The sequence below is a fragment of the Cervus elaphus genome, chromosome 12 (assembly GCF_910594005.1).
Source record: "Cervus elaphus chromosome 12, mCerEla1.1, whole genome shotgun sequence".
In the NCBI taxonomy this organism is placed as follows: Eukaryota; Metazoa; Chordata; class Mammalia; order Artiodactyla; family Cervidae; genus Cervus; species Cervus elaphus.
Window position 1 is genome coordinate 29,545,412 of NC_057826.1, and position 144,179 is coordinate 29,689,590.

General features: G+C 39.7%; 2 protein-coding genes across 4 annotated transcripts; both read right to left on the reverse strand.

The window, feature by feature from the left end:
* Positions 1-1,457: 1,457 nt before the first annotated feature.
* Positions 1,458-25,037, reverse strand: LOC122705621. The gene is made up of 4 exons (XM_043921064.1): positions 24,403-25,037; positions 13,822-13,907; positions 13,347-13,411; positions 1,458-1,643 (listed from the first exon to the last, which is right to left on the reverse strand). Exons 1-4 carry the CDS (start codon positions 24,900-24,902, stop codon positions 1,458-1,460), a joined length of 837 nt encoding a protein of 278 aa, XP_043776999.1. The 5' UTR covers positions 24,903-25,037.
* Positions 25,038-64,007: 38,970 nt separating this feature from the next.
* On the reverse strand, positions 64,008-110,638 carry PPM1A (protein phosphatase, Mg2+/Mn2+ dependent 1A). Of its 3 annotated transcripts, none has more exons than XM_043918992.1 (6): positions 84,251-84,307; positions 80,091-80,944; positions 77,792-77,909; positions 73,519-73,627; positions 72,056-72,113; positions 71,512-71,978 (listed from the first exon to the last, which is right to left on the reverse strand). In XM_043918992.1, the coding sequence occupies exons 1-6, from the start codon at positions 84,273-84,275 to the stop codon at positions 71,940-71,942; spliced, it is 1,203 nt and encodes a 400-aa protein (XP_043774927.1). In that variant the 5' UTR covers positions 84,276-84,307; the 3' UTR covers positions 71,512-71,939. The 3 variants fall into 3 exon arrangements, with proteins under 3 accessions (XP_043774928.1, XP_043774927.1, XP_043774929.1); XM_043918994.1 differs by lacking the exon at positions 84,251-84,307 and adding an exon at positions 110,217-110,638 and having other exon boundaries at positions 71,514-71,978; XM_043918993.1 differs by lacking the exons at positions 71,512-71,978; positions 84,251-84,307 and adding an exon at positions 64,008-70,833.
* Positions 110,639-144,179: the final 33,541 nt, after the last annotated feature.

Sequence of the window (144,179 nt, forward strand, 5' to 3'; positions counted from 1 at the left end):
CTGATTCATGTCAATGTATGGCAAAAGCCACTACAGTATTGTAAAGTAATTAGCCTCCAATTAAAATAAATTAATTACTTAAAATTAAAAAAAAAAAAAGAATTCGCCTGCAATGCGGGACACCTGGGTTTGATCCCTGGGTTGGGAAGATCCCTGGAGGCGGGCATGGTAATCCACTCCAGTATTCTTGCCTGGAGAATCCCCATGGACAGAGGAGCCTGGCGACCTACAGTCCATGAGATCGAAAGAGTCGGAAATGACTGAAAAGCACAACACAGCACAACAAAATAAACAAACAGATCATTGCATGGCCATCAGTGTTGTAAGGGATAAAGTTAAAAAATTACAAGCTACTTATATTTCACTCATTTAGTATTGACATCAGAAAGTGTCATATTCTATTGTTTCAAGAAAACTTTTTGAGCATTCCCTATGCCTGAGTTCTAGGCATGGAATATTGGAGATAACAAAGCAGTGTCCCTCTCCTCTAGATCTTACATTCAGTGGGTGAGAAAAGGTCAGTAAAAATGTGTCATGAAGTTAGAAGTTGTATGAAGAAAACTGAGGAATTAGAGAAAGAAGCTAGAGAAGGCAAAGGTCTGAACCAGAAAAGTGTTGTTGTGTTCAAGGAACAACAAGAAGGATGAGTGAGAAAGGAAAGGTAGGCAATGAAGTCAGTAAGGTAAGCAAAGACTATATCACATAGACCCTCAGAGGCCTAGGGAAGGTGTTTGGATTTTACTGAGAATACAATACTATGTCATTAGAGTTTTGAATTGAGGGACTGGAATGGTGACTATCAGAGTGACATGAACTGATTTATGTTTTGAAAAAGTTAGTCTGCTTGCTGTAAGACAAAATGTAAGGGTTCAGTAGTTCAGCCTTTGTAGTGCATACTTTTGATGATGACCACAGGCCACTATATAATTTTCAAGTCTCAAATTTGAACTAGCTAGGTAAATTTTGAAATGCAGAAGGCAAAGTTGTAACTTCTTTGAGATACATCTAAAGAAATATTTAGGTTTCCAAGTTCTTAATGACTGACGTGGTGAAATATTTGAAGGTTAAAATTTGTTTCTTACTGACTCATGTAGTTCACTCATTTAAAAGTATTTATACTAACTATGCAAGGTTAGTCCTCTGCTAGACACTCTGAGGACATTCCATGTTCAGTAAAGGATGCCTGGTAAGGACTGTTCCTCTGGTATTCACATAGTGGTCACACAGTTATGCTTTTGTAAAATTTGTAAAACTGAGGCATTTTAACTGTAATCAGCTAAGGCCACTTTTGTGAGGTACTTTGGAGTAGCTGGTAGCACATTTTAGACCCAGAGAAGGGAAAAGTGAGTTGGGGGCACATTTTCTTTGAGTTTAATGGCATATATTTAGGTAGCTTGCAGTTACTTATGTGTCTATCTAAGGCATTGTTAGATGTCAGAATAGTGTTAGAAAGGCTTTCAATATGCTCCCACAGCCCACTGCGCCTGCTCAGCCAGCAATGACAGACACGTGTAAGTCCAGAGTCTACAGCACCAAATGAAGGCGTCCTGGGCACCGTGACGCAGCTTGCAAGGACGCTGCCTCCTGGTATTCATGTCCTCTGTAATTGCTTTCCCCTGAGCGTAGGCAGCGCCTAGGGACTCCTTCCAATTGAATAGTGATGGGATGTCACTTCTGTGATTAAGTTGCAAAAGAGACTGTGGCTTCCTCTTGTGAGCACATTCTCTCTAGCTGCTTTCTCTCTCATATTCTTGATTGCACACACTTCCTCTTGCACGAAGGCAGCTGCCATGTTGCGAGATGCTTAGTGTAGAGGCACAAGTGGAAAGGAACATTTAAGAGTAACCACTTGAAATAGAATTAATCAGATTTCTATTTGTAACCATCAGCCTATAAGAAACTTACAAACAGCAAAAACATCTTTTACAGCTGATATTGGAGAAATTTGGTGGGAGTTTCCTACAGTTTTCCTATGAAAATACAGGGGAAGTGTATTCCAGAAATATTTCAGACAATTAATCAAAAATTTAAATTTTCTAGACTTAGGGATGTTTGTAGTATATGTCTGTACCTTATTGTTACTATTGCTTATTTTCTCATTTTAAGTAAATATACATTTTCTTACTTAAAAAAAACCCTGAAATTTGACACTCTCTCAAGAAATTTCATTATTCAATGTATTACATTCAAAAATGGAATTATCACTTTTTAAGTGTTTTAAAAGTTTTGGAAGATATGTTATAAAAAAAGATAAATAAGATGCTCAGGGGAAAATATGACTAAAGAGGCCCTTTTTCTATATATAGTGAGATCTCAGATCTCAGCATTTAGTATGCCTAGCACATAGAAGAGTCTCAATAAATATTTGTGAGAGAGGCAGGGAAGGGATGAATGAATTGTACAGAGTCTACACAGGACCACAGTCTGCTCTAAATTATGATCGATGTCTCATTATAACTATACTTTGTCTAAAATATTTAACACAGCACTCTGAGGAATAATTAAAAAATAGAAAGTTAAATTTAAAAGGTATGACTTTATTTATTTGAATCTAATGATCAACATGCAGGATTTTCTAAGACTTTGAAGTAATTTTTTAAAAGTTAGTATAGTCTCTTAGCTATCATACAGCATCACACAAACATAAGGAAAGTAAGTAGAATTATCTCTCTTAAAAATAACTTTCCCTGACTTCCCCGGTGGTCCAGTGGTTAAGACTCCATGTTTCCACTGCAGTGGGCACAGGTTCAAACCCTGGTTAGGAAACTAAGATTCCTCATGCCACATGGTGTGGGGCCCCCTTCCACCCCAAACAAAACAAGACCAAAAATGCTTTCCCAAGGAGACATATTTAGCAAGAGCAATTGAACTTTTAATTTAATTAGATACCTAAAGGCTATAGAACAAATAGGCATATCATTCTGTTTGTGATAAAGCTGCATGAGGCCCCTTAATGCTGCAGATATTCCTTTGAGTTGGTATACCACTTGCTTAATCCAAGTTGTTCAGTGATAAACATAATTTCCAAGTAATTTTAGAATTATATTGATTTTTACCAAGATCCTAATAACTGAAGTTCATACTATAAGATGAGATGAATCAAATTCTAAGATGTATTCCTTTCTAAAGTGAAAACAATTATAAAACATCTTCTCTGTTGTTTTCAGTTTTTGTATCTAAATAATCTTTACCTGTTAGACATGGATTCATACTGAATGAAATAAAGTTAACACAAAACAGACACAAAATATGGATAAAATATCAAAATAGGGATATATTATTAAATAAATATCTACAAATTTCTGGGGGAAAAACTGCAGAGGATTATTGCATAAAAATGATTAATATTTAGTGTTGTTAGGTTTTTAACAGATGCAAAGGGAATATTAATATGATCCTATTTTAGTGCATGCTTTTATTATGCATACTTATGTCAATTAGCAAAACTTATTAACCAAAAGGCAAATTTTTGGAACCAAATGAAAAGCAGACTCTCTGCTGCAAAATCAGATAATCAGCCACCAAATATCAGAGTTTATTAATGAACTTCATTTGATGATAATTTTCTCTAATTATATAAGCACAAAAAACTAATTTAATAATGGCTCCCCATACATAAATACTAATATTTGTTACATTTACTTAAAAATTTAAAATTTGAATAAACAGAGAGATGCTAATAAAAAATTTAAAATTTGAGCTTTTTATCCATTTTTAATTGTCACAGCCACCTAAATATTAAAGAGTAAGACTAAATATTTTTTTAAGATTTATTTATTTATATTTGGCCATGCTGGATTTTCACCGTTCTGCATAAGTTTTCTCTAGTTGCAGTGAGCAGGGACTACTCTTCATTGTGCTGCACCAACTTCTTGTTTGAGGTGGCTTCTCTTGTTGCAGAGCACAGGTTCTAGGGTGCCCAGGCTTCATCAGTTGTGGCAAGAAGGCTCAGTAGTTGTGACTTGTGGGCTCCAGAGCGCTAGATCAGTAGTTGTGTTCCACAGGTTTAGTTGCTCTGCAGTATGTGGGATCTTCCCCAACCAGGAATCGAACTTGAGTCCACTGCATTGGCAGGTGGATTCTTAACTACTGGACCACCAGGAAAGTCCAAGACTAAATTTTTCTATTTTAAACCTTTCAAACTTTTAGCCACTTCTCTTAAGGAAAAAGCAGTGGATAGGAAGATTCTAAAAATATTTTTATTTTGTTCCATCTCATTATGGATACAGAAAAACTGACAGGTTGTCATTGCTGGATTCACCTTACTCCATGATTATAAACCAAGGACCAATCATATCTTTACACAGTCCACTGTAAAGCCAAGGATTTATTAAAAGTAGAAGAAAAGGAATGAAAATGGAAAAATTAAAAGGCAAGTTTAAAGTTAATCCTTCAAATTCACTTTAAAGAGTTAGATTTTAATCACTTTAACCATTTGACCCAGCAATCCCACTTCTGGGCATACACACTGAGGAAACCAGATCTGAAAGAGACACGTGCACCCCAATGTTCATCGCAGCACTGTTTATAATAGCCAGGACATGGAAGCAACCTAGATGCCCATCAGCAGATGAATGGATAAGGAAGCTGTGGTACATATACACCATGGAATATTACTCAGCCGTTAAAAAGAATACATTTGAACCAGTCCTAATGAGATGGATGAAGCTGGAGCCCATTATACAGAGTGAAGTAAGCCAGAAAGATAAAGAACATTACAGCATACTAACACATATATATGGAATTTAGAAAGGTGATAACGATAACCCTATATGCAAAACAGAAAAAGAGACACAGAAATACAGAACAGACTTTTGAACTTTGTGGGAGAATGTGAGGGTGGGATATTTCAAAAGAACAGCATGCATACTATCTATGGTGAAACGGATCACCAGCCCAGGTGGGATGCATGAGACAAGTGCTCCGGCCTGGTGCACTGGGAAGACCCAGAGGAATTGGGTGGAGAGGGAGGTGGGAGGGGGGATCGGGATTGGGAATACATGTAAATCCATGGCTGATTCATATCAATGTATGACAAAACCCACTGGAAAAAAAAAAATAAATAAAAAAAAAAAAGGGTAAAAAGAAAACTACTAGGAAAGAATGACTTCTAGGGAACTAATGGTAGACATCAGCTTCTCCTTTTAAGTATATTAATTTATTAATTCATTTGCTCATCAACCTACTGTTCAACACATACAATATGAAGACATACTGTGTACTGAGCACTGTGCTAAATGCTGGGAATATAGCGGTGAACCAAGAAGATATGACCCCTGCCCTCATGGAGCTTCAGCCTCCAAGGATGCTTTATCTAGCAAACTAAGAAATGCAATTTTTGGTTCAGTTGGTAAGTTGTTTCCAACTCTGTGATGCCATGGACTGCAGCATGCCAGACTTCCCTGTTCTTCACTATCTCCTGGAGTTTGCTCAAGCTCCTGTCCATTGAGTCGGTGATGCCGTCCAACCATCTCATCCTCTGTTGCCCCCTTCTCCTCTTTCCCTCAGTCTTTTCCAGCATCAGAGTCTTTTCTAATGAGTTGGCTTTTCAATGGAGCCTCACAAATTGATAGCAATTTAAAAGAGCTTTTTATTATTTGTTTTTAGAGGAAAAATCTTAAAACAGTGTCAAAATGTGAAATAAGTTCAATTAAGCTCACTGGGAGGGATTGGGGGCAGGAGGAGGAGACAACAGAGGATGAGATGGCTGGATGGTATCACCGACTCGATAGGCTTGAGTATGAGTGAACTCCGGGAGTTGGTGATGGACAGGGAGGCCTGGCGTGCTGCGATTCATGGGGTTGCAAAGAGTCGGACACGACTGAGCAACTGAACTGAACTGAAGATCATCACTTAGCCTTTCTGAAAAACAAAAAGAGAACTAACTTATTGTTCTATCTGCACCAACCTTGAATCAGTAATAACCAGCAGACAGGTAGCATGGAGCATGGCCTTCAGGAAAATATATCTGTGCTTCATTTCATTCCTGCTATAGACTCACTGAATCATCTTGAACAGCTAAGTCAACAACCAGGCTTACATTTTCTCACTTATAAAATGGGATTATCTATGAAGAAATTTAAGATATGTGAGATCATAATAGGAGTGCTCAGAGGAGCCACTTACTTCACACTATTATTGTACATTAGTTTATCACTGATGGTCAATAGGAAAGATAAGGAAACAATATCCTGAAATAAAGTCAAGTTCAATGTGTTATGTAGGTTCAGGTGTTCTTCATAAGATACTGAGACTTTTAGCTCACTCTCACTCAAACTCATGTCCGTTGAGTTGATGCTGCTATCCAACCTTCTCATTCTCTGTTGCCCCCTTCTTCCTCCTTCCCTCAGTCTTCCCAGCGTCAGGGTCTTTTTCATAGAGTTGGCTGTTTGCATCAGGTGGCCAAAGTATTGGAGCTTCAGCTTCAGCATCAGTCCTTCCAATGAGTGTTCATGGTTGATTTCTATTAGGATTGACTGGTTTGATCTCTTTGCTATCCAAGGGACTCTCAAGAGTCTTCTCCAGTACCCACAGTTCAAAATCATCAATTCTTTGGTGCTCAGCCTTCTTTCTGGTCCAGGTGTCACATCTGTACTTGACTACTAGAAAAACCATAGCTTTGACTATACAGGCTTTTGTCAGAAGCCTGGCATGCTTCTGGGGCTGCAAAGTCCCAGAAGTCCATGCAGCTGCAAAGAGTCAGACATGACTGAGCAACTTAACAACAGAATATCAGAAATAAAAGTTTTCTCACTGCCCCATTGTATTTGGTGGTGATAGGGAGCACTGATCTGAGCCCACTTCTCCCAACCATATAATCACATATCTATTATCACACATGCAGGCAGCTGTGTTTCATAGACATGTTTTAGAAAGAGTCAAAGGCAGAGAATTAACACCTGCATAAAGGATGCAAACCAGGCCATCACATTAAAGAGCATAAATTGATCAAATGAAAATGTAGTAAATGACAGCCTAATGGTCCTCATTCTGGCTTCCTAATTCTCTGTGCACACGATGCTTTTATGCACCGCTGAAGTAGAGCCATCATGACCTTCAACTAGCCCCAGTTAGTCTAATTACAGCCTAATGCTCTCCAAATATGCCTGGCATAAAAGCCTGCATAACCTGCATTTCTTTAATTTTCATGGGTTGGATTGAACACTTTAAAAAATCTGAACTATAGTGTAACCTTATAGTACACACAAATATATATTTTTATGGAAAATGTGCATTTAAACTGTCTTTAGTATGGTAACCTATCTCTGTATACAGATCAGAATTTGTGAAACTAGAGGAGTTTGAAAATTAATGAGAAAATGTGATTAAACTGCTATGAAAACTCTAAGTAAAAGATATTATTAATTTCATGTCTTAATTTTTTATTCACCATGGGCATGCATTTTTATCTTATTAAGACATGGAAAAAACTAGATAGTTGTTTCAGTATATTATCAGTATAATAATAAAAATAGCCAATAAGCACTAATTGCTTTACCTGAGTTAACTGGTTTAATCCTATAAGAACTCTAATCAGAAAGTACTATTATTATCACTATTTTAGAGATGAAACCAAAGCATACTGAGTAAGTTGTCTCAGGCCATACAACATGTAAATGGTAGACCTGGGATTTGAACCAAAGCAGTCTGTCTCTAGGTCAGATGTTTTAACTACTATACCAACTGTTTCTACAGATGTAGAAATGCAAGTCAAGGTCTATTGTGTGAGCAAGTGTTCTTAGACTGTTTCTTAGCTCACAGAATGTTCATGAGGGTCAAAGAACCAGGTATGGGGCCATCTGGTCTGGAACAACGTTGAATATCATGTCACAGACCTGTTTCCTTAAAGCCACCTTGTTCTCCCTCTGGACAGAACATCACTCTTGAACTACTGACATCAGCCAAGCTGAGTTCTGGATGCTGCTGCTAGAATCTACTATGGCACCCCCCAAGACACTGGACATAGCCATCACCTCACTAGAATTGAGTCTGCCAAGTCCCTACTTCTTTGCACGCCTAGCCTGCATCCAAGTCTAGCCTTTGTGGCTAATAATGAGTACAGAGAACACATCCTGCAAAGACATTACAGGCAACACATTTGTTTCAGGTGAAATAATCATGTAAATCTTTGAGAAAGAAAGCAATTTTTGATGGTTGATTATGTGTCATCACTGAGAGGAACTTAAAGTCACCAAGAACATCTCCATTAATTAGGCACAATCAAGCTGTAGAGATAATGGAAAACAGGAGTGTTTCTTCAAGGATGTATTTTCCATTCAGATTAGCAAAAAATATCTCTGAAAATCCTCAGAGGAAGTGAGTAATCACAGGCAATATCTACTGAGTCTACATCTTTCTTTGCACTATGTTTCTCTTCATATGACGCTAATGGAGAAAAAATAGTTTGTTGTTTGAGTGTAAAGACTAAATAATGATAAATAGGTTGCCTGAAGTGCAGTAAAAAAGAAACAAATGGATGTGTGGCATTAACAGAGTTAATTATAGATGCAGATTAAAAGGCAAGATTAAGTAGTGGAAGAAAAGCAGAGAGTCACCTTCGGCCCAGACCCGCCAAGCAGCGGCGGTCAGTCACCTAGCAACAAGTTTCCTATCCCCGCTGTGCTCTTTAATTCAGCAAATCTGCTCAGGATGGCAGGCTGTTCTCCTGACAAAACGCATTATGTAGGAGACGGAGGGATACAAAAATCCTCTGTACACAGCACTCTGCTCCCTATTGACCACTGATCCTTTCTCTCAATCCACAAAAGAGACTCACATAATGCCCTGAAAGGAGAAGAGTCTCCACAGAGAAAACATTTGCTTGTAATTGAGATTGACTACATAATGAAAATGATGTTCTTTTTAAAATTCTGCTTGTTGAGGCCACACTTTTTGTCTCCTGGCACTCAAAACACATCCCCGCTGGGAAAAGGGGCAAACATTGTAAAAACTCAAAACTGTGATTTCTTTTTCTTTGCATTGAAAACGCCCATTCTATAACAAAACGGCCAGGTCCCTCTCCTTAGAACTTAAACAAGTGGTAAGAAGGTAAACAGGAAAACTTCTATTCAGAGTTGCTGTCACAAATGCTCCCTTTGCTGAAGGTACAGAGGCTTTGCATGAGTATTCATTTGCGCGACTAGACAAAAATGGTAGCGAGGATTCTGATTTCTTGATTGTGCCCTCTGGAAAAAGACCATACACTGCTGGTCAAAACTCGGCCACCGTTTCAAATATGTGGGTTGAAACACCTATTAAAATCTTAACCTGGCTCAGAGAGAAGGAGAGGGGAGAACAGCTCATTTCCTTAATCTAGAGGACACCATTAAAGTGACCTGTGTGTGGTTTAAGTTGATTTCCTATAAAAAGATTATGTTGGGATCTTTGTGGAGACTGATCCAGCATAGTCACAATTGTTTTAAAACTCGAGCATTAAATCTATTAATTTTGAAGTAATACTGAACTTATTTTCAAATTATTAGCAAGCATTAATATATATGTCTGGTTTCAAAGGTTTTTAATATATTGGGTTGGCTAGTATATGGAAAAACTGACAACCCAATACAAAATAAATGACTTTCACAACAATTAAATGATTTCCCTACACATTAACAAAGTTCTGTTACTGCAAAATGCCTTCAACAAACATTTATAAGGCACCTACCTGTGCCAGGCACTGTTCCAATGCTGGGAATCCAAAGATGAAACATACAGAATCTTAGCACTCAACAGAAACTGAGGAATATCACACGACTACAGCGTGGTGGGAAGGGCAATGGGATGAAGTTTGGCAGAGGGCATAAGGGAGGACTTAAGAGTGTTATACGGCCCAGAATGTAGGGGAAGTGAAATGTAGGGGGATGTATGGTTAGATGTACGGTCCAAGTAAAAGGGAAGTTCTTGGCAGAGAGAACCTGTGAAAAGAGTCTAAAAAGAGAAAGAGCATGGTGCTTTGAGGACTGAGAGAAGTTCACTATGGAGGCGGTTGGAGGTGGAAAGGTATGCAAGGACCAGATCACATGCAGCCTGGTGTGCCAGGCTAAGGCCTTTTCTTGAGAGCAGTGAGGAAAGACTGTTAGATTTCACTCAGGGATAATTAGATTCTCAGTGACATTCACAGGTAACTTTTTTTTGAAGTATAATTGATTTACAATATTGTATTAGTTTCAGGTATACTGCAAAGTGATTTGGATATGTGTGTATGAATATATATATATATATATATATATATATATATATATATTCTTTTCCAGTATAGGTTATTATTATACAGATGACTTTTATTTTCTCTTCTTGAGGCAAGCTCTCAGGTAATAAAGGAATTTTAAGTTACTATTTAAGTTAGATGACAGAGTCCAAATTTTGCTGAAAACTCTCATGGGAAAAGAGGATTGTTGGTTTTATTGAATGGTTGAGGGAGAAAAATAATAGTTCAGTTTTCAGGGAAGAATGAGGTTGTGAGTCCTTGATATTACTGAGGCTGCACAGGTTGGCACAGAGTAACACAAAGCAGAAAATATTTGACATTTGGGCATCATTATTATACTGATTAATACAACTGCATCAGTGACTAGATTAGAGTAACAAAATAGGTTATTTTTCCGACTTTCCATCCTTGAAAGTGAAAGTTGCTGTGCCCTATGATATATATATAAAAAAAAACCACTGGTATTTTTTTACTGTCTTAGTAAATGGACTGAATTGATGGGGTATGCACACTGTGCATCTGGGCTGAAAAACGGAAGATAATGTACAACACAAAACAAGTCCAAGGAAACCAGTTTATTATTTACAGAGAGACATGATTAAAGACATGTGACTGCACCGTATAGCAGTTATCTCGTAGTTGGTTGTAGGAAGGCAGTACTGTGGTACCTGTAGACATGAGCACCTCTCTGCCCTTCTTACCCGGCCACCCCCCGCCCCCATTTTCTCTTCCCACACTGTCAGGATACAGTTTTATCTAAGCAAGGCACAAAAGGGCAAGTCCAGGGTCCATATCAGGACCAAAGATGAACCAATTCTAAACGATGATTTCGTATCTCTGCTGGATGTCACATCCCCATATTTGCTACACTGCTGATGACACCCAAAGTCTTGCACAGATCAGTCCAGGCAAAGCATTTCTTGCTTGGATGGTTAGCTAAATTTTTAAAAAGCATGTCAGAACTCGAGAGGTGAAAAGATCATGAAGGGTGACAAAATTGAAACAGTGCTGTAAACAAGAGTCACATTAACAGCAAACCCCATACCCCTCCATAAGCAAAGCTGTAACTTTTCCTTGATAGGGTATTTGGTATATTCTGTGGTAGAATTTGCTCAGACTTTGTAATCAGCCCTTCCATCATTACATTTCAGCAGAGAGACTTCTGAGATTAAATAGCTTTCCCATGGTACTATGTTCCATTTTTCTAGTAGAAATAAGTAGTTTTGAATATCTCCTCACTCATCAAAACCAGGACTAGTTGTAAATCCATGGCTGATTCATGTCAATGTATGGCAAAAACCACTGCAATATTGTAAAGCAATTAGCCTCCAACTAATAAAAATAAATGAAAAAAAAAAAAAAAGGACTAGTTTCTTGAATGGGAAGAGTTAATATTTACCCTTTGCTACAGTGAGCAGTAGCCAAACCAATGCTGATGGGCTTAGCAAACTTCAGCATTCCTTCTTCCTTTATCCAAAACATATCCTTGCAAAAGTTTCTTAGTGGGCATTTCAAGGGCCACTCCACCATAGCTTTCTTCTTTACCAGGCAGAATCCACTGGGAAAAACAGCATCACAACAATGCCCATCAGTTCCCTATAAAAGGTGAATTTAAACTCTCAAATGAAAATGGGCCATATCAAGTCTACATGATGAACCCCGATGAACCACAGAGAATTTATGGAATAGAATTATGTCAGGATCTGTGGAAATGTAAGAATTAGGAAGTCTTACTCCAATAGTTTCTTTCAGAGAGTATGCTTAATAACTTTGCAAATATTACCTTCTCACATTTATGTCTAATCAGTTAAACCACATTATCCTCCCTCTTAGCTTTCTCATAGAAGATTATCTGACATTTAGCATTCACCAGTTTTTCTGAAAAGGTTAATAGTTCACCAGCTGAAGTTAGAACTAAACAGAATTGATCATTCCTAAAACTTTTGGTTGAAATGTGAGGGCTTTGTGTTGACAGCCTAGGGATTGTAATGAGTCTCCAGTACATTCTTAAGGCTTGTTTCTTTGCCCTGTGAATGGAAAGAGTAAAATTATAGTCTCTAGGTGTTTTCCACGGTTCTTTCACATGTAGGCTTCCCGACACCAATTAAAGAGATTATGTCATCAAGTGAAAGGAAAGCTATAACTTGTATGTTAATGCTGTGATTACTTGAGACAAGGTCACAGGACCCAATGGCATAGCAGCTGACCTTCAAAAAATTAACTTTGAGCTCAATTCCTAATTAACCTTTTTCAATACAAGAAAGTATAATTTCAGGCCATCGGCCTCCCAAAATATTCACTTTTTCTTGTACTATAAATGTGTTACTAGAATTAATTATTAGTTATTGTCAAGAGATTTTTTTCCCCTTAACGACATAATCTTTGAGGGTGAATTTTTATTTCCACTCAAAATATTTGATTTTCTCGGTGAGCAAAACTGCAGAAGACACCCTTAAACCTCAAGAAACATAGTGTTAAAATAAGTTCATGTTGGTGCACAAAAATGTCAAATAAGTATTACACTTTGAATAATCAACATCGTGAGATTAGCGATCATGTGGACATATGGAAACATATGTACATTTTAAAAGACTATATTGAAATCCAAAATTTTTCTCTTTGATTTAATGTTCTCTGTAATTCTTAAAACTTTGCTCTGCTATATAATGTGTATTTTATTCCAGAAATAGCCCTCTGATAAAAGTGTTCTAATTATATTAGCTCTTATTTAGTCAGACCTGACATTAATAGCTGATGAACTTATTTCTAATAATCTCTGATATCCTCTGGCTGAACCAAAAAAAAGTAACTTTTAAAGTATTTCTATATAATGAATGATTGAAGGGTTTGGTCCTGATATTCATGGTTTGCCTCTGAAGATTATAAGGATTCTCTGAATAAATTATATTTACATCATTTAGTAGTTTCTCTCTTATGACCTCCATACTAAAGTGACACATCAAATTTCAAAAATAGCATTTTAATGCCATGATATAGAATATACTTTCAATGCAACTTAAATTCTACTACTTGATCCTTTGATCATTTTGAATCCAGATTGTAAGTAACATAGGCCAATATATTGTTTAGTAAATTATTCAGAAACAATCCTAGCAACATTTGTATGTTTCTGTTTTACCTTTTCCCCAGTTTTGCAGTAGCAGTACTTTTTACTGTTAGTATTGGACAGTGCTGCACAAAATCCTGCAATAATTTAATGGAAAGAAATCATAATTATTACCCTTCTGGCTAAAATACCCCAATACTCAGGCCTGAAGTGTATCATGGTAGAAATAGAGCATTAGACTTTTTAAAAAGAGCCCACAATAGGCTTTTTAAAAGAGTGTCTTTCTGCCATGAAATACACTGGCAGATACAAATTTTTCATATACTTTGCCTTCTGAACAGTGTACAGAGGAATACACTGCTGTTTTGTTTATCAGTTGTATTTCTCTTGGAGCATTCATACATAGCAGGATTGAAAAGAAGAGAAAGGACCAGTAATGAGACACAATTAATGTCTTGCATAGGTTTCACTCAAATCAGAAAAATGACACCAAGGACATGGTAGTGAGCACAATAGAAAACACTAGGAGCACAGCTGGAAAAGTTGCCTTGATGTATAAGTATGCAATTGGCATCGATCCTTAGGCTTTTAGGATGAAGCAGGGGGAAAAAATCTTCCAGCTCTCCATCCAATCTATAAAATAAAGAAACACATCATGTTGGAAAAGCAAACAAAAAGTGCACTTCTTAAAGCAGATTTTATGTAGGTTTAACATTGTTATAAAAGTTTAAAAATCCTGGATAGGCCAGCTCAGGGTCCTTGTAAAATGAGTGTGTGTGTGCGTGCATATGTGTGTTTATGTATATACATGTCAGTGGGGAACTGAGCTCAGAAGGAGTTTAACATGGCTATGAAATGGAATTTTCAATTTCAGGGTACAGTAAAATGACTTCTGAAATCACCATCAACACACTTGTTCCATTCCTGGTGGATTCATTTGTATTGCCTGATTCCCTTGAATTCATTTAAAAAGAAACAGTGTTATGACAGGATTTGGGATATGTTAAGCTGGTCCCAGTCTTTACTTGGTGACTAGGATGACTTAGAGAGCGAATAGACATCTAATACACACTATGAACATTTACTCTTTTTTTTGGTCAGCTGAAATATATATCAATGCACAAAAGGTATTAATTCTAGAAGGGTCAGTTATTAATACATTTTATTAAATCTTAGCAGTTAAATGTGTTAAAAATAGGTGTAATAGAAATGAAACAATTACTGGATTTTAGTCCTCCTCTAGAATTGTCTCTTTGGTACACAAAGGAGATGAAATGCAGGGGTTCTATCCCCAGCTCTCATTGAACCCTATTCCATTCTTCTAAGTACCCTGGATTTGGGAAGAAGGCATTGCTCTCAAGTTCCCAAGGAGAATGCTTTGTTTAAAATATCCAGAAACCACTGCCACCCTCAGTGACTACGCATGCCAGCTGTAGAATGCCATATCCCATAAACATACACATTTTCACCATTCTCCACCGCCATTCTACTTTCTTGACCCCTTTAACAGCTGTCTGCCTATTCATTAACACAACTTAAAAGTTTCACTGAATTATTCTCCATATTATTTAATGATTATTATTTTATATTTAATATTTATATTATATATTTAATTTTTTTCATTTAATAGATTATTCAATGAACTATTTAAAAATCCTAAAAGATGAGCTGTTAAAGTGCTGCACTCAATATGTTAGCAAATTTGGGAAATTTAGCAGTGGCCACAGGACAGGAAAAGGTGAGTTTTCATTCCAATCCTAAAGAAGGGCAATGCCAAAAAATGTTCAAATTACCATACAATTGTGCTCACTTCACATACTAGCAAGATTATGCTCAAAATCCTTCAAGCTAGGCTTGTTAAAGTACATGAACTGAAAGCTTCCAGATGTACAAGCTCAGTTTAGAAAAGGCAGAGGAACCAGAGATCAAATTGCTGACATTCATTGGATTATGGAGAAAGCAAGGAAATTCCAGAAAAAAAAATCTATCTCTGCTTCATTGACTCCGCTAAAGCTTTTGATTGTGTGGGCCACAACAAATCGTGGAAAATTCTGAAAGAGATGGGAATACCAGACCGCGTTACCTATCTCTTGACAAACCTGTGTGCAGGTCAAGAGGCAACAGTTAGAATCAGACATGGAACAACAGACTGATTCAAAATTGAGAAAATAGTACAGTAAGGCTGTATATTGTTACTCTGCTTATTTAACTTATATGCAGAGTATATCATGCGAAATGCTGGAATGGATGAATCACAAGCTGGAATCAAGATTGCTGGAAGAAATATCAACAACCTCAGCTACGCAGATGACACCACTCTAATGGCAGAAAATGAAAAGCAACTAAAAAAACCTCTTGATGAAAGTGAAAGAGGAGAGTGAAAAAGCAGCTTGAAACTCAACATTTAAAAAACTACGATCTTGGCATCTGGTCCCATTAATTCATGGCAAATAGAAGGGGGAAAAAGTGGAAGCAGTGACAGATTTTCTTTTTGGGGGCTCCAAAATCACTGCAGTTGGTGACTGCAGCCATGAAATTAAACGTCTCTTGCACCTTGGAAGGAAAGCTATGACAAACCTAGATAGCATATTAAAAAGCATCCTTATAATCAAAACTATGGTTTTTCCAGTAGTCATGTATGGATGTGAGAGTTGGACCACAAAGAGGGGTGAGTGCCAAATAACTGGTGCTTTGGAACTGTGGTGCTGGAGAGGACTCTTGAGAGTCCCTTGGATTGCAAGGAGATCAAACCAGTCAACCCTAAAGGAAATCAATGTTGAATATTCATTGGAAGGACAGGCGCTGAAGCTGGAGCTCCAATACTTTGGCCACCTGATGTGAAGAACTGACTCACTGGAAAAGCCCCTGATGCTAGGAATGATTAATGGCAAAAGGAGAAGAGGGAAGCAGAGGATAAGAGGGTTAGATAGTATTGCAGACTCAATAGACATGAGTTTGAGCAAACTCCAGGAGATAGTGAAGGACTGAGAAGCCTGGCATGCTGTAGTCTATGGGAGTCTCAAAGAGTCAGACACGACTGAGTGACTGAACAAGAAGAAGAAAAGTTTCACTGAATTATTCTCCATCTTATTTAATTCACAAACATTTGGTGAACACCTCCTGTTTCAGTCCCAGTTCAATTTTTAGTTAGCTTTATGCCTTTGAGCAAAGCCCTTAACCATTCTTGGCCTCATGTCTTTTCATCCTTAAAATAAAATATTTAAAACCCCTAGTGATTCTATACAAACTCTCTTGTCTTTTGAAATCTTTTTCTGGAAAAAAGACAAAGCACATATAAATAGATATTAACACATATATCCTCAGAGTTTTCCTTTAATAAATTCACTAATTGATACCTATGTACATATGGCAAATCTCATATCAAAAATTAAACTGCAGATAAAATATCTTCACATTTCTAAGTTATAAGTGATAGGAACTAGATGGTATCACTTAGTTCCTATAATTTATAACCTCATTTCTTTCATTTAGCTAAAACATATTTGAAGTATCAAAATCTAAGACAATATGGGGAGTTAGATAATCTAGTGAAATTCACTGTAAAGAGATTTTATACTTATACAAAAGTATGCAAAAATGTATGTTGTTATCCTTGTTTAGTTGCTAAGTCTTCTTGTCTGACTCTTTTGTCTCCCTATGGATTGTAGCCCACCAGGCTTCTCTGTCCACGGGATTTCCCAGATAAGAATACTGGACTGGGTTGCCATTTCCTTCTCCAGTAAAAATATACACACAGATGCAAAGACAGATGCGTGTATGTATGAAAAGGAAAATGTGTATGGGTACAACATTTAAACATGATTTTGTTTAAGTAATAGTTGATGAGAATGTTTGGGTAGAAATGCCTTTTAATCATTATTGGTGCATGTCAAGCATGTGTGAAAACATCTGAAGAGTATTTAACAAAGGAGCTTGGGGACTTTGAGGTTTACAAATCCTTTAAGTTGTAGCATTATGAAGTAAGACACGGAAGGAGAAAAAGGCTCTGGGAGGACAGACGCTCCGTCAGTCACCTCCCTGTGGAACAGCTCAGGGCAGAGCCGGGAGTGTCAGGTAAACCCAGGGGTTGCCCTGGGCTAGCCTCCCAGAGCGCCAGGCTAGGAGAAGTTGGGGAACCAGGGCTCCAGGGGGAACACTGAAGGAAGACACTCGTGGACCTGGGCAGAGCTGTGCTGTTTTACAAAGATTTCCTTGCAGAGAAAACAAACTCAAACGTGTGTTAAGCCAGCACGTCTCTGCAATTCAGTAGCACAGTGAGAGAAAAAGAGGGAATTCTAAAAGTGGCTTTGCAATTAATTGTGTTACAATGCTAAGTGGGGGATGGGGGGGGGGGGCGGGGAGGCCACCTTGTGGTTAGGACTCCGAGCTTCCGCTGAGAGGAGCTCGGGTTCTATCCCTGGTCGGGGAACTAAGATCCCACATGCTGCACGGTGCCACCGAGTAAATAAAAAAGGTTTGGAGTCCAGCTTTCTTAAAAAAAAAAAAAAAAAAAAGCCAACACGCATCATAGCCGAATTTAGCTTGACAGTGGACTCAAATCTTTATATTAAATACAATTGTTGCAAAAAAAAAATAAATACAATTGTTGCTGCTATTTTAATGAAACCTGAATACTGAATTTATTTGAACTGATACTGATCATGTTTTTCGGTCGTTAATTTTCAAATAACGTAAACATCACTGGAATAGTTGGGAACAGGGTTTACTCCGCCACCTGCTGGTCATTTGAACATACTGCTGCTCTCCGGAAAGGGAAAAGTGAACTCTCTCAGTCGTGTCCGACTCTTTGCGACCCCATGGGACTGTAGCCTACCAGGCTCCTCAGTCCATGGAATTTTCCAGGCAAGAGTACTGGAGTGTGTTGCCATTTCCTTCTCCAGGGGATCTTCCCAACCCAGGGATTGAACCCGGGTCTCCTGCACTGCAGGCAGACGCTTTAAGCTTGCCACAAAAAACAGCCTCAGCTCTGGTTGGTGAAAACACCTTGCTATAAAGGAGAAGAAATCACCAGGCCTGGGTGGTGGTGGAAACAGCATTGGATTTGCCATCAGAAAGCCTGAGGCAGGCGTCACAGTTTTATCATTTCTTCTTGGCCAGCTGCCGAAGGTTCCCTCCATAACCAGAGCAGCTCTCCTTTCCTTTCAATGTGACGGTTATATCCAACCCCTTAATTTCCTCCTCTCTGACAGGTGTTATGAGACCTGCTTTACATATCTCAAATGGGAATATGGCTTTAAAACTGTAAGGAGTTATATAAAGAAATATATTGGTCAGAATTAAGGGTTGAAATAACATCACACTGCCTGCCTCTGTATTTCATGTGGGCATCATCACAAAGCTTTTAAAGTCCAAAATCTAACTGGAGTCACCTGAAGTCATTTCAAGAAAAATGTAAATATATAAATGCCTTATATATATTTGCAGGTATACTGATCCAGTTTCCAACTTCAGAAGACCCCCAAACCTTTATCATCCTTAAAACCTATTCCAATAAAATCCTGAAAAGTTCCAAAATTTGTGCTTTGAACAGAGAAAGTACTAGTAATCATAACAACAAAATTACCTTCACGATCTCTTCTAGTTATGCTGAATTATAGTTATTCAAAATTAGTCTTCATGGCACTCGGTGGGGGTGGGGGGGAATGGAAATATACAAAGCATAAAGGCCAAAATGGAAATGATTAAAATTGCCACAGTGAGCTCTTTTTTTTTTTTTTTTTCCCTACCAATTTCTTGATTTCCTAGCTATGGACTATTATTCTGGTTTTAAAAACCCCAGTAAAATTTCCACAGTTTATCCTTGTGAGGGATTCTTGTTGAAATTTAATACAAATTTGCAGGTATTCACAAAAGGCAGGTCAGGCAAAATCACATTCTCGCCAGTTGCTTTATTTCGTCACATAAATATCCCTTAAAATTGGCTTTTTCATGCTTCTGAGTGGCTCTGCAGTCACTCTCACAAAACAAACATAGAATTCTGAATGTAAGCAAGCCACTAAGTCAGCTTCAGGGAGACAACGTCTTCCTTGTCACTTGATTTTGCCTTTTCTTTTTTAGAAGAGGAAAGTTTTTTTCCCCTCCTATTTGCAGACCACCCAAGAACTTTTTTGTTTTTCTCTTTTAAACTGAGAAAGGGAAGAAAAGGAGACTTCTTGCCCTTAGCAGTTCTTGGGCTTTTCTCCCAATAGGGTAAGTTAATTATTTTAACCTACTGATGAGGGGTGGCCGGGACAGTCGGAGTGGGCGGAAGGGGGAACAGGTGTTTCAAACACCTGCATTTCTAGGCTTAATTGCTCTGAAATCTTGTAGGGTCTCAACTGCATTCTCCTTTCTTTACAGAGGCTCAGGGGAGGGATTCATTTGTGGAGTTCTTGACTAATTGTAGCATAAATATGCAACCACTTTTGGCTGAACAAATTATTTTCTTTAAAGTAAAGTCCAGGTAAATTTAATTAGGAAAAAGGTGATTGGCAGGTATTACCTTGAATGCCAGGATTAAAAGTCCTACTGTTGTTAAAAGAAAAAGGCAGAGTCAATTGTCAACCATGTTCTAGTTGTTTTCTTCTCACGCCAATGAGTTCAGGTAAAGAAAGCCTGGATCAATGATTTTGGAAGTCTTCAGGTTGTGTGACATATATACCACAATTCCAAAAAGTAATTTTTTTCTTCAACTGAATGCATAGAAAACATGCTTTGAAAAGATGTTAAGATAACCTATGTGCCAAAATGAGTATTTAACATGAAATTTTATTTTCAGTTCAAGTGTTTTCTTAAACATGCCTGTGTGCATGTCCCTTCAGTTGTCTGACTCTGCGACCCCATGGACTGTAGCCTGCAAGGCTCCTCTCTCCATGGAATTCTCCAGTCGAGAATCCTGGAGTGGGTTGCCATGCCCTCCTCCTGGGGATCTTTCTGACCCAGGGATCCAACCTGCGACTCTTATGTCTCCTGCATTGGCAGGCAAGGTCTTTATCACTAGCGCCACCTATAGTTTATAATAATTGAGTGCTTACCTTATGCCAGGCACTCCTTATATATATTGTCTCATTTAATCCTCACCACCAACCCTGTGAGATATTTTTTATTGTGAGCCTCATTTTATAGATGCAGAAGCTAAGGCATAAGGAGACTAATTAATTTCTCCAAGGCCAGTGGTTGATAGAGATTCCTACACAGGCAGCAAGGTCTATGGCTCCCATTCATATCATTCATTCACTAAAAGTCAGTCTCCCTACATTGAATGGTGGGTTCTCCAGGAACACTTCCTGTTGATTTCTAAGGGTGGTAGTGGTTAAGACAGGGATTAGAACTTCAGTGCTGAGCCAAAAGATCCAAGAGTCCTATTTTCTAGTCCAGAGTTGTGAGAACAGCCCTGGGTCACACATAGTACTCTTTAACAAATAATACGGAAAGAGTCCAGGATGTACCAGACCTTGGAGCCAAGAAATCTGGATTGCAATTCTGACTTGGAAAACGAATCATTTTGGAATGAATCCCCCTGTTCAATGAATAAGTAATCTGTGGTCCCAAGAAATTACGAGAGGCTTGGTCCAAACTTCACAATGGGGTCAGAGTCCAGTGCAAGATTATAATCCAGAAATACTGTTTCACAGCCAGTGCCTTTTCATTCCCAGTGACCGATTTTTCTTCCTTAGGTGAGGATAATTAGACCAATCAATTGGACCAACTAATGACCTTGCCATGTGACTGACTTCTTGTGTACTGGTGAAAAGGGCACTGGAATGGAAATACAATCTGTTACTGACTTAATGGTTCTCATCAGGCAGCAGCTAAATGTGCTCACTTGACACAGAAAATCAGGTGTCAACACCGGCTGACTCTGGCAAGTAAACATTCTGACCTCAAACAAAGGAGCCTTAGTTCTTGCTTCCGCTTTCCTTCCTGCCTGCCCATTTTCACCTGTATTTTCAGGCTGTGGAGGTATGGAAACAGGAAAGGGGGTATTCCCCACTGGAGGCCGCCTGGAACTTCCCTCTGTCTCCTGGCAGACCCCAGCTCTCTATTAGGCCTGGCTCCACACCATTTCCTCCTTACGGCCTGTTCCCAGTCTCCTTTATGACAATAAGTTGCCTTGGAATGGAGGTCAGTGAAGATATTTTAAAACCATGAAAAGGGATGGCTGCACAGTTGCAGCCTGAGTAATGTGTCCAAGATTCCTTTGGGACACCCTAGGTCTTAGGGCATGAGGTTACGATACAGACAGATTTCAGAAGAAGCCCAGTGTTGCAAGGAAACGAAGCTTATGTGATTGGTTGTATCTCAGGTGAAGGGCAGGTGTATAGAAGGTTGGTGCATAACAAAATTTGAGCATAGAGAGAGCTCATTCTAGCAGCTCCTGGGTTAGTCTTAGAAGGTCCATGCAGGTGTTTTGAGTTTCTCAGATCAATAGTCCTTAGCACAATACAGAGTGATCACTAATTACCTTTGCCCACACTTGTATTATATATAGTACTAAGTGTTGAACTGCAGTGCATCTTAAACTTCAGACATACACATCAGTCATCTGGGGATCTTGTTAAAGATTCTGATGTCGGACGTTCCAGGTGGGCCTGAAAGTCTGCATTTCTAACCAATTCTTAGGTGATGTCGATGCTTCTGGTCTGCTGATCCTACTTTGAGTAGCAAAGAGATACTGTAAATTCAACTGATTATTTAAGAAAACAGTTCTGTACTATTGAATAATAGTGAATGAAAAAATGTAAAGTCTTAGGGGAGGATTTTTTAAAATATTAATTGCACTTTTGCATGTATTCTGCTAACATTGTGTGACTTGGCTTACATTTTTCAGATATTTGAGCTAGTTGAAGGAATGTGAACCAAAAAATTGCGAAGTCTAACTCATGTTTATGAAGTTCTTGTTGACTGTGATGTGTAAGTCTGCATTTTAGATATTTGAAGGGTTTAAGAGAATCAGATATGCTGAAGTTATAACTGTAGTTTGAAAAAGCAAAGGGACTTTGAATAACTATATAAAATGACATAAAACTTTAGGGGAATTTGATCTTTAGGTAATGTGTTTGGGAGTGTTCTCTCTTTTTTCTTATGATCTCTCTATGCTCAAATTTTGTTATGCACCCGCTTTTTACACATCTGCCCTTCACCTGAGATACAACCAATCACATAAGCTTCCCTCTTTGCAACATAGGGCTTCCTCTGAAATTTCTTTTTTAATCTGTATCATAACCTTCTGCCTTAAGACCTAGTGTGTTCCAAAGGAATCTGATCTTTTAAATTTAAATTAATTAAATATTAATCAAAGAATTAGACAAAGAAATGTTTAAGTAATTTGTAAATCAAACAAAAATTATAATGAAAATGGGAAAATATTGAGAATGGAATGACAACAAAATATTGCACATAAAAACTTGTGGGATAAAGCTAAATTGATAGTTACAGAAATATGCATAGTTTATAGTACTTAACATTAGAAATGAAGGAAGGATCAAGTTAGAAGTTAGAAAAAGAATCACAGGATAAATTGAGAAAGAAGAGAAGAAGATAATAATAAAGAGTATGAATTAGTGAAATAGAAAACAAGGAGAATCAACAAAGTCTTAAATCGGCTATTTGAAAAGACATAAATTATGAATTTCAGTAAGGACTGATCAAGTAAAAGATAGTGGGCACACAGAAGCAAAATCAGGACTGAAAAGGAAGCACAACTACTGATGCTGCAGAGATTTTTTTTAGTTATGAGGCTATATGAACTGTCACAAATACATTTGAAAACAGAAGAAATGGAAGAATTCTTTAAAAGGAATATAAATCATAAAACTGACTCAAGAAAAAATGGAAAACCTGAATGGTTCTACCAGCATAAAAGAAATTGAATACAAAATTCCTCAGAATTTGAACACAACTCCTTACTTTTAACAGGTTAGCAATCAGGAAAGGCACATAGAAAAAAAGAGAACACTCCCAAACACATATCTAAATGGAAATTCCAGGTGGATTAGAGACTTCACGGTGAAAGGCAAATGTAGAAAGCTCTTAGAAGATGAAGATGGCATGAGGAACTATTTTTTAAACAAGTCACTAACTGCACAGACTGTGAAGGCAAAGATGGCGAAAAAGTCAAAATACCACAAGGAGAAAACCTGGAGGTAATATTTTATACTCCCCGAGTTGGCAAAAAATTTAAAAGTACTACCAAAGTAAGTGTTTGCAAGTATGTGGAGGAACGGAACTTCAGTACACTGCTGGTGGAAGTGTAGATTTTCATAACCACTTGGGAAAATAATTTGGCCTTATCTTAAAAAATTTAAGACATCCCTGCGTGGGAAAACCATCTAATGGTTGGCATCTGCGATATCTGCTCGCGTTTACCGATCCTAGACTTCATTACTGACTCCCTTAGGTTTGTCTTCAAGTCGAGATTCTGTCAGCAACCAAGGCCTTCTGTTCAATGATGGGTTTTACTACGTTGCTCCATTAAAAGCTCTGTCTATTGTAATATTTCAACAATCATTAAAAGCTCTGCCTATTATAATTTCACTAATCATAACATTGGTTTTAAATGTTAATAAAACAGTATTTTGTGTGCTGTTAGTCACTTTAAAAAAAAAAAATTTAAGACATTCATGCTATATGACCTGGCCATTAGAGATATGCACAAAGGAAAATGATATATATGCACCAGGAAACATGTAGGAGAAAATTCATAGCAGCAAAATCCATAATGGTTAAAAAAAAAAAGAAACCTGGAAACAACCAAATGTTCATCCATAGAAAAACAAACTGTGAAAGTGAAAGTTGCTCAGTCGTGTCGACTCTTTGGGACCCCATGGATTATACTGTCCATGGGATTCTCCAGGCCAGAGTACTGGAGTGGGTAGCCTTTCCCTTCTGCAGGGGATCTTCCCAACCCAGAGATTGAACCCAGGTCTCTGGCATTGCAGGTGGATTCTTTACCAACTGAGCTATCAGGGAAGCCCGATACTAGTCATACCACAGAATATTATACAATACTGAAAATGAATGGACTGAAGCAACACACGACAATATAGATGAATGGCGGGAATACAACATCACAGATGAATTCAAACCAGCCCTATCTCCCAAGCCCCGCCGGAGCCCCACCGCCTACCGGAAGCCGTGGGCAGCTGCTCCCCGTGTCTTCTTGGAACTTCCACTGAATTTACTGTCAGGACCTGACGTTTTGTGATGCATCCTTCTCCACATAAATTTCCTCCAGCGAGTATCAATACATAGTGAGTTCCCCTTAAGTGAGTGAGCTCCCCTAAGTGAGCGAGCCTGTGGGAGGTGCTGCAAGGGTGCAGAGATGCACACACAATAGTCCCCAGTCTCCAGTTCTAAAGAGTAAGCTATCAAAACGCCTGGGAAATGAGGCAAAGCTTTGTGGCTGAAGCTGCTCTCCAAAAGGGCATAAAGCGCCAGGTGGTCAAGTGGTTTGGACGTGGTCCTGGTGCCATCCCACACAGCAGCGGTGTGACCTGGGCCAAGTCGTTTTCCTTCCCTGTGCTTTAGATTTCCATCTGCAAGGGCACAGTGGCACCACTTCCTAGGTCGTGGTGCAGACAGATCAGACGACGCAGGATGGTGTGCTGAGGGCACTGTCTGGCACATAGCAGGCACCGGGGAGAAGCAATGCTTACTGTGTGCCTATTAGAGCAGATGGCTAGGATTTCAACATGTGGAGATAGTGTGGGCAGGAAAAGTTGCCTCTCTTGAATAGTCGAATGTGCTGGAGCGCAGAGTTGAGGCAAGAGGAGAAAGGTAAAGTGAGTGACTGAATCCGCCTTGGAGACAACAGCTGCATCTGAATTAAGTGTGTGCTTCCTCCTGTGGAAGAGGGTAGTGGGCAAGGTGGCCAGCTGGACCGTGCTTGTCTCTAAGGAGCAGGAGTCCCTATGTCCCTATGGAGAGAGGGTAGAAGCAGGGTAATTGATTAAAACCACTGAAAATTGTACTGTTTTGGCTGTAGTGCAAAAATAATAATGCCATTAATCGTTGGAAGTTGTAATAATAGTATGTTTATATTTTGCTTTTATGAAAATGAAAATAAATAAATAAAAATTGACATAGACTTCTACTCTATAGCTTTAACTGCAATTTCACTAGTAGTCAAAATTTCCAATAATGTTGTTGATAATCATTTTTCTTGCTAAAACTGAATAGCAAATACTAATATTAGAAAATCTCATCAGGTAGGAATCTGTGAGAGTGACCCAGTACTATCAGTGGCAGACCTGGTTAGCATTTCCTGACCCACTTCCCTATCCTGGGAGGTAGGCAGGGGGCTGGGGGGTGCTTAAAAGCAGGACTTACCATGCTGTTTTGACTTAGAAAATGCTTTCTTGGTTTTATTTTAAAATTATATGGCAAATAGGTTTGTCAAACCTAAACTATAAAAGATTACAGTTTTCACCTAACAACAACAACAAAACAGGCAAATTGACTTGCTTCATAGTCTTTGCAACATCTTTAGAAACTGTATTGTTTGCCCAATCCACTTTGGTGCCCTTGCTGGACTAGAAAACCCCTGAAAGAACCTCTTAGCTTCATCAACTGAAGAAGTAGAAAAAGGATCTTTTCCCATTATATACAGTTTATTCTGGGCCTTTGAGTCTCTTTGTGACCCTGCCAAAAATAAACATAAAATAATTAGGAATAAATATTATGAAGTTTGTTCTCTTTGTGATTTTCCTGGCAATTAAATTAGATGAGATGGGTGGCAGCTTCTGTGACTAACAGATATAGACAACAAGCAAGAATATAGACAATAAAGAAGGAAGATTTCTCTCTTTCATAACTAAGAAATAAAAAACCTTTCCTCCCCTTTTCTAAATACCTGACTTTTCCTCCCAAGAATTCTCAAGACTGTGATTAAGTCTCACTCATTGAATTCACAAGTCAATAAACCTAGAAAATGGATTGAATTGTTCATTATGATATAACCCATTTATAAATTAATTGTAAGAGAGTAAATCTTCCCATAAGAAAAGCAGTGTTTTTCTTGCATTCTACTTCTGTGAACTACTAAAAATAAATCTGCTTATTTGACTCAACTATAGATTTGTTTTGAAAATCTGAAATTCTGAATTTTGCTAATAAATTTGTTTTGAAAATCTGAAAGACTGAATTTTGCTAAGTACAGATGTTGCTTATTTCCATTTCCTGGGTGTTACCCAGAGAATGTGCAAAGAAATATTTGTAACCTACCAGTAAATGCTAGAAAATATGCCAGGAAGTTTGTAGTCATATAAGATGTCTAGATATATTGACAAAAACATTCCTTCTTAAAAATGAGTTTCAAAAAGATTTCTTACCTTTATATGCATTGTAATGCTACAAATAAATAATCACCACGGTTTTCTTTCTTTAAAAGAAATAATGTATAGGTATTTGAGTTTTCACCATCAAACACCACAGCTTATGAGATAGTTCAGAATGCAATGCAATTATATGACCTCCACAAATGCTCCCCTGAAATAGAAATAATGGGAGTTGATCACACTTCCTACTGAAGAAGAAATCCCAATGCTCTGTTAATGATAGAAGCCCTATTTGTTCCTCTAACTTAAACACTCAGGTACTCACAGTGCAAGAATACATAAGTGTTTAACCATGCGCTAAGTCACTAAGCAACAATGAGGAACATTTATTGAGAGCCGTGTGCCTGGGTACTTCATGTGTAAGCACTTCTCTCATTTAATCATAGCAACCTGATGAAGTTGATACTATTGTCATCATGCCCATTTTACAAATGAGGAAACTGAGATGTATGCGAGAGAATGGTCACAGATCACAGTTCTCTGAGATACAAACTGCTCCCCACTGTGCGGCCCCATGCCCCAGAAAGCTCAGGTACAATGACCAATGCTGCCAAATGCTGGCCTGGGGCGGACTTTGCACAGAGTGGTCATGGATGTCAGTGCTGGCAGAGCGGGAAGAGCTCACTCCATCTGCTCCTCTTTCTAGAGACTTGAGACTCAGGTAGGTGGAATGAAGGAGCTGGGGCTCCACCTCCTGCTCTTCTCTCTGCTGCTCTTCGATCTACCCTGCTTTTTTACAAATATACCGGTTTTATTGGCCTCTATTCAAACAGCTTGGCTATTGGCAAAGTTATTGGACGGGAAAGTGAAATGAAAGTCGCTCAGTCGTGTCCAACTCTTTGGACTGTATAGTCCATGGGATTCTCCAGGCCAGAATACTGGAGTGGGTTGCCATGCTATTCTCCAGGGGATCTTCCCAACCCAGGGATCCAACCCAGGTCTCCCACACTGCAGGCGGATTCCTTACCAACTGAGCCCCCAGGGAAACCCAGTGGAAGGGGAGATTTACTATTAATTCAAGGTTGCAAACTAGGAGCTTCCCAAGTTCAAGTCCCCTGTGTCAGGCACTGGATATCACAGCAGGATCATCACCATGACTAAATGACTGATTGCTCTTCTATTCTGGGGAATAAGATTACATCATCAGTTTCTCTGTCCTTGATATTATTGCATTGAAGTGAGTCAAATCATTGCCTAAAATGGTCTAAAACATCCGATTGGCTGGACCCACAATTTAGTCACTTTGTTCATCCGAACATGGCTTAGACCAAAAGAAAACATCCTGCCCAATAGCTGTTTCTCTCCTCTTTATGTCACGGCACAGTGAGTTTCTGGAACGTGGAGCTGCGCCACCCTTAATTCCTGTGTTCAGTCAGCAAGTGTTGATGACCTCTCTGTTGAGCATCAGGCAGGTACTGGGCTTTTATGGTTATAATGTCCACTGTCAAAGAATGAAATCTTCCAGGGGAGAGAGACAAGCAAAGCAGCAACACTATAAAGCATAATCATAAGAAAGGAAAGTTGAAGAGTTTATGTCAGAACAGAAGAAGGGCACCCAATTCAGAATAAAAAGAATGAGAGAAGGGAAGGGCTGCCCACTCCAGTAGTCTTGCCTGGAGAATTCCATGGACAGAGAAGCCTGGCAGGCTACAGTCCATGGGGTCACAAAGGGTCAGACACGACTGAGCAACTAACACACACACACGAGAATTACTGAGAGTGAATGGCCTGAGGAAGGAAAGAGAAAAAGGCAAGACAGCTAGAGGGAACAGCACGGGAAAGGTTCTGAGGTGCGAGAGGGTACAGAACATCCATGGGACTAGAAGGAGTCCCCACAGATCAGCTATTTGTACTCAGATTTACGTGAAGAAGATCGGATCTTTGTCCAACTGGGTTTGGAAATATACAGCTGTAATCAAAACCAAGTCACAGGAAATGCTTGCAGGAAATGTGGTAGGAGTCCACTCTGCATCTCGTGCTGTGAGACGGGCAGCTCTGCACGCAGGAAGGCACTTGCAGGCTCAAGCAGCCTGGCGGTGGAATGAACGCCTTCCCCGCCCCCCTCAAGCTGAGCACAACTTAGACGCGTTCTTCTCACTTTCCTTGAGTCTTGGATCAAGACTTGGATCGAGATCTCACTTGGATCTCTGGACTTAGGGAGCAGACCCCACATTAAGGTACTGTCGGTCTCAGGACGGCCACGGCCCCTTCTGTCTGCCAAGGAGGGTTTCCTGCTCTGCCCATATCTGAATCAGTACTGACAGCAGCGACTGGAGTGAGAATAAGCTGACCCTCCAGCAGTGCCTCTGCGGAAATCTAGACGCTGGAGGCAGCAGATTCCTGGCTAGGTGGCAAAAGAAAGAGGGTACCCCTCGCTTCATGGTATCCAGGGGCTCAGGCCAGCTGGCTGTCAGACAACCCCACATGGGCAAAAGTAAAAGTAGATTCTCCTCTCTTTATGAGAACAGTGGAATAGGGGCATAGCACATCTTCAGTCCTGAATGGGCGATGCCAGCCTAAAGGTAAGTCTCCCTGGATTTGCTGGCTCCTAAGACTGAGCTGTGATTTGACCATGGGCAGCAGCACGGACTAATGGGACTATTTTGTGGATCCCTGTAAAGACCTTCGGAGAGGGCAATGGCACCCCACTCCGGTACTCTTGCCTGGAAAATCCCACAGACAGAGGAGCCTGGTGGGCTGCAATCCATGAGGTCGCTAAGAGTCAGACACGACTAAGCGACTGCACTTTCACTTTTCACTTTCATGCGCTGGAGAAGGAAATGGCAACCCACTCCAGTATTCTTGCCTGGAGAATCCCAGGGACGGGGGAGCCTGGTGGGCTGCCGTCTATGAGGTGGCACAGGGTCGGACACGACTGAAGTGACTTAGCAGCAGCAGTAGCAGTAAAGACCTTGGCGATTCCTAGAGGGATTATGTAAAGGAGGGTTTTTCTATGGCCAAGTAGGGAGAAAAGGACTTGGAGCCACTGCAGTTTGGGTACAAATGGGTTTTCATCCATTCTCACCATCTGGGGAAGACTGAGATGGGAGTTATATCCGGAAGCCAGCACCAGCATGGCTACACATAAGCTCATGGAGATTAGAGGTGGTGTGTGGTTGAATCCTCTGCAATACTTACCACATATTGTCCACATGTAATGTAAAGAATTAAGCTTTATGAATATTTGACAGTTTAGTGACTGACCACCTATCTTTCTGTTTGATCTTTCTCGAAAGAAAACCTCCAACTGTGAAGGCATGAGAATTATGGTGACACAGAATGAGGTATGCATACTGCTGGGCATGCACTTGGAGATAACTCCCTGGGGCATTAATTTCTCTTAAAGGTTTTTTTTATTTTTATTTTTTTGCACAAAAACTAAACATTTAAACTGATCTGGTAAGTAATTTAAAACATTTATATTAGAACAGGCGTGGCTATATTAAGGAATAGTATATGAAAAAAGCACATTGAAGCTATTCAGGCCATATAAGTGGTAGGTGAAACTGAATGTAAAACAAAGATGAAACAAGTGATTTCAAAGAAATATCAGACTTGCAAAAGGACAAGTCGGGATCTGCATCTGCGCTACCTTTGGTTGATAGAGATACTTGAGTGGAAAAGTCTGAAAAAGCACTGGTGGAGCGGGGAAGTGGGGTCAGGAGATATGTCTAACTTTCTACTTTTAAAATAATAGTCATTAATAATAACGATAGCAGCAACCAAAACAGCTAGTTTTATCAAATGCTTACTATGTGCTAAATACTTTTCATGACTTATTTAAGCTCCAGGTCTCCATATACACATAAATTTTCTGAGATACATACTATCAGTGTATCATTTTATCAATTTATCAGTGGGAAACTGATGTAACATCCTTATGATGTTGCATAAGAACTATTGGATGGAACTGACTCCAACCCCTGCAAATCTGGCTTCAAACTCCTCATTGAGCAATAGATGCTGACAAGCTCTGCTGCCCCCTGCTGGGGAAATAGGCTGTTGGTCCTAAAGCAAAGCATTCAGCTTTGGAAGGCACCATTGGAGTAGCCAGCAAGAAAACTTGGCCTTAATGGCATGCTTTATGTTGGCGATGTCCAATGATCCCATTAGTGTTTTGTCGAGGAAAGTGTTCATGTAAGCAGTCAGAAGTCTGGTAGAAGAGGCAGAGACAATGAGGAAACTGTTTGATGGGAAGCAAAGCAGGAAAAAAAGAGGCGGGGGTGATGTGGTCAGAAGAGTCCCAAGTGCCCCCTGATCCTTAGGAGAGATGACACGGTGGCTGAGTCCCTTGAAGCTCACACCTGCTCAGTCTGCAACTGTGAGCAACATCATCTGCTTCTCTGATAGGCCTGGCCAGCCACCCCGATATGTTTCCTGTGTTTTACCTCCCATGTAATCTTTCCATCAACCCCCAGCAGGCGAGGTCCCCTGAGGCTCTCCTTCTTCTCAGTCTGGAAACCTGACACAATACTAGTTTGGTGTAGGTCCTTGGGCAAATCACTTCTTTCTGGGTCTCAGGTTTTTCTTCACTAAGGCAGTTGTGTTCTCAAGCCAGGACAATACTGCCCCACAGAGGGCAGTTGGAATGTGAATATGTGAAGGGAATGGGGGCAGTCTGATTGTCACAAAGACTTAGAGGGGTTTCTACTGGCTTGTGGGGCTTCCCCGGGGGCTCACCAGATAAAGAATCCACCTGCAATGCAGGAGATGCAGGTTCACTCCCTGGGTTGGGAAGATGCCCTGGAGGAGGACATGGCAACCCACTCCAATATTCTTGCCTGGAGAATCCCATGGACAGAGGAGCCTGGTGGGCTACATACAGTCCGTAGGGTTGCAAAGAGTCGGTCACAACTGAAGCGGCTGAGCATGCCCACACACTACTGGCATTTATCACTGGGAGCCAGCCATGCTAAACATCCTGCTAAGGCCATTAGTCCCACTGATGAGGAACCCTGACTGATTCAGAGTCTATGTGATTGTTTCTTCTTACAAAAGTGTAGGTAAATCCACTTTAAGTTTTGAAGTTAGGGTAAATTGGCTTCTTTTGAGTTGAACGTTAAAACATTCAAGGGAAGTGAAAAATAGTTCATAATTTATACAGAGCTTCCCAAACAGGCATTTAAATACTGGGTGATTTTCTAAAGGAAACAGCTTTGCTGTGACTGGAGGATTTCTGGCATGCTTCTAATGCCTTCAGGCTCTAAAGATCTAAAACCATGATCACATTAAACACAGATGTCCTGTGAGCCAGAAAGGATTCTGTTGATAAAATTGTATGGCATAATTTTCTTGAGTTTCAGGGAAAACAAAGATTTTTTTCCTCAAGCCGTGGGTACCTGATTTTATTTGTCTGCTAGTGAGGATGGAAGGAATGTTTGGCAGTCAGACTGCAGCAGACTTCTTTAGGGCCCTTTCTGTACAGCCAGCTGCAGTTGTTTTTTTCAGTCCCCTGGGTCATCTAAGAACCTATGACTTAATTTTCAGGCATACCTTATTGCCTATGTTGTTTTTGTCATATCTGGGTACCATGTGCATTATAATTAACTTAATACTTTTTATCAACACGCTTTTTAAAACCTTGTTTGCACCCTAAGTAATTTCTGTGAAATGATGCTTTGATAAGTGATTTGTATTTTTCAAATATACTTTAAAATATATGCATAACTATTAAAAAATTTTTAAGTTCATCCATAAAGAAAGAAAGAAAGTATAGTCACTCAGTCGTGTCTGACTCTTTGTGACCCTGTGGACTACATGTAGCCCACCAGGCTCCTCTGTCCATGGGATTCTCCAGGCAAGAATACTGGAGTGGGTTGCCATTTCCTTCTCCAGGGGATCTTCCTGTCCCAGGGATCAAACCTGGGTCTCCCGAATTACAGGCAGATGCGTTACCCTCTGAGCCACCAGGGAACTTCATCCATATATTACCTTAAATCATCTTGAATAAGTGTAACCATAACCTATAACAAAAACAAAGAGGATTTTTAGAAATCCAGATTCTATATAGAAAAGAGGGATTAAAAGAGAATAAATAAACCCATATTTGTAAAATTGGTATGTGTAAGTTTATGATAGAGTTGACCTAAGCATGAGTGTGAATGCGTGAGTTTGTGTGTGTGTGTGTGTGTGTCTGTGGGTGTGCAGTCAATAATATCTAACAGTCACTGTGGTCTAATGTGGCATTCTGGTGTTCACTTCCAAATACTATTTATTTGGCTGCGTCGGGTTTTAGCTGTGGCCCACACCTTCGTTGTGTCATGCAGGATCTTTTCCGGGTGGCACATACATTATGGTTATGGCACAGGCTCAGTAGTTGTGGCTCACTGGCTTAGTTGCTCCGTGGCATGTGGGATCTTCGTTCCCCAATCAGGGATCGAACTCAAGTCCCCTGCATTGCCAAGCAGATTCTTTACCACAGGCTACAGGGAAGGCCCCCCAAATACATCTTAATAAGTAATTGGTGAAATAGGCAGCGTCACTGCAATGAATTACTATTGCTATAGCCAAACGCAAAGACAGTTGACGTATGGGTTACTATATTCCAGCTTATCTAGGGTGGATATACAATTTCTTTTAGGCTTTTGGAAACCTTTGAAACCGAGCCTGTGGCAGAGAGAAGGGAATAATTTTAATGCTTGGCCATGGAATTGAAGGTGAGGGAGGAGGGAAGTGAGAACATGAGAGGGACAAGGGAGAGTTAAACAGGGTTCATAGGTTGTATTGCCAGTGAAGGTGAGTGCCAGAGGCCCTGCATTTCCTGACTGACCTAAGAGTTCCCAGGAATGGAGACATGAAGTCCAAGTTCTTTTAAGCTTCATAGTCAAACTTGCATTCTATCCGCAGACCCACATTGGAGTGGTTTGCATGTGGCCAGAGACCCCCTCCACCAGATGTTAATAGAACTTAGACATTTCCTCTAGACTTTCAAACACATGGGTTCCTTCATCAGCTAAGCCTTTTTCTTTATCACTGAATACAATAATAGCTTCACATGTATGGAGGACCCTCAATGTGTCAGAATTTTCCTTAACTCAAAAGGAAGGATTCTATTTACAGGAAACTAGTGCCAGATCATTGTCAGGTTGACACTGTCCATAGATTTTATCAATTTATCTTGCTTCTTGCAAGGGCCAAGGGGTCAGGGATTCTCCCCTGCTTTGCTGAAAGTCTAAATACCAGGGCTTATTAGCACATAGAAGTCTCTTAATAAGCATCTGTTGAATAAATGTATGAACCGTAGGCTTTCCCAACTTCAGTGAAAAGCACTTCAAGGCAACTGAGAAGAAAATAAGAAAGCCTGGGTCCCAGACATTTATTGATGGAGAGGCTAGAAATCCATGACGGGTGGGTCAGGAGACTTTTCCATGGACTCTGCCACACAGGCCAGAGTGAACCCCATTATATGCACCACCATCCCCTGTGGCCATTCTTGCAGCCCCTTTCAGAAACTCAGAACTTTAGCCCAAGACTGCAGACACAGTGCCTTTGCTCTTGGTCTGACAGTTCCCACTTATTTAGAGAAATATTGTCTGATGTATGGGCTTCCCTGGTGGCTCAGCCGTAAAGAAGCCGCTTTCTATGCAGGAGACACAGGAGACATGGGTTCGATCCCTGGGTTGTGAAGATTCCCTGGAGGCAGGTATGGCAACCCACTCCAGTATTCTTGCCTGGAGAATCCCATGGACAGAGGAGCCTGGCAGGCTACAGTCTATAGGGTTGCACAGAGTCGGACACAATTGAAGTGACTTAGCATACACGTCTGATGTATACGGTTTGTCTGGCCTTCAATCTTCAATGGTCTTTGCGGTTTGCAAATTATAGTAATAACCGGCTATAAAGTCCTCGGACTCCCAAATGCCCTCGCTTTTGGCCCAGGCCCAGCCACAGCTTGGAAACCTAACTCTCTTACCCTGTCTTTCAGGAAGCTTACCCAGGGCTAGCGCTGTCCAATTTTTATTTTATTATTTCAGTTAAAGTAACTTTTAAAACATATCTCTAAGGGAGACAACCTCTCTAGCTTTGTAAGATTATTCCCTGTCCGAAAAAAAAATGTCCAAATCATAGAAAAAAGACGTTTGACAGATATCAAAATGTGGTGTATGGCTGGTTGATTTAGGGTTTAGAAAATAGATGTACCACATGGAAATCATGACTAGGACCCATTTCCCACAAAATTAGCCCGCAAACGTGGGTCAGTGTCATCCTTTGTGTGTGAGTGCCGGCCACTTCACTAGCCACACACAGGGCTTTTGAAGATTGACGGCGGGAGAGCAAGTCTTATCTCATCCGCGCACACCTACTGGGCGCCGGGCGTGCGGGCGGGATAAACACTAGCGGGGCGGTTAACCCGCCCAGCGGAGCGGGCGCGGTGGGGTCCGCGCCCTCCGGGAGCGCCCCCGGGGCGGGGTGAGGCAGGTGCGGGGCCCGCGGAGACGCCCAGAGCCCCGCCTGCCGGCCCGGGGGTTGGAAGAACGGCGTCCGGCTCCGCGCGGGGCCGGGGCGGGCGCGGGCAGGCGGCGAATCCCGCACTCCCTGGGGCCTGGCGGGCGGGCGGCCTCCTCCTAGTCCTCGAGCCGGGCGGGCATCTGCACCCACGCCCGCCGCCTCCCTCGCGCACCCCGAGCGCCCAGAGGCCGTCAGGGGGATTTGTCAGTGCGCCCTATATAGCTGCAGACAGCTGCCATCTGTTATGTTTAGTAACAAGCCCGCGCCGCTCCCCCTTCCTGGTGAATAAGCCTGCCTCGGTCTTTAGGCCAGGAAGTCCTTTTTTAACGACTCCCACTCCCTCTCGAGAGCAGGCTTTGCCCGTGCGGAGCCGCTGCGTCTTCAGCGCTGGATCCTCCTTTCTCCCCGCCTTCCGGCTCAGCGGCAGGAGGCCAGATTCACCGGCCTGGGCACACCGGCAGGTGATTCAGTGAAAAGGCTGAGAAGGCGCCTCTGTCCGTGGGTTCAGTGAAGAGAAAAATTTGGGATGTGTGCACCATTTTAATGCATCACATTTCAGTTCTGCAAATGCGAAGTGTAAATTGGGCTAGAATATGATTGTGAATCAGCCCAGACGTCATGATTAATTTATCACCGTGCTCCAGATACATCAGCTAAAATAATATAGTTTCAAAGTAAGGGTTCCTCCTGCCTTTGTGTCTGCTGATGAACTCTATAAAGAATACATCACTGGAGAAATAAAGAACTGAGATGCCAGTCTCTTCTTGTGTTGGCAAAGCATGAATGTGATTAAACATTTTCATCCAGATTTCTTCCACCATTTGAAACTGAATTGTCCCACTGACACTTTACATCAGCCTGTGTTCCACTCTCCTTGAGCTCCTAATAAACACTGAAGTGGAGATGAGCTTTTTCATCTTTCAGGCAACATTTGAGATGCCTAAAGTTCTGGTTCCCCAACTGACAGTTTGTTGGAATTTTCTGGGGCATTGCCACTCAAAGTATAGTCCAGGAAGCAGCTGCACAGCATCACTTGTAAGATCATTAGAAATGCAGAATCTCAGGCCCTAGCACAGACCTATAGAAAGGGAAAGTAAATTTTTAGCAAGACCTCCACATTGAAGTTTGAGAAGATCTGTTTTTTTTTTTTAAACCACAGATACCTTTGCTCAAACATCCACATGTGTTTAGTAAGCAGCCAAGGTGATTCCTATAAGTTGAGTAGCTAGATTTGAAGATCACTGGTCTCTAAAGTCTAAGGTTCAGGTGATTTTTATGTTTGTGACATCAGCCAAACTTTTAAATCAATAGAACTGTCTTTGAAAGTTTGATACAAGTGAGTTCATCTGTTTGGTCAATTTGAATGACAGAAACAAGAAGGTTTATCAATTATTTGGTCAAATAACAACACATGTATTGCTCCATTAAAGAAGCTCAAAATGAGGAAAGTGAATTTGCTCCTAATATAACTGGCTCATTCACTTCCAGATTGAGTGTAGGCATGAGAAAAATCTTTTGCTTGGCCATTAAAGCTGCTCCCTTCCCCACCCCTCATTCAAATGGTCTGAGTTTATTTATAACAGTACCTTTCATTCAGATGGACACAAAAGTCCTTTATGCTGATGCTCAGCACTTCTAGGGACCTGCTGGAGGACTAGGTTTAGTTCTGAACTTCACAATAAAAGAGGGATGTGGAGACCTTGGCAGAGGTTCAGAAGAAATTCCTAAAGGTTATTTTTAAAATTCACAGTGAATCTTCAAATTGTGCAGCATTAGTTAGAAAAAGGTCATCTGTTCATTGACATAAACAACGTGAAACGAGTCTTCACTGCAGCCTGAGAGATTTTCAGTTTCAGAGAAATAAATATTATAGGAATGCCTAGAGAAAAGAATGTCTCTGGAGCACAAGTTCTCCACCTTGGTTACACATTGCAGTCACCTGGGGAGGTTTTAAAAATCCCAGTGCCAATTATGCTGGGATCGTTGTGGGCAGGACCCAGGCGGCAGTATTTTTTAAAGCTCCCCAGGTGATTCTGATGTGCAGCTGAGAATGAGAACAATGCTTCCTTCTTCAACTGTAGTGTGAGTTGGCACCACCTGGGGATTTCATTAAACTGCAGATTCTGATTCAATAGGTCTGGGGTGCATGCTAAGTGACTTTAGTCATGTCAGACTCTGCAACACTATAGACTGTAGTCCATGGGATTCCCCAGGCAAGAATACTGGAGTGAATTACAATGCCCTCCTCCAGGGGATCTTCCCGACCTAGGGATGGAACCTGAGTCTTCTGTGTTTCTTGCATTGGCCACTCATGCCACCTGGGAAGCCCCTAGGTCTGGGGTGAGCCCAGGGCTTCTACAATTCTATCAAGTGCTCAGGTAATGTCCAAGCTTGGTGCCTGTGCCAGGCTTTGAGAAGCAAGAGGCCAGAGGCCTTTGAAACTAGACCAAACCCTCTCCTAGGAAAAGTCCATAATCTTATCTTTAGACCATCTCAAGGTCCCTGTGATTTTATGGTATTTGTCAACATGCAAAAGCAATAACTGCCAAGTGTCAAATAAACTGATAAAAAGAAAACCAGTATCAAGAACACTGCTTTTGGCTTAAGAATCCTCCTGCCAAAGCAGGAGACATGGGTTCGATCACTGGTCCTGGAAGATCCCACATGCTGAGGAACAACTAAGCCCATGCACCACAACTATTGATTGAATCTGTGCTCTGGAGCTCAGGAGCTGCAGCTGCTGAAGGCCCAATTCCCTAGAGCCCTGCTCTGCAACAAGAGAAGCCACAACGATTAGAAGCCTGAGCACTATAAGTAGTTCCCACTCACCACAACTAGAGAAAAGCCTGGGCACAGCCAAAGACCCAGCACAGCCAAAAAAAAAAACCAAAACATTGCTTTGCATGCAAATCTTTAACAGTGATCAGTATCTCCTTGAATGGAAAAGTAGCAACAGAACTTAAAGGACAGAAATGTTCCTGGTTTTCCTGAACAGCCTGAGCATACCTCTTTTCATGTTACTATTTCCTCAAGATGCCTTTGGTGGTAGCAGAGTTGTCATAATAGTATCTGGCCAAGTACAGGGGCAGCTAGGGGGCTGGCCTTGCTGTTGTCTGTGCTGGTAAGCTCTAGTCCAAAGTGGAACCATCCCAGAACCTAGAGGCTTCTCTGGGTATAGGAGAACCAGCCACTTTGTCAAGAGATCCTATCTTCAGGTGTCAACATGATGGGGCAAGCAAGTAAAGCAAAATTTTAAAGATGTAAATTCGTCTAAGTGATATTAAGTGCTAACCTAAATGGCAGTGCTTTATGTGTTCTATCTCATTTAGTCCTCTCAATAACCTTATGGACTGTTTACTATCATCATCCCTATTCACAAGGAAGACAACAGGGCTTGGAGCAGAGGAGACACTTGCCCGAGGTCACACGACTCAAAAACAGCAGAGGCGATATTGGAACCCACTCCTGCTTGACTCCAGAACCCCACCCTGAGTTCATCCAGGTGATAACAGATCTAGCTTGATGTTTGGAACTTTCTGCAGATATTTCTGCCACTAGAAGCAGTGTGTTCATGTTTTCCCTAGGCTGTGGACTAAATATTTTTTAAAAACAGCCTTTTAATTTTTTAATTAGCCTGGTTCCCCAAAGATAAAGCTCTTTAAAGGTCAGATGTTAACTTAATCCTCTTAGGGTTATCACTGAAAAAGATCAGCCGAATTGACCTTGACAAAAACCGCCTCAGAGGCCTGGGGACAGACAGGCTCTTCGATAGCAGTGAACACAGACAACCGCTGTTATGGGAAGGGGCATTTTCTTTGCCTTTGATAGCAGGCGGATTTGTTTTTCTTGACAAGACCCTGAGTAAAAAGACTTAATATCCATCTTCAATGTGAATTGAATCGTGTCCTACTGACATTAGATCCGCAGCCCCGGGGAACACCAGGCTGGCTGCTGAGGGGCTGCGTTAGGCCGACTCAATGACCACGAGAGGAAACAGAGCGTGACGGGAGCTGAATTCTGTCGCCAGAAAGGGTGGGCTCGTCACACGCTCCCTGGCCACCTCCGCCGCAGAGCCGCACCAAGGACACACGTCAGGAAAAGGCCTCCAGTCCAGATGACACTTTCCTAAGCACAGTTAGAGTTTCCAAGATGTCATACGAAAATGCAAATTTTGCCTGAGGAGAACAAAAATCTGCCAGCTTTAAAGCAAAGTGTTACTGTCCTGGGCCTGTCTAGAATAAAGATGGGGGCCTGCTGACTCTCCCCTGGGCCTGCCACCTCCCTGTGTGGCTGGAACAGGAACAGCGATGACTATCAGCTGGGTGGAGTCAAGGTCCCAGCCCGGCCGGTCAGAGTCTTTCCCTGGAATTTTAAAAACTAGAAGCAAGAAAGGACTCTCTGCCCTCCCAGTGACAATGGAGGAGGGATTGAGGCTTAGGAGCAGTCCTTTTGCCTCCCACAAGGAGAAACCTGGTCTGCCCAGCCCAGAGGATCAGAAAGGCCAGGGAGAGAGAGGTAGGAAGAGCGCTAGGGTGTTCCTGCAAGCCCTCTGCGTTCCTGACCAGCCACCATGTAATTGTGTAGCCACAGTTGCCCAATCTAGCTTGGTTAAGTTTCTATCGCTTGCCACTGACAAAGTCCTGACTCATGCAGGGGAAGTGTGTGAAATGTGATGTTAGCCTTCCTCTTCATTGTCAGTGTCCGCTCCTCTAAAACGGACAAGCAGTACCTTTCTGCAAGGGATACTGTTTGTTCGTTTCTTTCCCAGTCCGAAAGGAGCTGGCTGATAGCTCCTTCCCAGAGGAGGTATCCCTCAGCTTTCTGCCATGTGGCTTTAAGAAAAGGGAGAATTTCAAAATTTCTCCTTCAGGGAAAATCCATATCTATTTTTTAAAGAGTGGAAAAAGGAATGTTTTTCAGCTCAGTAAGCTGACGAGTGCAGGTACTTTAGGAGAGAACCAGTCTTCCAACGGTTGCTCCCATGACATCAGTGTTGACCCTAGAGGTTTAGTCATGGAAAGGGATGGGCATTTATGGAATGTGCCTGACAATGTGTGAGATGTATTTTACAAAATGCCCTTTTTCACTAATCCTCACAATCACAAGTAAGAACTGCTAGTCCATTTTGTAACATAGCTGAGAACTATTATGATTTTAACTATTTTCTAATCTTTTATCCATATCTTTTCTCTCACCACTCATATATCCATGGGAACTTTCTAAATGCCCTCCCCTGGGTGGCAGCAATATCCTAGAAGAAAGAAGGAAATCCTTGGTATTTGAGTTCAAAGATAACTTTTTGTTTTTAATCTATTGCAGATTTATCTGACTTTCAAATATAAGAGCCAAGTACTTGAATAGTGTTTCATGTTTCAATTCTAAAAGCTTGATTCTCAATACTAAAGGCCAAAGACAAGAGGACCGAGAGTCTAGACTTTATTCTATTAACTTTGGCTCAGCAAGTTACAGCCTGTAGGGGTGAAGCTTTTGTAAATAAAGTTTTATTGGAACCCAGTCACTCCCATTTGTTGCTCTATTATCTGTAGCTACTTTTGCACTAGAGCAGCAGAGGTGAATGGTTGCAACAGAGACTGTATGGACTGTTAAGTCTAAAATATTTACTATCTGACTCTTATCTCACATACCCTGCTCACCTGATTGACCTTCCCTCTTTTTTTTTTTTTTTGAAGTAATTTTTAATATTTATTTATGGCTGCTCTGGGCCTTCATTGCCTTACGCAGGCTTTCTCTGCCTGTGGCAAGTGGGGGCTACTCTTCCTTGTGGAGCACAGGTAGTTGTGTTTCATGGGCTCTAGAGCGTGGGCTCAACAGTTGTTGCACATGGACTTAGTTGCTCCTCAGCATATGGAATCTTCCCGGACCAGGGATCGAACCCGTGTCCCCTGCTCTGGCAGGTGGATTCCCATCTACTGTGCCCCCAGGGAAGTCCCTGGCCTTCCCTCTTAAGTATAGAGTTTAATCAGTAATTGCCTGTGTGTTTGCCCTCTTCCCAGCTACTGATTGTTCTAATCCTCAGACCAGAAAGGGTCTAACATGCTAGGCTATCAAAGGCAAACATTTGCCCTAGGAAGGACAGTTATCGCAGGTTGCAGTGGGGAACATGTTCCTCTGCTGGTTTCCCTGGAAACTGATGAGACAACCTGATATGAATTCCCATATAAATGGTAACCTCCTTCTCCACTACCCTCTCCTCCCTGGGATGCCACGTCCTGCCTGCTGTCTGCCATATTCAATCGGTGTCATTCCAGGACTCTGCTTCAGACTTGTAAGAGTCCCTGTTCAATAAACCATTGATGTCTCTGTTGTTGTCTCCAGGCACTTTCTTCACTCTCTTGACTGGGCGATTACAAGGCTTACAGATCTGCAGGGCATGGCCCAACACTGCTGTAATGGAAATATTTATCTGCACTGTTCAGCGTGGTTGCTACTCACCACATGCTCTTAAACTACAGCCATGCAACTGAAGAACTGAACTTCTAATTTTATTTCACCTTTATTCAAGTTGTAATTTAAATAGCAACCATACAGCTCTAAGATTAAATTATTTCCAGGTATCAAATGTACTCAGTTCAGTTCCGTTGCTAAGTCATGTCTGACTCTTTCCAACCCCATGGACTGCAGCACGCCAGGCTTCCCTGTCCTTCACTATCTCCCGGAGCTTACTCAAATTCATGTCCATCAAGTCGGTGATGCCATCAAACTATCTCATCCTCTGTCGTCCCCTTCTCCTCCTGCCTTCAATCTTTCCCAACATCAGGGTCTTTTCCAATGAGTCAGTTCTTTGCATCATGTGGCCAAAGTATTGGAGTTTCAGCTTCAGTGTCAGTCCTTCCAATGAATATTCAGGACTGATTTCCTTTAGGATGGACTGGTTGGATCTCCTTGCAGTCCAGGGGACTCTCAAGAGTCTTCTCAACACTACAGTTCAAAAGCATCAATTCTTTGGGGCTCAGCTTTCCTTATAGTCCAACTCTCACATCCACACCTGACTACTGGAAAAAACCATAGCTTTGACTTGGTTGGTTGGTTTAGTAGCTAAGTCGTGTCCGACACTTGTGGACCCCATGGATTGTAGCCTGCCTGTCTTCTCTGTCCTTAGGATTCTCCAGGCAAGAATACTAGAGTGGGTTGCCATTTCCTCCTCCAGGGGATCTTCCCAACCCAGGAATCAAACCTGGGTCTCTTGCATTGTAGGCAGATTCTTTACTAACTGAACTTTGACTAGATGGACATTTGTTGGCAAAGTAATGTCTCTGCTTTTTAATGTTCTGTCTAGGTTGGTCATAACTTCTCTTCTAAGGAGCAAGTGTCTTTTAATTTCATGGCTGCAGTCACCATCTGCAGTGATTTTGGAGCACCCCAAAATAAAGTCTGTCACTGTTTCCACTGTTTCCCCATCTATTTGCCATGAAGTGATGGGACTAGATGCCATGATCTTAGTTTTCTGAATGTTGAGCTTTAAGCCAACTTTTTCACTCTTCTCTTTCACTTTCATCAAAAGGCTCTTGGCTCTTTAGTTCTTCTTCACTTTCTGCCATAAGGGTTGTGTCATTTGCATATCTGAGGTTTTTCATATTTCTCCCAGCAATCTTGATTCCAGCTTGTGCTTCATCCAGCCCAGCATTTTGCATGATGTACTCTGCCTAGAAGTTCAATAAGCAGGGTGAGAGTATACAGCCTTGATATACTCTTTTCCCAGTTTTAAGCCAGTCCGTTTGTTCCATGTCTGGTTCTAACTGTTGCTTCTTGTCCTGCAAACAGGTTTCTCAGACAGGTAGGTGGTCCGGTATTACCATCTCTTTCACGATTTTCCACAATTTATTGTGATCCAGACAATCAAAGGCTTTGGCATAGTCAATAAAGCAGAAGTAGATGTTTTTCTGGAACTCTCTTGCTTTTCCTATGATCCAACGGATGTTGGCAATTTGATCTCTGGTTCCTCTGCCTTTCCTAAATCCAGCTTGAACATCTGGAAGTTCACAGTTCATGTACTGTTGAAGTCTTGCTTGGAGAATTTTGAGCATTACTTTGCTAGCGTGTGAGATGAGTGCAATTGCATGATAGTTTGAACATTCTTTGGCATTGCCTTTCTTCGGGATTGAAATGAAGACTGACCTTTTCCAGTCCTGTGGCCACTGGTGAGTTTTCCAAATTTTCTGGCTTATTGAATGCAACACTTTCACAGCATCATCTTTCAGGATTTGAAATAGCTTAACTGGAATTCCATCATCTCCACTAGTTTTGTTCATAGTACTGCTTCCTAAAGCCCACTTGAGTTTGCATTCCAGGATGTCTGGCTCTAGGTGAGTGATCACAATACCATCGTGGTTATCTGAGTCATGAAGATCTCTTTTGTATAGTTCTTCTGTGTATTCTTGTCATCCCTTCTTAATATCTTCTGCTTCTGTTAAGTCCATACCATTTCTGTCCTTTATTGTGCCCATTTTTGCATGAAATGTTCCCTTGGTATCTTGAGTTTTCTTGAAGAGATCTCTAGTCTTTCCCATTCTATTGTTTTCCTCTATTTCTTTGCATTGATCACTGAGGAAGGCTTTCTTATCTCTCCTTGTTATTCTTTGGAACTCTGCATTCAGATGAATATATCTTTCCTTTTCTCCTTTGCCTTTAGCTTCTCTTCTTTTTTCAGCCATTTGTAAGTATATTAGTAAGCTATTTGTAAGTGGTATTAGTACAGTATCAAATGTACTAATACCACTTTAAACTTGAAAATAATAACTGAGGAAGCCCAGTTTGAGGGGTCATGGACATAGTGACCTCTGTTTTCTAGTCCCTTCCATCTTATCTCTGGAGTAAATTCCTGGAGTGTTCCTGGCAGATTCTCCCACATAATACAGATCAGAGAACCCAAATGAAGAAGCAGAACACAGATTGTTTGACATGAGGATGCCCCAAGAGCTTTTATTTTGATCCTTACAGGCCATCTGGTGCTAATGTGGGTAGATGGACAAAGATCTGAGATGAGGAAAAACACAGATCATAAAAAAAACCCAAAGTAAGGAGAGCAGGGCTGGGGCAGGCAGTGATGTAACCTCCCAGCTGCCCGGCTTCCCACTCCCCAGCACTCACAGACGCGTCCTGGGCAGCCTCCCACACCCAGCTTACTTGCCTGCCGTCATCCCTCGGTCCTCCCTGTAATTACTGACACCAGGTGCACGGCTTCCACTCATCTCCTGTGACTTCATCATTCACGGAGCTGTGAGGGGTTATTTGCCAACCTCCATGGAAGCTTCTTTTTAAAAGCAGGATATGCTGGGTGTAATGTTCCATCACTAGGAATGCTTAGACAATACAAAAGGAAATGGAATTTACCCAGGGAACAAAAGAGTCTACAGCTCACTTTTCTTTAGCCCTAGAAAACCTTATGGGATTGACTGTGTGGCTTTGGGGTACAAAGCGATGCCCAGAACAGGGAAGTGTCTTGTTGCAGGAGAAGTTTCTGGGGTCAGAAGCTCCAAGTGGGGGATTTGCTCAGGTGCCAAACTGAGATTAAGGCCAGGAAAGAAAAGGTTGTGGTTCATGCACTCAGCAGATTGCCCGTGTGGACCACAGAGTAGTTAGGAACCTGGATTTGTAGGCAGACTTTCTGGGTTCATTCCCTGGCTCAACGAGTTAGTAAGCACAGGTCAGGCTCCCTCTCAGTAGGACGATTACTACGCCTATAGTTCCATAGTGTTAATTGCTCAGTCACGTCCGACTCTTTGCGACCCCATGGACTGTAGCCCACCAGACTCCTCTGTCCATGGAATTCTCCAGGCAAGAATACTGGAGTGGGTTTCTATGCTTTTCTCCAAGGGATCTTCCCAACCTAGGGATTGAACCCGGGTCTCCTGCATTGCAGGCGGTTTCTTTACCATCTGAGCCACTTAGGGAAGCCTAATGATGGTATTATTTTGAGGACTGAAGTGAGATGCTGCACGGGAGGTCCTCAGGGTAAGTCCTGGCTCAGAGCAGGCACACAGTGTTGATCGCGAGGTGGTGCTGCGCTGATGGGCTCTGCCTGGCCCTGCGTGAAGTGGTTGTGGAAGAGAGTAGCTGTGTTCTTTGGGGAATAGCCTTCTAAACCTGTCACATTCCTTCTTGAAGAGGGAATGTTGCATCTGAAGCTGGTTTTATGCATCTCTTGCTTCTAGGGGCCCCCATACGAGTCTCTTTGCTCAGGAAGGTGGTCCTCCCTCCTTCTACGCCTTCATATGTCACAGGGCTGGGATGATGAGGTACAAACCCCAGGGTCCCTGGCAGGGTCTCTGGTCTTTTCAAGACTAGTGCATTTTCTAAGGAGCCCATTCTGGAGGATTCAACAATCTGATTTTATTCATTTTTTGAAGTATAATTGATTTACAATATCAGTTTCAAGCGTACAACACAATGATTCAGTATTTTTACAGCTTTTACTCAATTAAAAGTTATTACAAGATAATGGTTCTAATTCTCTGTGCTAGACAATATGTCCTGTTGCTTCTCCTCTTCATACAGAGCAGTTTGGATCTTTTACTCCCGGGCCCCTAGTTTGCGTTCCCCTTTCCCTCTCTACTTTGGTCATCACGAGTTTGTTTTCTGTGTCTGTGGATCTTCACAATCCGATTTGAGAAGTCAGGTTCCCCTTGCACCCATCCCCACCTGCCCCTCTGTGGCCTATGTTACCTCTGAGGAGTTTGTAGGAATACTGGTTTCCTAGCCATGTTCCTATCTCTGAGAGAGATGCAGGAAGGGTTTAGCCGGTCAAGGACTAGGGAGTGAAGTGGGGGTGGTGGTGCGGATCTCTAGGAAGGAGAGGACATGAGGAAGCATCAGACACCTGCCCTCAGATGAAAAGCGCAACGATGAACCACAACCCATCTTCCCTAACTAGCCTGTGAGAATTCACCCAAGCCCCTGGCAACAGATGAAGACACCACGTACTCTCCACACTTAAAAAATAACAATCATGGTTTACACATTAGAAATTAGACCAGACTTAGTCATACAGGTACAACTCGTTCACACCCCTTGAAAAGCGTCCCGGCTGGAGTAACAGTGGTGTGGACAGCCCCTGCCTTTCCCCTCGCTCTTGGTTCCACCCCAATGAGACCATGGTGATGGTTTTTGTGCTCCCAAAGGCTGAGAGCCTGCCAGAATGTATCTCAAAAGCAATTTTTCCAAAAGTCATGCTTAGGTGGTAATCTTGAGTTTTGTGGTAAAAAGATGACTTGGCCAATTTGACTAAAGACCCAAATAGACTTTATGTGACATAAACTAATGCTTGCTATTCAACCTGACTCACCCTGACCTGGGAAGCATATGTCTGAGGCCGAGGCCTCACCCTGCCTGCCGTGTGGTAGGTGTGAGCACCCACATAAGCCTTCCTCTGGCCACAGGGACCACAAGGCTGGCTGCCAGGGCTGGGGGCACCCAGGGAAACAGCCACGTGCTGTTCAGGAAGATCCTCCAGCTAACCACTGCGGCTTATGGCTTTGGAGAAGTTGAAGGTGTCACAGAGAACGCAGCAGGAGAAGTTCATCTGAATCCACGCATTCCAGGACAGACATTGGAGCTGCGCCCATGAAGGGGTGGTGTCAGGCTGACCTGCTGACAAGCCAGGGAGGGTGAGGGGATTGGAAAGCTGAGAGGAGCCAATGCTTTCCCAAGTCCCCGGTGAGACTCCGACTAGCCCAGTTGCAGCACTCACCTGGGCCCAGGGCAGCCCTCAGGGAAGGGTTAGCAGCTGTCTGAACACAGTGGCCGTCCCTCTGGGCGCTGCCCCTGCCCTGCTCACTCCCATTTGTCCACAGACTGGCTGTGCCCGCTCCCCAACCTTCTGGTCCAGCAAAACTGGGTGGGCCATAAAACCATGCCTGGAGGGCTCCGGTACAGAGCTTTGTCTGCTGCTTCCATAGTAACAGCTATCACTTACTGAGCTCATTAGGAAGGAGGCCCTGAGTTAAGCAGTTGATCTGCATGCTTTACTGAGGGCAGAACCAACACTCACCATCAGAGGGGACTCTTCACTCCCCTCCTCTTCATAACCGTGTGAGGCATGAATTATTCTTGTTGTTCAGTCCGATTCTTTGCAACCCCATGAACTGCAGCACGCCAGGCTTCCCTGTCCATCACCAACTCCCGGAGTTTACTCAAACTCATGTCCATTGAGTCAGTGATGCCATCCAACCATCTCATCCTGTCGTCCCCTTCTCCTCCTGCCTTCAATCTTTCCCAGCATCAGGGTCTTTTCTAATGAGTCAGCTCTTCGCATCAGGTGGCCAAAGTATTGGAGCTTTAGTTTCAGCAACAGTCCTTCCAATGAATATTTAAGGTTGACTCCTACTTGTGAATGTCAGGAAGCAAGTCTTTTCCACACCTTTGTCTCCTACACAGATTAGTTCAAGGGCTTGCTGATGCTGTGGAAAATGCTAAGTAAAACCCTCCACTAATGTGCTGGCTGTGACCTGAGTCCCTGCTACTCTTGAAGATGACCTTGACTCACCCACGTGACCTTGCCACCCTAGGTCAGAGGTTGGCACCTGAATCTAAGGCAGCTATCCTGCAGCCCAACAAAACTCTTGAAAATGGATGTTGTCTGGCCAGCCAATCAGAGTTTCTCTCTTTGGATTACTGGTCTGTGGAAGGTAGCAGCAAGTAGAATCACCAGTGTGGTGAGGCCTTGAAAGCAAAAAGCAAGAGCTGCCTGTGAGCAAGAAACGGGAGCTCTTCTCTCCTCGCATGATGTCACCCTCAGGCTTTGTCTACCTAAAATTACATGCTACATATAGGAACACATTTACTCTTCTGTGACCATCATCCAAATGTATAAATACTCTTAAGAGTTTTGGAACACAAACTAAAGTGAAAACCAGCTGAACAGATAGATAGTCTCTTAGCTGAGTCCATTGTTTTGAAATTCGAGACAAAACCAAACGCTCCACTGCCTGCACCTTCCGGTCTCCGTTCCCTTCCTTACCCAGTTCCATGGCCTCATATCACTGACTGGAATGGGACCTCTGACCACACAGGGCGCTATTCCTCAACCATAGGCACTGCTATGCTCTCTAGAGGGACTGCGGGTCAAGAAATCAAGCTCTTTGGCTAAGTTGTGACTGGCCAGGGAGGGGCATTCCCAGGTTGCAGCAGGTCCAGCGTGGGGTCTACTGTCTCCCTCTCACGCCACACAGCGATGCCTTCTAATATATAAATGTGTTTTGTTGTTTCCTAGGTATTTAATTTTTTTCCAAATATGCAACTTCTCTTGTGAAAACACCAAAATCACAACTAACTGGTGAACAACCATTGACAACAAACAAACAAAAACCCCAGAATCTACCAAAAAAGATACTCTACATGCAAATACAAAGATGAAGCCACAATGTGATGCTAGGAGGGGCACTTTTGTGATATAACCAAATTCCATACCCACCAGGTGGGCGACCCACAAACCAGAGAATAATTATATTACAGGAATTTTCTCACAGGAGTGAGAGTTCTGAGCTGCACACCAGGCTCCCCAGCCTGGGGATCTGGTATTTGAGAGAAGGAGCCCCAGGAGCATTTGGGTCTCACAGCCGGCAGGGTTTGAGTGCAGGAGCTCCCCCGGACTGAGGGAACAGGGACTCCACTCTTGGAGGGTACACAAGCTTTCATGTTCACTGGGACCCAGGGCAAAGCAGTGACTTCATAGGAGCCTGGGCCAGACCTACCTGTGCGTCTTGGAGGGTCTCCTAGGGAGGTGGGGGTCAACTGTGGCTCACAGAAGGGGCAAGGACACTGGTGCCAGAGGCCCCCAGGAATGCTCACCAGCATGAACTCTCCCAGAGGTCACCTTTTTCGCACTGAGACTTGGCCCCACCCAACAGCCTGCCCATTTATGATAAAAACTCTCCAAAAAGTGGGCATAGAGAGAACCTACTTCACCATAATAAAGGCCATGTATGACAAACCCACGGGCTGCCCCAGTGGCTCAATGGTAAAGAATCTGCCTGCCAAGCAGGAGACTATCCCTGGGTCGGGAAGATTCCCTGGAGGAGGGCATGGCAACCAACTGCAGTATTCTTGCCTAGAGAATTCCATGGACAGAGGAGCCTGGCGAAATATAGTCTGTAGGGTAACAAAGAGTTGGACATGACTGAAGCAACTTAGCACGCGTGCATGACAAACTCACAGCTAGCATCATACTCAGTGGTGAAAAGCTGAAAGCATTTCCTTTGAGATCAAGAACAAGACAACGGTGTACATTCTCACCACTTTTATTCAGCATGGTTTTGGAAGTCCAGATCCATGGGGTATGTGGCCATTATTATGTTGGGTTAGGTTCCCTCTGTGTCCACTTTCTGGAGAGTCTTGTTTTTTTTAATCATAAATGGATGTTGAATTTTGTAAAAAAGCTTTTTAAGCACCTATTGAAATGATCTGCAGAAGGGAATGGCTCCCCACTCCAGTATTCTGCCTGGAAAATCCCATGGACAGAGGGGCCTGGTGGGCTACAGTCCGTGGGGTCACAAAGAGTCGGACATGACTGAGCGACTAACGTATATATATTGAAATGATCATGGGTTTTATTCAATTTGTTAATGTGGTGTATCTTATTTTGTAGGTATTGAAAAATTCTTGCATTCCACTGGACTAAATCCCACTTGACCATGGTGTGTGATCCCTTTAAGGTATTGTTAGGTTTGGTTTGTTAATATTCTGTTGAGGACTTTTGCCTGTATATTCATCAAAGATATTGACCTATGATTATCTTTTTTTAAATAATATCTTCATCTGGTATTGCTATCAGGGTGATAGTAGCCTCATGGAGTAGATTTGGGAGTGTTCCCTTCTCTTCAATTTTTTTGTAAATATTTTGAGAAGGATAGATGTAAGTTCTTCTTGGTAGAATTCCTAGTAAATTTGTTAGGTTCTGAACTTTTTGGAGAAAACTTTGGAGGAAATTTTTTAAAATTAATTTTCACTGGGGTCCGGTTGATTTTCAATGTGGTATCAGTTTCAAGTTTACAGCAAGGTGAATCAGTTACGCATAAACATATATCACTCTTTTTAAGATTCTATTCCCCTGCAGGTCATGACAAAGTATTGAACAGAGTTCCCTGTGCTATACGCTTGGTTCTCATTATCTATTTTATTTGGTAGTATGTATTTAGTAGTAGTACTATTTGGTAGTATGTATATATCAGTGACAATCTCCCAATTTATCCCTCCTTCCCCTCCCTGCCAATCTCCCTCTTGGTAACCGTAAGTGTTTTCTATATCTGTGACGCTATTTCTGTTTGGAAAAAGGTTCATTTATACCATTTTTGGGTTTTGGGTTTTATTTGTTCATATTTTTGTAATTTTAGGTAGTAGATTGGGTTGTTTGAGATTTTACTTGTTTCTTGAGGAGGGCCTCTACTGCTGTGAACTTCCCTTTTAGAACTACTTTTGCTTCATCCCATAGATTTTGTAAGGTCATGTTTTCATTTGTCATGTGTCTCGAGGTATTTTTTATTTCTTTGATTTCATTGTTGACTCTTTTTTTTTTTTAAGTAGCACTTGCCAAGTGACTCCCAGCTCTCAGTGGGTTGTGACAGCAAAGGTTTATTTTTCATTTGCATTATGTGTCAATTAAGGATCAGTAGTTTCAGCTCTACTCATGTCCTCTTCACTCTGGGACCAAGGATGATGGTATAGGCCAGTGTATGGGGCAGTGCCAAGCTCATGACAGAGGGAAAAGGGCAGAACTACATGACAAAAGCTTCTTCATGGAAATCTCTTAAGCTCACATTCAACTGGTGAAAGAAAACCATGTAGCCAGCCTAATGGGCTGGGAGTGTATAATCTTCCCAATGGAGGGTCCCACATGAAGTACCCTTTAGACAGAGCCATAGAGTATTTTGAACAAAATATAATAGTGGGAACGATTCAGACAGACCATTAAGAGGAAATAGTGTTGTTGATACAACAAATAATAGTATGTACATATCTAAAGGTTTCAGATAATTTAATCATATTCCTATCTCAAAAACAACAGAATGATCTGTTCATTTCCAAGGCAAACCATTCAGTATCACAGTAATCCAACTGTATGCCCCAACCAGTAACGCTGAAGAAGCTGAACAGTTCTATGAAGACCTACAAGACCTTCTAGAACTAACACCCCAAAAAGATGTCCTTTTCATTATAGGGGACTGGAATGCAAAAGTAGGAAGTCAAGAGATACCTGGAGTAAAGACAAATCTGGCCTTGGAGTTCAAAATGAAGCAGGGCAAATGGTAACAGAGTTTTGCCAAGAGAACACACTGGTCATAATAAACACCCTCTTCCAACAACGCAAGAGAAGACTCTACACATGGGCATCACCAGATGGTCAATACTGAAATCAGATTGATTATATTCTTTGCAGCCAAAGATGGAGAAGCTCTATATAGTCAGCAAACTTGGCTTAAAGCTCAACATTCAGAAAACTAAGGTCATGGCATCCGGTCCCATCACTTCATGGCAAAGAGATGGGGAAACAGTGGAAACAGTGGCTGACTTTCTTTTTCTGGGCTCCAAAATCACTGCAGATGGTGATTGCAGCCTTGAAATTAAAAGATGCTTTCTCCTTGGAAGAAAAGCTGTGACCAACCTAGACAGCATATTAAAAAGCAGAGACATTACTTTGTCAACAAAGGTCCATCTAGTCAAGGCTATGGTTTTTCCAGTGGTCATTTATGGATGTGAGAGTTGAACTATAAAGAAAGCCGAGCGCCAAAGAATTGATGCTTTTGAACTGTGGTGTTGCAGAAGACTCTTAAGAGTCCCTTGGACTGCAAGGAGATCCAACCAGTCCATCCTAAACAAAATTAGTCCTGAATATCCATTGGAGGACTGACACTGAAGCTGAAATTCCAATGTTTTGGCCACCTGATGCGAAGAACAGACTCATTGGAAAAGATCCTAATGCTGGGAAAGAATGAAGGCGGGAGAAGGGGACGACAGAGGATGAGATGCTTGGATGGTATCACTGATGTGATGGACATAAGTTTGAGCAAGCTCCAGGAGTTGGTGATGGACAGGGAAGCCTGGCATGATGCAGTCCATGGGGTCGTAGAGAGCCGGACATGACTGAGCAACCAAACTGAACTGACCCCTACTTGCCCACACAGACTATTTGTTTGTTAAATTCACCCTTTAATATGTAAGTTACTGAATACCAAAATGGGACTGTGACGGGACTAAACAGCAGACATCACAGATGTCTGGCCTTGGAACAGTGACAACACTTTCTGTTGTCTTCCTTTGAGGAGGGGTAGTGCACTTTTGGATTTCCCAGGTGGTGCTAGTGGTAAAGAATCCATCTACCAAAAAAGGAGATTCAAGAGACTTGGGTTCAATCCCTGGGTCAGGAATATCCACTGGAGAAGAAAATGGCAACCCACTCCAATATTCTTGCCTGGAAAATTCTATGAACAGAAGAGCCTGGCAGGCTGTAGTCCATGGGGTTGCAAAGAGTCGGACACAGTTGAGGACACACACACACCATGCAGGTTTGATAATAGTATTATGTGAAGCAGGAGCATTTTGGGGAGTATATGAATGAAAAGCACATGGATATGGATACTGCGAAACCAGCAAGATTATTTAAGGCAGACAGTTGTCATAAATGGTTTCCCAGCATTCACTCCTTCTTCCTAACTGCATTTTCCTTTGGGAAATCTCTTCTACTGCATTATGTATCATTTTGATATATCACTAAATTTTGGTGTCTGACCCATATGAAGCTCTAAGGATAGATCCTTCCTCTAATTACCTTGGTTCCTACTCATTTCCAAGCCTGGTTTTCTAGCCTTCTATAAGTCTGTGAACTTCTAATACCTGTCTATAGCTTTCATTTTTTGCTTAAGTTATCTAGAGTCAGCTGCTTAGAAAGGAAGAACGCTAAGAAATTAATCAATTGTGTGATAAGCACTGTGCTGGGTTTTATTGGATACACTGTCTCAGTATTTCTCGCAGCCATCCAGCAGACTTATAGGGAAAACGTGGTCACAAGAACTGCAGAACTGGGACTTCCCTGGGGGTGCAGTGGATAGGAATCTGCAAGAAGGAGCCATGGGTTTGATCCCTGGTCCAGGAAGATTCCACATGCCATGGAGCAACTAAGCCCATGTGATACAAATACTGAGTCCTTGCTCTAGAGCCCATGAGCCACAACTGCTGAAGCCATGTGCCTAATGTCTATGCTCTGCAACGAGAAGCCACCACAATGAGAAGCCTGCGTACTGCAACCAAGAGTAACCCTCACTCACCACAACTAGAGAAAGTCTGAGCAGCAACAAAGATGTAACACAGCCAAAAACAAAATAAGTAAATAAATTAAAAAAAAAAATTGTAGAACCCATTTGTCTTGGTTAATGGCAAATTTGAAATGGGGAGTGTAAGTGCCATTATTAATGTAGGAATCAGGGTTGATCTTCACCAGCCAGGTAATAGGAGGGAGAAGAAACAGTCTGCAAGTTTTCTGTGCCCATTGTCAGGTGAGGCAGGAAGAGAAAAGGAACACTCAGTCTGTCCTTGTAAATAAAATTGGTAATCTTGTCAACAAATGGTACTGGGAAAACTATATCCATATGCAAAATAAAGAAGTCACACCCTTACTTATACCATATATAAAAATTAACTCTGAAAAATGGAGCAGAGACCTAAATTTAAGAACTATATAATAGAATAAAATATAGGTGAAAATCTTCATGACCTTGAAGTGATTAGGCAGTGATTTCTTAGGTATTGCACCAAAAGCACAGTTCTCTTTGGTGTAACCTTAGATATTACACCAGGTCCTTCCCTGGTGACTCAGACAGTGAAGAATCTGCCTGCAATATGGGAGACCTGGGTTCGACCCCTGGGTTGGGAAGATCCCCTGGAGAAGATCACGGCAATCCACTCCAGTATTCTTGTCTGGAGAATCCCCATGGACAGAGGAGCCTGGTGGGCTACAGTCCATGGGGTCGTAAAGAGTCAGACACGACTGAGCCACTAAGCACACATGTTACACACCAAAAGCACAGGTTATGAAGAAAAAGTGAACTTCATCAAAATTAAAAACTCGTGTGCATGAAAAGACTATCAACAGAGTAAGAGGGCCCACAGTGTGGGCGAAAATATTTGTAAATCACCTATCTAATAAATTTTCAAAATTCACAAAGAACTACAGCTCAACATATCAAAAAACCACAAAACCCAATTAAAATGGGCAAATAACTTAAAAATAAAATTCTCAGAAGAAAATACGTAAATAACTTATAAGCAGCATGTGAAAAGATGTTCAACATCTTTAGTCATCAGGGAAATGCAAATAAAAACCACCATGAGATACCCCTGCACACCCATTACAATGGCTATTATTCAAACAAACAGAAAATAAGTGTTGGTGAGGATGTGGAGAAACTGGAACCTTCATGCATTGCTGGTGGGAATGAAAAACAGTGCAGCCACTGTGGAAAAATAGTCTGATAGTTCCTCAGTAAACTGAAAAAATAATTATAATAAGATCCAGCAATTCCACTCCTAAATACCCAAAAGAATTGAAAACAAGGATTCAAAGTTGTATGCCCATTCATAGCACTATCCACAAGAGCCAGAAGATGGAAAAAACCCAAGTGTTTATCAGTGGATAAACAAATTGTGGTATATACACCACTGGAATAATAATTAACCATAAAATGAAGAAAATTCCTATAAACACTACAATATGGATGAAACTTAAAAACATTACGCCAAGTGAAATAAGCCAGACACAAAAGGACAAATAGTGTATCATTTCACTTACATAAAGTATCTAGAATAGGCGAATTCCTAGAGATAGAAAGTAGAACAGAGGTTGCCAAAGGCCAAAGGGAGGGGAGAATGGGGAGTTATTGCTTAAAGGGTACAGAGTTCCTGTTTGGGATGGTGAAAATGCTCTGGAAATAAATAGTGGGGACAGCTAAACTACATTGTAGATGTACTTCAGTTCAGTTCAGTTCAGTCGTTCAGTCGTGTCCAACTCTTTGCAACCCCATGAATCACAGCACACCAGGCCTCCCTGTCCATCACAAACTCCCGGAGTTTACTCAAACTCATGTCCATCCAGTCAGTGATGCCATCCAACCATCTCATCCTCTGTCGTCCGTCCCCTTCTCCTCCTGCCTCCAATCCCTCCCTTTTGTTATGTATATTTTACAGTAACAGATTTGTTAAAAGATAATAAAGGTGGTGCAGTCTTCTTTGATAGGTTAATCCAGGTGGCTCATATCAACCAAAGTTTGAAAAAATACTGGTTTCTTTTCCAGCTTAAAGATTTTTTTTTTAAATAGGTTATTTTAAATCATGGTAGGAGGTAAATCTACTATATTTTAATTAATATTCTTTCACTTATACAATAATCCATATACCTGAGAACTTCTATTTGATTTATCTTTTCCCTGCACCACAAGACAATGACTGGAAAGACTCACCAAGTCTGGAGGCTTAGTATATTCTAACTCAAAACACAGGCCTTCGGCAAACATGAAACACACTCTGGTGGTCCTGGAAACACCTCAGAGAGATGGGCCTCCGTCTCACCTCTGGGTGATGATTCCGCAAATATCTGCTTGTGCCCAGGAACATGCAGTAGAGACGGCAGATGGTTTCCACGTGCACTGCCTCCCGAGTCACAGGTGTGGACCTCAGTGGAGGGGCTTTTGACAGGAGCAGCTTTAGGGTATTTCAGGGTTTTGTAGGCAGGGGTTCATTTAATGTTGGGGAATAATTCTCCCCAGCAACACTGGGCAAGACAGCTGAGCAGCAGGGAGATGAAGCATCCGGTAGGTGAGCAGAGCCCATGCTGTTAGGTTTTGCTTTTGTTTTTCTTGCTTACTACTTACCTTCAGAGAATTTCTCCTAAACAAATCACATTGACTAAGAAGAAAAATATATCACTGTTTACCTTATGTCCGAGCCGCAAATGGTGGAGTAACAACTGCTTTAGAATGGAATCAAGCAGAGCACCGTGGGTGAAGGGAAGCTTTCTGAGAGAATAAAGCAGTGTTGACATACAAATGATCACATTCATCGTGAATTGACTTGGGTAATAGCTTTAGAAGCAGCTCAAAAATATGCACATAATTATACACCTTAAGATAGTCACATCAGAGATAAGTTGCTGACACACTGGAGATTGTTTTATAATGTTTTTTAATTTTTGTACGTTGTCCATCTTAAAAACTTGGAGAATGATAAACTATCAGAAGGCTGACTGCTTGTAACTGCCCCCACATTCTCAATGTCAGTGTTACTTTGCTTTGGCTTGGAGGGAGGTGGTGGCAAAGGGCGGCAGCAGCAGAGCGAGAGCAAACAGGAAACCTCAAACAGCATTTCATGTGGTCCCGCCTCCCTGCGCCCGCCAACTCAGAGTGGAGGGTTCAAACTAGACCACAGCTCCTGGCTCATGCTGGGCGGGTAGTAGCCCGGCTAGCTAAGGTTGTGAAGAACGCCTTCGACATGAATCCGAAGGGCTGCCAGAGCTACTGCCAAGGCTCTCCGCAGCCCATCTCTCTTCCGGAGACTCCAGAATACTCCATCTGGGTGAAAGACATAACAAGATAGATTTTTCTAACTGGACAATCAGCCAAAATTATTTAAAGACTGAGGTTCGGGGCAACACTGCCCTGAGGAGGAGTGGTGTAAGAGAGAAGGTGTAAGAGTGGTGTAAGAGAGAAGGACAATTCCATGTGTTACTGAAATGCCACTGAGTAAAGCTGATTTGAGATAAGCAATGTCGTACTCATAAGATAAATTTCATGGAAGCTCTTTTCAAGAAGCAAAGGACCCAAGAATTTGGCTTTCTTAGAGATCTATCTTTCTCTAAACCTCTCTTATCTTCCTTTGTCTTCTTTGGTCACCTCCTCCAGTTCAGTTCAGTTCAGTTACTCAGTTGTATCCGACTCTTTGTGACCCCATGAACCGCAGCATGCCAGGCCTCCCTGCCCATCACCAACTCCCGGAGTTCAGCCAAACCCATGTCCATTGAGTCGGTGATGCCATCCATCCATCTCATCATCTGTCATCCCCTTCTCCTCCTGTCCTCAATCTTTCCCAGCATCAGGGTCTTTTCTAATGAGTCAATTCTTCGCATCAGGTGGCCAAAGTATTGGAGTTTCAGCTTCAACATCAGTCCTTCCAGTGAACACCCAGCACTGATCTCCTTTAGGATGGACTGGTTGGATCTCCTTGCAGTCCAAGGGACTCTCAAGAGTCTTTGCCAACACCACAGTTCAAAAGCATCAATTCTTTGGTGCTCAGCTTTCTTTATAGTCCAACTCTCACATCCATACATGACTACTGGAAAAACCAAGGCCTTGACTAGATGGACCTTTGTTGGCACAGTAATGTCTCTGCTTTTTAATACGCTACCTAGGTTGGTCATAACTTTCCTTCCAAGGAGTAGGCGTCTTTTAATTTCATGGCTGCAGTCACCATCTGCAGTGATTTTGGAGCCCAAAAATAAAGTCAGCCAGTGTTTCCACTGTTTCCCCATCTATTTGCCATTAAGTGATAGGACCGGATGCCATGATCTTAGTTTTCTGAATGTTGAGCTTTAAGCCGAGTTTTTCACTCTCCTCTTTCAATTTCATCAAGAGGCTCTTTAGTTCTTCTTCACTTTCTGCCTTAAGGGTGGTGTCATCTGCATATCTGAGGTTATTGATATTTCTCTAAGCAATCTTGATTCCAGCTTGTGCTTCATCCAGCCCAGCGTTTCTCATGATGTACTCTGCATGTAAGTTAAATAAGCAGGGTAACAATATACAGCCTTGATGTACTCCTTTTCCTATTTGGAACCAGTCTGTTGTTCCATGTCCAGTTGTAACTGTTGATTCCTGACCTGCATACAGGTTTCTCAAGATGCGGGTCAGGTAGTCTGGTATTCCCATCTCTTTCAGAATTTTTCACAGTTTATTGTGATCCACACAGTCAAAGGCCTTGGCATAGTCAATAATGCAGAAATAGATGTTTTTCTGGAACTCTCTTTTTTAATGATCCAATGGATGTTGGCAATTTGATCTCTGGTTCCTTTGCCTTTTCTAAATCCAGCTTGAACATCTGGAATTTCATGGTTCATGTACTGTTGAAGCCTTTCTTGGAGAATTTTGAGCATTACTTTGCTAGTGTGTGAGATAAGTGTAATTGTGTGATAGTTTGAGCATTCTTTGGCATTGCCTTTCTTTGGGATTGGAAAGAAAACTGACTTTTTCCAGTCCTGTGGCCACTGCTGAGTTTTCCAAATTTGCTGGCATATTGAGTGCAGCACTTTCACAGCATCATCTTTTAGGATTTGAAATAGCTCAAGTGGAATTCCTTCACCTGCACTAGTTTTGTAGTGATGCTTCCTAAGGCCCACTTGACTTCACATTCCAGGATGTCTGGCTGTTTTGGGCTTCCCTGATAGCTCAGTTGGTAAAGAATTCGTCTGCAATGCAGGAGACCCTGGTTCAATTCCTGGGTTGGGAAGATCCCTAACCCACTCCAGTATTTTGGGGCTTCCCTTGTGGCTCACCAGGTGAAGAATCCACCTGCAATGTGGGAGATCTGGGTTTGATCCCTGGATTGGGAAGATCCCCTGGAGAAGGGAAAGGCTACCCACTCCAGTATTCTGGCCTGGAGAATTCCATGGACTGTATAGTCTACGGGGTCACAAAGAGTCGGACCCGACTGAGTGACATTCACTTTCACTCTTATCCCCCTTAGGATGTGCATGGAAAGTTCCCACTAAGACCAACATTCTCTCTGGCTTCAGCTGCCTTTCCTGATACTTCTTTTCCTTTGCTGTTCCTTTGCCTGGAAGATTCTTCCTACTTAGCTTTGTGTACAGATATCTTGGGCTTCCCAGGTGGCGCTAGTGGTAAAGAACTTGCTGGCCAAAGAAGGAGACTTAAAAGACCCGAGTTCAATCCCTGGGTTGGGAAGATCCCCTGGAGAAGGAAATGGCAACCCACTCTAATATTCTTGCCTGGAGAATCCTACGGACAGAGGAGTCTGGCGGGCTTCAGTCCATGGGATTGCAAAGGGTCAGACCTGATTGAAGCGACTTAGCATGCACAGATATCTAACCTTATCCTTAACATTATGTATTCCAACTTCATCCCCAAAGGTGCAATAGCATTGACTCGTAATAATTTTGAACACTTAAAATATTACTCTCTGTGCTAATGTGGCCCCAGCCATTCTGCTACCAGTACCCCTCTCAAAGGGCACAGTTCAGAAGAGACCACACCTCCTAGAGTGTATGTAACACCAACCTAATTTTCTGCAGGCGCACACACATGTACAGGCTTATTCATCCATATTATATTGTGCCCCATGTTGGTAAGTAGGGTTGTTCATAATATTCTGGTTCGGTCCTTTAGGTCCCCTTGAAGTTAGATGTGACTCATTTTAGTCAATGAAACAAACCACGTAGAGGGAACAGGTTAAAAATCCAAGTAAGACCCTAGGGTTTGGATGAGACAGGCATGATTTAGAGCAGCCAGGAGACCAGTATGGAAGCAGAGGGAGGGAGAGGTGTGTGAGAAGTCACAGGGACCAGGTTATTTAGGGGGCTTTGTAGGGAGATCATGTAAAGCCTTTGATTCTTACTGAGTGAAATGGGAGCCACTGACTGGGGATGGGGGAGGTGGGGGTGGGGGTGGGGTTGGATAATTTTAAGTGTGAACCTTTCAACCTAACCCGCGCTGCTGAAGGATTTTTTTAAGCTTCCCAAGTAATTCTATCTTGCTGGCAGACTGTGATCCACTGCCTCAGAAAGGCCAAGAACAGATAATACTGTAGAAGGGAAACCTGCAATCCTTATCATAAACCTCATTTTGATTGCTTTCCCAATGGAACCTACAAGTGACAGTTAACACCTGAAGTTGGTTCATTCCCTTCTCCTAATACAGGGCCTTTGGAGGGACTTAATGGAGAGCAAAGAGAGACTTGACTAATTCATCAACTGTAATGCATTATTGACTACTATAAAACAGATGATTTATAGGGACTAAATTGATTAATTCTATTTGGAATTTCAAAACAAAATTTTCTTAACTTAAAAAAGATACTTTTTTACTTTAAAACAACCTCCTCCTGTTGCCTTTAGTATCTATCTCCTTTTCTGCCCCTCCTGCACATTCCCTTCCTCCTCCCATGCCAAAAAGAAAAATGCCAACTCCATTAAATGACTGCAAGTTAATGTTTAAGAAAAATCAGATTCTAAGATTAAAAATTATAATTCTTTTTACATGAAGTATTCCAATTTTTATACCTGAACAAATGATTTCTGAACAAAAGTGTTAACTTTCAGGCCAAGAAACTAAAGTGTCAAGACAGTTTCAACAGATTTAGAGCACCAAATATGTGATCCTCAAAAACTGCTACTTCATTCTTATCTCCAATTATGGAGACTTGCCCTCTAGGAAGTTTCCTTGGAGCTCTGATCCTCCCGAGATGAAGCATTTATAGACACTGTGGTCCTGTCAGATGTCAAATCCATCTGATGGTGAAGCAGGCAAACCTCTCTGAAGGTCAGGTTGAACCAGTAACAGTACTGATGGGGACTGTGCAGTGGACCTTGAACCAGGATATTGATACATGCCTATATAACACATTTATAATCTCACTATCATTAAATAGTCCAGTCTGTATGTTTTAAAAATCAGAGCACATGATAAACCTTTATGATACAAGAATACAGAATTCAAAGCTTTCAGATATTTCTAAAAAATATTTACAGAAGTCCTAAAGTATAATGCATGCTAGGAACTTAGGATATTTAAGGCAAAACCAAAGGGAAAAAACAAGGCAATCATTCTGTTTTCAGACAGAAAAGGAAATATTGAGGAAGGACATCAAGCAAGCTTCCTTTCTGTGACCTAGGCACAGAAACAGTTTCATTACCCTTAAAAAGACCTCTTTCCATTAAGGATCATTGCTGCAGTTTGGCAAAATACATCAAAAAAAGGCAGACAGTTATAAAAACTGAATGTCCATTAGGGGAACTTTTATTTGTCTAATGCAAAGTTTAAAAAATTACTTCCCATGTGCTTCTACTTCAATTACTAGAAAATTTTAAGTTTTTGTTAGGAATGTTCTGGAGACTTTTAGTCTTAAAAAACCATACAGTTTTGTTAGTAGGCAGTTAAAAGACCAGTGGCTAAAATAACTGAGAATAACTCTGCTCTCATAATGAAAGGAAAAGTGAAAAGTATTAATTGCTCAGTCGTGTCTGACTCTCTGTGACCCCATAGATTGTAGCTCTGCGACCCCATAGATTGTAGCCCACCAGGCTCCTCTGTCCATGGAATTCTCCAGGCAAGAATACTGGAGTGGGTAGCCATTCCCTTCTCCTGGGGAATCTTCCCAACCCAGAGATTGAACCAGGGTCTTCTGCCTTGCAGATTCTTTACACTTTGAGCCACCAAGGAAGACAATGACATAGAGGTAAACATTGTTTTCTTCATTAAATAGAACGAACTATACATTCAAAATGTTAACACTGAGAATTTAAAAGACAATCCCAGAATGGTTTCAGGATGCCAATATGAGGAAAATACATAATCCCTTTGACTTAGAACAAAAACTTTTCTAGCAAACCTTTTGATTTCTAAATACTAGGCAATTTTAGCCACTTTTTAACAAAACAAACACAAATAGCAAAATCTAAAAGATCCTTAGGAAGGGCACAGCTTGACTACAATCTAAGTCAGAGTCTGATCATCACCTAGAACTAAATTAGAGCCTTCATCCACCTTTAACAAGGACTGAACTTAAAGAGTATGATTCTCAGAAACTTAACTGATTGATTGTACGGATCCAACAGTCAAAGACTGAGTTGGATCCATACATTTCAACAGCCTTAATAAAATGTTTGAAAGGAACACTTCACTTATCTCAATTATGTAATATTATTTCCCCACCTTATATTTTATGCTTTATTATAATTCTGCCTCAACATTTAAATTCAATTTTATTCCCTTTCTGGGTCACTGCTGGAATAACATTTCTCATACCAATGTCTAGGCAGCAAGTTGGATCTATCCTAGAACAACTATAGGGGCTTTATGAAAAGTTGGAGTGACAATAAGTTAGTAATATGAATGTTATCTTAAGAGCTTTCATTTAATTTCAAGGTAGAAATTATAAATTTGGTATTGTCTATATTCAGCAAACTTCGTATTTGCAAATGTTTTCAAAGCTATAGCTTTTCTTTAAAACTTGTCATCCAGTTCTAAGGGTCAATTCTAAGGAGACATGATTTAACTGAAATATAAATGAGAAGTGCAGGTGATCCTTGAACACCACCAGGTTTAACTGCACAGGTCACTTGTAGGCGTATTTTTTTCCATTAAATATGTGCTACATTACTACCCAATCTGCTTGGTTGAGTCTGCCAACACAGAAATGAGGGTTTGGAAGGCCAACTGTAAGGTTATACTTGGATTTTCAACTGTACAGAGGGTCACGACTACTAACTGCCACATTGCTCAAGGGTCAACTATACTGACTTGCAATCTGATAATTTAGGAAGTAATTTAAGAAACTATTAAATCTAGCCAGATAAAAACGGCCATTTTGGTAGATAAAAAATGATCAAATATTGGCAATTTCACCAATCAAATGTCTAGAAAAACATTTGTGTAGCTATAAGGAAAGCCATAGAGAAAATGATGTATCTGAAAGGCCCAACCTGGTATCCCAACTACAGCAAAGAATGATACACATATAGTGTGTTTAGCTAATGCACTATTTAGGTAACAGTAACATGAAACACAATCTTATAAAAAGCTTTGTCAGTACTCTGAATAGCCTTATACTAGGCATGAGAATAAATATGAGTCTCACATAGACAGTAGGCAGCAGAACACAAATCTTTTACCAGTCTCTGGTTAACTGTTTGGTTTTGAGGCAAGTAAACCAAATTCTACAGAGGGCATTCATGCCAAGGTTTTCAGGGTAGTTCATCTAAGAATAGACTTTTTAACTAGAATTAAAATTTTTGTGATTTGATGGGAATTTCAAGTCTGAGCTATTAAGTGATAACAAAGGAAAAAAAAGGGAGTACCCCAGTATCAATTTCTCAGTATGTGACCAATTAAGACAGACAACTGAAAGCAACACTTTTTACTAAAAAAATAAGACTCCACAAAAACCTAGGTTCACCATTCAAAAGAAAAACTACAAAAAACAAAAACAAAACTACAGAACACACTTTGACAAGTGAACAGATACTAGTTATGCATAAACCAAATTAATCCTTATTTACTTCAATTTTACTTAGCTATAAGACTTGCTGCCCTTGCTTATGTCTCATTATTGTGTTTTCATTACAAACTGCAAATGAACAAAATAAGTTCTTGCAGTTCATAGAACTTTACTTCATCATCAGTTCAATGTACTCTAAAATCCCTCTAATTATGCAAGCTTATAAAATAAGTCACACTTTCAGACATGAATGAATACAGGGCAGAAGTAGTACAACCAATTCTCAGAATGAGCAGAGGAAGTGAGCATCCTAAACACTTAAGTGTCTACTAAGAAGGGCACACTACACCAGGGATACTAGCTAGGTGGAGAAGTCCTTTTCCAGGCCACTCCCCATGCAGTCTCAACTCTTTAAGGGAGTAACATGACAAATGAGATGTTCCTGCCAAGAGGAACAACTTATGGCTTTTTTTTTATTTCTGGGATGTTTTCATGAAAATAACCATCAATCTGAACTTACTGGCTTTCAGTCGTCTTCCTAAAATCAGGGAGGGACAATTCTAGTTCAAATCATTAACTATCAGATCTATCTTCTTTTAAGCAAATTAACCAAGTTCAATTGAACAAAAATTTTCTTAAGGTCTCCTAATGAATAAATTAAAAATTTCCAGGTTTCTAGGCAAATCAAAAATGCTTGCAGTATCAAACAATCATAGATACACACACATTATGCAATTGCCTGTTTATTTGGTGGCACCAGTTTTGCAAGCGAGAATTATTTCTACTTTCCATTTCATACATCTGTATCCACTCACAAGTTGAATGTGATTTCTTCAATGGACTTGAAAACAAAAAGTACATTCTTAAAAGTTAGAACTGAATTTACATACTTTCTTTGGACCAGGAAATGTACAAAATACAACATATACATTAATGGAATTTCTTTAAGAGTTTGGATCACATAAACTACAAACAGTAGATGAATTTCTATGGAGAATTTTGTTATACACTGTGTTTAGGAAATACTTCTGTATTAGTTTTACATGTATGGATTTTGAAAAATATATAATGCAACATGCTTTTAACACGGTCTCTCCACTCATAACATTTATACAAATTAATTGAAATAATTTCAAGAGTGAAACCAACCAGTATTCGGGCATATTACTATAAATAAGCTATTTTGCTGCAGATACGCTGTTGACTTGGGTAAGGGCTAACCAGATAAGACAACAGTCTCCGTTTCAAAATCCCCACAAATGGGAATTACATACACTATAACCAAACATCCAATTTTGGCAACAAATGCAACAAGCTAATCCATTTTTTCATGGTAGTTATGCTTAAAAGAAATCTCGTAATCCTGTACATTGGTGGCTGTATGTACCTATTTTAACATCTGTATCAGTAAATACCTAATTCCTAAGAATTTGAAGTGAATTAAATACTTAATAAACTCTGACAAAAGGAAGCTTGAAATCTTAAAACCTGAGTGAGATCTGACAGTCAAATGTGCTGCTTGTGAATATACTAAATCTATACTACACAGGTCAGAAATGTTCCATAAACATTTCTGTTTTACCTCGTCTGTTGAGATTCAAAAGTGGCAAATTTAGAAATGTTATCCTCCAAAACTAGCCCGGATACTAATCATTCTCTTTCCAGCCCTCAAGATACAAATTTTTAAAAGAATATGTTAATACTGATATTAACATAATTAATATCAGTTAATTAATTCTAGCCTAGACCCCTACCTCCTCTACCTTTTAAATATGGAAACTATTCTTTAAAATAGCCTCAAATTATTTTGACATCTTTGATGTATTTTTTATGGGCTCTGAAGGAAAAAGGCTGATGTGCCCTGTAGTATTGTAGTATAGGGTCTCAACCAGGACCCCATGAACCACTACAATACTGGAAACTTTGAGGAGTTATTTGCATTCTATGCATTTTCCTGGGTGACAAATTCCTAGGATTATTCAGTCTCAAAGGGCCTGTGACCCTAAAAGGTTTAGAAGCATTGCAACAATTTGTGCCATTCATTACACCTAATTAAAATAGTACTAATTTTGTTCTGCAGCTACCCAATTTCTTACACAAATCTAACTTCAGATAGTACCATACAAATACAAATATTACTAAAAGTTCTTTACTGGATGAGGAGGACTATTTAAAAAAAAATTTTTTTTAAACAATTTTTCTAAACATTCAGTTCAGTGAGAAAGCTATTATAGAACACTGGCTTTCGGAACAATGAAAAGAACTGAAAGACTTCTCAGTTGTTTCTATGCTGGAGAAGCAGTAATTTTTTTTTTTTTTTTATCATCTGACTTGTTAGAAAAATCAATCTGCAAAAGAAAAGATTGGTTCTTGCTGGTTTATGTGATGCAACAGTTCTTATTAATATACAGCTAGGTCCAAGGAAGACTTTTCTATGGCTTTTTAAATAATTAAGAGTAACCTTCCTCTGTCCTCCTCACTGGCATCTTCCCACTCCTTTTCCCACATTTTCCTATTTTCAGCCCAGGTTTACACAGTTATTAATTGGCTTGGTGAGGTAATGCACTAAGCTTTCTTGCTCAAGAAAATGGAATTGGCCTGTTTTGGTTTGGAAAAAAAAAAAAAAAGCCACCAAGAGGGTAGTAGAGGAAATGAAGCAACATTTCCTCTAGGATAGGGGAGAAAAAATTTCACTCTGTTGTTGTATCAAGTTAAACAACCCACCCCTCCCCTTTATAAAAGTATAAGCTGTCAGCTACAATTTCAGTTTTAATACAGTGCTTCTAACTGGCATACTCCTACCTGCTGGTAATATAATTAGGAAAATATGAGAGCAGAGGACACTAAATATATAAAACAGGGAAAAGGGAAAGAATCTATGTCAAAAGGAACAGAAGTGGAGCCAAATGCCTTTGATTATCTCTGTGTAGCATTCTGTTGGTAATAACACGTAACTGAGACTTATATTCTGACCCAATGAAAAAATACAGTATTATACTAATAATATTTAGAAAATGTATTCTTAAATCTTTCAAGCATATTCTGAAGTATTATATAAAAATTAAATACAACTCTAAACTCATACCACATTATAGAAAGAAGTAAAATTAAGCTTCTTAAATTTTAAACTATAGTCTTTCTAATGCCTAAAAGAAAAACTTAATTAGAAGACTAGATCACTTAATTTAAAAATGGTCATCTCACCAGCAGTATTTGAAAGCAAAAGTATATGCAACTCTTGAAAGTTTCCTTTGAAGAAAAATCTCAAATGAGAAACATTTATATATGGAAATATTTACATAGTATTTTCTAATTCCAAATCCTAACATAATACTGTACAAATGGCAATCAAAACATTAAAGGTTTAAACCTCTCATTCAAACTTTATGAATTAGAAGTATACAATATCATGAAATTCAAAATTAAAACCAAAAAACCCTGTAACCAGTTTCATCAGTTCCTTCAGAAACTACAAATAGAATTTCCATATGAATTTGTTCTGTAAAGATGGTCAGTAAAATTATTAAAAAAAATTAAAGCACAGTAATCACTTAGCTAAAATTGGATATTAACATTGGCAGTGTTTTTTCAAGAAAATACAGACTTTTGGTAAAATAAGGTTAGATAGATGCGTTTTTACTTTTGACTTTTTAAACTTTTTTGTCTGCACCATGTAGCATGTGGAATCTTAGTTCCCTGACCAGGGATTGAACCCACGCACCCTGCATTGGAAGCCTGGAGTCTTAACTACTGGACCACCAGGGAAGTCCTAGATATATGTTTTCAAATGCCTTAAACTCCTATTCCCAGGGTTGGATACTTCTAAGAAATACATTAACCTTATTTCTATGATTTGCTGCTGTCAGCAGGAAGTCTAAGCCATTCGTGAAAGGCAGTCAAGCACACTGAAGAGACATGAGCCTCATCAATCCAATTTTATTTCTAAGTAAAATTTTCTTTTGAATAAGATTTTTAACTCTGAGAAGAATAAAACAAAAGAGTTTTCAAGTGACTAAGGAACTGCAGATAAGCTCTTTGGGCAGAGCCCCACCTTGTTCAGGAAAGTATCTGGCAGAGAGCAGGTGGGCAGTAGCTATTTTTTGGATGAGTGATCCAGTTATGATATTAACATACATTAGATTATAAATTCTATTCAAATGTAAACTCCTTGAGAGCAAGGACCTATTCATTTCTTGATAGTTCCAAGGTGCTTACCCTAGAAGAGCATGTTGCAATTAACACTTAATTTTGTAGAAAAAGTGAGTGGATGGTCACTGAAACTACTGCTATAATTCACATTATTTGAATTATATAGTTGATCTGTTCTTTAACCCAAATTTCTTAATTTTATGTAGTAAAAAAAAAATTAAGTGAGCAGTACACTAATTGCACAGAACTCTAAAAACAAATTAATGCATCATAATTAAAAATGAGTTTGAAACAGTTCTAAAGCTGAGTAAGAAAAATACCACTTAGATTTTTAAAATTAATGCCAATATTGAGAACTGCTTCTGTTATCTGTAAAAGTATACTCCCTAACAAAGTGGAAATTAAGAGAGCCTACCTTGCTAAAATATAGCAAGAGATCAGTGAAATTACTAATGTTAGGGCAGCAAGAATCTGCCATACAAAATGAATGTCCCATTAAAAGCAGCAAAGTTAAAACATTTAAATGAAAGTACATTTGAATAGTATGTTATCATCACACAAGAACTTTTTCCCTCCAAAGAAAATATCAAACATATCAAAAAACAGAGGCGTTGCCCTGAGATGCTAATTAGCACACAAAAGGGGACAGGAGGTCAAAAATTTAAGTGGTACAAAAGTGAAGTGCACAACAGAGGTGCAAAAGTGCCTTTAAAAAGTGTGCTGGTTCCCCACACACCATGAGCCCCAGGAATCAAGAACACACACTCTCTGCCGTTACAATGCATACTTCCTTCCTGTCCTTTTATAATGAAAAATTCTATCTAGTATGGCAACATAGACTCACATGGAAAAGATTTAGTCTTCTTAGATAATACTTCATACATTTTTCTCTCACTTCCAGGCCTAATTTCAGTACTAACAATTCTAACAGAGGAATTTTTAACCTCCTCTTTTTAAAAGACTCTCAAAAAGTCACTAAATATGCTACAATGGCTTGAAATATAGCTTTCCATCACATATTTTAGTTATGATTTAAGATTTTGCATCTCAAAATCCTGTTCAAGTTCTTGAAATTTCCATAACTAAAAACTTGAGTCTACTTAAAAAATTAAGGAATTATAATAGGAATTTAGTTTTCAGTACTCGTAATCTATACTAGAAGCACTGGTGTTCATTAAATGTACATTAGGATGCTTACAAAGTTGTAACTTAGAACATTATCATACTTTGTACCCTACCACAGATTTAGACATTAAGCATTTACCTGTAAGTAAAGTACAGAATTGGTTCTGTAATTTCAACTGTTACGGATTTCTAAATATAAATAATACTTGTTTTTCTTCATGCTGGCTTAAGACATAAATTAAATACAATTAAGTTACATTTAATCACCTCACAAATAAGAAGGATAATGAAAAGATTTTGCTGGTATGTAACTACTTAAGTCTGAGACATTTCACATTATTGTTTCCAATACTTCTCTAACCTTACATTAGTTTTAAGGTTATATATACAAATATGTATATTTCCAAGTTAGGAAAAAAAACAAATATAACAAAATTATACTACTTTTTATATACAGTTTTGATTTTATATTCGGTGTTGTACTTAAATCTTACATTTTAAGAGGTTTGTAGTGGGGAATCTGGGAAAGATTGAGGGCAGGAGGAGAAGAGGACGGCAGAGGATGAGATGGTTGGATGGCATCACCAACTCAATGGACATGGGTTTGGGTAGACTCCGGCAGTTGGTGATGGATAGGGAGGCCTGGCGTACTGCGGTTCATGGGGTCGCAAAGGGCCAGACATGACTGAGTGACTGAACTGAACTGAGTGGGGAGTCTGCTTACTGAATGATTAAATTAAATGGTGAGTAAATACAACATTCAACCCAAAGAGACAAAAATACAGAAGGGCACAGCAGTAGTCTTTTCAATGTGACAGATTTTAAAACTTACTTTCACATGCTTAATCAGAGAAATTGAAACCTAAATTAGGTTATTTTTATATCTACAACTCTTTAAGCTGTTGGAACTTATTTTTAAAGGCCAACTGCTAAATATTATCAACATGCTGTATTTCAAATCACTAAATACATCATAACTACCTGGATTCTAAAGACATGGGCCACTTAAAGTCACAGGCGCGCACACACACACACACATACACACACAAAAACGCACACGCCCCCACCACTGTTAGATTGTCAAGCTTTGACAATTATTTTAATTATACAGTAGGCAAATTCAAGCTGATACACATCTTAATGAAAAAATAAGTAGCCAGAAAGAAACCCACTTAAAAATAGATCAAGGAACAACATAGACTTATATCTTTTACAGTCTTTCTAATAGAAGGGAACCAGTTCCATCTATGCCTTGAGTAACAGTATTTTCCAATTAAGAGACTAACATCTTTCTCCATGAGAAACTTCTCATTTACAATGGTATGGTGTTTTAAAATAAGGGCGGAGTAAAGGAGGAATTACACATACATGATTAAATTTCTTGTTTGTTAAATCAAGCTTTATTGATAAAATGGAATTCAGAATATCTTACTAGGAACAGCAGCAGGCCCAGCCAATCATGATAGCAAAAACGTGGCAGTCTCCTACCATTTGTAGGAAGCTGCTGCTTATCAATTAGTAATTAAATGTACGGACTTGTAAAAGAGGTGCAAAGAATCAAGGCATTTTAGCCCCAAGATTGATATTCTTATGAATATATTCTATTACCTGCAATACTCATGGCAACAAGGAAAGAACCTAAAAGACAGTTAAATGAAGGGACCGACTTTATCAACAATTCCAATCCCACTGCCAAGAACATTAAAATAGTTTTCAATTAACTCCCTGGATATTCAGCTTTGTAATAATATTTTGGAATAATTCTCCATAATCAGGTGCACATGTGAGTGTCTAGCTGACACGGCTGCTGCTCTTCCTGTCCCAACCCCAAGTCCAAACACAACATGACTTGAAAGGGCTATATATCTGTTGCATCACACGATAAGCCAAATACTTCTTGTAACTTCGATAGTGATTTAAAGCAGTTCATAATTAAATATGAGCATTTTTTACAAGGACAATTATACTTTACAAAAAACAAAATCATACAACAAAAATTGCTGGAGTCTGATTTACAACATATGAATTATGGTTTGAAATCACGTTTACATGAGTCTCAAATTTACAACAACAAAAAAAATCAGTTCTGGGCTAGCTGTTGTACTGCTGAAGTTCTCTGGTGTAATCACTCTCACCCATGTCATATATGCCCTTCTTAGAAGTTGAGGATGGATGTTTAAAAGGTTCAGTGAAGTTGAGCTGTACTCTCCTTTGGAGGTGAAGGTAAATCCATGACTAGATGAGCAGTTTTACCACATATCATCAGTTGATGTAGAGTCCTTTATAAAGGAAACAAAGCAAAACAATGAACTAAATTAAAACTTAAAGATGCATTATTTTCTGGGTAATGCAGAAAGATAAGGTTTTGTAAGGTTGATCTTTAGGATATAAATATTTTCTATAGTATATATGTACATGAGTTTATGAAATATCAATATATAATCTGTCCCAAGAATTGTTACAAGGCAAAAGAGTCGGACACAACTTAACAGACTAAACAATAAGAACCTTTCAGTTTGGTTTTGGAGTAAAACATTTAATAAAAGATTTTACGATGAGGTTGACCAAATGTATTTCTAAACCAATAAATTACCAGAAAGAACTGTATTTTTCTCTTCAATAAACCCAATTTATTTTTAGAATATTATCTTTATAAATTTTTATTGCATAAAAACCTCAAGTAACAAGAGATTTGAGGATGCTCCATAATGCAGTATATGAAATATTTCAGAGCTAGGCCAAAATGATTTTAAGTTACCAGTTTTTTGTAATCACAACAGTACAATCGAACTGTGATGAAAACTTAATTGAAGAATGTTGCTGTTGTTCGGTTGCTCAGTCGTGTCTGACTCTTTTGCAACCCCATGGACTACCGCCCATCAGGCTCCTCTGTCCATGGGATTTCCCAGGCAAGAATGCTGGAGTGGGTTGCCATTTCCTCCTCCAATAGATCTTCCCAACCCAGGGATCAAACCTGCATCTCCTGCATTGGCAGGCGGATTCTTTACTGCTGAACCACCAGGGAAGCCCTAATTGGAGAAAAGGGGCATTCTAAACATCTTTATATAAACAGAATTCTCTACTTTAGTATTTAAATGAAATGTGTAGCATTCCTGGCAAAGAATGGCTATTAATGGAGATGGGCATTCTGAGGTTCTGTTGCAGCTGCTTATAAAACTCAGAATTAATTCAAGAATCTGAGCAGAGGTACTCCCAACTTCAAAAAAATATTTAGTGGGAAAAAATTTCTGAAGTTGATTGCTTGAAAAGGCTTAAAAAAATAATTAAAAGGGACTTTCCTCCTGTTTGAGTTAAATGGCCACTCACCATGATTAATGTCCTCAAGCACTAGAACTGTGATGCAGGCAGAATTCAGAGCAATCAATCAGGGGTGTGTGTAAGAGAATGGGTGCAATAAACAGTTCTGCAAAAACAGGTAGGAAGGATATGCATTTAGAGTGGAAGGGAAGGGAAAGCAGAAGGAGCTAAAATGTTACTTACGGTGTCATCATTTTTGTACGGATTCAGTCTATTGTAAACGGCTTCAATTACATTCCGCCTACATTTAGGAAAAAAAAAAAACAGAAAGTTAATTCTTCAGAGCATGAGACTACTTAATAACTCACAGCCAGGTGTTCATTAAAATGTCAAGGATAATCATTCACAAATTATTTTACTTCTATTTCTTACTGTCAATAACTGAGCCTTATCTTAAGATATTTGGGCCCCATTGTTAAAGTACAGGTGAATTTATTCTAAAATGTACCATTCTACTAATACAATTAATAGAAGAAAAAAGTCATGGTTGGAAAAAAAAAAATCAATCTATATGGTCTATGTCTATTTGAACTGGCATTTAGTTTTTATAAGTCAAAAATAATGATACCTTTCTTAAGAAATAATATTAATATATTCTGGTTAAGAGTTGAATGTTTTGAAGTAGATATAACTTCAACATCTGTTATGATAAAATAATTTAGATATTTTACATATAGGTTTCTGCTTTTCATAATGTTCCTTTAAAAAAGCTCTATTAAAACTGAAATGTCAAATATGATATTTCCCTGGCAAGTCTAGTAATTACTTTTTGAATAATATTTTATTAAAAATAAGAATCAGTAGTGGTACTTCTGAGTTATAGCCTCCCTACTTACAAAACTGACTTGAAGCAATTTTATATTCAATCATTTCACAGAATATCATATCGGAAGAAACAATTTCCAAGATATAAATGCTTCAAACAGGAAGTTTTGAACAATTACATGAAATTTTTAAAAACATGGCTACACTAACAGAACAAGTAGAGAAACAAGGAAATTTGTCAATATATCTTTGTAGATCAATTACATGAATATCTGAGATAAAAACGTCTTAAGCCTTGAATTGTAAAACTGCATAAAGTCTCCACTGCAGTTTACAAAGATCTAAGGTTAATATGTAACACAGATTTAGTCCAGTTCTATGAACTAAAGTGCAAAGAGAAAAAAACAAGAAATGCATCTACCTATCTTCCTTCACACCAAAACCCAAGCAACCAGCATCGACAACCAAAAACATCGGGAAAATCAGAGATACAGAGGAGGAGGAGGAAGAGACAGATGCTCATCCATGGGGTATTCAGTTACCCAGGGATTAACAAAATCAAATTATAGTAGGAATAATACTGACACCTGGAATTTTATAGTACTATGTAATTGAGTTTAAAATTTTCTTTTACTGTATTATCTCATTTACACTATATGTGATAATCAGTGTAATCCAAGCCTCCACTGAAGACAGCCTTCAGTATAATTAGTTACAATGATATTCTGATACCTGTATATCATTAACACTGAAAAACAATGAACCACAAGTTAAACATTCTGAAGTCACTTTAGAAATTATGTAAACACACGTCTGACCTACGGACACCAAACATTTTCATGTACTGAGACAAATGCTAGAGTGTTCAAAATGTAACTTACTTGCTCGCCAGTTCACCCCCTGGTGGGAGGCTGGGTATGTTCTCACTCGCTAATGTGCGCATCACATGGACTAAGTCAGGGACGCCTTCCCCCTGCTTCTTTATGATTTCTGGGAATCAGAAGTACTTTTTTTGTAAGTGTTATTCAAATTTAATAATAATAATAAAAAAATGAAACAAAGATAACTTAGGATTTTAAGACAGCATATACATCTGAGATTTTCTAAACTAGTACAAGGGAAAAAAATCAAATTGAACTTTGAAAATTGATGACAAAAGGATGTACAAAATGATACAAGACATACAATACTTTCCAGATTAACTTCAAAGACCAAATATAAACAAGATAAAAATATGAAAAAATTTCATATTAAAATCAATATATTACATAATCAGGGATACGTGTGTACAAATGAGGATATTCCTCTCAAGATGCCAGCTAGTTACTTCTGAGGGGATTAACTCCTCTAATTAGATTGGAAGCATGTTTCCTGAATTTTGCCCTGAAAATACAGTACACATTAAAAAAAAATAAACAATTTCAAGATCTTAAAAAAGAAAAAAGAAACCCTTTAAGTATGTGGGATTTACTGATGATATACTAACACAAATCATATTTACATGTTTATATTTACAAAATGATACTTAAGTAGCATGGGCAGACTAGGTCATACACTTGAACCCCACTTGCTGCTTAACTTCTGTCTAAAGTATCTTTAAGCAATAAACAGATATATACCATTTCCTGTTGATTATCTGAACAAGGCCTACAGAATGGAAAAAAGTCTAAATTACTAAGTTTTTTTAAAAAGAAAAAATTTGATAAACCATACAACTGTATTTAAAATTGTTAATTTTAAAACACTGCTATTAAATGGGAGAGTGACATGATCTACAGTGTTGCCATGCAGATGCATATTGTCATTCATACCACAGAATACCAACCCATTATGCACAGACAACTTAAAGAGTGCTCAAATTATTCACTTTAAGTCCAAGAAGTCTTTACCTGGAGTTTTAGCATATTTATTCTAAACATAAGATCATGCCAAGAGTATTTGTGGTTATATGTTCAATTTTTTGTTTTCAATTATTTACACTAAGAAATTTTCTATGTCATCACTGGATATCATTCTAGTTCTCAATCTGTAAATACCGTTGAAAATAACAATGCATGTAAAGATTTTTCATCCTTCAATCAAGTTTCAAAATATTAATTCATCATTAAAGGCACATATTAAAAGACAGACGCTGCTACCCATACTTCTTTAAATGGCTCAAATTGTCCTTTTTAGGATTAAGGCCAAATTTTACCATCTTTTTTTTTAAACCAGTCTTAAATCTGAACAAAAAGCAAGCATCTCAGATTTGGTTTGCCAAGTTCCTTTATTGTATAATCTTTAACATCTAGTATATTTATTCTACATGATTCTAATGCTGGAAATTTGCTGTACAAAAATAAAGGAATTTGATGTTTACCTAAACTGCACAATTTCACAATCTAAAGTTGTAATACACTTAACATACAGTCTCTGCTAAGCCAGTACAATTATTGGACAGATAACTAGATACAATATAAATGAACACTGATGATAAATTCAACTGATGGTTTCAGGTCTAAAAACATTACCTCGAATCATCTATACTGGATGTATTATATACCTCCTTTGTTAAAATATAAAAATTAGGATATTTTAATTGTGAAGAAAATTACAGGAAGACAAATTCTTTAAAAAAATAAGACTTTAAAAACAGTCATATCTCCTATTCCACATGGGACCATACATTTAAACTATCTGAGCATTTAACACTACACTAGCCTTGCTTCTTTCTGCTTTAAAAAAATAAAGAAAAAGAAATTTTAAGAAATATTCCTTTAACTGCTCTTGGACTATTCATTTCAATTAGAATTGTAAAAAGACTGAATGCTTTTATTAAAGAATATATGTGTATAGAAGATCTACATTTCACATGCTCATATATGCTGCTCCTCCCCACTTCCCTCTGCCAAGTCTGAGAAATTCTATCAGTTATCTCCAAATTAGCAACTTTAAAGCTTGTGCAGTCAGTAGCAAATAAAAATATAAAAACAACACAGGTATCCTCTTAAATTGGCTTAGAAGGACCACAGCCTTAAGTGGTATAGTTTAAATTATGAGTTCCATCTTTTCACAACCCTAGAGAGTCAAGTATTTCGTAGATCATAGGAGGAGAGCCAAAAGCCTTTGTCCTTTTCTGTGGTGTGGACAGAGAAGCCACAAGTATTCAATGCAAATAAAATGAGGTTTAGTAGGTCACAGCAATTTAGCGAAGGCATGTATTTAAAGAAAGAAAAAAAGGAAAAGGTATTCAGTGCCTGTTTTAAAAGCTGACTGCAGTATTTATCACTTTTTAAGACACATAACAATTTTTACAATGCAAATAGCTACATTCTTTCTATGTTTTTAAATATAGTAGTGATTTTAATTAATGTAATATTTAGATGCAGTCTCATCAAATCTACCTTGGTAAAGGATATTGTATTTCTGACATAACAATCTCCAGTTGAACAATACAAGTATAACAAAACTTCAACATACCCAAAATATTGAGTATTAATGTAAAGTTTGTTCAGATGGCAATTCCTGCTTGATAATAGGCAACATAAAACTTAATATTATAACATAAAATTACCTATCTAAAGCAATTATTTATAATTGCATCAAAAACTTAAAAGAGTGCACACTAAAGAGAAAAAGCAGCAATTCATTTCTAAAATTTGACTCCATTTCTTAAGTAAATAAAACTAAAGTAGGTATTTCTTTAAATCAATAAGAAAACATGTAGACTCAAGTTAAAATGCCAATAAATTAAATATCAACATATCCCAATATATACTCTTTTTCAGGTTTTGTATTTTTCCAAGAACAAGCAGTGTGAACCAATGTGCTATAACTTGGTAGCATTCTAAGTATTTTCTTACTGTATTATGTATTAATAACTCATATTGAAATGCATTATTTAAAACAAAGAATTTCCAAGACCCTTGGTAATAGTGAGGAAACAAACTCACTGAATAGTATGCTTAGTAAGTGAAATACTAAATACTACGTATATACCAGTAATAGATATATCACTATCAAGAAGGGGAGAGAAGTAAAAAACAAAATAGCAACTCTAAGACAGTACTGAAAATCAAAACCAATCACCATTCTAACACCAGACTAATTATAACTGGTATCAAACAGTAAAAGGAGAGAAAACAAAATTAAAGTGCATATTAATTTTAATAATGCAGGCACAACAGGATTTAAGTATATAGTATATCAATGTTTACATGGTATTAAAGGTCTTTAATAGTGTATCAATGTTTACATGCTATTAAAGGTCTTTAACGTGCAAAGTAATAACATTAGGAGCCAAAAAAATGCATTTTAACACTATCATAGGCATGTCAAGTTTTTCCTGCTTAAAGAAACTGCATAATCTACAAGCTTATTGCATAATGCAATAAACTGTAATTCTCTGGGGATACTTAATATTTATACCAAATAGCAGCTGCATCAATAATTATTTTAACATTTTTCAAATATTTAAAGGCATCACACCTGAGAGTTACAAATGCCTTTCTAATTGTCTCAAAGTAATCTGCAGAATTATGATAAATACACTTCCGTAATTTCCAACTTAATTTCTTGATTTTATTCAGCATTTACATTTCTGCCAGGTAGAGACCTAGTATGTCTTCTATTCAGGTTTATGTTGTCTAGGTGAGGCAGTTTATGGCTTAGGCAAGAAGCTTTGAAATAGTTTAAACTAAATTTTTAAAAGCTGTGGCACATGAAAGGTATTAATAACCAGGCTATGATCTTCAAGTTCTTATTTTAAAAGTCCCAAAGATGTTAAATTCATAAACACAGCTTTACACAAAAGATGGCATTCAAATTATCACCATCATAAATAATCTATTTATAATAAACCATAAATCAGACTTTCCTGGCATAAAATTATTCACGCCAGTGAATTAATCAAGAATTTGAAAGCATACAAACATTTTACCAAGTATCCTGAACAGAATGTACTGGGCCATACTTGTTATTTCTAATATAACTGTAATAGGACAGTAACAAATACCTCAACAGCTACTACAGAAATGCTCTTTCCCACTTCTGTACACTAAACACCAAATGTCGAAGCCATGTATGTAAAGATCTAAAAGTTAACATGTTATAAAAGTTTGATTATGCTGAGGTTTTTCTTTAATAGAGCTACTTATTTTTTGTTAAATGATCCACCTTCTACTCTGCTTTCCAGGTATTTGTCCAACTCTTCCTCCTTCTTCACTGCTTCTGGCGATACTTTGGGTGCATTTGGAAAACAGATCAATATCACACTCATGTTGTCTCGACTTCCCTGGGAAGAAAAAAGTTTGAGAAAACATTTTGTTTCCTTTTTGTAAACGTTTCCTTGAGAACGTTTACAGCCATGTCAATTATACTTGTTCTAGTGAGAATATATATTGTTTATAAGGAGAGAAAAATATATATGCACATGTGGAAGGGCATCCCCCAAATACATATATAGTACCTATGGTATATAGAATAACCAATACTCCAAAAGACAGGAAAGAAACACTACAGGTTAAATTCTACTGCAACAATAATTTTTTAAAGTTCTATAAAATAAATATTTCTGAACATTTACTGGTGGCCTACTTAACATGAAGTGATACCTAACACAAATACACATACACACATACATTGAATTCAACAAGGTAGAAAATTCTAGTGATATTCTTTACAACATGATTTCATCTGTAGTTACACATATACCTGACAAATTTACATTTAAAATAAATTGTGGGACTAATTGATTTGCTTCATAATAAGTAGAAATATGGAATTAGAAATAAAACTACATATATAAAGTTAATAAACCAACTTTTAATTTTCATAATTTTTAAAAAAGGCTTAACTTTTAGGAAGTACATTCATTTAAAGACAACTACATATTCAAAATACTATAATTACAATACTTGAATCAATTTTGGCCTCCCCACAAATCACTTCCTTTTCCTATTATTAATAATAACTGGGAGTTACCTTCTATAGAGCATAATGCAGAATAAAGTACAATCTGAGTCATAATTTACTAATATCTGAATCTGATAAGTCTCTTAAGAAAACAGCTTTTAATTTAGTTAACAAAGTATTTAATTCTCAAGTGCTAAAGGATAAACCTAACAAATGAATGCCACTTTGTCCCTTTTTTATACTAAAAGGGACAAAGAACATAAGCATCATTGTTTTGTTCCTCCTAAATTCAAATAATAGTGTGCACTATCAAGTTGTTGTTCTATTGATTTTTAACATATTTGTTAGATGTTACATAAACTTGATTTGTGTTGGATGTTACATAAACCTGATTTTTAATTAAGATTTTAAGTATAGCTGGCAGGTGTGCATATAAAACTACAAACAGTATTCTATTGACTTACTATTTCTGCGTTTTAAAGGAAAATCAAACATATAGCCTCTGAAGTTTTATAAAGTCAGAACTTTTTAAACAAACAAAAGAAAACCCACAAAGAATTAGTAAGCATTATTGACAAAATAAACAGTGTGGTAGAAAGAACACCGCACCCAAGTCAAGGGCTCGGCTTCTGGTGTTAGCGCTGCAACTAAGGAAGTAAATTGTGTAACATTTTAAACTTCTCTTAAAAAGGGAGCACCATGTATCAACTACACAGTTTGCTAAACTAGGTACTTCATATGTATACATTAGCTCATTAATTTCATTCCCCAGTCTTATGAGCTCGATATTATTTTCTCCATTCAAATAGCTGAGACAGGTTGAACAGTTTGTTCAAGACTGTACAGTACAAAAGTAACAGAGGTAAGATTTGATTCCACCTCTGACTCTTAAGTCCGCAGAACATTCTGTTGCTCATCTACACAATCCCATTTGATTATCCAGACAATCCCATAAGACAGGGTAATAATATCGCTCTCTTGAACAATTAAAGAAACTGATTTTCCAGATAGTTTAAAGAGCTTACCTGAAGTCATACACAGTCTCATACCAAGTGCTTCTGACTCCATGTCCAAGGCTATTTCTATTATGTAACACCAAATCATCACTAAATCCTCTTTTGGTGCTACAGATTCATTAGACCAGTCTCAAAGTATTTCCATAAATATACTGAGATATCACATGGTAAAATAAAATATTAAAATTCTAAAATGCCTTTCATTTATAGACAATGAGGCTTAACTCTCTCCATTCCCCTTTTGAAAACATTCACTTTAATACAGTCTTTTCACCTTTGATAATACTGCATAATATCAAAAAACTCAAGTAATTATGGTTACTAGAAAAGACTAAACATCCAGATTATAACTCTTGCATTTATGGTAACTGGACAATTTATTTCTAAGAAGTACTCCTATATTATTTTCATAATTGATGAAAAGTATTCAGCAACTGTACCAAAAACTTATTTCCAAACTATAGGCTCTAAGATGATTTTATACTAGAGTAGTAATTAAGATGACATAAAATCATTTCATCTTAAAAAAAAAAAAGTTTAGCTACCTTATACAAACAGGTGTCGACTACTTCATTGCAAACTTTCTCAAGGTCATCAGTGACTTCAAGTCTGGATCTTACAAAATCACAGAGCTCTTCATTTCCCATGACATCCCAAATACCATCACATGCAAGAATAATGAACTGATCATCTTCTTCAGATCTTTCAATATCATGGACTTCAGGCTCTGGTGAAACAAGCTGCTCTGTAGGACCTTTTCCATGGACACATTTGTAATCAAAGTCCCCAAGGGCCCTCGACACAGCCAGAGAGCCATTCACACGCTGAATCATTACAGAACCACCTGCATTCTGAATTCGTTCTTTTTCCAGCGGATTACTTGGTTTGTGATCTTGTGTGAAGAAGTAAACTTTCCTGTTCCTACAAAGTAAACCTCTTGAGTCTCCACAGTTAATGAAGTAAGTATGTTGAGGAGAAATTAAGACACCCACAGCTGTTGACCCACTTCTATCAACACCATGTTTCTTCTCTGACATAACTCTCATATGTTCATCAATCTCCAGGAAACCTGTTCTGATTCCATTCTTTACATTTTCCACAGAAGGTGCTCCTGCAGACCCTTTAAAATCCTGGTTATTGGTGATGTGATCTAACAAATGCTCACAGCAGTATTTGGCAACCTGAGAACCAGCATGCCCATCATACACAGCAAAGAATGACCATGTTTCAAGTCCACTTGGCAAACCGATCACAGCAGTATGTGCATCCTCCATTTCAACTCGCCAGCCTTGCATGCTGCTTAGCCCATATCGCAACCCATTACCCTGCCCCTGGGCATTATGTTTTTCCATCTTTGGTTTGTCTAAAAATGCTCCCATTATGTCTTGATTCTCTAGGTCTGCAAAGGAAGAGAAACAAAAAAGTTAATAACTATCTTATAAACAAACTATCAATACATATCCAACAACCTTTCTTTAAGAGTAAAGGAAATACAAAGAAAGCTTAAATATCTTAGTTGAGTATTCAGGATTTTCCAAAGTTTGGTTTCAAATATCTAGTTTTATTCCTACTACACGAACCCTCTGAAAAAGTTAAAAAAAAATCTACTTACAATGATCTAAATTTGCATGCTCCTTCTCTTAAGCCTTTCCTCATGTCAGTGCCCTTAACTGGGATTTCCTGCCTTTCCTCCTTCCTTATATAAGTAAGTATACCCGTCCTTTAAATTCTAGCTCAAATTTCTATGTTTTCCATAGGTTTTTCAGTCTTTGATAAGCCAATAAGTTATTAAATTACTCTAAGTGGTTCAGCCTCAATTTTCAAGCTGCAAAGCAATTATATACACATATAACAAAATTTACCTACTGTAACCTAACCTAGTGGTAATAACACATATCATTATGATAGCACTTTATAATCACTCGGTATAAACAGTAAAGGAGATCAAAAGGTCTAGGACAGTGTTGTGGACAAGTCTGAAAGTTTGGCTAACCTTTCTCAATAATCAAAAGCTAAAACGCCTGGCTGGGAATGGGCTTACAAGGCAGGAAGACAGTGTTCAGGATTCAGGTTGGCCTTTACTTGAGTAATAGCCTAGGAATGTAGAGACTTGGGGTCCAAGTCATCAAATGAGTCAACAACTGAATGCAATCTGAAAGGAGGACAGAATGAGATTTAATGAAGGTGAAGAGAGATGGGTGGAGTGGGGAAAGTACCTAGGTAAATTAGGATGAACTTAGGAAATTGGGAATTTGTGATGCTATGATGCTAAGCTCTGAAAAGAAGCTGGGAAGAGAAAGAGGAAGAAGAAAAACAATTTGGGAAAATTTCCCGGCAACCTCTCCCTCCTTCTTTATCCTACTAAGGCCAAACCAATACACAGCAGAGAAGTCTGGCTGATTGGTATGATAAAATGATTTCCAGCCTACTTGTCCACTTCCATTGCAGTTCCACTAATGGAAGTTAAATAACAAAAACTAGTCTTTATTCCTTTCTTAAGGTGATATTCATCAAATCGATACACAATATGGCAAGGGTGAGTGTTTTAATGGGACAAAAGATACAACAGTAATGACATCTTAATAGCAGACAATGTGTAAGATGAACTCTAAATCATTCTAAGTTTTGCAAGCATTACTTCAATTTATTCTCAAAAAAACTCTGAGGCAGGTTATAATATTATGTTCAATTTATATTAAGTTGATGAAAAAGTAACTGTGATTTCGAACTTTGAATTTTAAAGCATTGTAACCAGGCTCAAACACATCTTTATTAACCAAAATAGGAACCATTACAATCAACACATTTTTGCCAACAAGAAATAAGTTTGTTTAATCCTGCAGTGCAAAAATCCATGCTTGGGGGCTTCCCTGGTGGCTCAGTGGTAAAGAATCAGCCTGCCAATGCAGGAGACATGAGTTCAATCCCTGATCCAGTAAGATCCCACATGCCTCAGAGCAACTAAGCCCACGCACCACAACTACTGAGCTTGGGCTTGAGCCCAGAAACTGCAACTACTGAGCCCACGTGACCCAACTACTGAAGCCTGTGCTCCACAACAAGAGAAACCACCACAGTGAGAAGACCCCGCTCTAGGCAACTAGAGAAAAGCCCACACATCCAAGAAGACCCAGGACAGTCAAAAATAAATAAATAATAAAAAAATCCATGCTTGGGGATTCAGTCAACTCTAGGAAAGCATTTTCTGCCTCCTGCTGATTGTGGAAGCTATTTTCCCTGCAAAAAGTTGTCAAGATGCTTGAAGAAGTGGTGGCTGGTGAGCCGTCAACTGAATGTGGTGGATGAGGCCCAACTTTATTCAACTTCTGAAGTATTGGTTCTGTGATGTGCAGTCAGGCATTGTGGAGAAGATTGGGCCCTTTCTGTTGACCAGTGCCAGCCAGCTGCAGGCACTGCAGTTTTTGGTGCATCTCACAGATCTGCTGAGCATACTTCTCAGATGTACTGATTTTACCAGGATTCAGAAAGCTGCAGTGGATCAGATGGGCAGCAGACCACCAAACAGTGACCATGACCTTTTTTTGGTGCAAGTTTAGCTTTGGGAAGTGCTTTGGAGCATCTTCTTGGTCCAACCACTGAGCTGGTCATCACTGGTTGTCATATAAAATCCACTTTTCATTGTATGTCACAATCCAGTGGAGAAATGGTTCACTGTTGTTGCACAGAATAAGAGAAGAGAACACTTCAAAATGATTTTGGTTTTCAGTCAGCTCGTAAGGTACCCACTTACTGAGCTTTTTTACTGTTCCAATTTGCTTCAAATGCTGAATGACTACAGAATGGTCAGAGTTGGGTTCTTGGGCAACTTCTCATGTGTTTTAAGAGGATCGCTTTGACAATGGCTCTCCATCGGTCACTGTCACTGTCACGCCACTACCATCCTCCTCTTTAAGGTTCTGTCTCCTTAGCAAAACTTCTTGAACCACCACTGTATGTTTTGTCAGCAGCTCCTGAACCAAATGAGTTGTTGTAAGCTGTCTCCACTGGTTTATGACCCATTTGAACTCCAATTAAAAAACTGCTTGAATTTGCTTTTTGTTTAACATCATTTCTATAGTCCAAAATAAACAGCAAGTAGTAAGTCATTAGCAAAAAAACAAAGTGAGAAATGTGCATTAAAACAATGTGTAACATAACTACATTTATTTAAGAATGTATTTCAATATACAATGGCAAAGTTCAACAAAGCAAAATTGCAGTTACTTTTGCACCAACCTAATAGATGAACTTTACTGAGACTAAAAAACTTGGCCAATGTCACTCATCAGAAAAATTTAGGGGAATTAGGACTCAAATTCAAGTCTGCCTCACTCTAAAGCACCATTTACTACTAAGGCAATGGTCTCAGTCATGGCTGTACAAAAGAACTTATCTGTGGACTTTTTGAAAAAATCAAAATTAAAAAAAAATTAGAATTTCCACAGTAGGATTGCAACCTAGGCATCTGTGTACCACTGGTAAAGATTAGAGATGGAAAGCCTAGATAGGAAGATAGAAGATGATAGAGCTGTAGTGAGGTTAAGTCATCTGCTGAAGGTCAACAGCAAGTTGCCTCATCTCTGTACCTCAATTCCTTTTGCGAGGCTAAAGGGGAGGTGGGAAGGGTTACAGCCAGCCCTCCATATCTTCGGGTTTCACATCCATGAATATGAAGGGCTCACCATATTCACTGTACTACACTTACAGAAGGGACCTGAGCATCCACACATCTGGTATCCACGGGGGCTCCTGGAATCACTCCCTGCAAATAATGTTGGACAACTGTATTCTTAAGACACTTGATATCACTAATCTAGCATTCTTTTTTCATCTGTACAGTGGGCATATTAACACTTACCTCTGAACGCTGCTGCAAAAGTTTAAATGAGGTAATGGCTGCAAAGTAGTTACACTGAGCATAACAAAAATGAGGAACTCTGCAAATGGAAACTATTTAATTATTACTACATTCTCACATACACAGCCAATCTAGATTCTGTTATTACCTAATAGGGACCTTAAACTTTTATAGAAAATTCCAGTAGTTAATTTTCTAAATATACACATGAAACTACCAAATAATTCTTTGAAACTTTTGAAAAAATATATATTAGGAATATAAAAATGTAACAGACCAAGTCAATCATATGACAAAATTTTAGGTCCAGCTCTACTGTAAATGCAAAAATACAGCCAAAATAATAATTATTAATAATAATTAACAAATTAATAATTATTAACCAATTAATAATTTTGTCTGGAGTTTCACATACTTAAAAATAGCCATTTAGAAATCTTACCTCGTTGAATTCTGAATAATTTGCAGAAGCCTGGTGAAGCAGTTATATAAAAATAATACTTATCAGAAATTATATATAAGTAAGTAACTTCATAACTGTTATAGTACTTTGTATCAAAATGTTCACATCGGCTAATAACGCTAGTGTTGTGATGCAACCTAGCATGTGCTCAGAGCTGACTAAATAAAATTAGTAGGCTAAAATGTAGGCTTTAAAAAGACAACATAAAAGGCAGATAGGCATGGAAGATAGTCACCAAAGAAAGCAGAAACTTCTTTTAGTGTCATTTTTTCCCGTGCCTACTCTATATAATTTGTTTTCTAAATTTCTAAACTACCAAGGGTAAATGACCAAAAAAAGAGGAGAGAAGAGGTAAAGAAGAAGAGAAAATAAAGGAAGAAAAGCAAGAAATCTCAACTTTTATTTTTGGGACTAACAGCAAATAATAGTGCACTAATCGCAGTTTCTCGCAATGCCAATCTCAAATACTCAAACTAAATAAAATATATTAATAAGCAAAGAACAATAAGAAGACATATTTTTAAAGATTCAGAAGTTAAAGGTGGGAATGGGCAGAAGGGGAGGATGGTGAACTCAGTATCAATTAGCTCCAAACTAGAAAACACCCATCAATTTATGAGATGACACTGAATGAGTAAAACAATTGCAGGCTGTCAACCAAAGCAAAAAGAAACAAACCACTCTGAAAGTAGGTTCATGGAAATGACAAACAATTACTGAACTAAAATTTTCAATAGAGACAATGAATAGCTAGATACCACAGTTAAAACAATAAACAGAAAACCAATAAATGAGATCACTTCAAGAAATTCTTTTAGAACTCAGAAGTTCTTCCCTCATCTTGATTCCAAACATACAAACCCACCCAGGTATGTACCCATCCTACCCTCAGACCTTTCTCTTATATTAGAGTACTCCATCTTCTCACTTGAGTTAAATCCTTCTATTATAGTTTTGGAGATGAGGCTTCAAAGGACTCTTACATGACTTGCATATCTTCCCAGGAACCCAACATTGTTATTCTCTTTGACCCCTTTTATTCCTCTATATTCAACCTCTCCCTTTCTACTGCAGTACAACTTCTAAAGACACTCAAATGTTATCCATTAAAAGTAAGTATTTAGGTGACTCACTCCTTTTAGCTACCTCCTGCTTCTTTCTCTACAGTTGAAACTCTTTTTAAAAAAAGTGTTGACACTCCAAACTGTTGTCTGGCCATTCCATCAAAACAAGTTTCTCCAAACTTAATCCAATGGACATCTGGCTGGCTGCTTACAGCAGCAATCAACACAACAGTCCCTCTTCAAACATTGTTCCCACTGGCTTTTCAAGATGCTACACACTTCGAGCTTTCCTCCTACTCCTAGCTTTTCCATCCATGTCTCCTTTGCAAGCCCATGTTCATCTCTCACGCCATTAAATATAAGCATTCAAGGCTTAGATCTGGGTTCTCTTCTCACTCTATGCTGGCTCCCGAGGTACCTTCATGCATCTTTTTTTCTTTCACAGCTTTTGCCAGTGAATGTCACCATCATTCACAAAATGAATAGAAACCAAGGACATACCTTTGACATCTCTTTCTACTTCATCTCCCATCAGTTCATCATCAAGTTCCATGGATTGTACTACTTATATTATTTTAAATATATTTTAGATATATTATTTACATATATTTTCAAATCTGCCCAGTTTTTTCTCTAACACTGGAATCTTCAAGCTATCATTATCTCTCAATGCATTTTTCTTCAAGGTAGTGTGTGCTCAGTTGTGTCTGACTCTTTGTGACCCCATGGACTGTAGCCTGCCAGGCTCCACTGTCCATGGAATTTTCCAGGCAAGAATACTGGAGTGGGTTGCCATTTCCTCCTCCAGGGGATCTTCCCAATCCAGGGACTGAACCTGGGTCTCCTGCACTGCAGGCAGATTCTTTACCATCTGAGCCACCACAAAAGTCCAACATATTGTTATAGGTCAATTGTATTTTAAACAAAACAACACAAAATAAAATAAGACAAAATATCCCAAAACCAAAAAACAAGCTCATAAAAAAAGATATTTGTAGTTAGTAGGAGTGGTAAGAAAGGGAACTGGATGAAGGCAGTCAAACGATACAATCTTAACAGTTACAAGATAAATAAGTACTAGGGATGTAAGGTACAACATGATTAATATAATGAATGTTGCTGTGTTTTATGCATATGTGTGTGTGTGTGTGTGTGTGTGTGTGTGTGGTTAAGATAGTAAATCCTAAAAGTTCTTATCACAAAAATTTTTTTTTCTTTTTTGAATCCAGCAAGGAGATCCAACCAGTCCATCCTAAAGGAAATCAGCCCTGAATATTCACTGAAAGGACTGATACTGAAGCTGAAACTCCAATACTTTGGCCACCTGATGCGAAGAAGTGACTCACTGGAAAAGACGGTGATGCTGGGAAAGATTGAAGGTGGGAGGAGAAGGGGATGGCAGAGGGTGAGATGGTTGGATGGCATCACCAACTCAATGGACATGAGTTTGAGTAAACTCCAGGAGTTGGTGATGGACAGGGAGGCCTGGCATGCTGCAGTTCATGGGGTTGCAAAGAGTCCGCTATGGCTGAGCGACTGAACTGAACTGAGATGACAGATGTTCAGCTAAACATGATCACTGTGGTAATCATTTCATGATGTATGTAGGTCAAATCATTTTGTTGTACACCTTAAACTTACATGGTACTGTATGTCAATTAAGTATAAGTGGAAGAAAAAGATAGTACAAGTTTCACCATATCATTCTGTATTAAAAGTTATTCAATGACTATCCTCTCTTTAGGGGGGATAATGAACTGCTTACTATGGCTCACATGAAATCTCTGAGTGGTCAGGAGCTCATCAACCTTTTCCAGACTTACCTTGCTTCATAATACTCCCCACTCCATAACCACTCCACTACAACAACATTCTCTACTCCAGCCATATGGCTTTCTTAAAGTACCTGGCACTTTTCACTGTTCCTTCCTCCAAAATAACATAAACAAATGCCACTCTCTCTACTTAAAAAGCCAATCCTTCCCTCATACTCATTTTTATATCTTAACTCAAGTATTAGGTCTTCGGAAGAGACTCCTTCAAATACCCTGGATCAGCTCCTTCAGCATGGAGCACACAGCAGACCTTCAATAAACACAATAAAAGAACTCCAAAGAAAAAAGCAGATGCAAATAATAAGTTTGCAAGTAGAAAGAGTACACCCAAGGAATAAATATAAACATAAAAAGTAAGACTTTCTGATGGAAAAATAGAGAGGCTACCTACTGTTTTGTTGTATTAAAGTCAAGTAATATGTTATCATTTGTTCCTTTTTCTTTTTAGTCCCCAGGGTGAGGTGTGTAGGAGGGTGTTAGGAAAGCTGTTAAGCCTTGTTTTTCAATATATAATCCAATAAATGCTTGAGTTTTAATGTTTCAAGTGTGGTTGAATATAATACATAGTTTTGGTTTAAGCATATAGTATTTTTGATAAATTTTCTGTCATTATCTGGCATAAAAATATTTATAGCACATAAATATGTGTAAATTATCATTTTAAACACCACCTTCACGAATTAAAAAAAGATGCTCATCCTCTTGTTTTATTCCTTATGCTTGCCTTTGTCTGATATTAAAATCTCAACCTTGACTTCTTTTTTATTTGTTCAGTATATTTTGCCTGCCACAAAGCTCTGTGTACTGGGGCATCTCCAGTGAGTTTCTTGCTTTGGTTAACCTCCTGATAGCATTAACTTGTCTTTAAACAGATATTATAGGAATGGTACATGTATAATTCCCCTTTTTAGTGCTAGTATATTTGGTAATATCTTTCAATTATCTTCATAATAAATGCCAACTTTGCAGGATCTAGATTTCTTCATCCTCAGCATTTACAGGTATTACCTTCATTATTGCCTATCATCTGACATTGCAAAGAAGTTTGAGGCCAGCTGCATTTATTTTTGGCATGTTTTGTCTAAATTTTCATTTTCTTTTTTAAAAAATATTTTAACTTCATTGGAGGATAGTTGATTCACAGCTTCTCTGGAGGCTCAAACAGTAAAGAATTCACCTGCAATGTGAAAGGCCTGGATTTGATCCTGGGTCAGGAAGATCACTGAGAAGGGAATGGCCGCCCACTCCAATATTCTTGCCTGGAGAATCCCACGGACAGACTAGCCTGGTGGGCTACAGTCCATGGGGTCACCAAGAGGCAGACCTGACTGAGTGACCGACACACACACGGCTGATTGACAATGCTGTGTCAGCTTCAGGTGTACAGCCAAGCGATTCAGTTAGACATATTACATGTATATTGACTCTTTTTGAGATTCTCTTCTCATACAGGTTATCACAGAATATCAAGTAGAGTTCCCTATGACATACAATAGGTCCTTGTTGGTTATCCATCTCACATATAGCAGAGTGTGTGCACTGAAACTACTGAAGCGCCTAGAGCCGACGCCCTGCAACGAAAAGTCACCGCAATGAGAAGTCCATGCACTGCAAGTAGAGAGTAGCTTCTGCTCTCTGCAACCAGAGAAAAGGCTGCATGCTGCAACAAACCAAATATAAGTAAATAAAAATAGATAAAAATTTTTTAAAAAGGAAAAGAAACAAAGAACATGGGCAATGAAATTCATGAAATAATGTTAAGTGGCCAATAAATATATGCAGCAATGATAACTCTTAACTAGCCATTACAAATAAATTTGCTTTTCACACATTACTTTCATAAAGATCAAAAATTCATAACTATTGGCAAAGGAGTAAAAATATATACTTCTCATAGGTAGGAGAGCAAACTGGTACTTTTTTGAAAGATATGCACCATATACATTAATTTTAAATGATACTTCCATTAAGATCATTTTGTATATTCACCCTTTGAAGTGATCCTCTGTTCCAGTTGTGTTTTTAAATACATTGCTATAAAACAGAAAAGACACCAAGCCACCTGCTAAAGATAAACTCTTGCAATACAAAGCACCGGGTGAAGCTGAAACTGTGAGTCTCCCGGGCTCAGGTAACAGATGCACAGAAGGCGACATCCCATTAGGACAGTAATGGAAAACCACAAATGCCCCGTGCAAGGCTGGGGCAGAAACCAGGCTCACTGAAACAAATGCCTGCGTGGGGCAAGGCTGGGGCAGAAACCAGGCTCACTGAAACAAATGCCTGCGGTGGAGGGGCTCCTTGCCTATAAAAGGAGCAGGGAAAAGCTACTTACTAACCATTGGTGAGAAATTTAGTCTAAATGTAGTTAAATGCTCTTCCAACAGAAAAATAGACCTTCTTTTGGTTTGTGTTTCTTGGAGAGATAAGCCTGATCCTGATGTTATCAAGAATCAGGGGAACCAACCCTCTAATATAAGACATGGTTTCAGACTGGAACATGCAAAACACACTAGATAAGGGTGAAAAGAAAGAAAACAAACAAACAAAAAATTCCACTTAATATGAAACCGAAACACACCAGGACAAACACACCAGGACAACCGAACTAAGATGGACAGCAGACACACACCAACAATTGCAGGAATTCAACCCAGAAGAAAAAGTAGCAATCAGAAAATAACTTAAAATGTGCATGTTTAGTATCCTTCCAAAGCTAAAAAACAAACAAAAACAACAGACATGAAGGGGGAAAAAGGATAAAAAACAGCCAGAAACCAAACCAGAATAGGTGGTAGTGAGTGAGAGCAAGCGAGAACCTGAACATGAGAAAGCATTCACTGAGAAGTAAAAACAACCAAGGTCACATAAATCAGCTGAGCAAAGTCAAAGCGTAATTAGTAAATTGGAAAATGTACCTAGGAATTGCCTAGAACATAACACAGAAATTAAGGAGAATGAGGAAAAAGCAGTATGTAAAGATATAAAGGCTAAGAAATTTTCTAGAACTGAAGAAAGATGAGTCTTCAGATCAACAATTTATTTAAAAGAATGCCTACAGATAACACAACATACACACACCTAGGCATATCATGGGAATGTGTTCAGAACATCAAGTACGGTAAAACAAACAAATACTAACATCTACATCATACTTGAAATATGCAGGGCTCTAACTGCTTTCTATTAACGTAATCATCATGACAGTCCCTATGATATATACTACTTCATTACTTCTGTTGAGAACTTGCCCAAGGTCACCAAGTAAATAGTGGTGACAGAATATGGAAAAGGAGTATTTTTTTAAAATACCAGAGGAAAAAATTACATACAAAGGCATAACAATTAGGTAGAGACCGGACTTTCAGACTTCCAAGTTTGCCAAGTTTCATAATACAATGAAATAATATCTTGAGGGTGCTGATAGGAGGGGGAAAAAACTATTAATCAAGAATTTTTATTTGGAAAAAAAAAGAACTGTGTAAAATATACTTTCAGACAAAAACTAAGGACATTTATAAGCCATACTCTGTTGCTAAAAAAATTACTAAAGGATACACTTCAGCAAGAAGAAAGGTAAATCTTTTAAATACAAGGAACAGTAAGTACAAAATCTGGTAAAATACACCCCCATAGATTGTAGCCTGCCAGGCTTCTCTGTCCCTGGAATTCTCCAGGCCAGAATACTGGAGTGGGTAGCCATTCCCTTCTCCAGGGGATCTTCCCAACTCAGGGATCGAACCCAGGTCTCTCTCACTGGAGGCAAATTCTTTACAGTCCAAGCCACCAAGGAAGCCCTATAAATAAGGAAATGAAATTTATGCTACAAAAGGGGAAATAAAATTGTACGCAATTATACACATGATGGAGTGAATGTTTGGTGTTTAACCAAACTTAAGCTCATAAAAAAGTCAAACATATAAGGAATCAAGTTGTCATGAGTAGGAATTAACATAACATATATAACTCCCTTAGTGCTGTAGGAAAAATGGGGTGTGACAGGATGGTCATATTCCAGGTCTTGAGTGAGTCCATGGGACAGGCCGCCCAGTGAAGGGTCCTTGGCTTCTCACTGTAAAGAATTCAAGAATGAGCCAGAAGTTAGGTTTCTTTAGAAAGATACACACTCCACACAGAGAGTACGGGCAGTCCCTGAGGTTGAGAGAGGCAGCCCCAAGGCATGGGGTCCTCCAGGAAAGTGAGAGCTGCTCCGCGAGATACACATTCCACAGACAGCATGCGGTCAGTCTGAAGAGGTGAGAACTGCCTGCCTCAAGGTGTGGGGGTGGCCAGTTTTTATGGGCTGGATAATTTCATAGGCTAAGAAGTGGAAGGAATATTCTATCTATCTTTGAGAAGAGGCAGATATTTCTAGGAACTGGGGTACCATCCACTATTTGGCTTTTAAGGTCCCCCTCAGAACTATCACTGTGCCTGTAGGTGTATCATTTAGCACATGCTAACGTATTACAATGAGCATGTAACGAGGCTCGAGGTCTCTGGAAGTTGAATCTTCTACCCACCCTCTTGGGCCTACTAGGTTCCAACCAGTGTTTGTGGCATCCTGTTCTTAGTGGTTCTGTCATTCTTTTAATGGTTGTGCCCTGCCCGCTTCCTTCCTGTCTCATAAGGACTTCACATATTAATAATAGAATTAGTGAATTTAAGATATAAAATAACTATACATGAAATGTTTAATAAGATTTTTTAAAAAACAGAAAATGAAAAATAAGAAATTAAAAAATTACCAAACAAATTGGTAAAGAATTCAATGTCACTTTTAGAAGTTTTAAAGATTGCTTTTTAATCCGTTGGGTATGTAAATTTGGTGCAGCCACTATGGAAAACAGTATGGAGGTTCCTCAAAAAACTAAAAATAAAGAGTTGCCATATGATCCAGCAATCTCAGTCTTGGGCATATACTCAGACAAAACTATAATCTGAAAAGATACATGCACCCTTATGTTCATGAAAGTTAAGTGTTAGTCACTGTCGTGTCCAACTCTCTGCAACCCCATGGACTACAGCCTGCCAGGCTCCTCTGTCCATGGAACTCTCCAGGCAAGAATACTGGAGTGGGTTGCCATTTCCATCTCCAGGGGGGTCTTCCCCATCCAGGCCACAAACCTGGGTCTCCTGCACTGCAGGCAGACTCTGCCATCTGAGCCACTGGGGAGCACTATTTACAACAGCAAAGTCAAGGAAACACAACAAGGTCCATACAGAAGGTGTGGGACACACATACATGAATATACGAAATGGAGTATCACTCAGCCATTAAAAAGAACGAAACAATGCCATTTGCAGCAACTTGGATTGACCCAGAGACTATCATACTAAGTGAAATAACTCAGAGAGACAAATACCATATGGTATCACTGATATATGGAATCTAAAATATGACACAAACGTATCTACAAAACAGAAACTGACTCTCAGACACAGAGAACAGATTGTGGTTGCCAAGGGGAAGAGGTGGGAGGGGGCAGGATTAAATCAACTATTCTTCAATAAAATTAAAAAAAGAAATCAAAGTGAAAAATTATTGATATTAAAAACTCAAAGGATGATTTAAAAAACAGATTATAAAGAAATGCAGTAAATTAGCTCATTGAGTTGAAGAAATGAGAAAAATTACATTCACTTCAAAAAACCTACAACCAATGGATGAGAGAAAAGAGGAAGGTGAAAAAGAAAACTAAATTCTCCAACAATAATTAGTATAAATATAAGTAGTCCTCTAAGAAGTTTAAGACCTGGACACTGCAGTGCTCCTGGAAACTCAGAAACTATTAACTAATCTCTCTGTTCATGTCAACTACCTGTAACATAGGAGTTGTAGAGTTCCCTAGACCCTATTACCAACATTTATTCCACTGAAAGGATCAGAAGACATCAGCAAAATAATGGTACCTTATACTATACAGTAAGGCTTAATTTCATTCAACAAATGCTCTTCTGGTATCCCATATTTTCTAAATACACTTAAATCACAGCAATCTAAATTTTCACATCTTTCTTTAAAGATACAAGTTTTGTTCATGGTACATCAGTTTGCAGTTCACAGATCAAGGTCTTTAGAATATTACTCCAGTCTTGCTCAAGACTAAAAATATTTTCACAGGTTTCTCTGGTTAAATATTTTTGTAATAAAGCTCAATTTATAGACTAGTAGTTAAATCAACAAGTACTCAAGTTTCTCCTTCCATAGTATAATCTACAAAACAGTCATATATTACATATACAGTAATTCTTTGTAAATAAAAGAATACTTGCTATTAAAGCAAATTATACACATAGTCATTTTGTAAACTTGGTTTCCAAAATTAAAATCATTCACATAAATCAGATAACACACTTTATCTGTTAAATAATAAATCTCAACTGTTATAAAGAAAACGTAACCTATCTTCATCAGCTGTTTCTTTAAAAATGTATATATAAAACATTATAAGCATATTTCTGATAAGGATTTATATGCTTTATTATAAGCATGTTTCTGATATAGGAGTTTAAACATATCAGCCAAGTGGTCAAATACAGGTACTAACAGTTCCTATTAGTTTGTGCTCCCTTCCCCCCAAAATTTCCTGCTTTGTTACAGGATTTTACTGACTTTAAAGCTCTATGGGGGGAGTCCAGATCTTTGGGGGAGACTGAGTACCCCTAACTGGTTCCAAATAGGAAAAGGAGTATATCAAGGCTGTATATTGTCACCCTGCTTATTTAACTTATAAGCAGAGTACATCATGAGAAACGCTGGGCTGGATGAAGCACAAGCTGGAATCAAGATTGCTGGGAGAAATATCAATAACCTCAGATATGCAGATGACACCACCCACTATGGCAGAGAGTGAAGAGGAACTAAAAAGCCTCTTGATGAAAGTGAAAGAGGAGAGTGAAAAAGTTGGCTTAAAGCTTAACATTCAGAAAACTAAGATCATGCCATCTGGTCCCATCACCTCATGGGAAATAGATGGGGAGACAGTGGAAACAGTGTCAGACTTTATTTTGGGGGGCTCCAAAATCACTGCGGATGGTGACTGCAGCCATGAAATTAAAAGACACTCCTGGGAAAGAAAGTTATGATCAACCTAGATAGCATATTAGAAAGCAGAGACATTACTTTGCCAACAAAGGTCCATCTGGTCAAGGCTATGGTTTTCCCAGTGGTCATGTATGGATGTGAGAGCTGGACTGTGAAGAAAGCTGACTGCCGAAAAATTGATGCTTTTGAACTGTGGTGTTCGAGAAGACTCTTGAGAGTCCCTTGGACTGCAAGGAGATCCAACCAGTCCACTGGAAGGACTGATGCTGAAGCTGAAACTCCAATACTTTGGCCACCTCGTGTGAAGAGTTGACTCATTGGAAAAGACTCTGATGCTGGGAGGGATTGAGGGCAGGAGAAGGGGACGACAGAGGATGAGATGGCTGGATGGCATCACGGACTCGATGGGCATGAGTTTGAGTAAACTCCAGGAGTTGGTGATGGACAGGGAGGCCTGGCGTGCTGCGATTCATGGGGTTGCAAAGAGTCGGACACAACTGAGCAACTGAACTGAACTGAGTACCCCTAAAATCTCATTAACAATTCTAATTCAACCAGAAGGTCTGCTCTATCAAATCAAGTAAGATTTTCTTTGGCAGCAGCAATTTCTCAATTAGTGCTATTCTCTGGCTAATTCTAGAACTCTGGAGCAGCCCAATAGGGGAGCACTCACAATAGGATTCTGCTCCTTCAATCCAGAAAGCCCAAGGGCACAGTGAGAGTTTTATTCTCTGTGGGATTTCTCTAAAGAATAATTCCAAGGTGATAGGAATTTCCCAGTCTGCACAGGTTCAAACTTGACGATCTTCGAACAGCCCAAAAGAAACCTATGACTATGGTTCAACTTCAAAATTTCTACAAAGTTGTGGAAAGAAAATAAGGGCATTATACTTCATCAAAAAATGGATTCATCATTTGTGCTTCACAGACATATGACTAAAGTTCAAAATTTAGAACTGAAAATTTCCTATACTTTTCACTTTTCTTATCTTTTAATATAACATTTTTGACTTCTGTTTTTTCCCTCCAGGTCTTACTCTCTTCTAAGCAACCTCAAATTTTTTTATTCTTCTGCCCACAAATTCAATCTCCTTGAAAATTTTACACCATTTCTATTCTTGCTCTTTGTCCCTCCCAAGCCTGAGCATCTATCTGTTTTCCCTTTCTCGCTTTTAATTCCTCCTCATTCTTGTGTTTACGACAGAGTAAGAAGGCAGGGTACAGGCAAGCCTGCTGCAAAGGAAAATATTTCAATGAATTCATGAAAGTCTGAGTTCATAAAGTAAGAGAGAAATAGCAATTAAATCAACATATTAGGGAAGCTAAGGGGCTACTGAGCAACCCACAGTGAAAAGTACTACTGGAGGTGAGGACTACATATTCCCCGAAGTTACTAGTGAAGAGCCTGATTTTTGGTTTAAATTTGGATAGTGTTTACAATTACTGAATAACTTTTCCTGGTCATAGAAGGAGGAAACAGCCATTATTTAAGCTGTAAAAAGAGGTTAAATTATTTCTAGCTGGTTATCTCATGAGATACACAAGATGTTTATCAAAGCTAGCAATCACTGATCAAAAAGTTATCTGGATCCCATTTATATGAAATATCCAAATCTACAGAGACAGAAAGGAGATGAGTGGTTGATGAGGGCTGGGGGAGAAGAGAATGGGGAGTGACTCTTAATGAAAACCAAGGTTTCTTTTGGGTGTGATGAAAATGTTCTAAAAATAAACTGTGGTGATGGCTGCACAATTCTGTCAATACAGTGAAAACTACAGAGTGGTTAACTTCATATGGGTGAATCTTATGTTATTTTAGTTACATCTTAATAAAGCCATTTAAAAAGATTACTATGATTTTTTACCATATGATCAAGAGATGCAGAAAAAACTTGTGACAAAATTCAACACCCATTTATGATAACAACTCTCCAGAAAGTAAGCATAGAGAAGACATACCTCAACATAACAAAGGCCATATATGACAAACCCACAATAAACAACATTCTCAATTGTGAAAAACTGAAAGCATTTCTTCTAAGATCAGGAACAAGACAAGGATGTCCACTCTCACCATTATTATTCAACATAGTTTTGGAAGTCCTAGCCATGGCAATCAGAGAAAAGAAATGAAAGGAATCCAAATTGGAAAAGTAGTAGTAAAACTGTCACTGTTTGCACATGACATGATACTATACAAAGAAAATCCTAAAGATGCCACTAGAAAACTACTAGAGCTCATTAATGAATTTGGTAAAGTTGCAGCATACAAAATTAACCCACAGAAATCTTTTGTATTCCTATATACACTAACAATGAAAGATTAGGAAGAGAAATCTCATGACTTCCCTGGTGGTATACTGGATAAGAATCTGCCTGCCAGAGCAGGACATGGGTTCGACCCTGGTCCAGGAAGATTCCACATGATGCGGATCAACTAAGCCTGTGTGCCACAAGTACTAAGCTTGCACTCTAGTACCCATGAGTTGCAACTACTGAAGCGCGAACCAAGCTACTGAGCCTGTGTGCCGCAACTACTGAAGGCCGTGTGCCTAGAGCCCATGTGCCACAACAAGAGAAGCCTTCACAATGAGAAACCCGCACACTGCAACTAGAGAAAGCCTGTGAGCAGCAACAAAGACCCAGCTCAACCAATAGAACAAATAATTTTTTAAAAGGAAGATTTTAAAAAAGAAAAATTAAGGGAACAATCCCACTTATCACTTAACAAAAAATAAAATATCAAGGAATAAACCTACATAAGGAGGCAAAAGTCCTAGAAAACTATAAGATACTGATGAATGAAATAAAAAACACAAACAGATGAAGAAATATACCATGTTCTTGGACTAAATGACTCAATACTGTGAAAATGACTATACTACCCAAAGCAATCTACAAATTCAGTGCAACCTCTATCAAATCATTGACGGCGTTTTCCACAGAATTAGAACAAAAAAATTTACAGTTTATGTGGAAACACAAAAGCCCTGAATAGCCAAAGTAATCCTGAGAAAGAAAAATGGAACTGGAGGAATCAGGTTCCCTGACTTCAGACTACACTACAAAGCTACAGTAATCAAGACAGTGTGGTATTGGCAGAAAAACAGAAATAGAAAATAGATCAATGGAACAGGATAGAAGGCCCAGAGATAAACCCACATGCCTATGGTCAACCAATCTATGCAAAGCAGGCAAGAATATACATTGAAGAAAAGACAGTTTCTTCAATAAATGAAGCAACTGACAAAAGACTAATCCCCAAAACATAAACAGCTCATGCAGCTCAATTAAAAAGAAAAAACTTGAAAAAAAAAATAGGTGGGAAATCTAAATAGGTATTTCTCCAAAGAAGACATTCAGATGGCCAGCATCACTAAGTACTGTTGTTGTTCCATCACCCAGGAAAACTGGAGAGTTACATATAAAGAATGAAATTAGAATACTCCTTATCACCATACACAAAAATAAACTCAAAATGAATCAAAGACCAAATGTAAGGCTATAAACTATAAAACTCTTAGATGAAAACATAGAATACTTTGACATAAATCACAGCAAGATCTTTTTTGACTCACCTCCTAGAGTAATGAAAATACAAAAATAAACAAATGGGACTTAATTAAACAAATGCTTTTGCACAGCAAAAAGGATCATAAACAAGATGAAAAGACAACCCTCAGAATGGGAGAAAATATTTGCAAATGAAGCAACTGACAAAAGATTAATCTTCAAAATATACAAATAGCTCATGTAGCTCAATATCAAAAAAACAAACTCAGTCAAAAAAATGTGGTGGAAGATCTAAATAGACATTTCTCCAAAGATGACATACAGATGGCCAACAAACGCATGAAAAGATGCTCAACGTCACTAACTATTGTTGTTGTTCAGTTGCCCAGTCATGTCCAACTCTGTGACCCCAAGGACTGCAGCACATCAGGCCTCCCTGTCCCTCAGCATCTCCTGAAATTTGCCCAAGTTCATGTCCATTTTCATCAGTGATGCCATCCAGTCATCTCATCCTCTGTTGCCCCCTTTTCCTTCTCCTCTTCACTAAGTATTAGAGCAATACAAATCAAAACAACAAATGAGTTACCACTTCACACTGGTCAGAATGGTCATCATTAAAAATTCTACAAACAATAAACACTGGAGAGGGTGTGGAGAGAAGGGAAACTCCTACACAGCTGGTAGGAATGTAAATTGGTACAACCACTATGGAGAACAGTATGGAGGTTTCTCTAAAAACTAATAGAACTACCGTATGACCTCACAATCCCACTCGTGGGCATATACCTAAAGAAAACCATAATTCAGAAAATTACATCCACATCAATGTTCACTGCAGCACTATTTACAATAGCCAGGACATAGAAACAACCTAAAAATCTCTCAACAGAGGAATGGATAAAGGCCTAGGAGGGTGGGAGGGTGGGCCTGACATGCATACACTCTAGGTATAAGACAGATAACAAACGAGAACCTACTGCATAGCACAGTGCTCCGTGGTGACCTACATGGGAAGGAAATCCAAGAAAGAGGGGATATATGTACACATATAGCTGATTCACTTCACTGCACAGCAGAAACCAAACAACATTGTAAGGCAACTACACTCCAATAAAAGTTACAAAGAGTTACTATGATTTTATATGGCTTCCTGTGTATTTCATTTTGCATAAAAAGGTTTAAAAAAATGACCATACATCATTTGTAGTAACATGAAAGAGACTATATTAAAATTTTTTCAGATTAAAAAAGTTATCTGAAAGTTTCTCAGCTGCTCAGTATCTGTTCACCTTACAGCTTCAATATTTACTTCACTCTTTCAACTAAATAATTACTTAACCTCTGTCAACAAACCAAATTTCACCCAAATGAATTCTAATACAAAATATTGTTAATTGGGTTAAAATATACCCTAATTTACAAGTCCAAATTAAAATCTTAAAAATTAAATTTCAAAAAGCAAATCAAAGTTGACTAATCAAACCAAAGAAAATAAGTCAGATAAAGCTCTTATGCTAAATAGTATTTCCATAAACCTCATGACACAAGTCATTTAGTACCCAAACTACAGTCAGTTTACACAGATTATTAGCAGCAGTTTCAATTTCACAAAGTATGAGACAGAGCTTGCCACTTTTGATGTATGCTTCATGATTTTTTAATGTATCACCATCTTCTAGATATGCTATGATCTGAATCACACTCTCCATAAGGTACTCTTCTTAAACTTCTATAAAGCTATGTAGAAATTACTATACAATTTTTTAAAGTATAACTTTAGAAGTACACAATTGCCTGAAGAATACCTAAGCTTAATTTAATTAGAGAATTTAGTGACTATAAAATTAGATACTGAGCTATTTCTACTAAACATTATAGTATAAGCAAAATATTAAAGGATTTAGATGGCATAGAGCTATTTAGTTTTTAAAGTTTCCGAAGACTGTTCTGGTATTCACAATCTCAATTTGCCTCATCTGTTAACTATTTCAAATTTCTCAGTTTTGGATAACGTGTCTATATATTCAGAAGTGGATTCAATTCCCAGTGTGCTGTTTTTCAATTCTTGCATATTTGAAGATTCACACACTGGCCCAGAAAACAACAGCTAACTTCCTCTGCCAGTTGATTACATTTTGGAAGGAATCATGTCTCTTTCTTTTTTTTTTTTTTTTTTTGGAATCATGTCTCTTTCATTCATAGGTATCAATATTTAGCATTACATAGTGACATCTGATTAATATATGACATCATCATCATGACTTCTCCCTTGTCAACAGCACTAGGAACTGTTTTCTACCAAGGAAAAGGTATTCTCATAGAAGCTGACCTGCAAACAAATTGTATCCTACCATTTCCGTTGTTATTCTATAGAATACATAGTGCTAATTTACCAGTCAAAAACTTGATTTTCAGGTTACTGTTCACTAATGACTTTTAAAAGTTTCTCAACATCATTAGATACACATTCATTACTGAAAAATGCCACATGAGATATGCTGAAGGAGATAAGAGAAAAGATGTAGCTTTGATTAGAAGCTACAGCCTATATATTCTCTTTCCCAGGGTTATTATTCATTTGCTCATTCAACATTCATGAATGGGTACATTTTTAAAAAAGACTTTTTTATGTGAGAAGCAAAGTATAAGGAAACTTAAACTCAAAGGATTAATTTCTGGGAGCCAAGTGTGATTTCAGACAAAAATATCTTGAATTTAGTCTGGGAGTTTTACAGTATAAAATGAACAATCCCATTTGCATTTAAAGAGATCCTTTAAATACACCAGTACAAGATCACTCTATATGGCTGACTGGCTGTTAAAATACTTGCTAACAGTATCAGGAAGTATTTATACAGACAGAGAAAATGAAGATGACAGATATGGAGTAACAGAATTAAATTATGGGTTGACCACAAAACAAAAGCTGCCACTTCTAAGATCTGCCCCTTGATGTCCAAAACAGCCTTAAAGACTCTTGGCAAAGACTCTACTGCTCTAAGAAAAGTGAAAATTCTGTTTACTATCTATTTATATTCTGAAGCATGACAGAATACTGCAAAAACGTTTTCCAACAGTCTGGTTAAGTTTTGCAATTCTGTTTGTAAAACAAAACACACAAAAACATATATACATCGCCACTCCATGCTTAGCCTCATTGTTAATATTTTCATTACTAAATTTTGTTAACAAAATAAGCAAGCTGCATCTCAAATAGCTATTGCTGCTGTTGAGTCGCTAAGTCATGTCTGACTCTTTTGTGACTCCATGGACTGTAGCCTGCCAAGTTCCTCTGTCCATGCAACTTCCCTGGCAAGAATACTGGAGTGGGTTACCATTTTCTTCTCTAGGGGATCTTGCTGACCCAGGGATTGAACCCACATCTCCTGCTTGGCAGGCAGATTCTTCACTACTGACCTACCTGGGAAACCTGCATCTCAAATAGACATAATGCCAAATAGGACACAATTTTCTACCACTCATAATTAAAGACAAAGAGCAATGCTAAGACGCCAAGTCATTCAAAGTTGGTAATGAACTATGGTCTTATTCTCTGAGGCAGTACAACAGTTCCTGAATAGCATATTTTACAATAAAATAATTGAGCCACATACAGCATGACTCAAAACAAAACAAACACAAAATCTATTTATCTACATCCCTGCCTGACAGAGTATTATCACAGAGGAACACAAAGCACCAGCCTAAATTTAAACTGGATTATCTGTGACCTATACTGTCTCATAGTGTGCTATATTTCTGGCTCATATTCAATTTTCTTTGTCCCGTGGGTAGGCATGGCAACCCACTCCAGTATTCTTGCCTGGAGAATCCCATGGACAGAGGAGCCTGGCAGGCTACAGTTCACAGGGTCGCAAAGACGCGACTGAGCACACACACACATGTTCATCAGAAAACGAGCAGGAAGACTACAAAGAATAAATAACCATATATCGAGCACATACTTAAAACAAATGAAACCTGGTCCCTGTTTTCAAGGAATTTACCTTTAATAAACCTTATTATGAAATGTTCTATTTATAGTATAATCTCTATTATGAGACCTTGTGTTTAAGACTATCTTCTTAAACTAAGAATTTAATTTGAATAAAGGGCTGATGAAATCATTTATGTCAGTGGGTGTCACAGAAGTGAACATGAATTAAATAAGCCATAAGACAAAATTTTGTATGACTTGTAGTACTAGTTGAATTATAGCTTTAACTTATAAGTGCTTTTTATATAAAAAATTTAATGGTTGTTTTTGATGAAAAGTTCTAAAGGGAGTTGACATGACATGTGATCCTGTATTCAACTCTAGTTTATACTTACACCTCAGATTGCAACTCAGTCACAAGATTGACTCTCTAGGTACAATGTAACTGTAGTCACACCCTTCATATACAAATATTTCTAACCCATCACAATTGCCTAAAGTTATTTTCACCAGTAGCAATGAAACTGCAGTGACACACATATATAATTACTTTGAAAAGTCCAAGGACATGTATTTGGCTTCTGTTATTAGCTGTGAAAATTAACCTCTATCTTAACTTCCTCATCTGTTGATACAAGTAGTAATAGTACAATATCTACCTCATATAGACAGTTATAAAAGATTTAATGAGCTATACTTCAAAATGTCTATAATAATAACTTGCATATAAGTGGTCAGTAACATTAGCTCTCAATGTTACAAGCTAATGTCAAAGCTAGAAAAAGTAAAGAGGCACACAAAGAATCAAATTTGTGATTCTGGTCTCATTAGTATCATGCTCCAATAAATAGATCTAAGCAATCACAGACTCCTTATATAAAATTATCCACTCAAAAAATTCAATAAAGAAAATTTTACTATTTTCTAAATTCTAGAAACAGTTAACAACTTGATAAAGCTTAAGTTTAGCTTAGAGATCTATATGAACACAGACTATTCATATATTAGCCATTTGTTTAAAAGTCAAAATAAAAGTCGATAGTTATTTCCATTTTTACTTATTTAAAAAATATCTTATTTAATTAAAAAAAATTTTTGCCGCACTGGGTCTTCGTTGCTGCCCACGGGCTTTTTCTAGTCACCTTTTGCATTGTGCGGGCTTCGTTCATGCAGTGGCTTCTCTTGTCACAAAGCACGAGCTCTGGGCATGCCAGCTCAGTAGCTGCAGCATGTGAACTCAGTAGTTGCAGCCCATGGGCGCAACAGCTTGGGCTCAGTAACCGTAGCACATGGCCTTCGTTGCCCGGCAGCATGCGGGATCTTCCTGAACCCATGTCTCCTGCATTGGTAAGCAGATTCTTAACTACTGGACCACCAGGGAAGTTTCTATCTACCTTTTTAAACTGGTAACATTGTCTAGTTACTGTGATTCCACAATTCCTTTCTGTTTAAAAGAATGCCTAGTTATAATAATTGCACATATAACTCTGGAAAGGGATGGATGGGATGGCTATGAGTCCTATTTAAACCTCAAAGCCAAAACACAGGAAGGTAAGATGAAATCCTTAGATCCAGAATCAACGTAATTTTCTACACCAACATAACAACTCTGACACCATTCAGATTTGCATAATCTTCACGCACTTAAAAATGTAGGTTTCGGGGAGTTCCCTGGTGGTCCTGTGGTTACGACTCATCGTTTTCACTGCCAGGGCCCAGGTTTAATCCCTGGCTGGGGAACTAAGACCCTGCAAGCCAAGTAGTGTGGCAGGAAAAAGAAAAAAAAAAAAAAAATACAGGTTCAACCAAAATAATATTTAAAAAGAGTGAGAAGAGAGCCAGAAATATCTGCCACCAGAAAGCCTTTAACTTCTTCTACAACAGTCACACCTACTTCCAGGTAGATTTTGCCTAATAAAAAATATCTGAATGTCCACTATCCACAGGCCCTGTGCCAGGCTTTGAATACAGAAAAGATATTGTATTTTCCCCTTCAGAATTTTATAATTAAATTGAACACACAATTATAATTAAAACACAAATACTTCACAGTAAGTATATGATTAAAGCTGTACAAACAATAGATGATACTATGGAAGTACAAAGAGAGGAGAAATGAAACATTCTGGTGATCAGGAAAGGTTTTGTGGGGGAGAAAATGCTAGAAATGAGCTTTGATAGAGAAGAAAACAAAAGCTGGTGAAGGAGGGATAAGAATTCTGAACTATCAATTAGCATGAGCAAAGACCCACTGAGAGGGAGAAAGTACAGGGTGCGGTCCAGAGATGGCAAGGGTACCAGTTTAGCTGAAATAAATTAGTCCAGAGGTCCAACTATGGAAAGTGTCAAAACCAAACTAAGAATTCTAAACTTAATTCTAGAGGCAAAAGGAAGTTACTAAATACATTGAGCAGAGAAATGTGATGAAAATAGTATTTTAGGAAGAATTTTGTGATGCTTTAATGAACGGAGGAGAGAGATGCAGTACAAGATGCTACTAGGAAAGACAAGTTTTGGAGTATTAAACATGGTTTGGGTATGAATTAGTAAGACCTGAACTGTTCCAATATAATTTTTCAATCTTAAATAACCCAGGACCCACATACAAAGCCTAAATGCCTTTTATGAAGACTATTTTTTTTGTTTCATAAGAAGAACTGAGTTAATGAGAATAATTTATGTCTCTTACTCTTTCGCATCTTTTCTGAGTATAGTAATAACCCTCTTGCCCATTTCTAATCATGAACTGTCTCCTCTTTAAAACTCCAACCCGTGTCCTTCATTTACTGATCATTATTGTCCAAACATTCACCTTTGCTTTATTACTTACTCTTGATTCTCTATTTAACCATCAACTCCCACCTAATCATTAACCTAATTTCTCTCCAGCTTCATATAGTCAAATAAATCTACTCATACTCAACTTTCTTTTCCATTACCTCTTAATTTTTAGTGTACTCATATACAAGGTCTATATGCCCACAACCTTTACAACCTCTTTAAAGCCTCCACTCAGTCTCCTAGTTTGTCTTTCAGGCTCACTGCTCAAGTTTTGCTCCAAGCCTCTCATACTCACTCGGTTTCTATTCCCCTAAGAATCTCTAGATTTCATATACTCAATAATAGCAGCGACCATTTATTTCTTCACAGTAGAAAACATGTCATGTGCTTTACATGGTCATCTCATTTAATCTTTGAGATTACCTAAGACAGGGCTTCCTTGGTAGTCCAGTGGTTAAGAATCTTCCTGACAATGCAGGCGACACGGATTCACTTCCTGGTCTGGGAAGATCACACATGCTGCATACACACTACTAAGTCACGCGCCACAACTACTGAGTCCCCCGGTGCTGCAATCACTGAAGCCCATGTGCCTAAAGCCCATGTTCAGCAACACAGAAGCCGCCACAAAGAGAAGCTGGCGCACAGAAAAGAGGGCAGCCCCTGCTCACCACAACTACAGAACGCCAGAGAACAATGAAGACTCAGCGCAGTGAAAGAGAGATTACCTAATGAGAAAGGTTTTCCCATTTGATTTTGACAGATAAAGAAAACTGAGGCTTAGAAAAATCAAGTAGCTTGCTAAAAGATCACCCCACTAGTAAGTTTCACCATGTTCTCTGGAGCCTTCAACATAGCTCCACTGACTGTATGCGCTCAGAAACATTTCCCCAAGTCCTTCATTACAGGTATCAACTATTCGACAATTAATATTGATTCCCTTTCTTAGTCTGAACAATGAGAGTTGAACACATAAAACTGTTTATCTCTGTGGACTTTTGAAACTTTAGGAATGAGAAAATGATCTTAAGTTCTTAAATCTCTATGGAATGTTTTAAAAGGGACTTTTGCACTGGAAGACTTATACACTACATAAATTTGTAAGGTCCCTTTTAATTCTAGGAATCTGTATCAGAAGCATAACATTCAGCTTTTCAAATTTTGATTCCTAGGAACAAGAAGGCTAATCTAACTGGGAAAGTCTGCTCAGGAGTTCTGTATTTACAGATCTGATTCTGGCACATTACTTACACTCTCTAACCCTACATTTCTTCATCTGCAACACAGAGATAACATCATATGCATTAAAGGGTTGCGGTGAAAATTAAAGCCTCATGCAAATAAGTGGTCAATAAATTACAGCTTTTATTATTCACTTTCTTATGTATCTAGAAGTAATTTGGTTTCATAGGATCTTAATTCAAATCATATCAGCCATGAAAAAAGTCTAGTGACTTTCAATCCATATCCTAAATATGAATACTTCATAAACTAAGAAAATGGAGTCCAGATAAACATACTAAGAAATATAAAAATTGAAACTCCCTTCTTTATCACATTTACTCAATGAATGTTTAAAACATCTCTTAATTTATATTATAAACACAGTATCAACAATCCATGAACACACATTAACATTATCTTTCCCTCAGTTTTCTACAAAAATTCTAAAAACTCTTATCACATTTTAGATAAAGGTATACAGAAGCTCACCTCTCTTAATTACTTTCTCTAGCTCCTTCTACCTACCTCAGCAAAAGAAAAGCTAGGTAAAGATACACAGATAGCTAGGAAATCCAAAAGTCAAAAGCATCAAGAAATATATTCTAGAGATTCATAATAAAATATAAAATTATTACTTGTGCATAAGAGCACATTAGGCATTGGAAAGAACAAAAGAAAGAATATAGGTAATCAAACTTTTGGTTTTGATATTCAGTTCAGTTCAGTTGCTAAGTCATGTCCAACTGTTTGCAACCCCATGGCCTGCAGCACACCAGGCTTCCTTGTCTGTCACCAACTCCTGGAGCTTGCTCAAACTCATGTCCATTGAGTCAGTGATGCCATCCAACCATCTCATCCTCTGTCGTCCCCTTCTCCTTCTGATACAGTTTAACCCAAATTACTTTCATATAACAGTAGTTAATAATCCCAAGTCAGAAAATTTCCTGGCTAACAGTGAAATAGAATATGAAGCAACTCAATCTTTAAAAGTTTGTCACCAACATATGAGATGGAAGACAGAACATATTCTGGAATAAAGTTACTAACCAAGGTACAGGAAGGCACAAACTTTTACCTAGTTGCTTCACAACACCTTTTCCTTCCCCTAAGGTCCATATATTTCACAGGGCCACACCTTGTTTTACCTTCTATTTGACTCTTACAGGACTCCATTTGCACAGATATTCTTAATGGGATGCCTCCTTCCTCTGATTGGGTAAGGATGGAAAGTAGTCAAGAGTACCACTCAGAGTAAGGTGCCCAAGCAAGTGTCATTCAGGGATTCGGCAAAATATCACCTTACAATTAGTTATTTAATTCTAACTACATGATCACCAACTCACATCTTAAGAAATTAACCCAGCACTCAGGCATGAGCATTTCAGGGATAACAAGCTCCCTATGGACATATGTCAGTCTTTAGCTTTAAATTTTTAAACAAACAAATAAGCATTTGCAGTTAAACCAGAATCAGCTACCCATGCTATTAGCCATTTTAATAAAGTCTAAGTGCTATGTGAACAAATTCAAAGACTGTAGGTTTTTTACTAACTGCTTAGCAATATTTACCATGTGACAATACACTGTTCTATAAATTTCTTTGAAAAAAACTGCATATCAGAGAACGAATTTTCAAATGAAGGTTTATTAACAAGTCAAGATAAGCAAGACCCAACTTGAACTGACAGGAAAACCTGCACAATGTGCTCTTAAAATGCCCTTCACATCAAATTACCAAGGGTCCTGTGCTTGTTCAAACCTGTAGGCTCAACCACCCTTTGTCTCTTGTGGAATCTCCATCTGCCTTCCTCCCAAGAGCTTTTCTAGGCTTCTCATTCCCAACAGAAAAACCGGTAAAGGCTACCCACAGGAATATCTTTCCTAAATAACAATCACTGACTTAAAATTCTTTCAAGTAAGACACAACCCTGAAAGAAAATCAGCGCCAGAATGCTGAAACATCTAAGTGCCTGGCACATAACAGGCACTGAGTCAAAGCCTATTAAATACACAATGTTGAGAATAAGCAACATTTGATAATCTACCCCTTTGGCTTTGCTGATGTTTGGAACACAACCATGACCAAACAATTCTTGTCTCCTAGTGCAGTGTTTCTTTCAACAGTTTATACTGTACTTATAGGCATCAATTTTGTTCTTCAAACAAAAATATAAACCACCTTTATATGTTAACACACACACATCACATAAAAAGAAATTCTGATGACTCAAGCATTCGACCATCTTATTTCTCAAATATATACTGAGGTACCTAGCCAAAGTTTACCAGTCTTAATATATCTCTCCCATAAAATAATTACTTCACTGAAAGTAATTACTGAAAAATATCTAGTGATATCTAATCAAAAATGTCTTAACTTCTATGTGCAGTTCACTATAGTTTCCAAAATGTGGTATAGCTGTACCTTGCACGTTAAAAGTAATCGTCACTTTATGATTGAATGTTTAAACAGATACTCGTGAGTTGCACATAAGAACAGACCTAAAACATCAAACAAGATTACTTTGTGCTTCAAATTATTTGTCAAAAGAAACAAAATCAATCAATAAAATCAAAAGAAACAAAATACACTTACAAAACAGGGAGTGGGGTGGGTCACTATGGCCCTAGTCAGTTTCCTAATCTCTAACGAGTTACAGAACCACAGACTTTGGAAAAGGCCCAATGTGTAAAAAGATAAAAACACTAAAGTGAAATTGTTCGAGTTAAAGGGCAGGTGGGGAGCAATCCTTGCTGAACTCCTGAGAGTTCTGTAACTCCTAAGGCTCAGAAGAGCACTGTTAAAAATCTCTCACTGTTCAGAGTTCTTTACAGCTAAAAAGTGGTTGTGTTTAAAACGCGAACGTGCAAGTTCGGAAAGATTAAACCTTTTCCTCGGAACAACTTTTTAAAATTTCTAATTTCCTTTAGTAATGTCAAAATCATCTACTCCGGGAAAACAAAAACCACCTCCCATAGGTTCTTACATCTCCCATACTCTTCCAGTCACTTCTTAAGATGCATTCGGCTTATAACTGCAATCAGAAGAAAATTTACAGTTGGGAGTGGGGGTGGCGAATAGACTTCTTGGCTTGCACAACTGAAGTATGACCTTTGTGGATTTTTAAGCACCGCGGTACTTGGAAAAAACAAAACAAAACAAAAAACCTCAGGTAATGAGATTTTCAAAACATATCTAAAACTGCGGTTGGCAGAGGCTCTCCACAGCCAGCTGTCCTTCAAGAAAATACTTAACATGTACAAGCAGAGCAGAACCACACCTCAACTAAACTCTAGTATCAAGAACTTTTATACGGTTAAAAAGAGAAATCGGTTCGATTTACTTCAATGGATTTGTTCGATGCCTAAATAATGAATGAACTGGAGGCATCACTGACTTGAGTTCTGAAGGAACCTCACTCTCAGCACGGTCTGCATAAAAATCTAAAGCAAATTCCCCCAAATTTAGTGTTTCGAGGCCAAGTCCGGTCCGAACGAAGCGTCCCCCCGCTTCTAACTCTCGGCCTCGCTCCAAGGGTTGGAGCCCAGAGCGAGTGGGGGCGCCGGACGCCCCCTTCCCGCTCGGGAAAAGTTCCGCCGGCTGCTCTCGGGGCAGGCCGGGCCGCGGGCCTCGTCCGTGCCGCCTCCGCTAACATCGAACCGGGCCTGGGCGGCCGGAGGGTCGCGACCCCTCCCGCGGCCGCCGCCACAAACACCCCGCCCCCGCCTCCCCGCCGCCGCCCTCGCGGAGCGTTAACCCCTCGCCGCCTGCCGCCGGGCTCCGGGGAGGAGGCCGGGCCAGGGGGTGGAGTTGTCGCGTCTCCTCCCGGGAGCGCCCGGGCAGACGCCCGGCTTGTTTACAGGCCCCAGGCCCCAGGCCTGGCCGCCGCCGCGCAGGCCCACGCCGCCCGCCCTCCCGCCCGCTGTCGGCCCGAGCGTCGCGCTTACCCGGAGCAGCCGCGGACGAGCAAGTCCCTGGTCCGCCGAGGCGGCGGCGGCGACGGCGGCCGGGGAGGGGGCGGGAGGGGGGTCACCGCGGCGGCGGCCGGCCAGGTCAGGCCGGGGAGGGGGCGGAGGAGGGGAGGAGCCGGGCTGCGTCCGGGCCCCCGGCTCTCGGCGCCCTCGCGGCTCAGATCATCCGGGCGTTGGAGCGGGAGGCGGAGAGCGGGTCCGGGAGGAGGAAGAGCCGAAGAGTCATAGCTTTCGCGCCCCACCTGCCTGGCGCCCCCCCCCCCCCCCCCTCCCCAATCACCGGTTCCCGAGCTGCAGCCTCCGGAGCACCCGAAGCTGCAAGCCGGGCGGGCGCCGAGACCACAGCTCCCTCCCTCCCGCGCGCGCTCCCGCCCCTAGCGCCGCCGCCGCCGCCGCCTCGAGCGCGTCCCCGCGCAGGCGCGCTCACGACGGCGCCGTGCTGCCCCTCCCCCACGCCTCTCACTGCCCCGCCCCGCCCCACCCCTCCCAGTCGGCTCAGCCCTCGCTACAGCTGCGGCGCGGCGGAGCAGCTGGAGAGACCCGGATGTCGTGGGGCAGGAACCGCAGCGCCGGCCGGCAAGCGGGGGGCGGGGAGGGTGCAGATGACGTCACTGCCCTACCCGGCATCTTTCGCCGCAGTCGGCTTGCTACCCCGGCCTCAGACCGAGGCTTAAGGGAGCATCGCGAATCCCGGATTGGAACCGGGACCGGGGCCTTCATCCTCTGGCGCTGGGTTGGACGGAGTGTGCGATTGTTAGGAGCCCCAGGAATCAAGATGAAGGCTGGCAGTCTGCCGACGGGAACTCGGACGCTCCCCCGGGGCATCCGGGCCTCCCGGCGCGGCGCTACCCTCTGTCTGCAAATACACAAACCACTCCCTGCGAAGGCACAGCCCACAGAGGCCGGAGGACAACCCCGTGCTTTCGACTTCTCTCGGGCACGGTCGCGGCCTGGTCCAGGCCTGGCTGCTGCGGCTCAAAAGTTAACTCGGTGTCAGGCCGCCGCCAGACCCCCTCCTCCAAGGCTCCACGCCTCCAGAGCCACCCTACCCCCAGGGACCCTTGGAGACCCACGCAGCTACCCCAGCCACACACCTCGCATCTCGAAGGGCAACTACCCGCACACCGTGCTGCCACCCCCCCACGTGCGAGTACAGCTGCTCCGCACACGAGGCACATGCTCTGAGTTTCTGGCCAGTTTCCAGGCTGTAGCTCGTCAGGTTCCACGTTGTATTTATTTGCACTTGTTAAGACAGTCACGTGATTCTGTCACTGAGGACTTCCGACGACCTCCAGTGAGGTTAAAGAAACGAAAGATTTTTCAAATTCCGGAAGACAATAAAAACGTAACAGCTGCTTATATTAAGAGTTGGAGATCTGCTAAACCTCGTTGAAACTGAACGTGCAGGTGACCAAAATCCAGCTTAGCTAGCTAGACCACGGAAAACCGGACCCACGCTGTTTGCAGACGCGGGGGATAGAATGACAAACCCTGGGCGGCCAATGAATCAGAACTGAGGAGCAGTACATCACCAGCAGGGTCTCCTATTGGCTGGGGTGTCCTTCCTTTCTCTTGTCAGAGACTTAACCTGTTCAGAGGTTTAACCTACACCACATTTGCAGGAACAATGTAAAGATCTGAGATTTAAAAATTTTTAAAGATTTGAGATTTTAAAAAGATAGATTTTGAGATCTGATATTTAAAAAGATGCTCTGGTAAATACAAAGAAAAACCAAACACTTCATTATTAGAGGCAGGTACTTTAAAAAGAACAACTGAAAATATTATCCAAATCATGTTCTGGCAGATAAAAAGGTAAATTTGTGATGGGGCCTCTCTATTTTATCCCAGGAGCTTGTACCCTACTTTGTATCTCCTAAAATACAAATGCTTAGTTTGTATCTCCTAAAACCACTTTGTTGCTCCAACTCTTAGATCAAAAGCAACCCATTTATTCTGTCCCTGTCATTTAGCTTGGGCTTCCCTGATGGCTCAGCTGGTAAAGAATCCTCCTGCAATGCCAGAGACCTGGGTTCGATCCCTGAGTTGGGAAGATCCCCTGGAGAAAGGAAGGGATACCCACTTCAGTATTCTGGCCTGAAGAATTCCATGGACTATACAGTTGCAAAGAGTCAGACACGACTGAGCAACTTTCACATAGCTGCTTTTAAAGCTGTAAAAGTCCTCTGGAGTTTTTTCAACATTTTTTGGAAGATTCTGTTCCTTTCACTTTCAGGTCTGGGACCTAATAACAGTATCAAACAATATCACCCAATGATCACTGGCAGGCCACTTCTTCAAGGAACTTCAGTGTTACTCTACTCAGTATCTTTGGGGTTAGGATTTCTTAGAGTAAGATGAAGATGGATCATTTCCAGGTATATAAAGTAAAAATAAAGTTCACTTATATATTTGGTCCCAGTATTATCTGAGGACATATTTCCTAATTAATTCTCCCCACATTTGCTAAAAGAAAAAAGAAGGAAATTAGATCAGATATCTTTGAAATTCTACCTAATTGGAATCCATAATGCTTCAGACATGGATTGCTAACATCCATGCTAACATCCACATGCTAGCAGCATGATTAGCATGCTAGTGGACTCGTTCCCATTCTAAAATGGAAAAGCCCATGTGACTACCCCTATTTGGAGCACCCTTAGAAAACAAATTTTCTTATTCATAAGACAGGACCTGGGTCACCAGTGGCTCTATTGGACTATAAAGAGCTCAAAGGTCTTGCCTGTCTTTTTGCTTCCTTCCTTTAGGCTTCCACATCTTTCTTCTCTCTGTTCTACACTTATAGAAGATTCTGAGTCAGTTATAATGGAAGAGGTAGAAAAATAGGAAATATGAGCATAGAGAAATTTTTAAGGAGTCTGTAGTGTACCATAGACTGACAGTTAAGCTGCACCTTTCCACTATTTCTTATTTCTGAATACAGCTTGCAGGAACATTCAGGTATTGCAGGTATTCATGAGGAAACTCATAGGTTGTAAGATTAACAGTTTAAAATTTGGAAGAAAGATATCTTAATATTATCTAAATAAATGTTTAGATGTGCTTGATGTTAAATGTGCTTGGTATAATAGCCTCTTCCTTATTATTAATGTTATACTACATTTCATATTCCCTAAATATTGTACTAAATATTCCCTAAATATTATGCTAAGGGCAAAAAAATTAAACTATTAGAAGAGGGGAAAGTGACATTGAAAAAAGAAGGTTAAAAGTTTCTTCTCTTTTCAACTACAAGTCTTTGCTTGGGTCTCCTACACACATTTGGGATGTTCATAGTCAGTTTTGGCAAAACATCAGTGAGAATATATTGCCATAATTGTACTTCAGTAATTTTTACAGGTATATTGTCTAACTGTTCTACTCTGCTTCAGAAATCTGTTTGTATTTCAGTTACCAAAGAGGAAGGCGGTTTTCTGAAAGGTTAGTTTTCAAGTCCTGGATTTAACTGTGTGCCATTAGACTATAACTGAGAGGCTTGGGGATGAGGACAGGCAGTGATGAATTGGCAGCTTACTCTGGTTAGCAGTACTCCTGTCTTTTCCTCCACAGTCAGGATGTTTTTCTTAAGGTCTACATTTTTTGTAAAGCCCAATTACTATTGTGAATCCATCCAAGACAGTCACCTAAGACAGCCTGGCTTGGGCCTCTCAAAATGATCTCAGTGATGTAAGTAGCCCCTCAGGTGAGGACCTGTGAACCCCTCAGCTGAATCATCCATCCGTTCACACTGAGGCCAGTCACTACCCAAGAGCCGCAAAGCCAAGCAGAACACGCACTCAACACCCTTCCTCCTCCTTCGCTACCTGTTGCGCGTATTTTTCTCACAGATGTCCTCTTCTGATGTCTTCCTCTTCTTTCTTTCCTCCTCCTTATTATTCTCTTTTCCTTCTGTCCTCTTTTTATCTCCTTTGCTCTTCTTTTTCTCATTTTTCTTTTCTCACTTTTCCTTAGCCTAGTCGAAATTACAGTTTCTGCTGCCCACTTTCTCCTGAAGAAATACATATGAGCCGCTAGGCCCCCTACACTAATTTTGTTGGGAGGGGTGAACCCCCCTCACCTGACCCTCCTTGCTCCATCCTCTCTGACCATAGCAGGTCATGAAAATCAGCTGTTTAAAGGACAGTCACAGAATGAAAAGGATTAGAGAATCTTGTCCTGTGTGACATCACTGAGGTGGCCCCACTGGGGTGGGGCAGACAGGAGCCAGCAAGTTGGAGCTGCCATTGTGGCTACCCCTAATCCGAGAGAAATGTGGCCACCGGGAGTGTCACAGGTCAAGCCCTGGCTAATCTTTAGGGTAGGATCTTGCTTCAAGAGACTGTAGGTGGCCCCAGCCCCACACCATTGATGTGGACCTTGTTAGACAAGTTCCTCTGTTCAACAGCTGCCTATTATGTGCCAGGCACTGTGCTGGAGACTGGGGGTAGTTTATGACATCAATGAGCAAAAGTCTCAGCCCCAAGCAGCTAATGTTATAATGAGAGATATAGACAAAGAAGTAAACAAATGAACAAGGAAATTACAGATTGTGATCAGTGCTATGAAGGAAATAAGTAAGGAAACAGACTGGGGAAATACACTTGAAACAAGTGTACAGGGAAGACCTTTCTAGAAAGGCAGCATTCGAGCTGAAGGATGAGGAGTCAGCTTTGTAATCAACCAGGGAAGAGCTTTACAGGCAGAAGGATCACCAGAAACCAAGGGCCTGATGTGGAAAAGGGCTTGAGAGAACGGTTGTCTGCAGACCGAAGAGAAGTTCAGCATACTCAGGCAAATATTTTATAAAGTTGCTCAAGTTTAGAATTGTAACTTAAAATATTTGGGATACTTAATCCAGTTTATAGCTAGGAAACCACATTGAGTAGAGGGACACAATTCATACAAAATAACTTGCTGAATTGATCTAGCCCCAAAAGGCAAAGCAGCTTTGAGAAATCAAAATTAAAAATCAAAGGACTTTTATTCAGGTATTGAAATTAAGAAGCATTCTGCAATACCATAAAGAGGTCCCTTCAAACTGTCCAACAGGAGCTAGAAATGAGTAAACTAAAGTTTGGAAAAAAATGTTTTTCTCCCAGTTTAGATAGCTATTCTTAATAAGACTTAGCAAAAATTTGGACTTCTTGAGAACAATTTTTCCAGGAGTTTACTGTCTGTTGTGGGCATTACAGAAGATCTCACACTAAAGCATACCTTTGAACACTGCATACTTCGGAGGAGAAGGGGATGACAGAGGATGAGATGGTTGGATGGCATCATCAACTCGATGGAAGTGAGTTTGAGCAAGCTCCAGGAGTTGGTGATGGACAGGGAAGCCTGGCGTGCTGCAGTCCACCGGGTCGCAAAGAGTTGGACATGACTGAGCAACTGAACTGAACTGAACAATGGATGCCTGGTTGAAAACTAGTGATGAAATGACCGTCATAATAAAGATTTTTTTTTTCCTGTATCTGACTCTACGTTTACAAAGCCCTGTCACCTAGACCAGCCAATCTTACCATCAAAATAACCCTTGGGCAAGGCAAGAACTGCTCTCATCCTTTACAGAAGAGAAAACTGAGGGTCAGAGAGCTAACCAGTAATTGCCCAAGGTCATCAAAAGTAATGACTGGTACCCAGGTTTTCCCTTGTATCCTATAGACCAACCCTAGCTTTTACATGTAGTAATAAAAGTAGTCAGGAGAGTCAGGGGTAGAAAGGGCATGGACTTAGAGTCAATGATGGTGTTCAAAACTGGTTTATACTATCTCCTGAGAGCAGACTGTTAAATTTCTAGGGATTTTGCCAGTTTGTTAAACACAGCCACTGTTAAAAGTTAAATTATTTAAACCTCCAATTATATTTTAAACAAAGATGATATGTAGTATTGAAACAAGCTTACAGATATAGAAAACAAATTTACAGCTACCAAGGAGGGGAGGGGATAGAGGGATAAATTAGGAGTTTGGGATAAACATACACACATTACTATATATAAAAATAGATAACCAACAAGGACCTATTGTAGAGAACAGGGAACTATATTCAGTATCTAAAAAATCTGAAAAAATATATATACATATGTATGTGTTTATACGTATGTATAACTGAATTACTTTGTTGTACACATGAAACGAACACATTGTAAATCAACTATACTTCATATCTAAAGTAAGAAAAAAGATAATATATATTAGAAACATATATTTTAAAATATCTTAATGCATCCTACTGTTATCTCTGCTCTTGAAGTCCTTACGTGTATTGTGCCTGAATGGTATAAATACTCTATGATGTATTAACTGCACACCTCTTCCCAACGCCACATTCAGTGACTTCACTTTGGGAACTTGAAACTGGCTGTGGAGGGAGCATTTACATGATGGCAATCGGCAAATGTCACAAATCAAGAACTGACATTGCTTTGTTGATGGTCTAGATAGAAGAAAGTGACAGAGGAACTGTTAATAATGCAAATTAATTGTAAAAAGCATGTTGTCTCTAGAGCTGTTAGGTGGTGAATGGCACAAAAACATTCAACTCAGCAAAGAAGTCATATTGTTGGTGAACAAGTTCCCATATACATCTTTATTGTGTCACTTTTATCTTAGATGAAAATATTAAGGGGACAACGGAGGATGAGATGGTTGGATGGCATCACCTACTCAATGGACTTGTGTTTGAGCAAGCTCCAGGAGTTGGTAATGGACAGGGAAGCCTGGCGTGCTGCAGTCCATGGAGTTGCAAAGAGTCAGACACAACTGGGAGACTGAGCTGAACTGTCTGATGTCAGAACTACATTTGGGTGCTCTACAGGATACAAGGGAGAGCTGGTTGTTAAACATTTACCAGCATACCACTGGGTCTGCTGCCCTATGCCAGCTGGGCCACTTATAGATTTGGTGACCTTAAGCTTGTCACTTACACTATTAGCCTTGGTTTCATTCTTCACAAAATACTTCCTCTCAGGATGTATTGTGATATTTAAAACAGATGAGGTGTTCTTGACCACCACATTCTTCTTCCTCCTCCTTGGCAGACCCTTCTCTCACTAGAGTTTGTATATAGATACAAACTCTAGATACATTCTAGATACATATAGATACATTCGTTCGCAGTCTCCCATGCGGCCTAGGGCGGCAGCCCAGCCTGTATGTCAGCGCACACTGCTATATTTCAAATAGGTTACAGATGTGACAAGATATTGATCCCTTAAGCCTTCAGAACATTTGAGTGAGGCTCAGCTGCTGAAACCTGAGATGGTCCCATCTGGCTAAAAGCAATTCCACTCAGGCACTCTCTATGTCGTAAAAACATTGCTTTCTTTATTTCTGTCACTGTAAAAGAGCTGGGTAGCGCTGGCTTAAGGCAGGGATATGCGACGCAATTCTGACCAATGGAACCTGAGGAAAAGTCTTGGAGGGATGGATCTCAGACTGATTTTCCTCCCTAATAAAAAGAGTCGAACAAGAGAAAGTACCCTTAGGTGTGTTGTTACCTCTATAGGTGAGCCTGGAACCTCTGGGCCGTCTTGCAAAGGACCAGCTGATGAGGAGAAGGGGAATGATGTCAGAAGTCTGGATGCTGCACCTTGTTGAGCCACTGAGCCATCACAGCAGTTGCATACTATAAATTTTTACTTAAGGGGAATATTAATTTTCCTCCTTGTTTAAGCCACTTTTCTTTTTGTATTTGGGGTTTCCTCGGAGGCTTGTAGCTAAAGGGCTTCCCACGTGGTGCTAGTGGTAAAGAACCTGCCTGTCAATGCAGCAGATGCAAGAAAAGCGGGTTTGATCTCTGGGTTGGGAAGATCCCTTGGAGAAGGGCATGGTAACCCACTCCAGTATTCTTGCCTGGAGAATCCCATGGACAGAGGAACCTGGCAGGCTACAGTCCATGCGGTTGCAAAGAGTCAGACATGATTGAGGCAACTTATCACGCATGCATTGTAGCTAAAAGCACAAGCACCCAAATACTCTAAAAGAGCTGGTACGTCCCCAACACCCAGTGAGTGTTCAGTACGGTTGCCTAATAACCAGACTGAATCCTGAGCCTGTAGAAAAACTGCATGGTCAGCTGTAAACTTATTCTCTAAACATTTGAGGGATTTGTTCACTACTTATGGTTCACCTTTAAAGTGTATTCTGATTCTTGCTTAAACATGTATTAAATTGGGTACTAAAAGCAGTAATTGAGAAATGAAGTCATTTAAAGCTTGAGAGCAACTAGACACAGAGATGTTATGAATTTTTTTTTCTTGAAGGATCTTGGAAACTAGAGCTCGGTTGCCTGAAAGATGACATAATCCTCTCATGTTCTGCAGAGCAGTCCTAGAACCAGTGCTTGGGAATTACAGAGAAGACAATTTTAGCTCAGTATCAGGGGAATAAACTTGGCTTTGTTGTTGTTGTTCAGTCACTCAGCCGTGTCTGACTCTTTGGGAACCCATGGACTGCAGCACGCAGGCTCCTCAGTCCTCCATTATCTCTCAGAATTTGCTCAAATTCATGTACATTGAGTCAGTGATGCCATCCAACTGTCTTCCTCTGTCGTCCCCTTCTCCTTCTGCCTTCAATCTTTCCCAGTATCAGGGTCTTTTCCAACGAGTCAGCTCTTCACATCAGGTAGCCAAAGTATTGGAGCTTTGGCTTCAGCATCAGTCCTTTCAATGCATATTCAGGATTAATTTCCTTTAGGATTGACTTATTTGATCTCCTTGCAGTCCATGGGACTCTCAGGAAGAGTGTTCTGCCACACCACAGTTCAAAAGCATTAATTCTTCGGTGCTCAAACTTCATTATGCTGCAACTCTCACATCTGTACATGACTACTGGAAAAACCATAGCTTTGCCAACTTTGTTGGCAAAGTGATGTCTCTTATTTTTAATACACTGTCTAGGCTTGTCATAGCTTTCCTTCCAAGGAGCAAGTGTCTTTTAATTTCATGGCTGCAGTCACCTTCATCAGTGATTTTGGAACCCAAGAAAATAAAGTCTGCACTGCTTCCACTTTTTCCCCATCTATTTGCCATGAAGGGACTGGATGCCATGATCTTAGTTTTTTGAATGTTGAGTTTCAAGCCAGCTTTTCCACTCTCTTTTACCCTCATCAAGAGGGTCTTTAATTCCTCTTCACTTTCTGCCATTAGAGTGGTATCATCTGCATATATAAGGTTGTTGATATTTCTCCTGGCAATCTTGATTCCAGCTTGTGATTCATCCAGCCTGGCATTTTACATGATGTATTCCGCATATAAGTTAAATAAGCAGAGTGACAATATATAGCCTTGATGTACTCCTTTCCCAAAGGTAAACCAGTCAATCGTCCAGTTCTAACTGTTGCCTCTTGACTTGCATACAGATCTTGGCCTAGAATGTGCCAAACTCCATACAAGGCCCCTTGTGAGTGTCATTTAATTCTCACAATAACTTTGCAAAGGAGATACCTTTTTTCCATTTTATAAAAGAGGAAACTATGGCTAAGAAAAGTGATCGTTCACAGACCTAGGACCCTCTAATTCCACAGTCCTGCTTTTTCTGTTATAGAAGCAGACTGGGCCTTCTCCTTGAGGTCCTTTCCATTGCATTTTCTTATCCAGGAAAACAGAACAATTTCAGCAATGATGTTCTAACTGAAGATGTCTTGGTGAGATGGGAGAGGAGTTATATTACATATTACATGGCAAAATATTTCCAAGTTCCATGAAAAATCACTTACCCTAAAGTTTTGCATGGGCTCAGTAGTTGTGGTTTCATGGGCTTAGTTGGTCCGCAGCATGTGAGATCTTTCTGAAACAGGGATCGAAATCTCTCCTGCATTGCAAAGTGGATTCTTAACACTGGACCACCAGAGAAGCCCTAGATTGTTCTTCTTATAGTGCTTCAAAAGGACTCCAAGCCCTATGTATTTTATGTGTTATAGTATTTCTAATTTTTATACTATATACTTAGGTCATATATTTTATTTGATCAATAAAACACCTGGAATATGCTAGGCATTATTCTCGATCCTGGGGACAGTGGGGTGAAAAAGAAAGGCAGTTTTCATGCAGCTTATCTGGGGTCAATAAAAAACAAATAAGGTCGTTGTAGAGGGATAAATACCATGAGGGAGGTAAAGAAGAGTATGATGTGGGCAAGAAGGATGGTACACCAGTCGACCAGAGAGAGCCTCTTAGTGGAAGTGGCAGTTGGCCAGGCCTGAATGACAGGAAGAAGCCACCATGTGAAAATCTAGGAGAAGAGTGTCCCATATAAAAGCAAAGGCTCTGGGGGTGGAAGTGAGCTTGGCATGTCAAGGACCAGACAAAACTCTGGGATGTCTAGGGCATGGTCATGGAGGGAGTGCTATGTAAGAGGGTGCCTCTAGGCCACAGTAAGGATTTTGATTTTAAGTGTGATGGAAAACCACTGGTGGTTTTTATGCAGGGGAGTGATGTGATCTAATTTGTTCTGCTCTTGTCACAGTATGGAAAAGAGATTCAGAAAAGCAAAAGTGGAAGTAGAAAAATCCTTTCATCTCAGTTTCATAAATCCTTAAAGAGGAAGTAAAATTAGCTTTCAGCTTTAAGTGGCCCAGAGTGATTACATTTTGGTGGTAGGAATGTCTTTTAGAGAGTTCTTGTTACTGGGGCTCATGTTTTCATTCCCTGGGAGCTATACTTAGATATTTTTACAAATGACTCATCAAGTAACCTTACTTGGTAAGTTCAGTGAAATGTAGCAAAGAATACCTTGTAGGAAAAGCCACATTAAGAGTAGGTAAAATAGACCCTCTTTTAAGTGGTTCAGTTTCAGGTGAATACTTACTGACCTCAAAAATATCCTCTAAGAACCTCAGTACTTTCCCCCTCTCCACTCCCAACACACACCTGAAAGCTGAAGGATAAAATTCTGCTAGTTAATTTATGCCTTGTGCTATCCAGTGGGGATGATAGTTTAGGTGTCCCTTAACTTAAGGCAGACATTTACATCTTAATGTGAAAGTTTTTACATCTTTCGCAGAGTAAAGTCTTAATATTCTAGAGGAAAGTTGCCTTGACACATACTGGTGAAATAGGGTAAAAGAAATTTAAGAAAGGATTTTCCTCAATAACACCAAAGATGAATTCTCCTTCTACAACCATACCCAGGTTTGATCTTGCTCAGGGAGCTGTGAAAGAAATACCCATGTTTAGTCTTCTTATTGGCTACTAGGTTTCCTTCATTTAACTTAATGGCCATGTATTAGTAGTTTTCCAAGTAAACTTAGAATAGGCCTTTGGGAAAGGACCATGACTAATTTTATGGTTAACATTATGACTAGTGCATTATAGATATCCAGGGCTTCCCTGGTGGCTTAGCAGTAAAGAATCCATATGCCAATGCAGGTGGCACGTGTTCAACCCCTTGGTCAAGAAGATTCCCTGGAGAAGGAAATGCCAACCCAGGCCAGTTTGCTTGCCTGGGAAATCCCATAAACAGAGAGGCCTGGCAGGCTACATACAGTCCATGGGGTTGTACAATGTAGCAACTAAACAAGAACAACAACAACAAATAGATATCCAAAAATAACTTCATAATAAAAATTATTATTGTTATTACATATTGTATATAGTTATTACATATTATACATTACATATATTATATATTGCACTTGTAGAATCTGTAGTTGCCACATTGATGTGCCAGATAATTTCTGCCTACAGTGCCAAATTGAGCCTAGGTACTAAATGGTATAAGCACCTACCACTGGAAAGAATAATCCATCATTCCAAACCAAGTACTGGTTAAAAACCTACTATGTGTCAAACTCCATTGAACATGGAAAGGGATATAGATAATCACTGTTGTAATATATTACAAATTTCCTACTCGCCAGCCTTTTAAATACAACATATCAGTTTTATTAAAAATGTCAATTAGAAATAATTTGCTGTTCAAGTTACATTTTATGACAATTATAAGCTCTTGAAAGAAATAATTAATAAAATACATGACCCTCTACTTTTAAAGCACTGGGTGTACATCTCTTGGGGGTCAGTAAAAGTACTGACCTTTATCCAAGTAGGCAAGACATACAAAGCTCTTTTTGTGTTGTTAATCACAACAAAAGGATGGAAAGGTTAAAGGGAACAATGTGAGTACTTGAAACATGGGATGCCTAAAGAAAAATCTTGGCTTGATATAAAATACCAGTGACTTATATGGCCTGGTGAGTCATGTGTATCATATCTGGGTTATGTACCCATAAACACTGGCTTAAAGGCAGTCAAACTATTTAGACTGTCATCACTAAACTCATCACATGTCAGTCCTGCCTGAATTCAAAAGCAAAAGCTAAAATACAGAAACGCATGGAATTGACAACATATAAAATTTCTGCTGTCTACACTTAGATTCCCAAAGGCAATGTTGCAAAAGGGTATTTAAAAGCCCAAGGTTGTAATTCTATCCCTAATTTGGATTAGTTAGATCCGTCTTGATTATTTAATATTTGCTTGAAGCCCATTAAGGGCTAGAACTTTCACTGACCTTCTCAACAAAATAAATTTATTGTGTAAATCATAATCCACCACCTATGAAAAGAATTAAGTTAGTCAAACACCAAGTACAGAATAAAAACATAGTATGTGGTAAACCCTATTATATATGGCAAGAGATACAAATACTATCTACCATTAATTGAGCACTTGGTTTTCTAGAATCTTTATGTCTATAATCCTGACAATATCTCCTCAAGATAGCTGTTTTTACTATATTTTACAAATGAGAAATGGAGGCTTAGAGGAATTAAATCACTTGTCCAAATTCTCAAATTTGAACCCTATGTGATTGCATTTTTTTTTTTTGCTATTTTTTTAATAATGCAAAACTGAAAGCTAGCATATAATGTTGGTGTCTATTCAGACATCAAGTTATACAAAGAACCTCTGGCTTGGGAAAACAGAACACAGGGTTTAGTCTTGACTTTGATGCTATTTCACTGTGTACAACTCAAGAAAGTCATCCCATCTTTTTGAATTTCAAGTTTCCACATGTGTAAAATAAAGGTGGGGAACAAAATAATCTTTGCAGTCCCTTCCAGCACTCCAGCAAGAAAAAAACCGTCACCCTACAAATGGAAGTTCATTTCCCCAGACTGGTAACAGTAATCCATATTTCTTTAGAAAAGACCATCTCCTCCCCTCTCAGTATAATTCCTTCCTCTGACCTCAGAATCTCAGGGTGGCAGAGGATAAGATGGTTGGATGGCATTACTGACTCAATGGATGTGAATTTGGGCAAACTCCTGGAGATAATGAAGGACAAGGAAGCCTGGTGTGCTGCAGTCCATGGGGTCACGAAGAGTCAGCAACTATTTAGCCACTGAACAGCAACAACAAAATCTCTTCCTTTCTCAGTATAACTCCTTCCTCTGACCTCAGAATCTAGTGCCAGTCTGTGTATATGACCGAGGTGGAACAGTTAGAGCAAATCTCAGGAATTGTTTGGGAGACAGAGGAAAGACACTGTTTCTCTGCGATTGCTAGAAGTAATGATGAGGAGAGTTTGGAGTGTCCAGGGGCATGACCCGAGCCAGCTCCTTTTCCTGGAGCATTCAGTTTCTTGAGACAATAAATTCTCTGTTCTGTTAAGCTCGTTTAATTGGAGGTTTCTGTCAACTGGTTCACAAATGTCATGATAAAGGTAATCCTTGAAGGATGGGTTAGATTTTCATTGTGAGGATACTTTTCAGTGAGGAAAAAGCTATGTCCAGAATCCTTGAGATGGGAATGACTCTCTTACCTGAACTGGAAGCAAAGCAATTAGATATCTCAAAGGAAAAGTAATAGGAGGCCAATTTGTCAAAGATTTTGAAAACCTCTAGGAGGATTTAATGGGCTTCCCCGGTGGCTCAGACAGCAAAGAATCTGCCTGCAATGCAGGAGACCCAGGTTCAGTCTTTGGGTCAGGAAGATACCCTGGAAAAGGGAATGGCTGCTCCTTCTAGGATTCTTGCCTGGAGAATTCCATGGATAGAGGAGCCTGGTGGACTACAGTCCATGGGGTTGCAAAGAGTCAGACATGACTGAGCGACTAACACTTTTGCTTTTCAGGAGGACTTTAGACTTGATGGTTATGTCAGACTTGTTTTTCATAAAAGGCCCTCATATTTATTTGTTTGAAAAAAGTTCTGTTTCTCCTCTTCCAAGTCTTGCTGTTCTCCCATCAAGATCTTGGGTGGTCTTTACACCTGCCCCAACAAATAGGATGTGATTGAAGTGACACTGCATTGCTTCCAAGGCTAGGTCATAAAAGGCAATACAGTTTCTACTTAGTTCTCTCTTTTTCAGCGTGTTTACCCTTAGAACCACATGGCCATGTTGTAAAGGAGCCCAGGTAACCTGGAGAGGCCACGTGTAGGTATTCTAGCTGATGGCTTATATAAAAAAGAATTTGGCCTTTGTTCCCCATTCCTAGGAAGCAGTCTCTAAAACCTTGGAATTTCTCAAGTGATAGGACAGTTTTTGTTATTCATCATGTTCCTTGATATCTTATGCTAACGAAGTGACTAATGGTGGGCTCTTAGATAGTTTGAATAAATCAGATGACTCAGGATGGAAGCTGACCCTTCAGAAAAACCAACCATGTGATAAGGAGGTTGGAGTTTTGAACTGGGTGACATTATGCCAACCTACTGGCTTCCCTGGTAGCTCAGACAGTAAAGAATCTGCCTGCAATGTGGGAGACCTGGGTTCGACCCCTGAGTTGGGAAGATCCCCTGGATGAGGGCATGGCAACACAACTCTGAGATTCTTGCCTGGAGAATCCCCATGGACAGAGGATCCTGGTGGGCTACAGTCCATGGGGGTCACAAAGAGTCAGACACGACTGAACAATTAAGCACACACACACAACGTCAACTTATGGGGAGTGGATGGGGGCTGGAGCTTGAGTCACATGGCCAGTAATTTAATTACTCATGCCTCGATAGTTGTATCCTAATAAAAACTCTGGACATTGAAGTTTGGGTGAACTTCTACACTTGGCAATACTCTGCATGTTTTCACACATGGACGTGCTGGCAGAGTGACATGTCCTAACTCCGTAGGGAGAGAACAATGAAACATTCACATCTGGGACTCTCCTAAGCCTCACCTATGTGTCTCTTGCTTTGGCTGGTTCTGATTTGTATCCTTTAATTTAATCATAAATATAGCACTTTCCTGAGCTCTGTGAGTCATACAAGTGAATTATCCATTCTGGGAGTGTTAATAGGAACCTATGAATTTGTAGCCAGCTGGTCAGAAGTGAAGATGACCTGGAGAGTCCCAAGCTTACGACTGGTATCTGAAGTGAGTATAGTCTTATGGAAGACTATGCCCTTAACCTCTGAGGTTTGTTCAACTTTGAGTAGTTGGTATCTGAAGTCATTGTAAGTTGTGGCTTAAGTGCAGGCTGACATCAAGAGAATCAGTCATCAGATGTGTGAGTCAATAAGCTTTCAGCTAATTTCCTAGTCATCAAGTTACTGCTAACCTTTGGGCCTTACAGCTGATGTCCTGGACAACAAAGACCAGAAAACATAGACCAGATGTCCTACATAGACCAGATGTAGGACATCAGGCCTTCCAGCTAAAATAGGACCTCAGGCCTTCCAGCTGATATCCTAGACAACACAGACCAGATACATCTCAACTGTATCCTGCCCAAATTCCTGACCCATAGAACCCATCAGCATAACAAACTATTGTTTTATGTCACTACATATTAGGGAAATTTCTTACAGAGCAAAAGATAATTGAACATATTTTTGTACCCGTGAGTGGAGTAGGATTGTAATAAAACTCAAAACACAAGGTGACAGCAGGCAGAAGGTAAAAGGACAATGAAGAGAGCTGAAGTCTAAAGAGTCTTGAAGACACTGTTAGTGGAAATTTACGATGCTCAAGAAGCTTATTGATAAAGATTAAAAGAAAGCGAGGAAAATGTTATCGGAAGTTAGAGGAAAATAGACTCTTTTCATGTGAAGGCAAAAAATTTAGCAACACTGTTGACTGGAGTAAAGTAGAACAGAGGGAATTTACATAACTGACTGAATTATCTAGCTAAGAAAATTTCCAGGCAGAGTGATAGATATGACCCATGGCTTTTTCTAGGTGCCTTAGTAAAATGTGAGACGAGAGAGATAAACTAAAGAAAGATCTGTAACATAAAGGAAGAGCCAGGACTTGCTGGATTAAAAAAAGACAAAACTGTTTTTCATTCCTTGTCTCTCCAGACAGCAAATGACGCCAAAGTAAGAAATAGTTTCTTGGAAGAAATCTAATCAAGGGTTCTTTTAGGAAGAGATTGTCTACAAAAGAAGTCAAAAGTGTAACTTTAAACCTTTTTTTAAGAATTCAGAAAGATCTAATGTGGTGCCTCATAGACCATTTAAAATAATTACAAGTCCCTCTAAGAATCTTAATGGCCTGCCCCATAGATCCTCTCCATTAGAAAACAGTGTCCAAGAAGCTTAAGGGTGTTTTCCACAGCAGGCATACTGGGAGCCCAATGTAGGGAGACTTAGCTCAATGGAATGGATTCCAGTACAAACTGATACATAGAAATCCACAAAATTTTAATGGAATTTTATGAGCTTGTTAAAAAAGAGACAGAGAAAGCAAAAAATTAAGAGAGAACTCTGCATGCCCAAACTACCATGGGCCAGAAGCAAGCTGAGAAAATAACTTATCTGCAAATCCAAGTTAGTTATGAAAAAGCAAGAATAATACAGAGAGTGGAATTGAGAGCTTAGGGAATAAAGCAAAGAGCTGTGGAGCATCATTTCTAGGTACAATGACTAAGCCATAATTAAAGAACTGGCGACATGTGCCCAAGTGGACTTTCGTATTGCTATGGGCCAGTGACAACTTTGTTCTTATTTCTCCTTTTTTGAATGGAGTATTTATGGCAATTATCTTAACCTTGTATTTGAGATATGTTCGGGGTAGATAACTTGACTGTTTGTAGGTCTTTAGATCAAAGGATCAAAGGTACGCATGAAGCTATACCCAAGGAACAATACACAAGAAACATCATTCATTCCTAGAGCTGATTTAGATCATGAAGTTCTGAACTTTGAACCTGGTGCTGCTGCCTTAATGGTATAATATTTTAGGGATTCTCGGGGAAGGGGTTAGGTAATTTTGCATGTGGGAAGAGCTGTGAATTACTATGGTTAGAGGATGGACTGTGGCAAATTGCATTTTCCTGAAATGACCAAAACAGTATTTCCAGTCCCATGTTCCCTTCGAACCCCACCATTCCCCCATAGAGTTTTTCCTTGAAATAGGTAATGCTTTTGTAACAGTCTTAACAAGAGAATACGGCAGAAGTGACACTAAGTCTATCGATTAAAATGATGACCTTAGGTTTTAGAAAGTGCTACAAGATGCCACTGAAAATGGAGTAAGGACCTCTGAAAATCTTCTCCTCCATAAAAGCGATGAGAACACTGGGGAAAATTGTCAGAATCAGGACTCTGATTTTCTTAGGACTCTGAAAGTAAACTAAAGGCTTGCCAACGATCTTAGAAATATTTACTCAATAAAAATTATTAAATCTTGGTAAGAATCGTGAGCTTTGTGGTGTTTTAACTCACTGTATTCCCATATTCTCCTCTCTAGCTCCATGGTAGCCTTGAAAACCATGCAATTAAGGTAAAAATTAGCAGCCTGACAACCACTGACAGGGGTCAGAATAGAGCTAGGCTTCCTTCAAAGCCCAATTCCCAAAGAAGTGTCATCAATGACCTGCATGTTGTTTCCCTAGAAGACCTCATTCTCACGGTTGCCTTTATTTGACCTGACTCAAAGTTTGCCCAGCACAAACAGCTTTTTCTCTGTTTGTCAATTTATAATTTTGTTTGTAATTTTGTCAAAAATAACAATTTTTAAAATTAATATATTTATTTGAATTGGAGGCTAATTACTTTACAATATTGTGGTGGTTTTTGCCATACAGCAACAGGAATCACTCATGGGTGTACATGTGTCCCACCATCCTGAACCCCGCTCCCACTACCCTCCCCTCAACAACAATTTTTTAACATCATGGTAATCTGAAACAGTAAGAGCTGGAATGAACATTAGGCCAATAAAAAAAGATTAAAAGGAACAACAATTTGGGAGTGAAATGCCCAAAAGGGGGCTTTGAAAAGTGCCAACATACTCCTCAGACTCTAGACGTCCAACCAGATATACAACTGCATATTATGCATCTGCCCAGGGGTAACTGCATGCTCAGGAAAGATCCAAGAAAGCCCTAAACTGTCACCTCTTGCTAACTTTGAATCTCCTCAAAAGCAGGCAGTAAAACCAAAGGCAAGGCTGTTTACTGCCTGACTGAGTGTGCCCCAGTATGCTTACCGACCCTTAGCAAACACTGGAAGACTTACCAGTCCCAGGCATTTAAGGAAATTTCTGTTCAATGATTAGTTGACTACTAAGCTAGCTGACACTCCAGTACTCTTGCCTGGAAAATTCCATGGATAGAGGAGCCTGGTGGGCTGCAGTCCATGGGGTCGCTAAGAGTCAGACATGACTGAGCGACTTCACTTTCACTTTTCACTTTCACGCACTGGAGAAGGAAATGGCAACCCACTCCAGTGTTCTTGCCTGGAGAACCCCAGGGACAGGGGAGCCTGCTGGGCTGACGTCTATGGGGTCTCACAGAGTTGGACATGACTCAAGTGACTTAGCAGCAGCAGCAGCAAGCTAGCTGAGCAGAGACTTCAGTACACATGACAAATAATATATTTAGACTTTACAGAACTAGTTCAGAAAGTTGTTAAACAAACAAACAACAATCAGCTATAAAAAACAACCTGGGAAGAGGGACAAATCTGATTTCTAGAGTTGCCACGTTGTTTTTGTTCTCCAGTGGCTCAGTCATGTCTGACTCTTTGCAGCCCCATAGACTACAGCATGCCAGGCTTCCCTATCCTTCACTATCTCCCAGAGGTTGCTCAAACTCATGACCATTGAATCAGTGATGCCTTCCAACCACCTCATCCTCTGTCATCCCCTTGTCCTCCTGCCTTCAATCTTTCCCAACGTCAGGCTCTTTTTCAATGAGTCGGCTCTTCTCAAGTGGCCAAAGTATTGGATCTTCAACTTCAGCATCAGTCCTCCCAATGAATATTCAGGGTTGATTTCCTGAATATTCATTGGAAGGACTGACTGGTTTGATCTTCTTGCTGTCCAAGGGACTCTCAAAAGTCTTTTCTAGCACCACAGTTCCAAAGTATCAATTCTTTGGCACTCAGCCTTCTCTTTGGTCCAGCTCTCACATCTGTACATGACTACTGGGAAAACCATAGCTTCGACTATGTGGACCTTTGTCAGCAAAGTGCTGTTTCTGATTTTTAATATGCTGTCAAGGTTTGTCATAGCTTTTCTTCTAAAGGACAAGTGGCTTTTAATTTTGTGGCTGCAGTCACCATCTACAGTGATTCTGGAACCCAAGAAAACAAAGTCTGTCAGTGTTTCCATTTTATCCCCATTCTATTTGCCATGAAGTGATGGGACTGGATGCCATGATCTTAGTTTTCTGAATGTGGAGTTTTAAGGCAGCTTTTCCCCTCTTCTCTTTCACCTTCATCATCAGGCTCTTTAGTTCCTCTTCACTTTCTGCCGTAAGGGTGGTATCATCTGCATATCTGAGGTTGTTGACATTTCTCCCAGCAATGCTGATTCCAGCTTGAGCTTCATCCAGCCCAGCATTTCTCATGATGTACTCTGCATATAAGTTAATTAAGCAGGGTGACAATATGCAAGCCTTAAAGTACTCCTTTCCCAATTTGGAACCAGTCTGTTGTTTCATGTCCGCTTCTGTTGCTTCTTGACCTGCATACAGGTTTCTCAGGAGACAGGTAAGGTGGTCTGGTATTCCCATCTCTTTAAGAATTTTCCACAGTTTGTTGTGATCCACACAGTCAAAGGTTTTAACATATTCAATGAAGCAGAAATAGATGTTTTTCTGGAATTTCCTTGCTTTTTCTAAGATCCTCACTCATTATTAGAGAAATGCAAATCAAAACTACAATGAAATATCACCTCACAGTGGTCAGAATAGCCACCATCAAAAAATTTACAAACAATAAATGCTGGAGAGGGTGTGAGGAAAAGGGAACCGTCTTGCACTGTTGGTGGGAATGTAAATTGATACATCCATTACGAAGGACAGTAAAAAACTGGAATAAAACTACCATATAAGCCAACAGTCCCACTACTGGGCATATACCCTGAGAAATCCATAACTGAAAAAGACACATGCACCCCAATGTTCAATGCAGCAGTATTTACAGTAGCTAGGACATGGAAGCAACCTAGATGTCCATCAACAGATGGATGGATAAAGAAGCTGTGGTACATTTATACAATGGAATATTACTCTGCCCGAAAAAAGAATGCATTTGAGTCAGTTCTAAAGAGATGGATGAATCTAGAGCCTACTATACAGAGTGAAGAAAGTCAGAAAGAGAAAAACAAATATCATATACGTGGAATCTGGAAAGATGTTACTGATGAATCTATTTTCAGGCAGCAATGAAGATGAAATAGAGAGTAGACTTGGGGACATACAGCAAGGAAGAAGAGGGTGGGACGAATGGAGAGAGTAGCAATGAAACACATACAGGACCATGTGTAAACTAGACAGCCAGTGGGAATTTTCTGTGTGACTCAGGGGGCTCAAACTGGTGCTCTGTGATTACCTGGGGGTGGGGGGGTGGGAGGTGGGAGGGAGGGTCAAGAGGGAGGGGACATACGTATACATATGGCTGGTTCATGTTGATGTATGGAAGAAACCAGTACCATATTGTAAAGCAATTATCCCTCAATTAAAAACAAATAAATTGAAAAGTTTTTTAAAAGGCCCTGTGCTTGATGTAATGCTATTCTGTCATCATCTTGGAATTCTTAATAACTTTTTAACAAGGGCCCCACATTTTCATTTTGTCTTGGGCCCAACAAATTATGTAGATGGTCCAGGGTATTAGACTTAGACATAATTTTAAGAATCACATGGAAATGCAGAATTCCATGGCTAATTTTTGTTCATTTGTTTGTCCATAGAGTTGGCCACAAATATTTACTAGGGCCAGGAAATAAGCAAGAATAAGACATGTTCCCAGTCTAATGGAGCTTATACTTAAGTGCAGTGTTTTTCAAACCATTTTTGACAGTGACTTAGCACAAATATGTGTGTATATGTGTATATAGGCATGGGAGGAGCAAGAGAGACAGAAAGAGAAAGAAACAATTGCTTCACTTTCACATAATATATGACATTTTAAGTTTATCAATTTGTATATTATATATATACATTTATATTAAATAAACTGAAGAAAAATGAAACATACAGACACCCTTCCTATATGAAATGAACTTCAGTTTTTTCTTTTTTTTAATTGAACTATATTTGATACAAAGCAGAACTCTGATTTGTGTGTGTGTGTGTGTGTATTATCTTTTTCTTTTAAACAGGGCTTCCCTGCTGCTCAATGGTAAAGAATCCAACTGTAAGGCAAGAGATGTGAGTTCAATCCTTGGGTCGGGAAGATCCCCTGGAGAAGGAAATGACAACTCCCTCCAGTATTCTCACCTGGGAAATCCCATGGACAGAGGAGCTGGGCAGGCTACAGCCCATGAGGTTGCAAAAGAATCAAACATCTCTTAGTGACACAACAACAATAAGAAATTATTTTAAACACTTTTGGTATAATTTACTAATTTGGTTTTACAACCCACTAATGGGTTGAAAAACTGTTGTACAGGAGTAACTGATGAATAAATGAGCAACTATAATATGTGCACTGTGATAAAATGGGAGAAAACTGAGTACCATAGGAACATTGTAAAATGAATATGCAGCCTCTTCTGAGATCAGAATAAGTCAGACACTTAAGCATACAATTAGTATATAAAGTCCCTTGACAGAAATATGCACATAAATTATGGACTGAATCATGTTAACAGGGAGAAAGAAGTTAGCTGTGGTGTGAGGCTGGCAGGGAGGGGGAAAAGATTTTGAGCAGATATAGCATTTGTTCTAAGTGACTTAAGAAACCATGTAAGAAACCATGTTCTCAAGAAACTTTAAGTAATTCAGTAGTGCCTGGTAATTTTGTGTGGGAGGGTGGGCAAAGCAGTAAAAAATTGTGGGGGAAAGGTGGGGCTTGCTGTTAACTGAGGTCCTTGCATTCTATGTTCAGGTTTTTCTGAAGGGCATTGATGAGCCATGTAAGTATTTAGTAAGCATTTTGGAAAGATTACACTGATGGAAATATGGAATTTTCACTTTAAGGCAGCAATCCTGGAGGTTTAACATTATGCACGTAGTTGGAAGTCACTGAGGAGTCTATAAACATCTAAAAACATTGGAAATGACAGAGCCAAAAAGCAAGTTGCATTCATTCCTGTAGAGATAATGACAAATCCAGTGTGACTGTCAACCACAATTAAGGAAAAAGTCATAAAGAAATGAACAGGAGGAGCTCAAGAAGCCATTGGAAGTAGATCACTATCTTTATGCTTAACATCTGTAGAAGTCAGCCTTCTAAGATGCCACAGCAATCCTCAAATCCTGATATTCACATCTTTGTGTAATCTCCTCCCCTTGAGAGTAGGCTGGACCTAATGACTGCTTTCTAACAAACAGCATGTGACAAAAGTAATGAGATATCACTTCTAAGATTAAGTTACAAAAGACTGTGGTTTCTGTCTTGCTGGAATTCTCTCTTGCCTCTTAGCATGTTAGCACTGAAGAAGGAAATCATCATAGTATGAGCCATCCTCCAAATAAAGAGGTCCATTTGGCAGGGAACTAAGGACAGCCTTCAGCCAATAGCAAGCAAGGAACGAAGCCTGTCCAACAGCTGCGAGAAACTGAATCCAGCCAACAGCCACATGAATGAGCTTACAAGATCTGTCCCCAGACGAGCCTTGAGATAACCTAGCACCTTGACTAAAGACTGAGAGCCCTAGAACCAGAGCACACAGCTAAACCTCACCAGATAACTGACCAGAAACTGTGAGATAAGACCCAGATATTGGTTTAAGTCACAAAAATTTGTGGCTAAATTTAAAACAGCAATAGATAACTCATATAGCATCTAAGCCCATAATTTCTATCCCTTCTCCTAGCAGTATTATAATGTATTGATGCTTGAAAGCTTTTGTTTTTTTGCAACACAGATCTTTCTACCTCCCCAAATGTATACAACATATTTTCTTTTTTTTTTTAAGATAAATAAAAATAATTTCATCTTGATGTAGTGTTGGAAATTTAACCACATCTTTTGAAGTAGTTAGAGAAATTCTGTAGTATCTTAAACTCAGGGTCTGTAATTTTGAAAACTAAAATGGACTAAACAGACTGTCTCTACTTTTTCAAAGATGTCTAACTAACTAGAACATTGAGTCCAGAATTGACACTTGCAAATTGCTAGTTCTTAATTGAAAATCAAAATGTAGTAAGGACATTCCTACAAGTTACCATAGACCTAAAGAGTTCAGAATTGTAAATAAGGAGGGTGTGGGTCCTTAGTATCTTACCAGGATAATTCTTTAATTCAGAAAATACATATTTATAAATATGCAATTTTTTTAAAAAAAAGAAAACATTCTTAAACTCTGGTAAACTGGGTCATAGCCCTGCCAAAATGGTCACATCTAATCCTTGGAAACTGCAAATAGTGAAAGGAGCTTTACATAGTAAAAGTGTGAATGGCAACTTTAAGCTCATTAGTGGTCAGGGTATATTTTTAATGAGACTTTTACAATCATGAGACTTTTATAATTAGTGAGACATTTTTTAAACCTAGGATCTGAACTTCTCCAACAGTCACAGACTTTCCTTATCATCATCTTTCTCTAGTGAGTGAACTTGGATGCAAGAAAGCATCACAAGGGGAAGCTGATTACAATCCAGTGATGGTAAAACATACTTCAAGGGGACAGTGAATAGATAAAGTGGTACCAGAGCCACAGTGGAGAGGGGATTGCATTACTGTCCCAGGGCTACTATAACAAAGTACCACAAACTGGCTGGCTGAAACAACCAAAATGTATTGTCTCACAGCTTTGGGGCCTCAAGTACAAAATCAAGGGCCATGCTCCCTCTGAAGTCTGGAGGGAAGGATCTCTTCCAGGCCTCTCTTCTAGCATCTGCTAATTCCTTGTTATGGCAGCATCATTCCAGTCTTTACAGGGTGTTCTCCCTGTGTGTGTGTGTTTCCAAACTTCCCCTCTTTAGGAAGATACCAGTCATTTTGGCTGAGGGGCCCTTTCTACTTCAGTGTGACCTCACCTTAACTCATGACATTTGGCATATTTCCTAATAAGTCTTCATTCCGAGCTACTGGAGGGCTTCCCAGGTAGCGCTAGTGGTAAAGAATCTGCCTGCCAGTGCAAGTTAGACGTAAGAGACTCTGGTTTGATCCCTGGGATGGGAAGGTCCCCTGAAGGGGGGCACCGCAACCCACCCCAGTATTTTTGCCTGGAGAATCCCATGGACAGAGGAGCCTGGCAGGCTACAGTCCATAGGGTTGCACAGGGTTGGACATGAGTAAAGTGACTGAGCGTGACACTCACACTGAGCAGTTGGAGGTTAGGACTTCAGCATATGAATTTTGAATTTCTGAAGGACAAAATTCAACCCACAATAGGGACGTTAGTCCCGAGAGACTAGAAACAAGGCTTATCAAGGAGGTGGGCAGAGCAGTGATAACAGCTAGCTTCTACATCTGAGGTGGCTCAGATGGTTAAGAAACTGTATGCACTGCAGGAGACCCGGGTTCGATCCCTGGGTTAGGGAGATCCCTTGGAGAAGCAGATGGCCACCCACTCCATATTCCTGCCTGGAGAATCCCCATGGACAGAGGAGCCTCTGTCCATGGGGTCACGAAGAGTCGGACACAACTAAGTGACTAACACTTTCCATTCTCACAGGTACTCTCTGAGGTTGGTGTCTGGTTCAGCTTCAGAGATGAGGAAACAGGCTGAGAGGGGCTAGGCAGTTTCTCTGAGTTCACACGGTTGGTAGGGCCAGAGCTGGGTGTGTACCCAGGTTTGTCGGGCTCCAAAGCCCAAGCTTTTCATCACTTTGCTCTGCCATCTCCAAGAATAGTTGAAAGGTCAGAAGAGCCAGATTCTAGGCTCAGTGGGTCCCCTGTTAGCTCAGTTGGTAAAAAATCCTCTCATGAAGGAGACCCTGATTCAATTCCTGGTTCGGGAAGATCCTCCTGTGAAGGGATAGGCTACCCACTCCAGTATTCTTGGTCTTCCCTTGTGGCTCAGCTGGTAAAGAATCCTCCTGCAATGTAGGAGATCTGGGTTCAACCCTGGGTTGGGAAGATCCCCTGAAGAAGGGAAAATGTTACCTACTCCAGTATTCTGGCCTGGAGAATTCCATAGACTACAGTCCATGGGGTCACAAAGAGTCCGACACAACTGAGCGACTTTCACTTTATTCACTGCCATATAATAAGCATGAGACAGCCAATAAATCATTTAATTTCTCTAGGGCTTAGTTTTCTTTCCAGTAAAATGAGCCTAATAATAATATCTGGGCAAGTACAAGTACTTCATAAACTGTAGAGCATTCTGCCACTGTAATAAATGTTATTAAGAGCAGCATCAGCATAAGAGAAAGAATTAACATGTTCTCAGTGGAAAATGATGATATATTTATGTTCCCTAGGTTTTTAGTGTTTATGTTTATTTTATGACTATCCACTCTCCCTACACGGGCCCTCCAATAGTCCATATATACCTATCTTCTGATCTCCCCACCAGTTCAGACCTCCTGCCTTTAGTGATGATGATGATGATGGTTAGTTGCTCACTCATGTCTGATTCTTTGTGACCCTGTGGACTGTAACCCACCAGTCTCCTCTGTCCATGGAATTCTTGGGCAAGAATACTGGAGTGGGTTGCCATTCCCTTCTCCAGGGGATTTTCCTGACCCAGGAATTGAACTCCTGCCTTGAGTAGGCAACTGAATTCCATTCAGTATTTAACTGAATACTTAAAACAAAAAAGTTTCCTATGTTAAAACTAGTGTTTTATTGAGACAGTTCTTCCGGCAATTGTGAAAAAATACAGTATCTTAGTTCAAGCTGCTATAAGTACCTTAAGTGAATGTCGTTCAGTCATGTCCAACTCTTTGGGACCCCTTGAACTATACAGTCCATGGAATTCTCCAGGCCAGAATACTGGAGTGGGTAGTTGTTCCCTTCTCCAGGGGATCTTCCCAACCCAGGGATCAAACCCAGGTCTCCTGCATTGCAGGCAGATTCTTTACCATCTGAGCCACCAAGGAAGGTGGCTTAAAACAACAGACATTTATTTCTCAACATTCTGTAGCCTGGAAAGTCTAAGATCAAGGCATCAGCAGACTAGATGTCTGGTGAAGGCCTACTTCCTGGTTGACAGACTTCCCACTGTGTTCTACATGGCAGAAAGATTAAGAGAGCTCTGAGTTTGTCATTATTTTTTTTAAAAAATAAAGGCACTAAACCCGTTCATAAAAGTTTCACTCTCATGACCAAGTCACCTCCTAAAGACCCCACTTCCAAATACCACTACTTTCAGGCTTAGGATTTCCACAGATGAATTTTAAAAGGACACAAACATTCTGTCAATAGTGAACAGAGAATGAAGTGTAGTTTTCTTTAGAAGTTTGTTAAAGATGTTCCTGTCCTTTGCAAGTTGAAGATCTATTACCAAGCTGCTAAAAGCAAACAAAACACAACTAACTAAAACACAACCAAACAAAAGATCAATTAACCCACTGGACAATAAATAAAATTTTCACATACATCTTTTTTATAATTTAGCTTTTGTCTAAATTTCTGATGTTGGCTAAAGTACATGTTCATTATAAAGGATTAGAAGATATACAATAATTAGAAAGAAAAACCTCAACAATAAACCCATATCCTATATCCCATATTTATTTCCAAGAGAAAGTGACTGTTTACATTTTGATTATTTATAAAAAGTTGGATTTTCACCAAACATTTTGCTTTTTAACTAGTATTTATAAGTACTATTTTTACATCTTGTAAAATTCTTTAAGAACATGATTTTTAATTACTACATAATATTCCGTACTTCAGATGTGTTATTACCCATTTAACTAATTCCTAATGGTAGAACATTTGGATCTGTGTTTTTGCTAATCTGAACAGGGCTTAGAAGAATATCCTTTTATCTAAATATGCACATTTCTTGTTATTTATGGGATATGTCCTGAGAAGTAAAATTACTAGATTGGAGAGCTTTCTTTATGTATTACCATACAAGTCAAGCAGCAGAAAGCACTGCAGGAATTTAGGTGCTGGTCAGCCCACAAATTTGTCAGGAAAGCTACGCCGTGAAGCTTAGCTAACAGGCAGGAGTGGACGAAGTCTGTGCAACCAGAGCCCCGACAAAGCCTTCGCACAGAGCCAGTGAGCCAGGACTCCTCTGGCGTCACCACTGAGGCTGTAGGGAGCCTACACTGGCTTTGCCGCCTCTGCTGGCACCGGGCCAGGACACAGGACGCTGGACATCAGACACCACGCTGGCACCTCTGCCCCAGCAGCTCCTGGAAACTGAACGTTGCTGCTGCAGCCAGAAGGAGTTCTGTTCTCACCCAGCTTCTCAGCATCACGAGCAAGTGACACACAATCTTGGGTCATCACATCCGAGTGCCCCAGCCTAGGGGCTGGGGATGAGAGTATCTGGTGTTTGCACCTTTCATAGAGAGATGAGCCTTGTCTGCCACCAGGATTTGCAAGGTGAGTCCACTCACTGCCAGCTTTATGGCAGTGAGAATTAGCACTAAGAATAGCACTTAGAATATGGCACTAAGAATTAGCACCTTAGTCCTACTTTAATTTTATTTGTTTGCTAGAGAGGATGGACATTTTGGATCAAACTATTGGTAGTCTGTGATACCTTTTTCATTGACTGCTTAATCATAGCCTTTGATGACTTTTCAATTGGAGCATAAAAGTGAAAGTGAAAGTGTTAAGTCTCTTCCAACTCTTTGTGACCCCATGGGCTGAAGCCCTTTAGTCTCCTCTGTCCATGGAATTCTCCAGGCAAGAATACTGGAGTGAACAGTCATTCCCTTCTCCAGGGATCAAACCTGGGTCTCTTGCATTGCAGGCTGATTCTTGACCGTCTGAGCCACTAGGGAAGCCCACTAGGGAAAAAATATCATTTTTGTGAGGGGCTCTGTAACAGTAAGACTGTCAGACTCGTGGACAGCCATATATGCTTCATCTTTTCTCCAATTGACCTTTAACTTTGTTTAGGACTTTTTAATTTTAGCCTTCAGAAGTTTACCTATTTTATAAAGTTAGGTCTATAACCTTTTCCCATTATGTTTTCTTACTTTACATTCAAACTTACGCCTTCCCTAATCAGATGTCAAATAAATATTCATCTACATTTTCTAGCTAATCCGAATAAATATAATTTCTAAATCTTCAGATGAATTGGTTAAGCTGCAGAAGGGAGATCTACATCTTAGAATGTGTTTTTACTAGAATCCTAGAATGTGAATCCACTAAAATTCAGTGGAGGCAACACAGGAAGGATGTCTTTTCTCTTTTGCTGCTCCTGATGGCTGTCAAAACCCCTGCAGAAACCTCACACCAGAAGCAGATTGATAAATCAATAATCTATTCTATTAGGACTGTACTTTAGTCAACTTCAGTGTTGCAAGAAAGTGAAAAAATAAGTGGCTTCTTACTCAGAGTAGTTTGTTTTTTTTTAAGGCATACTGCTGTATAACTGTCTGACATTTGAGTCTCCACGGCAAAAACTCCCTTCACTCTCAGGACATGTGTAGATGACCCTCAGGATGGTGGAGTGGATGTAGTAAAATATTAAAGAGGGTTTGGAGAACACTAATGTTGCCAGAGAAAGAAAGGCAAATACTCAAATATTATTTTGTGTAGACCTGGAAGAGGTTGCTTCTGAATTTCGCCCACATTATTGGTGGTGTTGTAAGAATTGGTATCGTGCTGAGTGTGAAGAAATGAAGGTGGGGAAATAGGGGAAAACGCAGCCCATAGCCCTCCAGAGGGGCCGCAAAAGGAGTGAAAAATCTGCAGGAAGAGTTGCAGCTTAGGAGCGCTGAGAAAGGGGCACAGAACAACTTTACAAGATCCATTTCAGGAGTGGTATGGGCATAGCAGTTTTAATCACTCCCCTTTCACCCCATCAGTGAGGGAGGGATTCCCACCCTGGGATCATGCAGATGGCTGAACATCTGACACCCCACACTGAACAGATGAGATCAACCACGGTTTATTAGTCATTTACAGACTAAGTCCCCTACATACAGACGAGTTCTGTTACAAGCACGCACTTATAAATCCGAAGTATTTGTAAGTCCACCAAAGATACCCTAGGTGCCCAAATAACCCTGGTTATATAGTACTGTATTGTAATAGGTTCATAATACTTTTCACTCAAATAATACATAAAAAACAAAAAATAAAGAAAACATTTGTAATCTTATAGTACAGTATCTCAAAAAGTATAGTAGTACAGTATAGCAGCTGACATACAGGGGCTGACGTTGAATGAACAGGCAAGATGAGTTACTGACTGGAGGAGGGATAGGAGGTGAGCGATGGTAGAGTTGAAGGATCTTTAGCAATAGGAGACAGGGCAAGCTGCAATTTCACTCACTCCTGATGTGATCGGACATGTGAACACACGTTGGCATCTTTGATGAAAGTTTGCAACTTGAAGGTGCGTATAGAGAGGACTTACTGTATACTGAAAGCCTGGGGGAGGAGAACATTGCTTGCCATGTAGGGCCACATGGGGATTGCACTTGAGGACATGTGAACACAGACACAGAGTGTCTGTGAGAAACAGGTATCAAGTGGGTGTGGTGCCTCTGGATTCCCGCAGGAAGATGTGATTGGCTTGTTGGGATAATTCTGTGAGCTGGCGGGGACGGAAATCTGCTACCCAGGGATAACCATGCACTGTGCTTGGTCCCTTTGATAAGGAGTGTTGCTTGGCTAGGCGACCTTGTCCCCACGATTAGCGTAGGGAGGGGAACTTGTAGTTAAGCTATCTGAGAACCCCTGGATTTTACAAGATCTCAAGGCAGCATATAACATTGAGCCTTAATTTCAAGACTTACACCACAACAGCACTTCAGGACATTAGTTGAAGGTGGGCTTCAGTGGTTAGAAGGAGAGAAAATCCCAAGAAACTTGAGTCTTGGCCAGAAGTCAATTTATACCTTCAGAAATCAGGGGTCTCAAAACAAAATGGCAGAGGCAAGACAAATTATTAAGACAAGTTGGGAGATGGGTAGAGTGTGGGCAAAATGGGTGAAGGTGGTTAAAATGTACAAACTTCTCATCATAAAGTAAACGAGTCTTAGGGATGTAATGTACAGCATGGTGACTATCGTTAATAAAACTGTATTGCATATTTGAAAGTTACTAAAGGAGTTGATCTTAAAAGTTCTCATAAAAAGAAAAAGAATTGTAACTATGTATAGTATGTAGGCATAGCTGGATGGATGGATAAGTGTAAACTTTAGATGTTCCTTGTCTTACAAGGGGTTATGTCCCAATATACCCACCATACATTGAAAATATCACAAGTCAAAAAATGCATTTAATACACCTAACCTAAGAAACACCATAACTTAGCCTAGCCTAACTTAAATGTGCTCAGAACACTTAGCTTATAGTTGGGCAAAATCACCTAACACAAAGTCTGTTTCATAACAGAGTGTTAGATATCTCATGTAATTTATTGAATACAGAAAGCAGAATGGCTGCAGGGTATAGAATAGTTGTAGGCTGGTAGGTTGTTTGCCTTCATGGTCACGTGACTGATTGGGAGCTGAGGCTCAATGCCGCTGCCCAGCATCGAGAAGATCATACTGCCTATCAGCAGTTCGAGAAAAGATCAAAGTTCCAAGTACAGTTTCTATTGAATTTGTGATACTTTCTCACCATTGTAAAGTCAAAAAATTGTAACTTGAACTGTCATAACTCAGAGACTGTCTGTAGACTTTATGTGATGATCTTTTTGAATCTGTTTACCTCAGATTGGGACTCAAACCCACATGGCTGGGGCTTGAACCCAGTCAAAACCCAGTTTGGGACTTAAACCCACATGGTTGGGACTCAAATCCAGCCAAAACTCTTCTTGGGACTTGAACCCAGGTGGCTAGAACTTGAACCCAACCAAAACCCTGCCTGGGACTTGAACACACGTGGCTGGGACTCGAACCCAGCCAAAACCCCACAGTACCTGGTTTCAGGACCTAATGAAGCTCAGATTCTTGATGTCTCATTGCAGAAAGAATTCAGTGAGAGACAAAGTGATTGGTAAGAAGTGGACTTATTCAGATAGAGAGAAGCACACTCCACAGACAGAGCATGGGCCATCGCAGAGGGCACATGCAGCCTCGAAATTTGGTGTGGTTAGTTTTTATAGGCTGGGTAATTTCATATGCTAATGAGTGGGAGGATTATTCCAACTATTTGGGGGAAGGGGTGGAGATTTCCTGGATTTAGGCCACTGCCTACTGTTTGGTCTTTTAATAGTGCTTGGAACTGTCAAGGGCTTCCCTAGTGGCTCAGCTGGTAAAGAATCTGCCTGCAATGCAAGAGACCTGGGTTCGATCCCTGGGTTGGGAATATCCCCTGGAGAAGGGAATAACTACCCACTCCAGTATTCTGGCCTGGAGAATTCCACGGACTGTATAGTACATGGGGTCGCAAAGAGTCGGACACGACTGAGCCACTTTCACTTTGGAACTGTCATGGCACCTCTGGGTGTGTCATTTCACTTGTTGATTGAGGATTAAGGTCTAGTCTTGTCTCATCTTGGTTTGATTCTAATTGCTTGTGTCCTTGGGCTATGTCATTCTTTCAAAAGTTGCGCCCTGCCCCTTTCCCTCCTGTTACAATTTCACAATATATGCAAATATTAAATCATTAGGTTGTATACCTGAAACAAATATAATGTTGTATGTCAATTATATGTCTATTAAAAAGCAAGAGAAGAAAGGGGGAAAAGTGGGTTTGGAGCCAGATGATTAAGATGATTCCCACCCATGGTAGCAGACAGGAGGCTGCTTATGGCCCCAAACCCACACCCAGTGAACTGAGTAGTGGAGACAGTGTCTGTCTGCAACTTAACCTGCCTTCTACAAGAAGTAGTCAACAATGTACATACTGCACTGTGAGGAAAGAGGAAGAGAAAATTAATCCCATCAGCCTGGTCTCTAGAGGCCCATGTATCCTGTCACTTAGGTGATGGCTTCAATAGAAAGCAAACAGAGAAATTTCTGGGGGCTTCCCAGGGATATTTTGTCATAGTTTGATGTAAGTTGCTGGGTGGTACTTTCCAAGGCAGCCCTATCGTGGACACATGGCTAGCAGCATAAAGCACAAGGTACCACATTATTCAATATTTCATCAAGTATTTGATGAGCCCTACCACATACCCAGAATTCTGTATAGGACAGAATTCCTTTCCCCAAGGAGTTCCTAATCTTCTTGGGAAAGTAACATAATTTTATAGGAAAAAGAAACTTCAAGTATGTAAATATTTTCCAAGATGAAGAACATGGAAAATATAGTATATTTTTCTTATAATTACAAGAGGCCCTTTGTATTGCCAGCTCCACATCCACAGATTTAACAAACCACAAATTGAAAACAATCAGAAATAAAAATTCCAAAAAGTTTTGAAAAGTGACACTTGAATTTGCCATACAATGGCAACTATTTACATAATATACATTGTATTTACAACTATGTTTACATAGCATTTATATTGTATTTAGAACTATTTACACAGTATTTATATTATGTTAAGTATTATAAATAAACTAGAGATATTTAAAGTATACAGGATGATATTTATAGATTATTTGCAAATATTATGTCAGTTTATATATGGGACTTAAGCATTCACAGATTTTAGTATCCACAGAGGTCCTGAAACCAAAGCTCTGAGAATGCCAAAGGACGACTGTATATTGCTTACATTCTACACCTCAAATAACTTATTATACAAGGCACATTATGTGGCAAGACACTTTCTTGACCTATAAGCTGAGTCTCTCATGTACCCACAGCCAATCATGGCTAAAGTTTCCTGTTGCTTTAACATATGTCCATTTTAGTTCAAGCACATACAGGCCCAGTTAGGGCGGGCACAGCACAGAAGCCTCCTCACTCAGTTCTCACTTTGCTCTGCATAGACTGCTTGACAGTTCCTGAGCCTGGGGCTGTTCAGTCTCTCCAGTCTATCAGCCAAACCTGCTTGGCCATTCTCCTTGATCTCTCCCACCCCCACCCCAACACCCTTCAGAGATACCTGGGGACAATTATTAGAGGAATAAATTGGGTCATTTGGAGGATAATGCAGTTAAATCTAGAAGGTCTAATCCATTTGGGGACTTTCCTCATATAACTTTTCCAACTTCAGACAAACTCCTGTCCAAGGGTACGGTTTGGGTAGGTTTCTGTCCTTGTCATCCACAGAACATGATCACATCATTGTTAGCCCCAGAGTGCTCTGCTGTAACTCCAGGTTGGTCTTGGTCCCTAGATCAGTGGTGGACAGTCTCCAGTGGGGGTTTTAACTGTACAAGCCCCGTTGCTGTCCCTGCAATTGCTGATTAAGGAGTCTGAGGCTGGTCCAGCAAAATCTCTATGTGTCAGAGTTGAGATGAAGCACAGGCATCCACTTAATATAAAGAGAAACTTCAAGCAATTATAACTGATCAATAATGTAATCCTTTCTGTCAACTCATTGTTACTCGAAGTTTTCCAGCAGAGGCCAAATTTATGAACAGTTACTCCTTTTCCTTCATCATAAAACATAACTGTACCCTAAAACATCTTTCTACATTTCCTCATTAATCTGCACATATGTCC

Excerpts from the sequence above, each read along its gene's own strand:
- LOC122705621 (XM_043921064.1), bottom strand. The coding sequence starts at position 24,902 with ATGTGCCAGACAGTGCCCTCAGCACACCATCCTGCGTCGTCTGATCTG. Across the intron at positions 13,412-13,821 it reads TTGCATACTTATACATCAAG|GATTTTGTGCAGCACTGTCC; the intron begins GCAACTTTTCCA and ends AAATTATTGCAG. Across the intron at positions 1,644-13,346 it reads ACTGCAAAACTGGGGAAAAG|GAGTCCCTAGGCGCTGCCTA; the intron begins GTAAAACAGAAA and ends TTCAATTGGAAG.
- PPM1A (XM_043918992.1), bottom strand. The coding sequence starts at position 84,275 with ATGTGTGGATGCTCAGGTCCCTTCT. Across the intron at positions 80,945-84,250 it reads TGGATGCTCAGGTCCCTTCT|ACCTAGAGAATCAAGACATA; the intron begins GTAAGTGTAGTA and ends CTTCCTTTGCAG. Across the intron at positions 73,628-77,791 it reads CCTGGAAAGCAGAGTAGAAG|AAATCATAAAGAAGCAGGGG; the intron begins GTGGATCATTTA and ends TCTGATTCCCAG.